General features: G+C 40.5%; 2 protein-coding genes and 1 non-coding gene across 4 annotated transcripts; 1 reads left to right on the forward strand and 2 right to left on the reverse strand.

Moving 5' to 3' along the window:
* Positions 1-293: 293 nt before the first annotated feature.
* On the reverse strand, positions 294-86,367 carry LOC149309233 (vesicle-fusing ATPase). 2 transcript variants are annotated; one of them, XM_089532012.1, is made up of 21 exons: positions 86,287-86,367; positions 70,162-70,247; positions 68,115-68,214; positions 66,061-66,100; positions 60,031-60,197; positions 58,964-59,071; positions 57,832-57,907; positions 46,759-46,914; positions 35,442-35,641; positions 34,297-34,462; positions 33,258-33,332; positions 28,223-28,410; positions 23,080-23,175; positions 22,784-22,940; positions 21,269-21,402; positions 18,183-18,249; positions 16,562-16,641; positions 8,593-8,727; positions 7,621-7,734; positions 3,434-3,489; positions 294-2,180 (listed from the first exon to the last, which is right to left on the reverse strand). In XM_089532012.1, the coding sequence occupies exons 1-21, from the start codon at positions 86,296-86,298 to the stop codon at positions 2,168-2,170; spliced, it is 2,226 nt and encodes a 741-aa protein (XP_089388138.1). In that variant the 5' UTR covers positions 86,299-86,367; the 3' UTR covers positions 294-2,167. The 2 variants fall into 2 exon arrangements, with proteins under 2 accessions (XP_089388138.1, XP_089388137.1); XM_089532011.1 differs by having other exon boundaries at positions 295-2,049.
* On the reverse strand, positions 52,515-52,714 carry LOC149309234 (U2 spliceosomal RNA). Its single transcript, XR_016282034.1, has one exon. It is a non-coding gene; the product is annotated as a U2 spliceosomal RNA (small nuclear RNA).
* Positions 86,368-94,246: 7,879 nt separating the features above from the next.
* LOC149309235 (26S proteasome non-ATPase regulatory subunit 11) lies at positions 94,247-112,508 on the forward strand. Its single transcript, XM_089532015.1, has 14 exons — positions 94,247-94,395; positions 95,974-96,075; positions 99,295-99,419; positions 99,602-99,673; positions 100,640-100,697; positions 102,700-102,894; positions 103,348-103,492; positions 104,440-104,500; positions 104,894-104,956; positions 106,874-106,999; positions 109,045-109,080; positions 109,774-109,825; positions 110,159-110,301; positions 110,408-112,508. The coding sequence occupies exons 1-13, from the start codon at positions 94,305-94,307 to the stop codon at positions 110,299-110,301; spliced, it is 1,269 nt and encodes a 422-aa protein (XP_089388141.1). The 5' UTR covers positions 94,247-94,304; the 3' UTR covers positions 110,408-112,508.
* The last annotated feature ends 8,958 nt before the right edge of the window (positions 112,509-121,466 follow it).

The following is a 121,466-nucleotide window of genomic DNA, read 5'->3' on the forward strand; positions in this document are numbered from 1 at the left end:
CCTTCTGGTACATCTTACCATGGGCCTCAATACAAGACAGGCCTTGTGAATACCTCATCTTCTTCATTTGGTTTACATGCCAATTATACCACAGTCCATATACATCCCGTTGACACACAAACTTCTTAGTTAAGGTATCATCTGAAGAAGGGTTTTGCATATGAAGTTACACACTGTAGTAAGCCATTCATGGTGCCACAGTATTCCAAGTACAGCTGGACCACTTGCTCATCAGCCACCTCACTTCATAAGACATCAGAACGTTAGGTACCTGTGCATTTTTATTGCATCAGTTCTTCTGTATTTTAACCATACACTCACTCACTCAGTCAGTAAATCAAAATATATATAGCTGTATATATATAGATAGATAGATTTATATTTTTCTCTCTCAATATAGCTTTGGACAAAAACACAATAAAAATGTTTACATCATTTGCTCCAAGACATTACATTAATTACAGTGTGTGTGTGTGTGTGTTGCTTTTACTTAAAGATGAGAAAAAGAAAAAGGTTGCGGTTTGGAAGGCTGGTGGTGGAGAGAAGAATGCAGCCCAATCACACAACCTAAAAAAGGGAGGGGGGCTCTTATAGGTCCACCAGGGATTCACATTATCCTCAGCACTAAAACAAAAAAACAGAAGGCATTTTTAAAAAAAGAGTCTAACCCACATTAAAATAAACATTATCCGTTGAGATTCAAGTACACTGTAGCAGCTCCTAACACATTGTCTGCAGCACAGGTTTGGAGGCAGTCACATATTATTTTCATTTTTCCAACTGATGCAGCTTGGAGAGATAAAGAGGAAGAGCCATGCCAGTAATAAATAAGGACTTCAGCAAACTGGCAGATTGATTTAGTCACTTGTTTTTAGGGCCATGCAATACATTGCTCTTGATAAATGAAAGGCTAAGAGTGCAGATGTTTCACTTGCCAAAAGAATGGCATACCTGTACCTACGCACTGTAGAAGCTACACATCCGATTCCCTAAATCAAGGATGGGCAACTGTGATCCTCCCAAATGCTTTTATCTGCATGATCCTTCATCACTGGCTATGCTATCTAGGGCTATGGGGAAATGCAGTCCAACAACATCTGAAGGACCTGAGTTTCCCAAATGAAAATGTAGCATTCCTTTACAAGAAACCAAATATGATTTCAGCAGATAAAGACCACTCCAACAAAATGCAGGAGGGTCCCTCTGTCCCAAAGTTTTAGAGGAATATCATGTACTCTGCCTCTATGAGCACAACCAAATTATTTTTCTTAGGCCAAAACCATAAATACATCAGGTTACCATCACTGCTGTGGTAACCAGTAGTGAAACAGCCCTGGAGATAAACTGGCTGCAACCACTCCAGATGTTGTTGAGCCTCCAAATATTACAGCCATGATAGTCTGTCTTTCCTGAAATCTCAGCAGAACACACACTCTGGATTCTAGCTCATATGAAACAAGTGGTGGCATTCAATACTTTGGCTACTGTTAGTCTAAAGAATTCCTCAATGTGGTACAGATCTACAAAAAGGGAGCAACTATGCAACAAGTGTGGAAGAAGCTGGGGAAGCCACTGGGTATAAAGTGCATTTAGTACCCTGCAAACTTTAATCAGCTTTCACACTGGATTGGTGTGCATTAGGAATGAGAAAGACTTATTTTAAAGGAGCTACTGTCAGTGTCAGCATTAACATCTACAGACTTGTACTTGGCAAATTTCCATTCCTCCCCTTTGTGCACCAATACTGATTGAGCAGGTGCAGCAAGCGGCACAGTACAAAAGCAATTATACTAGAAGAGATATGATTTGCCACAAAACATCAGGATATTGAAGACAACAGATGACAAAGGATGGATCATTTGTTTGTGTCCAACATGCAAAAAGGAGAGGTGGGGAGATCTCTGAAGAGAGTTGAATGTTATGCTCTTGTCCAGATGCACCACACAGAAGAGAGAAGATGATTCCAGCGGAGAAGTCTCCTGCCTGGCTGCTTTCCCAGCTACTGGCTCCTGAAGAAGATTCTGGCTTCACTATAAATCCAATGGGCTACTGCAAAGAGAGAGAGTGTACCTTGGGGACGGAGGGTACAGATGTTGGTGGCATACACAGATTGGAATCCAGAGAGAGAAAGTGCATGCAAATTCACTAGCCAGTTGTGCACCAGGCATTATTCACCAAAGCTGCAAAATAAAGAGGGTTGGGCTCTCACTCTGCACCAAGACAGGCTGAGGGGAAAATGTGTAAAAACCAAAAACAGACATCCTAGCATCTTCTCATACATTAATTCAAGCAGAATCCATGTTGTTTTAAACAAGCATTAAAATGTAGAGAGTTGGATCCAATTTTAAACCAAAGGTCATCTGCATGTCATTACCTGTGTGTGTGTGTGTGTGTGTGTGTGTGTGTGTGTGTGTGTTAGCATTTTATGTTAAGCACATGTAGTTCTTTCCTAGCATATATGGGTAGCTTTTCCAAACACTGCTATCCCCACTCTGAAGATCAACAATAATTTATTTAATTAATAAAATCTACAGAGTCATCAACTCAATGAGACAACAACTGAATTTGTGTAACTAAAACATAAATTACTTAAAAGCCCAAAATGATCAGAAATATTATAGGAGAGAAAGAGAGAATGAGTGTATGTGTAATGGCGGGCCATCTGATTCCAATTTTATCTCTATCATAAATTCCCTCCATGTAGAGCTATGAGTACCCAGCTTGTTGACGGCAGTTAGCTTACACTTTGTAAGTGGTATAAAAATGTATTTGCTATTGCTAGAGCTAGCATGTCATGCAAAAAGCATCTAGTCTAGGTCCATCATGAACATGCTGGACCTCTATGTTCAGAAAGTCTAAGCAAGTACTAGCAGTTTGACAAGACAGGCCAGGAAAGTCCTATACTTTTTAACATAGCCTTACTGGTGACAAAACCCAGGTTAATGGCTGGAATTAGAATATAACATGATAGGTTGGAATTATCTCTTTTGTATACATGTAACAGCCAAATAAGTACACCTCTCCAATGGCTGAGTTGTCAAAAGCAGTCCTGAAACATATGAGGTCATAAAGCACACCTTCCATACAAGCTTCAGACATGAAAACTCTTATCCCCTACAACTCTAACATGCATGTATGTATGCATATGCATACACACATTCACACACAGAGAGCCAACAATCTCAACAGCCAACAAATAGGGCATTGCAGCAAGAAAGAATTGAATGATCACAGCAAGCTAACTGGGGGATGGAACAATTTAAAAGCCATCAACAAACAAGATAAGTCTTTTTGTAAACCTAGGTTTACAGAAAGGACTCATGCCAAACTCCTATTTGGGCCAGTGACAAATGGGAAGCTATTAAAGCATGCGTATAGATTTCAGCAAGAATAAATGGACACACCCTTGTCAGATACCCTTATTGTTACTTACGCTCCTTCTTCTCTTAGAAGTGCCAGGAATTTTCTCACTCGATACTCAGGATCCATCTTTCAGAAAGAAAGAGAAAAAAAACCATACACAAAGATAGATAAATAATCTGCTTAACCACAGCAAATTTATTGAAATGCAAGGAACAAAACAGGACAGTAAGAAGGAGATACACACACACACACACACACACAGAGTGCAGAGGAAGAAGATAACCAATGCAATTAAGGAAAGAGGACATGCAGCACAATTAAACTTAAGTTAACTCATGAGATACACCCGACCCAACAGTTTAGGAGTACAAATAAGAGTTAAGTGAACATTAGAGGTTAACTTGTAATTTATTTATGGCAGCAAGCAACCAACTAACCAATCAATCAACTAATCAATATCAAAAAGTACCAAATAGAAAAAGTATGAAGTTGTCTACTCACTATTAGGAAGATATTATTGGATGTATGTAAAATACTTAACGTGATTAAGCTAACAAACTATATACAAATAAGAAATGTGAAGAATGAGAAAGGTGGATTCTTCCTCCATCTTCCCAGTAATTGGAAACGCTAGAGTTTATGAATCAGAAATATAACTTGGATATTGATGAATATGAGATGAATCAGTACTTAGTCATTTTATTAACCACTAGTGATACTGACTGTGCCTTTTACCAGTCTGAATTAACTAGACCTTCTGGCAAGGTATCCTGAGAGAGCCCAGGTCCAGTTCCCCATAATGTAACCTGTTTTTGAAGCTTGAGGGAACAGATTGGGAGACAGCTTTGAAGTCTGCTGCTAGATGAAAAAGATTTTTACAAATTCCCACTGGACATTCTCCCACTACTAGGGGCTGTATGGAAGAACTCACTGGATCATAGAGTTTATGCTTGTCTACTAGTAGTAGGTTTATTTTTAGAGTATTAGAATATTAGGCTATGGCTGTGAAGTTTTGGCTCTCCAGATATTTTGGATGTCAGTTCCCAAAAGCCTAAAACAGCATAGTTAATGCTAAGGGATTAGGGTATATAGTTGTTGTTGCTTGCTGTTTGTTAACTGCTCTCAAGTCAATCCTGACTCATGGCAATCCTGTGGATGAAACATCTCCAAGACAACTTGTCTTAGATCCTGAAAAGTCATGCCCGTGATCTCCTTAATAGAGTCCATTCATCTAGCATGTGATCTTTCTCTCTTATACATCCCTCCACCTTTCCCAGCATTATTGTCTTTTCCAATGAGTCATTCCTTCTTAAGATGTGACCAAAGTATGACAACTTCAACTTTATCATCTTGGCTTCCAGGGATATTTCAGGCTTTATCTATTCTAGGTCTCATTAGTCTGTCTTTTTGGTCCACAATTTCTGATGGGCCAAACATTTGCTGACCCTAGTCTATGGCAATGAAGGGTTTTTAAAAAAACTAAACAAAATAGCCAGTAAGTATTGGCCAAATATTTTTCCTCTAGTTTTAGCAGTAAATTCATTCTTCATTAACAGGGAAGTGGTGTGTTGGTGTAAAAATGAACTGTATGGCTATTGTGCCAAATTTGTGAAGGTTTCCTGGAGGATCAGGCTGATCACAAGCAGAAAACAGAATGCGAATGACCTACCATAGAAATTATTATACTGTTATGTGATCAACTGTAGCTACAAGTATAACCATCCATGGAGAGCAAGGTTATCAATGGCTGCAGCAGTGATAGCTGTATATTACCTTCAGTGTCAGAGAGGCAGCTTGCCTATGTTATACCAGTTACCAGAGCATAGGAGTAGGCATGTGCTATTGTGCTCAAATCCTCCTTGAGGGATTCCCATAGCCATCTACTGTAGGATCACCTTGCTGGTACAGATGTGTTTATTGTATGTTCAGGCACAGACTTCCTTACATTCTTGTGTTAGCTAACTTGCTACTTCCTGACCAGTACAGAAACAACATACTGCAAAATATGCTACCCTCATCCAATCACATTAATTCACATACAGGGATGCAAACCTACTATTTACAGTGCACTGCAAATTCAATCTCAAAACAGTGAAGGATGCAACCTGGTTCAAAGTGGCATATTTATGCTTCTGAAAATATTCTAGGGGCATCTGGAGCAAATCAAACATAGCTTGCCTTTTAGGAATCATCACTACTACCACCCCTAGAGCTAGAATGTGCAGCTGCAGAGAAAATCTGATACAGTTCAAGCCCACCTCCTGCCTCCAACACTTCCCTAAATCCATTCTTCAAACTCTTTCTTTGTCCTTTTCTATTGCCTCCCTCTGCACACACTTCTAAAGCATTAAATCCTAGGAATTCAATGTCCCAGGGTCAAACCCACTCGCATTTCCCTTACATAAATTCTCTTTTCTACCCAATTGGATTCCAATCCAAGAGGGCCCATTTTAAAACAAAAAGAGTAAAATTGGCCATGACTGGGCCAGAGTCAAACCTTACAGGTCTCTTCCCATTATATACACTTTAATAGGTGTGAGCAATAACTTACTGACTTTTTAGCCTGTAGGTATGGAATTAAAGAGTCAAGGGAAGAGAGGAAAAAAGTAATCTAGATAAATGACTTTGAACCCTCAGGTGACATCCAGTCAGAGCAGATCCCCAGCCTTATACAAGTTTCAACAGAATTGCAAAGAGCGAGTCAAATGGGAGGGAGTGGGAAAGTGTTTAACACATTGAGGAACTGCATGCCTCTTGGCTTATGCTTAAGCTTGTCCTAGAAAGATGCAAGTCTTCATTTAGCTGCACTAGACACAATTGATATGGGGATGGGGGATGGGTAGAAGAACCAGACCCTGATGATGAAGGGCATCATCCACCAGCAAAGCGTCTTCTGACAACCGCTACAAAATTAACCAAGGAGGTGTCTAGTCTCAGTGAGTCTTGCATTAAGAGATACCAGACCAAACTGAGGGGAATCTCTAGTACACAGAGGGTCTGGTTCCCCACATCCATGTCCCACTTCCCTGAGCTAATGGTGAACAGGAAAGTGGAACCCAGAAATCTCCTATCAGTAATTGGAAATAACAGCTGGGATTCCCCTGCAAGTGCAGGGAAGGGGGAATCCCCACAGTTATTATTTTTGATAGGGGGGATTCCTTTTTTCACTGGCACTTTCAGAACATCTAATATAGCCATCTTTTAATGATAGTTATCTTTTACCTACAGAATCTGGTAGTCAGAGGTATGTTGTCTCTATACGTGAAAGATTCCATGCCACTATCACAGCTAGTGTAATCACTGCTATACACCCTCTACCCATTATGACTTTGGCCTGTCCTTTATTCTCCAAGCTCAGATCCAAATAACTGCCACCTTCCTTCAACAACAACAGCACCAAATGACCAAATGAATAAACATGTGACTTTGCACAGAGAGTTGCTATTTGTCTGATCAGGGGAACTGTCTTAGAATGTCATGAAATGCCTTTGGTGGGGTGAAATTCAGGGCTTCTTTACTGGGGGAAAATGCCTCCATTGATGCAGAAACTTCTATTTTGATCCTGTGTGTGGTGTAGCATCAAACCTTTAGCAACCCATGTGGACAGGACCAGGTTTTTTGGACAACCAGGCTCCTGGCATTTTGTTCCATAATGAGAGGTAGAAAAAAGGAGATTTGCATAATTTTTTTCATTTTGTATGGCAGAAGTATGGCCCTGCTGCAGAATCACCAAATCTGAAAAGACTACAACAAGTTAGTAGCACCAGCAAGAAACCCTCCAGACACTGTTACAAAATAGAGCCAGGTGCCAAATTTGGCCTGAGTAGAAGCTGTCATCTGTCATCCTCTGCCTGACTCTGATCCAATTAGTGAAGAAGAAATGTTCCCAGTCAAGTTTCTTAACATGGAGGATAAGTTCTGTCACAATGTTAGTAGTTTTAATTACTCTTAAACTGTGGCTAAGAATGAGATCCTAGCACATGCTTTATTTAACTATAGCGTTACTGACATTTTATTATGTGGGTGTTCATGCTGTCAACTACTTTGAGACCTTAGAAATGAGAGAGATAAAACAGATGACTGTCTGATTATCCTACAGGTGGAGGTTTGGTACTTACTCATTGGTAAGTTATTTGCTCCAAGGCAGAAGTCAAAAATTTAAGACTCACTTCTGTATTTCTAGTACCTCATTTCAATATTCTGACTTTACCAGAGGACAGACCACCCATTTGCTTTACCAAAGAGGAAGACACTTACCTGCACTGACATCTCAATCAACATCAGGAGCTTCTTGATGCCAATCCAAACCTTCTTCCCTTTGACACTGTGGGCAATAGTGCTGCGTTCTTTGTCTTTGAAGCCACTCAGGAGCTACAAGCAGAAGAACAAATGTTAAGAACCCAACTGCAGGGTATCATTAACGCCACTCTTTCACTATAAAGCTAAAGTTTCTGTGCATTCATCAACATCAAACCAGGAAATGCCAGTAAATTTCCATGTAATTGCATAAGCTTAACCCATTACTCAATTAATAAAACCTGCATGTGGCTGAGAACAATAGTTCTGAAACATACTTTTCTTAGGATAGTGCACACTCATGTTGTTGCAGACATTCTCTTAGATGATCCTTTCTTATACAAGAGAAAAGGAGAGAACATGTATTTTAAGATGTACTTGCCATCTGTGGTTTTGCACATATCAGCAGTGAAAAATATGAGTTGGATGCAGATTTCATCATTAAAGTCAATGGAACTTAAGTCACTATCAATTTATCCCATTTGACTTCAGTGACAACACAATTCAACTGATTTAGGGTTTGAATCCACACTCAATAATTCCACTTAGTTCCTGCTGAAGTCAATGGAGTTGAAGTTAGTCATGGCTACTTCCTTTCAATGGGACCTAAGGTCACCCACAATATGGCTAAACCTATAGAATAAAAACTGACATTTTCATACAATATCTCCACAATAGGATTTCAGTCTTTCCACAGGCAGCAGGCAGCAGAGCTTAGCAAAGTTACTCTTTGCTAACCCCCAGAATCCTCTAACCAAATTGGCCACTAGCTTTACTGGTTAGAAGATTCCTTAGTTCAAAAAAGATATTAAAATTCATAAACTCTGGATGAACTCAATTTTTCCCAGTCCTTCTCCTTCCTGCGGTGAGAAGGAAGCTGAGCTCTGCTTTCAACATTCCTCCTCAGGCATTCCCAAGTACATAATGGCTTACCTCCAGGGCCTCCATGAGATGGTCTCCTGAAGCAATGTTTGGAACATGGACTGTGGTGCTGAAAGCATCCAGCATCTCCATTTCTTGCAGGACATCCTTGCGACTGGTGGTCCCAACGATCAAAAGTTTGCGACCCTGCATTTTTTAATGTAAAAAGTGCATGTGGAGAATGATGGCACAGTAGGAAGAAGAATGTTAACATATGCTCTTATAAATATATGTACATATTGGAAATATAGTTCTCTTATGCCCTATGGCCTGAATAATAAATACTGACAACTGACTGACATATAGATAAGCACAGGAGTATTAAATCTAGGCCTGCATCACTCCTTTTAAATATCTTGCATCTTATGACACTACTAGCATGCTAAGGGACATGTTTAAAAGTTTTTCCTTCCTAAGACCATAAGTCCATCCTACTGGATAAAGTAAACCATCTGTCTAGCTTAGCAGCCTATTACTAAAAGTGAATAGTCATATGCCTCAAGAATGTTATTGCTTTCCATACATAATGTTTAGAGGTGTGCTATCTATTTAACTTGGAAATTCTGTTCTGTTCAGCTGCAACTGTCTTTATTAATTTATTTAATGAATTTATAAATCATCCTATACTGGAGATTTTTGAGGAGTATACAGTGGGTTAGTACAGGTAAATGCTCAGTCAATCAATCAATCAATCAATGTACATTACAAAAAAAGTGACTGGCATTTTATTATTCAGGAAATGCTTGTTTGAAAAGCCAGGTCTTCAGAAAATGCCAAAAAAACAGATACTTGAATTTTGAACCTCAATTTGAAGGGTATTCCACAGGATGAGAGTTCATACACGTCATTTTTCGGGTAACTCAAATTAACCCTTAAGAGAGAAAAAGAGGCAGCTGTCCCCTGTTGCTAGTGAGTTTTGGAAAACTGAAAAAAGATTTTTTGGGGGGGTCTATTGTAACAGAAGAGTCAGAGGTGAGTATTAAGCACACATAGAGCTTAAAATGTCAACTCATGCTCTTTTTGCCCTTGTACCTGCCTGGGTTTCTGGTTGAAGTTTCGAGGACTATATTGGAGATGGTAGAAAGTGGGGTGGAATGCAAGGGATGTTCAAGCCTCTACTTGAAATTTCTCCAAAAACAGCAATTAGTAATTAATTTGTGCCACCTCAACCCCCCCCCAACCCCCCCTTTCTCATGAGTAACTCCAGTACCTGTCCTCTTTGGCAAGTTTAACTTGATTACACCCAGGAAAATGATGAAATATCTGAAGAAGAACAGCCTCACCAGCTGCTGAAAGTCGAAAGCGGTAAGTCTTTTAAACATGAAAGAGATCCTTGCAATGAAAGACAGAGCCCACCCGGGCAATAATGCATAGTTGCCAGCTGGAAGGGGTCATGAAGTTTAAACATGCCCGCTGGTGAGCTATATTATCAAACACATACCGAAAAATGTGCGACTGTATTGTGAGGCACGCCCTTCGTTTGAACTATGAACACACTAATTAAGATATTAAATTATTAGAACTGCTATCGTCCAACTCAGATGGACGCATAACTGTAATCCCCAAATTTATGAACACAGCTCCTAAGGGGAAATCTACATCTCCAAAAACACAGAGAAAACTGGGAACTTTAGCAAATATTCCACTGCTGCCAAGTAGTGGGTGTGATCTGCTGACATAGGGGAAATAGGAAGGTGGAGGAGAACCATCACTCCCACTCATATGGAAGCTTCCGGACACTTTTGCTGTATCAAGTGAAGTGTGTGTGTGTGTGGGGGGGGGCATTCAAGTACAAAGTGGCAGGGAGAGGGGCTTACCACTTTCCCTTGAATATTTCATTTCTCCTATGAATCACATTGTGTTGCTGCTATGTGCCTTCAAGTTAATTCTGACTAACAGTGATCCTATCCTAGAATTTTCTTGGCAAAATTGACTCACAGGTTTGTTGCTGCCTTCCTCTTAGGCTGAGAGAGTGTGGCTTACCAAAGTTTACCCAGGGGGTTCCCACAGCTGAATAATGATATAAACCCTGCTCTCTTGAAGTCTTAATCCAGCACTGAAAACACTACACTACAGTAGTTTGTAGGTATCACACATTCTCTCATTTATGGCAGAAAACTGCAAACAAGATCCCCAAAATCCATCATCAGACATTTTAGAACTGGTCTTCATGGGTCGGGTTTGAAGGGATTCTGTACGCAAGGTGTTTGTATTCTGGACCACTGAAATCATTGCCTTCTAGACCGCAAAGTTGTCAGATTTTCTAGAAGTGAAATACTCTAATTTTGCGACTGTGCCCATAACGGCATTCATTAATCTTATCAGAATTATGAATATGTGTGTGGGATGAGAATTCCTACTGTGCGAATAGGCAGAGCTGTCACTGGTGATACACTCTTTCCTAAGAGAAGAAGCAGATAGCCAACCTTTAGCTACAATCAGGCAGACGCAAAGCTCCAACTTTCTCTGAAGGTCTTGCAATATTTAGAAATATGGACTGGAGATGGTTTATTTATATTGACATCAGAAGCATTATCCCTAAAGTTCAATCTCATTAAATCTCATAATCGGTTATCATATTACTATTTTCTTGGTTTTTCTCACTCAAAAGGAAAAAAAAGGAGGTGCACACACCATTTCCTCCTTGTGTATAGTGTGCCTGTGTATGACGCGGGCGCACTTTATGAGTTTTCTATGACAGACTGTATTTATCTCTCATAATCACATCTACATTGTGGAAAATCTGTGTACCACACATCAGTGCAGTAATTAAGAACATGAGAAAATCCATCATGGATCAGACCATCAGCCTATCTAGTACAACATTATGTTCATACATTAGCCAGTCACTTGTTTATAGGTGGCCTGCAAAAACTGCACCCTCTACCTCATGTTTGCCAGCAACTCAAATTGAGAGGCAGACCGTTTCTGATACTAGATACACACACACACACACACAGAGAGAGAGAGAGAGAGAGAGAGAGAGAGAGAGAGAGAGTGGGCCCTTGGTATCCACTGGGATTTGGTTCCAGAGTCCACTGTGGATACCAAAATCCATAGATGCTCATGTCCCATTAAATACAATGGTATAATAAAATGATGTCCCTTATACAGAATGGCAAAATCGAGGTTTACTTTTTAGAATATATATATTTTTGAATATATTTCAAGCCATGGATTCTTGAATCCGTGGATAAATAATCTATGGATACTGAGGATCAACTGTATATATCCAGCTTGATCAGTAGCTACTGATGGCCTCATCTTCCATAAATGTATCCAAACCTCTTTTAACACTATCCAAATTGGCAGCAATAACTCCATTGTGTGGCAAACAGTTCCCCATTTAAACTACACATTGTGTGAAGAGGTTTTTCCTTTTATCTGTCCTGAGTCTCCCAATATTTTAGCATCAGTGTATGACCCCTATGTTTTAAGATTATGAGAGGGAGAAACGCTTATCCCTGTCCACTGTCTTTACACCATGCATAATTCTGTACACCACTAAAATTTCTTCCCTTACTCTCTCTTTTCCCAAGCTAATTAGTAATCATTTTCCTTTATTCTAGTACTATTTATCTGTTTAGCTTCCTTTTGTTTACGGCATTTCTATATCTATTTATGAATTGTATGGTCTATCAACATAATTTTGAATAGGCTTAAAAGTATGCGGACAATGTCTAGACACTGAATTCTGAGGCTGATGTTTCACTGTGAAACAGTTTTTAAGGAACCCCAGGTTCCCAGGAGTAAAAGTCTGAAAACCACAAGACTAGAGTGCATGCCATTTTTAAATACAGCAGTCTTTAAGACACTTCCATCTCCCGCAAAGGAGTACAAGATGACCGGAACATTTTCTTTTGAATGATGGGTGTATTAACGGCAAGAACTAGCATAGAATTTCAAGTGTGTGGATTCTATGGAGGTAAACTAGTTATAAGTCACTCTTAGCATATCTTTCCCCCACTCCAAATTACAGGAAAATACTGTCTTTGGTGAGGGGTAAAAACCCTAGAGGCCTGCAGATGGACTGCCCAAAAGTGCTAACGTTTTTGGACTAGCTCAAGAAAGTCTATCCTTTCACCTATGCATCTCCCTGCGGAAATCTGTAGGGCAAACACAGAGAGGATGTCTAAAGCAGGCCTCATTAGGGAGCATTCAGAGTCCCCCGGACTTCTCATAACACTGACCAGATTGTCTGTCCGGCTTAAGGGGAGAAAGGGGTGGGGGAAGGATAGATACGGCAATGGGCTTTCACCCTCTGAGTCCAATTGTTAGCTTTTTCAGAGGAACCAGCAGGGAACCACATGTGAAGCCTCCATGGGGTTCCCGAGCATCCAATGCCTTGTGTGACTCTGCATGTAGATGAAGTGAGCCTCTCCGGTTTGGCGAGCTGTTACTGCTCCATTCTCAGAGAAACTCTTTTTTCTCTGGCTTGGCTCCCCGCTGAGACAGCGCTTTTCAGGCTTTTCCCCCACCAACCTCCATTCCCTCCCTTCAACAATCTCTTCTCCTTGCAAAGCCCAGGGAAACCTGACTGAAATAAAAGAGAAGAGAAAGAGAGGGAGAGAGAGAGAAGGGAAAAGATTTTCCTTCCCTTTATTTTAGAAAGGCTTTCAAAAATTAATTTAAGGAGTCCAAACAAACATTGATCTTGTTTTTGAAATTTTCTCAGACTAGTAAGTGGTCATATATACACAACCTCCCATGTTATTGAAGAGGCAGGGAACTGATTACCAGATTCCTACAATATTGCATACATGCATTTTAACAGAGCAGAACCATCTCAGAAAATCTAAGCAGTTTGAGTTGCAATGCTCCTAATGAGTTCTAATGTGACCAGCATAATATGTATGTGTGTGTGTGTGTGTGCACGCGCATATGTGCAGGCAGGCAGAAAGGGGTAAGAAATCCTAGAAGCTACTTGGCATAAGTCCATACAAAGGCAGAACATTCACCTTAGAGCATAAATCTTTAATAGGTCAGGAATGTGTCACTAGCATGTGTAGGCAAAATTTACAGAAAGCTGGAGAGAGACAGACAGACCAAATGAATGACTGGACAGGACAATATGATTAATACAATCTGGTGACTATCCAAAAAGTACAGAGTTATACAACTCTGGATACACAGATAGTGGAGGCAACCATGCCACAAATGCCACCTTTTCAATAGATTGGTTTCAATTACTAATATTGTGTCTCCTGTACCAAAACTACTGAGACTGTTTGCAAAGTTGTTACAAAATGTAAAAATTCATAGCTTAGCATTCATTATCTTAATAAAATGTTCTACAACAACCTTCATGCACCAACTTCATCATGACAGTGTCATGCAAGGAGGTGCTTGTACAAGTGTGCCACCATGTGGAATGACATACATTTCATTATCTATCCCATTCATATCTCACCCTTTCTCCAAGGGGCTCAAAGATGCCTCCATGCCTCCTATTCCATACAAACCCAGAAAAGTACTTAAGGCTGATAGAACAAGTCACTAGACAATTCGTGTAAACATGCCTGAGGCTTTGCTGTGGGGAGGGGGCACTTTCAGACCACTTCACGAAATAAAAACACAGTGGTAGTCTTTTAAAACAAACTTTAAAATACCACCCTTCAGAAACCAGCCCAACAAACACTGTACGTTCTATGTCAATAGAAAAATAAACTGATTAAACTTTTCATGTAGAAGTTTGAACAAAGTATGGACCTATAAACAGGACTGTATACACTGCAATTTGGCAGAAGAAATGCAGAAAGACAGTGCATAATGAATTCTGTAGCAGCTTTTCCTAAAAAAAAAAAAAAACACAAAAATTGGTCAAAGTTCCAGTCCCCAGGGATGCAAAGACATATTTTAAAGTATCTGGGCCTGCTACAATCTCAGAAAACCAGAGACATATTTGAGTAAGATTTCACTGGTTGAAGCAGAAGCTTTAGTGTATCATAAGCTGCAGCAAAGCAAGTGAAAGAAATTTGACAAATTCAGTCCTTTTTTTGGCACAGAACTGGAATTAGATGCAGTGGCATCACTAGGGAGTATGGGGAATGTGGCGCGCACTAGGCCACACCCCAGAAGAGGGGTAACACCTGGTTGGGCACGCCCAGCTTGCACCAGCAGTTCAGGCCTCCTCACGAGGAGTCCGCTGCTGCCAGGGCAAAAAAGAGGCTGTGTATCCCTCTACTGGCTTTGTCTCAGCAGCACAGGCCTCTTCATGAGGAGACCTCCGCTGCTGTGCCAAGAGGGGGCTGAGCGCACTTTTTTGGCCCCTGCCACTGATTAGATGTATATAGCTTCTGATGAGAAACTGCTTGGTCCTTATGTTTTTGATACCACCTCATCCTCTCTGTTCAAGTCCTAATTGCAACACAAAGCTCACTCAAGAGATTCTTCTGACAATACTCTTCATGTATGATATAGAAATAATCAGAACACATCCAGGGACATCTTTTATGGCTGATGCACGGAGAACTACAAGCCTGGAGAAGATCTAGAAGTTATATAAACCATTTCATAGTTAAAATCTATTATATAGTTCAAAGGTTCCCATCCAGTCTCTGGGTGCTGAAGTCCCAGATGTTGTTGGGCATCAATACCCAGGAGCTTCAACTTGTATGGCCAATGGTCAAAGATCCTGGGATATTCAGTCCAACACTGGTGGACAAAGTTAATAACCACAGAAAGATCCAGAAGACAGGCAAATTGAATTTCCCTGGTTGAGTAACTGCATCTAGAATTTCAAAACATTTAAAATTATTTTCTATTTCCTTCTCCCTAGTACTAATCCTATGGGAAATCTTTGAAACCTATATCAGGTCTAATGGCTTCCATAAAAGAAAATTTGGGAATGAAGAGCTGGGTTGATGAGGGGATTGCAGTATCATTAACAGAATGTTCAAACACCATAAAAATAATAATCACACATTTCTGAGAGTAAAACAAGAGGGTAAATCAGATTAAGGTGGTAATGTACACAGATCTTTTCTTACAATATACAATGGGGCCTTGGTATCTACTAGAGTTTGGTTCCAGGACCCCTGTGAATAACAAAATCCATGGATGTTCAAGTCCCATTAAATACAATGGCATAGTAAAATGGTGTCCCTTATGGCAAAAATCAAGGTTTGCTTTTCAGAATATATATATTACTATTTTCAAACCATGAATAGTTGAATCTGTGGATACAGAGGGCCAACTGTATACACAAACTGGTTTGAGCTAATCAAACTGAGAGATGTGGGCATGAAACCCAGTCCATTTGCCCAAATGAGTGGAAGAAACAGGTGAGTAGGAAGAAGCAAAATGTAACCTTTTTTTAAAAATGTACCATATCCTGGAAACTTTGGAGTGAGCCAATTTCATTAATAAAGCCACATATACTATATGTGAAGAATAACTGAGGAATAGTTCAAGGTGGGATTACTATGTCTTCATTGAAAAGAAAAATACTACAAATGACTGGAAACAAAAAATATACACGTCAAGATTGATTTGATCAGTTCAGTCACCATTCCAAACTATGGTTTGCATTAAACATAGCCTGGGTTCCAAACCTCAGCCAAAAACCTCTCACCAGCATTTGTTTTCCATTCTTGCAGCATTCAGGTCCACCTTTCATGGTGCAACAGCCTCTGGAGCTGAAGAGTGACTCTAACCATGGTTTGTTAATTCAAACATCACTCCGAACAACAGCCAATCATGGTTAGGTGGGATAGCCAAACGGAGCCTTCCTGTAGCCTAGCCTATGCCTACTCTGACAGTCAATTCTTTGGTCCATAATTTACAAAAACATGTTAATAGCTCAATAGAAATGAGCGCATACAGATTCCAATCACTGAGCTTCCAAAAATGTCCAGGCTACCTCAAGCTGAAGACAAAGAAATGTAATGACATCTGTAGCTGAGTACTCTATTGTCCTCCTTGCCTTGAATGAGCACACAGGTTACAAACATTTCTCTTGCTGCAGAAACAACAGATTTACCTGGGGTGGTGCTTTCTTCAGCAACACCAGAAGAGCCTGCAACACCAGATTGGAGAATCTGGGACCAATTGGAACATAATCTGAAAAACAAAAAAGACATGACCATTTACTGAGGTTTACTGCCAGTCAATTCAATTACTGTTCTGTTTCAGATTTTGGAAAATTGAGTCAGGGCTGAACAGACAGCATAGAAGGGATGGCTTGAAGTCACCTTTGACAAAGTCGAATTGGGGCCACAGCAAGCACATGCCACGGCCCCAATCTGGCCACATTCTGGCCCAAACGGGTGGCATTTGGGGTGGTTTGAAGTTGCCCCAACAGAGTTTCAGTCAGCATCTAGTCTGCTTGGCGGCATGTGGCATCTAAATGCCACGGCCCTCAAGTCGTCCGGAAGCTGCCCAGCATGTAATCACTTTTACAATTTCCAGGAAACTTGGAGATGTGGCACGTGTAAATGCCATGCTCCTAAACCAGTTTAAAAGCCGGCTGAAGCTGCCGGTCTGGTTGTAGCCCTCAGTGCTGTCAAGAATCAACCATCTCTTTGGAGACTGATGCTTATAGCATCCACTGAACTGGTGGCCTGATGAATGTCAGAGAAGGATTCAGTCTATGTGCCATCAGTTAGATCTAGTTAAATAAAGGAAATGAGAATAGGTCAGAGCAGATCAGGTGCTTTAAAGCCCACAAAGGTATGATTCCTAATCTGAGCAAGCAGATTAGCTCGTGACTGCCTGCTTACTTTCTTCACCCTCCTCCCCAGCTTTTGCCTCACCCTGCCCTCGGTTCCATGGAAGAGGGTAGCTACTTCTCAATACACAGATTGAGTAATGTTGTTTTCATAACTAAAGCTCAGGGGCTCAAGGAACAAGAGCTCTGGCAAGAAAAAGGATGTATACTGATGTGAAATCGAAGGCTTTCATGGCCGGCATCCATAGTTTTTTGTGGGTTTTTCGGGCGATGGGGCCATGTTCTAGAAGAGTTTCTTCCTGATGTTTTGTCAGCATCTGTGGCTGGCATTCTTCAAAGAATGCTTGTCTGGAAAGGACTTGGGTATATATATTGTGTGACCTGGAAACGCAGGAGTGATTTGCATGTGTATTGTTCTGTTGCTAATGGCAGGCCTCAGGGTTGGGAGGGTCTGCAAAAGAGGATTGATGTCTGTTCGATAGTGCTCATTGTCTACTGGGAGATTTCTCATTTGCATTTGTTGAATCTTTATCTTGTTATTTTTCAGGACTGTTAGCCAAACCTTGTTTACTTTAAGGGTTTCTTCTTTCCTGTTGAAATTGTCCAGGTGTTTGAGGATTTCAATGGCTTCCCTGTGCATCCTGACATGGTAGTGGTTAGCATGGTCCAGAATTTCGTGTTTTCAAACAGTATTTTATGCCCAGGATGGTTTGTGGCATGTTGTGCTACTGCTGATTTTTCTGGCTGACCCAGTCTGCAGGAGTTTACCGCATACCATGCAGCTGTGGACAAGTCTACATAGGGGCCAACAAATGCAATGTGCGAACAAGAATCAAGGAACACGAGAGACACTACAGACTGGGCCAGTCTCAAACCAAGCCTCATAACAGTTCTCAACTGCTTGCACGGGTATCCCATCCTCCACCTTCCTCACCTAGGAGTCTTTCAATGTCATCCACCACCACACAGCTGAGTTGTGACTTGTAAGCATCATCAAAGATCTGTTTGGAAAAAAAAAAAAGGACATTAGTCTTCAGCTCTTGGTATTGTAAGAACAAGAACTGTAGTTCTGTTTTGTTTCTAACTGTACTTCTGTTACTGTACTTCTATTGAAACAAGCATCAAGAGGGTAGAAATGAATTAACAAAGATATACTGTAGTTCTATTTTAATTTTAAGCAAGTGAGACGATAAAACAAATACAGTGTTGACTTATGTGCAAAAACTCAAGATATTCTATGATGTAAAAATATTCTTAAAAGGTGAGACAAATTCCAGGAGCAGCAACTTGGCAACAGTTGCTGTCCTGAACAGGCACAGTCTAGCCTGAAGAACAGGTGTTTTGAAGTCTTTGCTAAAAATGCAGAGATTAATGAAGGAATATCATGCATTATATATTGCCAGTAATTTTCTACCTCCTGGGGGGGGGGGTGTTATTAGATGCTTGGAATTCTTCTGAAGAAATGCTCCCAATTTGGGGGAATTCAAGTACTACCCATTCTCCCATGCCAGCTTGTAAAAAGAAATTAAAAACAATTTCCCAGCACTTGGAAAGTCATACTATTGATTGTGGCACAATCTCTTAGAGAGAATATTTGCATTTTGTAAAGGAAATCTCTCTCTCTCTCCTTTATATATTCACCTCCAGTAAAGAAAATGTTCCTTATCCCACACTCTAAAGTTCCTGATTGCCTGACTCATGCTGGATAGGTTTCTCTTCTTAAGTCCAATAAAAAAACTAAATTTTTACTAGATTTACTAGACTGAATAAATAGTTAAATGATTCTGGTTGGCATCCTGTTGGTTAATCCTGACTAAACATCTAGTCAATCAACTGATGAATGCTGAATCAACACACGGGTAATTCCCACTGAGGAAATGGATCTACTTTAATCATTTAGTGTTGTTTGCTTTCATCATTTGATTTGGTGTTATTTTCTAATTCTGTATATTATGTTAATAGAGCTTTTAAATGCAATTCCTAAGGCCTCAATCTTCACGTGTATTTCACTTTAACAACCTAGAAGTATACACATATTACAAACTAAGGTGTCCTCTCTGTTAAATGCTATCCTACATTTTTATTCTTCAGGACTGAAGCCAAGACATCTCAATTTGAAGACTGGCGGACACTCAATAAGAACAATAAAGTGTTAAAATGTAACGAGTGGCATTATTACTAGATCCAGAAGGAATATGAAATGCTTCCTCCGTAGCATGTTTGGAAAGTGAGAAACATTAATTTGTCATGGTGGCTAACAAAATACCATTCCAAATGAAATAACTACTAAAATTTAAGGATAGGTCATTTACATGTAAAATAACTTTTCTCATTCTTATCTCTTGCGATATAAGAAAAGTACTTGATTATTTCTTTTTATTTTATATCCCACTCCCCTCCATTTCCTTATACAAGATCCAAGGTGGCTGCAGGATTCCAGCCATGGCTTTAAGAGCTTGAAAAAAGTGCAAACAATTTATCTTAGATGGGCAACACAATAAGAACTAATAAGAGATCAGATTATCCCTTTGAAGATACTTTCTTGTTATCCATTTTTGTCCCTTGCCTTTTTACTGTGCTGCCTCATCATGGTATGGAGGTGACCTAGGTTCCTGATGGCTATGCCAGCAAACTGTCACTCTGGCACGTCTTGGGATATTAATAAGTCTTTGAACATGACACTGGAGGAGGGATGTGTCTTTATTGTCCAAAACCAGCCTAGCTAAGTACAGTCAGACTAAATAGCAGAACCATGGCCACCAGGTGACAAATTTGCCACAGCAACCATGAATAGATAGATCCAATCTGAATCAGTAAAATGAGTGAAAATATAGATCCTCAATATACCAAACAGACAAATTAAAATGTTTCTGTTAAGAAAAATCACATTTCTTGTAAAATAAACAGGCAACTTCAAATGTGATAAAATCTGCATTTCTAAAGTTGGAGAAAATTATTTCAGTTTTAGTAAATTAGACAATGGCACATTTTGACCATCATTTACATCAGTGGTCTCCAAACTGTGTTGTTTAAGGGATTTTGGACTTCATCTCCCAGAATCCCAGACTACTGGCCAACAGGGCTGAGGCTTCTGGGAACTGAAATCCAAAATCTCTTGAAGAGCACAGTTTGAGGGTTTACATATTTCAGTCATCTAAGTTTATACTTTTAGGATGCTTTGAGGCAGCTAACCAATATTTAATTATATTCAGGTTAATGTATCATAATTTTTCTTTGTAGAAAAGAAACAGATGGCATTTCCCTAATATTTAGGGAGAATGCAGCTCTTTCCACTGAAAAAAAAGACTAGTAGCAAAAGTACAAAGTGCTACTGGAAGGCATAGACCATGTTGGCGAACATATGGCATGTGTGCCAGAGATGGTATGCAAAGCCATTTTTCCTGGCACATGGAGTGGGGAAGAGGAGGAAAAGGTGTATGCCTGTTTTTCCTCCTCCTCCTAGCTGTCCTAGGTCTTCAGCTGCCTCTGGTGAAGCAGCTGAAGGCCCAGGAAAGTGGGAGGAGGGGAGAAAAGTCCCGCCCTGGATGTCCCACCTCCATAGGGAGGAAGTCCCACCCTGGAAATCCCGCCTCCAGCATGGGGTAACACCCAATGCTGGAAGGCCATTTAGTTTGAGCACTCGGTGCCTAAAAGGTTCACCATCACTGGCATAGAACATCCTGCCTCAATGGCAATGAGTTGGTCTATGTGGCTCATGAATTCTACTATGTTTCAACCAGTTCTTCTTTCAGGATGTCAACACAACCGGTAACTCTGCACACAGCTCTCTGGAACGCAAAGAAAGTCCCATACCAATTCTGTTCTGTGTTCTACTCTTTGAAATGCCTTTGCTCCTTACACTTTGATGTCAAAGGCTATTTGTATGGGCACCAGTTTGGGGCCTTGACATTAAAGCTGCGCCAACCAACTGGCTCATAAGAATACTACAATCAGGCCCAAAGTGCAGACTGAGAAGCATTGAAAATGACAAAATGCTCAGAACAGAATTGCAGCTTATACCTTCTTAATTGCCTGGCATTTGGCAGTTTCTGAAAAGCCAATCATCTTATCCGGAGAGCAGATTTTGATAAAAGGGAAGTTAGATTCTTCTGCAATCTTTGCAGCTAGTGCTGTCTTCCCACTGTGAGGGGGACCTGTATGCAGAAACAAACAAACAAGTCCAAGGTAGAAAGAACTAACAAATAAAAAGCAACAAATTCAGACAAGCCTAGAAGAAACAAAAAGGGGCTTCAGTAAAGCCATCTATATGCCTGAAATGAACAGGTTCTTGTACACTTTAATGACATGTGTATTTATTTTCAAGTCCTTGAAACAATTGTGGATAAAGAATTCAGCATAGCCAGCACTGCAACACAAATCATTCCTACGCCTAACCAGTCTTCCAGTTCTGAGTGTAAGTCCCTTAAAAGAGTTCCTCAAGACAGAACAGGCTTCTACTAGTATACTCATTGTCATACCATCCAATAAGCTCCCTGCTTGTGCTAAACAAATGGCCACAAAAATGTTTTGGAATGTCCTAAATCTATGATGTGAGGGAGCCTCAATACCCATGGAGCAAAGTGACTTGGGATTTCATGGCCTTCATGGCTCTGTGCTAAATTATTTCTGGCCCCATTCATTCAGACATGCACTTGATCTGTTGGAAGGTTTGAGCTAGACTGGACATGGTGGTATGACACTTCCATCATTATTGGTAAGGTTTAGGCTTACTAGGATTTCCTATGGGGTGCCTATTAAAGGCACTACAACAGAAATCTGACATTGAAATGATTCTTGAAGATCTGACTTTGTAGATGATTTATTATGAGAACTAAAGGGTAAGCATACATTCCTATTGGTTCTGCTGAACCCCTCCACATTTTCAAGTATAACTGACTGTAACAGTCCTGTTGATCAACTCTTTGCCACCCCCTTTCCTTGTGTGTGCTTCCTGATTTTTTCTGAGACTGCAAGCATGGAGGCAGAATTGTTTCTTTTTATTTTCAACACAAACCAAAGATCACATCAACTCAGGATTTATGTTAGTCATCATTAAGAAACTAAGCTATAGTTTACAATTCCAAATGAACAACTGTTAAACCAAAGTTTGGAACTGTTTGCCTGTTTTAAGCTTATTTTCATCCCTAGAATGCAGCAGTCTCTGGTAGGGGAAGAGTGATGGTATGCCAATCACAGCAAATCAGCATCAGCATAAAACATGGTTTCGAAAGCCACTTCAAACACTGATTTCCAGTTTTAGTTTGGCTGCAAATTATAAACTGCACTTAGTCACTTAGATATCACGACAAACTAGGGTGGCCCTTCTTTAACAACAGTTCAATGCTGAGTGAAATAATTGGACATGATTCCTACCCACCACAGTGAGAAACCCCTTAATATCATCCAAGATTCTAGTGATTTTCCATTCCAATTCACAGGGCTTCCCAAATATTAGCAAGTTTTTAGTAATTTGCTAAGAGTGGATAATATCGCTAGTCCCTCCCTTGTGGAGCAGATTGCAGAGAGGAAACATACCTTCCAAAAGGACACTGACCAAGGGAGTACGATCACTATTTTTGGCCTGCTGAACTAGAAGCTCCCCATCATCCAGCACCCGAGTAACAGGGTCACCCCATTTAATAATGCCATTCATGATGTAGCTTGCATAATCCTCCTGGTTGGTCCCAAATGCCTGCAGGTTCAAAAGGAGTCGATATATCAAGACAAGGTGTAGTCATCAGCCCTTCCATTTTGTTTCTTTTGCCAAGTGGGAAGCACTGTAACTGGCTGTGTCAGTTTCCAACAACAAGCATTAAGATGGGCTCACTCACCGGCTTGATGTCATTCTCCAGAGAAGCAAAGAAGTCATCCCTTGTCACCAGCAGTGATTCTGCCTTCTCCATATCAACTTCCACTTTGGTGGTGGCCTAAGAACAGGAGATGACACATTACAAGATAGTCAGCTAGAAGCAGGTGCTCACAGTTGCACCTGGACCCAGCGCCCTTAGAAACAAATTTGTTGGAGACAGAAATTTTCTCTGTGGCTGCTGTCAGGGTGTGGAATTCCATTCCAAGAGAAAATAGTCTGCTCTTTCCCTGCTTTCCTTTCACTGGCAAACAGGCAAAGATCTCCTTATTCAGTAGGCTATTGGCAAATGATTGGCTGGTGAGAAAAGGGCTTTGGATAGGTGGTTGTTGTACCTTTCTACTGTTGTGCTTTCAAATTACTTTTAACTAAATATTGTATTAATATTATAATGTATTAAAATATGTCTAGTGGTCTTATCTGTATCCACTTTTAATCTTGCTATGAGACATCATGATAAAGCTGGGATGTAAGTTAAATTAAATTACACTGGAAAATGTGGGATCATTAGGAAGTCCTGTGAGAAGACATATCTAGACTATGCTGGGCAAGTTGTGATCCTCCAGATGTAGTTGGACTGGAACTTACAATGTTCCTCACCACAGATCATACTGACTAGGGCGGCTGGGAGTCCAACCACATCTAGAAGCCACATGTTCCCACCCCCTGCTATTATTTTCAGAAAGGCTGTTTTGTGAGAACTTTCTCAACATGGCCATTCTGCGCTCTGACTCTCTCCACCTTTCCCTAAGCTTTCTACTCCTCAACTACAGAATGCCTAATAAAAAGAAAGATATCTTTCTGTAGTGCACAAGCCTTATTATTTTCAATGGGGCTCAGGCATATGTGCTATTTGCCTTATGCAGGGGGGTTGGGTCCAGAACGGATCCCCACATAAGGCAATGGACCATTGTATTTGTTATCTTCCCATATTAAGGCCATCCTACATTTTCACCTCTCCCTGAAAGTGAAATAATGAAAGCACTACATTTGAAAAAGGTGGACATACTTTTATTCTAACACCTGTGTGCTCCAGTGTGCACTCTTTTGCCCTACACCTGTTACAGAATAACAAAAATCAGCATTCAACACTCTCCAATATCAAAAACCTGATTTCAGCTAATCTCTACCCTGACATTTCACTTCGCATATTGTTTGTTTCCTATTAAAGACAGAATGACCTTTTCAACTAAAAGGAAAAAATGAACAGGGGAAAAGAAAGGGAAAGATGTGTACCTATATCCCATTCTGAAATCCTGCATCCAGGAGCTGAGAATTAAAATCCTTTGTAGATTCTTTATCTTACATACACAGTTAGGGCAACCCAAATACACTAGACCAGAGCTTCTTGGGCATTCTAATGTGGGAGACTGGCACTTCTTTTCCTAAAGTGTCACCAACTTGTACAGTAATTGTGCCCATTTGTGTTACAAACTGCTACTCTATCTCCTGCAAATTCACTGTAGATCTCACAGACCAGCACAGGTCCACAGAGTACTATTATGAATAGTGCTGCACTAGACTACACATGAAGAATGTAGTATTTTCTGTTTTAAAACCTAAGAGGATCTCATCTCGTATTTGTAAAGCAAATTTGTAGTCCTCATAGCAGCAGAGAAAAAAGGGTGTGTGGGAAGACCACTTAATGAAGGTTCAGATACCAACAGTGAGATAAGCAAAGCAGAGCCATTCACTGACTGGACACTAGTGTGGCAATATTTAGTTACTGGAAATCTATCTCCATCAGTCTTAGCACTCATACAGCAATATTAATTTCAGCACTGGCAATACAAACTTTGCATTTTTCTTCCAGGTTCCTTGAAATCTTAATTATGTGGTGTATGTAAACATGGTTAATACAGAATACATACAGCCCTACATAGAACACTTATTTTTAAACAGTCCAAAGTCTGGGCTTAGATTAATCATACGTTACAAATGGGTCATCAGAGGTCATTTATCAGAAGATACCAGGAGAGTCATGGGCTAAGCCTGAACCCTCTCCAAGTCTCCCAAATCCAATCTCTTTAAGCTGATTTCAAAGAATAGCAACACTTAAGTACAGTCTGAGTGCTTATTCACACATTATCCATAGTACCTGTTCATCTGCTGTCCTGTCCAAAGTGAAGGGAATTTTTGTTTTAATACAAATAGGGACACATAGTGAGACTGCCTGAACCCTCCTTCCCATATTGGTTCTTCATGTCCTGTTATGTGTATTTTTCCTCAGCCTGGCACTGATACCACAAAAGTAAGGCAAGCAGGAGAAAAATGCCTGAGGTAGTGGAGTATAAATAGATTAGGAAGCATGGGAGATCCTTTTATCTCTCCAGTACACCTGAAGGCAGGCAGGTATGTGAACAATAAATATGACTCCCTCAGTCTAGTCTCACCTGCAGATTGCCAGTGGGCATGTTCTGTTTGAATGCCAAATCAAATTTAAAACTAACTCTCCTGTACATTTTTTTAAAAAAAGATTTTCAAGAAAACAACAGGTCAGAAATCCCTTTTCCCTGACATGCTAACTTTCAATATACAAGGATTAATTATCTATAGGGAAGCATACTTAGACTCCCCACGCTTACCCACAAGGTCTGAACATTAAAGTGCAAAAACAACTGTATCATAAGTTCTAGATATGTATTACATATTTCTCTAACATTCAGATGGGGCCTTCTATGACTAGACCATAGAAGGGTATTAATATTATTAGGGACTGGAACAACAGAGGACAAGAACAGAGTGGAGACATAGAGTGCCACTGCTCAAAAAAATACAGCCTGTTACAAACAACAGGAAAAAACAGTGGGAACAAGTTCTCCAGACTCCTTGAAACTCCACCTCAATCACCTGTTATAATGTTGCTGTCTCCTTACAATTCAACACACACAAATATGCACCAAGAGGGGAACTGTGTACTTAATTATATATTTAATTATTGTATATCCTCATGTATAGGTCTAGAAATTTGGGTCAAAAAACTGACCCAAAAAGCCTGAGTCAACTTATCCATGGGTCAATGTAAGTACTGTATCTTAACTCTTATTTAAAAGAAGGATTTTTTTTAAAGAAGGAACTGGTGAAAGGCAAGAGTATAATCTGTCCCAGAAGCATCAATTCCCTCTACTCTCTTATCCATCCAGCCTTAAGAGTGAGCACAAAGAGTTATGTCTGCCGGAATTTTGTAAGTTCTTTGACATTATTTTGCTTTGCTTCATCCTTTAGATCAGGGGTCAGCAACCTCCGGCCCGCGGGCTGGATGCGGCCCGCAGGTGCCTTTCTGCCAGCCCCCGGTCCCTCCTGCCGCCGAAATCGCCGCTCTGGCCGCCATTTTGCCCTTCAAAATGGCGGCAAAGTCTCGTGCGACCATAAAGGTCACGCGAGACTTCACCGCCATTTTGAAGGGCAAAATGGCGGCGGCCTCCAGAGCCCTGAAACGGGGCTCCAGGAGCTGCACCGGGCCTTCAAATGGGCACCGCCCACCTCCCTCCTGGCTCTGCCCACCTCCCTCCTGGCTCCGCCCTCCCTCCTCCCTCCTATAAATGGAGGGGCGGGGGGGAAGGAGGAGGAGGCAGAGAGAGAGAGAGGGAGGGAGGGGAGGAGGAGAGAGAGGGTGGGAGGGAGAGAAGAGAGAGGGAGGGAGGGGAGGAGAGAGAGAGAGAAAGGGTGGGAGGGAGAGGAAAGAGAGGGAGGGAGGGGAGAAGAGAGAGAGAGAAAGAAAGGGTGGGAGGGAGAGAAGAGAGAGAGAGAGAAAGGGTGGGAGGGAGAGGAGAGAGAGGGAGGGAGGGGAGAAGAGAGAGAGAGAGAGGGTGGGAGGGTGGGAGGGAGGAAGGGAGAGAAAGAAAGTGGTTTGAGACAGTGGCATGCATTTTTTGCTGTTTTGTGGCCTTGCCTAGTCGCTTCCATTCTTGCAAATATTGCTATTATTATTATTGTTGTTATCCTTTGGTATTCTCTTTGCAAAATCCCCCCACATGGACTTGCTTGCTCTTTTCTGGGTTGAGACAGTGTGCATGCATTTTTCCTGTGTTATGGCATTGCCGGCCCTAGTAGCTTCTTGCAAATATTATTATTATTATGCGGCTCCGCCCCCAGAGGGTGGAAACTCCACCCCTGACATGTGGCTCCGCCCCCGGATAGTGGAAGCTCCGCCCTGGCATGTGGCTCCGCCCCAGAGGGTGGAAGCTCCACCCCCCGGCTTCGGCCCCCCAGTTGTCTGAGGGACAGCAACCCAGCCCCCGGCTCAAAAAGGTTGCCTACCCCTGCTTTAGATCCTTTGTTATATGCCCCAAAGTTTTACCCACAACTTATTCACAGGTCATATCAAAATCCATAATTTTGGCCCCAAAACTTGCCCTTGACGTACACATGATATCAACTTATAGTCTAGTATATATAGTATTTTGAAATGTTTCTGTCTCCTTACAATTCCACACACAGATATATACACTAAGAGGAGAACTGTCTATTTAATTATATAGTAATTATATCAAAGAATAATATTATGACCAAGCAGAATCCATGCCTTCTCCATAAGAAAAGGTGGAGAGAAAAGGGAGAGCAGAGAGGCAGCAAGGGTTTCATAACTAGTGACAACTTCTTCTCCCACAAGCAAGAGCCATCACTTCTTTAACCAGCTTCAAAATGGAGTTGAAAACCATCCTGTTCAGAGTAGCCTTCCCAAGCATTGCATAATTGTCGCTTGCTATTTGGTTTTCTTTTGTTGTCTGTTTATCAAACCATTTCCTGTATTGCTATTGTATATGCATTATCCTACTTGAGAGTATGTATTTTCCCTGGAAAATGATTAACCATCCATTATGAAGCCAAACCCTCCCTCCAGTCCATCTGCCTTGGTCCAGGCCTCGGAGGTAGAGAGGAACTGCTGGACCTCTTACCCTTTCCCTCCACCGCTCCCTCTTCCTTCTGTGTCATGTCTTTTTAGATTATAAGCCCGAGGGCAGGGAACCATCTAATTAAAAAGATTGTATGTACAGCGCTGTGTAAATTTACAGTGCTTCATAAATAAAGGTTAATAATAATAATAATAATAATAATAATAATAATAATAATAATAAGCTGGTGGAGTGGATTGGGGAAAAACAAACCTTAATGTGTCTGTTCATAGCAGTGGATTGTGCTGCGCGAACCAGACCCTCAAGCTCAGCACCACTGAAGTTCTTGGTCTCTACTGCCAACTCTGCAATATCAACATCTGATGACAGCAGCTGGTGAGTCCGCATCCTTGCCATGTGGATGTTGAGAATCTGTAGTCGGCCCTTTTCATCTGGCAAACCTAAAAGGAGAGCATCACTGTGAATCCTTTGGTCAGAGAATATTGCTGTCTTCTTTGACCACAATACTAGTATGTGTGAAGGAATAACTCATCTTGCTCAGACCCCAGTACATTATGTGTCTTCGTGTTTTTCACCATGGCACATACCACTGGGATATACCAAAGGCTGTTCTATACAAGTGGGCATGGCTGCCTCTCACTACATTACTGACTGCAGGATTGTTCGCCTGAAGGATGCCTGTGCTGACTTATATTTCTCTATTTTTATAATGCTGTACACAATTGTGGATGGTTCCTTCCATCCGGCTGCATTACAAACATTTTCTAGTGATGCTGAAACAATATGCTGATGCAGACCATGTATAATGTGACCATACCCTTAACAATCTTGGCACTTTGTCAAGTTGTAGCAGAGAAATATGCATGTGATTAACCAACAAATAATTTTGATGTCTTGTTCCCCAAAGTCTTTGAGGTGAAAGAGAAACAACACTTCTGTGAACCTTTTTTGCCTGATTCTTTTAATGTATTTCCTCATAGCTCACTTCAGAGGCAACTTATGCCACTTTCAAGTGCATGAGAAGGATTAGGGCAGTGATGGCAAACCTATGGCACACATGCCAGAGGTGGCACTCAGAGCCCTCTCTGTGGGCACATGTGCCGTCACCCCCGCACAGAGTTTGCCAGAGTTTGTTACTAGAAAGCCAGAGGGACACAGCACTTTGCAATAAATGAGTTTTGGTGTAGTTTGGGCACTCAGCCTCTAAAAGGTTCACCATTACTGGATTAGGGCAAAGGTTTGGCAAATGAATGGACTGATGCAGTCCTTTATTCAGGGAACACTTAGGAAGGAAAGTTGGATCAAGCATTAAAATCAGTCTGTCCTGATCCTGTGTATACAAATATGGGTGTATTGAGAGTTACACTAATGTCACTACTCTTCTAGCAGATGTAACAGTGTGAAAAGAGGAGCTGGGCAAGCCTGGTTGATGCCAGCTAGGGAGTGCTGTGAAGAGGGAAGGGGCTCTGGGGGGAATGTTTCAAACTTGAGGATTATCTCTGTTAGAAGGCAAATAGGGAACAGATTGAAGAAAAGGGGGCATAGAATGATGGTATAGAGATAGGGTTTTGGATCTGAGCGAGATAGGGACAAGATCTGAAGCAGATAGGGAACTGAGGATACATAGCAGAGACAGGACAGCCTGTAAGAGGGAAGAACTGACTAGTTTGGGGGAACTATGAATGAGTAGACTGTTCAAAGGTTAACATTTTATTTTCTTTGTCTTAATTATTCTTTATCTTATGCTGTCTCTCGTCATCTCTATCAAGCCTGATAAAGCCTCGGGTCACACTTACCACAACAAGCCCATAAGGCAACATAGCCACAAGTCCACATATAAGGGGTCACTTTGAGGCTCGAGTACCCAATACTGGAAGGAATTAAGAGGGACAAGATGTGTGACACGATTCCAAGGGCTGCAACTATGGGGCCAACCTGGAGTTGCAATCTGTCACAAATGGCTACTAGAAACACCACCTTGAAAGTTAGCAATCTCAATGAGGTTTCACTTAGTGGCTCAAATGGTGGACTTGTCAACCTGTTCAGCACTAAGTTCAAGTTCTATGTAGGAAACCTATGCATGATATGTTGAGCTTTCAAGGTTGCACCCAACAAAAACCTATTTACATGTGGATGTGTGAATAAAACTGGTTTTATTACAGTGGCTAATGTTGCTATCAGTCTTTTTAGGCTGTTTAGTCTAAATAATAATAATTGCTTTATTTGTACTTCATGAGACTGATACCAGTTAAGGAAGATTTCCATATCAATCTATACATCTTTTGTGGGATATTTTCCTTGAAGCTAAGATGGTGTTCACTGCTGAGTCAGAATATCCATGTTGACTCAGGTACCACCTCCCAATGTCGATGCAGTTAGTCTTAACTAGCTCAGATTATGATGCAAACATGGCCCTTGATGGAGCAGATTTGGTATATTTGGCAGACAACAGTATCTAATGGATATATGCACTAGGAATTAAAACCAAGGGTGCCTTGGCTAATATGGAGCTATTAGCACTATTGTGATTTTCTCCAAACGTATCTTCATTAGTACCCTTTGTATTATTGGTACCGGCAGGAAGTGTACCGTATGCCTGGTGGCCAAGATACTGCTAAGGTGTCATGTTCTAATGTTTCTGTGCTTCCACCTAGTGAAAATTTGAATTTCTTGATAGAGGTGAACAAATCTACTAGAAATGGACCAAAGTGCATGTCTAACTATAGAAACATGTCCTGAGAGACCAATCCCCTTGCTGAATTTTGTGTCTGATCAAATAATCAGCTTTTACATTCAGCGAGCCTTTCAAATATACAGTTGCGAGGCACTTTGCTGTTCTCTCTAACCATCACAAGACTGTTTGTCTCTCTGATCAGCAATATGAACTTGGAACCTCCCTGTTTGCAGATGTGTGACTTTACAAACATGTTGTCTACTGAAATCTGTATGTTCTTGTTCTTTATCTTGTTTGCAAATGGCAAGAGTACCAGTCTTACTGCCATCATTTCTAAATAATTTATGTTGCATGTTAAGTCTAATTTAGCCCATTGCCGTTGAATAGATTGACCTTTGTAGTGAGGCCCCCAGATAGAGAGACTAACATCTGTTGTGATCACCATTGTTTTCTGTAGTGTAAGGAGAATACCTCTGCTCAGATGTTTGTGCTGGATCTAGCAGTGTAAGTCCTTTTATAGACTGACAGATAAGTATACCTCATAGTGGTAGCTGCCTGCTATCATCTGCTGATGCGATCTTAAGACTTGCAACATTCTTGAATGCATATTGCCCAGGAAACCAAGTGTATTGTTGAAATCAGATCCATGACTTCTGCAAGCTGCATGAGGTCCTCTGAGCACTTTGACATCAACTTTTTTATTTTTGTTCTGATTTTCTTCTTTCTCTCCTGAGAAAGGTACATAAATCCTTTTTTGGTATCTATGTATGCTCCCAAATGAGTCAAAGCTATCATGGGCTGGAGATTACTTTTCTTGAAATTTAACAGGAAGCCATACTTTTGAAGTATTTCTGTAGTCTTTCTCAAGTCTCTTTTCACCTTATCCCTGCACCTTGCTTTCAATAAGATGCCATCAAGATATGGGAATGGCTGCCACCCCTGTTGTCTGAGACATGCCACTAATGGAATCAGCACTTCTGTAAACATCTTGGGTGCAGATGCAAGGCCAAAATAAAGAGCCTTGAATTGGTAACATGAACCTTGGAAATGGAACTTCAAATATCTTCTGCAGATTGGATGCATAGTAACATTTAAGTAGAGTTATTTAAATCTATCGATATCATTGACCTGCAAAATGTCTCTGATAGTCTGGAGAATCTCCAATTTGAATTTCTGAAGGAAGGTATCTTTTCTTTTGAATTCTGGGAAAGTAAGATTTTGTATCCTTGTGTGTTCTATGTGCCTATTGGCAACTGAAATGCAGAAGTCTTCCACCTACCAGTATTTCTCTCCTGTCAAAGCACTTGGTGTTTGCCTTTATTGGCTCGGCGGCCCCCCTTCTGTTTTGTTGAAATCATTGTCTTCTATATTGCGAATCTGGTCAGCTCCACTGTGGTCTTCCAAATTAAACAAATTCATTACATTAAAATCATCTAAATTCACTGTTGTTTGGGTGTTAGAAATATTAATTCCTCATTTACTACCTTTCTAATTTATTTCTTAATATTAGAGCAGCTTTGGTCTACTGGATGAATATGGCCGAACCTGTGAAGCTAGGTTTGCTGCCAATACAGCCTGTCAATAGTTTAGAAAGGAAGGTTTACAACCTTCCATGCTACTACAGAGCTCTGCTGGTTTTCTTTGACATTGTTTCTTTCCACTGTTTGCATCCGTAATGCCCATCAATCTGTACCTTTTGCTGTTTTGGTTGTGTAGGAACACAGCACGGTCCAGCTACACCTTCTTCTTTGGAACCTCCATTCCCAACATGGAGTCCTGAAGGAGCTGGTGGAGTTTTCTCTACCGTTAAACCTGTAGCTCCTGGCCCTAGCTAAGTAGGTAACCCTGGTTTCTCTGCTTTAACTGTAAGGATGTTATGGTATGATTTGTCTGGTTCTTTGTTTTCTTTGGTGTTTTTAATTGTTCTTTGAGGCATTCCATTTACGGCTGCTTGTTGAAATAAATTTTCTTTTTAACGTCACCTCATTATTACCCTCAGAGACTCACTGTTTTGTGGTCATCAGGTTGAATTAACTGTTTTCCCAAATTGCAGTCTGCAAGGGAGCAGTCAGTAGAACCATTTCTGTTTCCCTGATCTCTGCATTTTACTTTCTTTTCTTTTATGTTGGAAAAGTCATGTGAACATCATCAGAGACCTCATTGGGTATTTTCCTTTTGTTCTATATATTTATCATTTTTTAATCTTCAAATTCTTCTGTTTATTTGAAAGATGTTTGATCGAAGGAAGATCACATCTTGCCAGCTGGGCAAAAAATTGAAAAACTGTTTCAAAATGAGAAGGAGCCAATGGTTGAAATAGAAAAGAACTTTGAACACCTTTATCATCTGTTGATATGTAGGGAATAACCCAATAGTACATGAATTGCTCCTCTGTGCCATCCTGAGAATGATTTTCTTTTAGGTATAAATACAAAAATGAAAATGTGCACTAGCAGACAGGCTGATAAAATAATTATAGCTAAGAACTCATTTGCAATGTTTTTCAAATCACTGGTAATAAACTTGATTCCTATAAGATCTTTCTGGTTCACATCATAATGTTATGACCTTCAATAGCACCCATCACTATCAATGTTCCCATTGCCTACTTACCGATCTCCATTTTCACCTCCAGTCGTCCAGGTCGCAGGAGAGCCTCATCTATCAGATCTGGCCTGTTGGTCATACCTATACACCCAATGAAAATTATTAGCAAAAACATCAAACAGAGTTTGAAAAGCTTTAGCTCAGAGACGAATGTCATCCCTTAAACAGGAAGAACTCTCTGTGCTGAGACATCTATGTACCAGGCAAAAAAGAAGATGAGAACAGTTTCTTCATTCTCTCTGCTCTTAGAGGCTGAGCCACAAGCCAGTTTAAGCGTTACATTCAAACTTGAGATAGCTTTTGAGTCAACAGTTCACAAACCCAATTAATGCTACACCCAGAAATATCCAAGATCACATAATATGTTTTGGAGATTATAAATATGGCAGCATCAGAGATCTGTGAGCCGCTGGTTCATGTTATGCTGTTTCCATGAACAGCCACAGATACACGCAGACAACCAACACACACATACACACAGAGAGAGAGAGGGAGACTTGCTAACAATGCCAAGACAGCCTGGCAGCAAAAGGAGAGGGACAGGGAGGAAAAAAACACTGAAGGATGGGTAGGGACAAGCCCCGCAAATCTTTAAAAATTGTGGTTCCTCTACCATAAGCTCCACAACCCCAATTATTCTGCCCAACATACTTCAACAAAAATCTTCAATCAAATTTCAGTTCTTTAATATGTTTTGGGTTGGTTTTATCTGTTTCAGTTTTACTTGGAGTTTACACTGCTGTGTGTGTATTCAATTTTAGGGTCAAAAGTTTGTATGAAAAAAATTAATATTTCCTTTTCTAGGCTGAGGGCTGGAACAATCATTTCAGTCAATTTCTTCTTATACAAAGTCAAGTTCATATTTATTCTAATTAAACCACTTGCCCAAGACTAGTTAGACACTTTGTAAGGTAGAGTATTGTCTAAATCAGACATAAATCACAGACCCCAATTCTTGCTTGCAACATAAATACTGCAGCCACATCACTGTACAGCAAGCTATGGCCAAGTTTTCTACTCAAAACAGATCAAGACATATTCATACCAATGACCAAGATGTTATTCAGCTGCTCAACCCCATCAATTTTGGACAAGAGCTGGTTCACAACTGTGTCATGGACGCCAGTGCTGCCTGCCATACTCCCTCGCTGTTTGCAGATGGCATCAATCTCATCAAAGATAATGATGTGGACACCACTGTTTGCACCAAGCTAGTGAAGAAAAAACCAAAGCATGTCATAAATTACTATGAAAAAGGCCTTTGCCACTCTATTCTTCTGTATATGTAGACAGGAACATTGCTAGTCCCAGCCTCAGAGGGGAAGCAATTTCAAAACTAAGCAGCAGTCGCCTAGAAGGCATGTTCTTTGTAGCCTGGGCTCAGTCCACAGATTGTAAACTTAATTTGGTCTTTCCAAATTATGTTAAAAGTTGTAGCAGAAGAGAGAGGTAGCAATGCTCCTTAAGAGAGATGCTCTTTAAATCATTATCAGCACTTTGAAAGGAAACACAGGCCTGAAACAGATGGGCCAAAAGATCCGCCATACGACTATGTTGGGGGCATGGTGTTTAGACTATGTACGGCCCCCAACTGCATGGAAGCTGCACCCGGGGCCGCTTAAGGTGGCCCAAACCCAGCCACAAAAGGAGTGGGGGGAAACTGCTCCCTTTGCCAGTCAGATTGAAAACCACAGCGATGGCTCAGATCAGGGCCAGGCGCGTGTAGTTTCCGCAGCCCTGGTGTGAATGGTGCCAGAGCAGCTGCAGCCCACTTTATCAGCCCCATCTGCTTGAGGCCAAAGTTTCCCAGCCTGCACTAACATCAAGAATTGGGGTCTGATTTTTAGAACCTTTGCTGCATCAAGACAAACCACAGTCATTATGGATTGAACTATACACTATGGAGGCTACTGAAAGCAGGAGCCCTGAGTCTCTCTACCATTTCTTTTCCTTATAACATCTGTGGTTGTTAGAATGCAAGGTGTGAGTCACACAAAAGATTTCCCCAAACTTGCTGTTTGCAAGGGCAGGAAAGATTGCAACACAGTGATGTAATTACACATTTTCCAACAGTAAATTTTCCAGAAAAATGGAAAAACAAATAATGCAGAGTTGCATCATATCATATTCCAGACTGAACTCTCATCACAAAGTACCACCATCTTAAATCTTTGGTTCTTGTCAAGTTACCCTTTTTTGTTCTTCTTCAGCATCTGCAAAGAGCTTGCGAATGTTGGCCTCAGACTCGCCAACATATTTGTTGAGGATTTCAGGCCCATTCACTATTTTCGGTTCTCTGGCATTAAGCATCTTACCAATCTGCCTGGCCATCAGAGTCTTACCACAGCCAGGGGGGCCATATAAGAGGATGCCTTTCACATGCTTACAACCTAGTAGGGTAGGAGAGAAATAAAGAATTAATAATCAAGTGGAAATATTTTGTAGTCAGAGTTACACAAAATAACATTGCACTGCCTTTGAGGACAGTAGGGAAACTGCAGTTGGTGCAAAATACACCAGCTAGGGGGCTTAACTGGTACTCATATTATGTTTTACCAGTATTAAAAAAACGACAGTTGGAATATCAATGTATACACAGATACACCTCAAAATGCCATTCCTTACCTTTAAAGCTATCAGTCTCTTGGGTCTAGAACTGACAAGATACCTGCTCTTGCATGAACCCACCCAGCAATTAAACTTTTCTCCAGACACCCTGCTCATACTGCCTACACATTTCAAAACTGGATGGGTAACAAAAAATAGAGGCCTAGTTCAGATGTAATACTACATCATCGCTAGTTCTCTCTAATGACCGGTCAAATCAAGAGTGGGAACCATTTGGCTAGATGTTGTCAGACTACAACTCCCAGCATTGGCTATGGTGGTTAGGGCTGCTGAGAGCTACAGTCCAATAACTGGAGTTCAACACCTATAGTTTAAACAAATCACTTTTAAAACATTCAGCATTCAAAAGAAATAATTTCTCATTCTTAAGAACACTCAAACTAAAAAGAATTGTTGAAGGATGAAGTATTGGCTGGACATGGTATACCAAGAGGGAATCAGGGAAGGAGAGCAGTGTGGTATAGTGGCTTGAGTATTGGACTACTACTCTGGAGACGAGGGTTCAATGCCCAGCTCAGTCATGAAACCCACTGGGCAAGTCACATGCTCTCAGCCTCAGGAGAAGGCAATGGCACAGCTCGTCTGAACAAATCTTGCCAAGAAAACCCCATGATAGGTTAGCCTTAGCATCACTATAATTTGGAAACAACTTGAAGGCACACAGCATACACACACATACATATACATATGAACCGTACGTGCAGTGCAATCGCCATGTGGTATTTTCAATCATGTATTCTCTGTGATATTCTCTGTAACAAATGAGTGGCTTCATGCCCCCTTACAGATGCCTGGGATTGTTGTGTACCCAAGTCATGTATGGTACCCACTTGGTAGCTCAAATCACTGCAGGAGCATAAGTAAGGTGGGCTTGCTCCCTGGTTTGGAACAACAGACTAGCTCCAAGGCAGGCTGAGTCACAGCAATAAATATGATAGTAATATTGACATTTGTGAACATTTTTAAAATGAACCTGTGTTGTCATTATCTTGATGGGGAGATGGGTAGAGAATCATTTATTAGTCAACTCTCTGGCATTCAGGAGAGACAGGCAGAAAAGCAAACACACACAATGTAAATGGGGGAGGAAAGAAAAATATTACTGGAGGTGAAAGACTAATTTTACACATGAACCAGCAAGGTGGTGATAAATTAAAAGTGATCCTTGTCAACTTAGTGTCATGGAAGAGCCTGTTAATATGGGGAATACGATCTCTTGTGTAGCCAGAAAAACAGTGAGGCGGGATTTGAATGATGAGTGATGCCAGTGAAGGGGAATCCCAGCCTGCCGAGACGAGAGAGGCTAGAAAAAGGCTATGAGCAAGTTGGGACACATTTTGTACAAACAGGTTCAGGGAATTGGTTGTCAGGCAAGCCAGATGGATGTAATCCCTGTTGCTGTATGTTAGTCCTCTTGCAAGAAGAGGCCACAAGGCAGGGGGAAGCATCCAATGTCTTCACCTCTTCGAGATATTCCCTTAAAGTATTACAGAGAGTTTGCACATGTGTGTACAAATACACTTTATGGCTGTTCCAAAAAAGGCAACCCTTAGTGGTTGTAAGACTACATTCTGAATGTCAGATGGAGGGAACAGGTATATCAGCATTCTCTGAGATTAGTCACATACTCTGGCTGAGATTCTCTTGGGTTCTTCCACTGACATAACTACACTGGTGGAGGTGGTAAGAAGAAAAAGGCTATGGGTGCAGCAGTGGCCAAGGAAGGAAGCCAAAGCAGCCCACAGCAACAAGGAGACTGCCAGTTCCAAGCAGCCTATTTCCTAAATGCTTGGAGCTTGGTTTTAGGGATTTGGAACTAAGAACTGGGAGAGCTGCCTTGTCCAAGCCCCCCACTTATCCCTTTAAGCCAGCACTTGGAGCCAGCAGCCTTTCCCTCCCACAGCCTCCAGTTGTTTCTTCCCTTCCTTGCCACCACTAAGTAACAAGTGCAACCACTTGTGTAACTGCCTATTGTGTGAACAGAATGTGCCACCGGGATTCCCACCATAACCAGTGTCTTCTTATCTTACTTCACATCTTAATTATTCATGTTGCCAACTCAGTGGTAAGAAAACTGAATTTACAGAACAGACAAATTTGTACTGTCCTCAACATCTGGTAATTTAAAATATTCTACTTCTGAACTTGGGAGGCTCATCCTAAGCATCTAAGGTTAATACATCTGATATCATAAACAACTGCAGAGTACCAAAATTGGACAATTTGGACAAATGCTCAGGGCTTCAGGAAAAGTAGCACAGCCCACACAAAAGAGGCCATCAAAGCACATATCACCTCAGAATATATAACCCCATTCCACAATCCTACTCCCAACCCACAAGTCTTGAGTTTTAAAGTGCTGGGTAGGGTGATGGTTTGTAATTAACTGTGAAAGACCTCTTGAGAAAGAAAATCATGCAGCTACAAAGCTGCTATGTACACAGTGCCACCATGACCCTATCCAGCTTCCAGGCCTCAGATAAGGAAGGCTCTTTCTCAGCCTAATTAACCAAAGATTTGGGGGGAAATATGGAAAATCAAACCAAAAGACTCAGCACATTGCTTCCGACTGTAGTCAGCCAAATGCCTCTGGCAAGCATGAAAGCAGGCCATGAAAGCTACTGTTCTTTCCATTTATTGTTTCCAATTTTATTCACAGCTATATTGCCTTTGGAACATGTTATTTTAGACCTAATAAGCACTAAAACCTAATCTCAATTCTTAAATGTGTCTTAGGGCTGGTACTAAAGGAGTGGTGTCAGCGCTGGATTGGGGCAGCGGTAACTGCATGCCTCTACCCAAATCCAGAGTTTTTCCAGCCCCAAAAGAAGCAGCAAAATGCTGCTCTTTTCGGGAGTGGAAAAAAGCAGGTGTTTCCACAGCAACTCTTCTCCGTACTTGCAGCATATGCTGTCTGAACACCACGCCCCAGAGCACTGCAATGCTGCCCACTGTCTGGTCAGGCAAGCAGCATGATGTTGCCTTGGGGTTGGTGTCGGGGCATGCATCATCTAAATCCCATGCCCCCACACCACCCCCAAGACGGTGCTTGCTGCCAGTCTGTTTCAGGTCTTAATCCCTCTTTAAAACCAGTGGCAGCCACAACAGCATGCGAAAGTGAATTCTATAAGTTAATAGCCACCTTGGCTCCTGGGAGAAAGATAGGATATATATATATATAAAATAAAACAAATCAACATTATGAAGTAATATCTTTTTTAAGTCTGGAGTCTAGTGCCAATCAATTTCACTGGGTAATTCTTGATGGAGTGTTACTAAAGAGAAGGCAAATATACTTATTGTCTTCAACAGTATTCAGAGGAATACTGATGCTGGAAGGTGTGATTTTAGGATTAATGAACATCAGAAGTTAATCTTTATTCTTAAATGTGCCTTAATCTTTCTTTAAAACCAGTGGCAACCATCACATCTTGTGGAACTAAATTCTGTAAATTAATAGCCACCTTGACGCCTGAGATGGGACATGCATAACATAAAACAAACCAGCATTATGAAGAAATATCATTTTTAGTCCTGAATCTAATGCCAGACAATTTCACTGAATCACTTCAGACACAATGTTGTGAAAGAGAAGGCATATCTCCCTGGAGCTCAGTCATCCAGTAGTTTGTTTTGGTGAGGACACAACACGGTAGACCTGGGATCTCATACATAACAAAACCCACATGACCTCTCCCCCACGCTCTCACCTAACATCAACCCAGAAAGCATCTCTTAACAAATTATGCCCACCTGGCCAACATGGAAGGCACTGAAAATGTGAAGGCAGGCCTCCTTTCAAATAGGTAAGTGATGACAAATTTCAAAATGTCACAGCTCAGAACCGCCCTGTAGCTCCTGTTGCACTCAAGCAGCCCTTGCTTTCACAGCTTATCTCTACTTGAAGAGAAAGGCAAGCTGTGTATCCAAATGTCAGGACTGTTAACAAAGACTTATAAGATTCAACCGCTTCTTCGTGGTGGATATGTGTAAATAATTCTTTCTGAAAACAGGCTTGTTCCCCAAATGAAGGTCACTCACACAGCATGCCAGACTTATCAAGAACCTTTTAATTACTCTCTTACCTGCTCACCCATATGCAACACAAATCCACATCATAAAAACTATTTAAGCTATACAAACAGCTCCTCAAAATAACAGCAACAGTTAAAGCAAGAGCCCAAGACAGCACTGTTATCACCATAGCAGACTCTGCAACCAAAGGAATTCTGAGTAGGTTGAGATTTGGCACAAATGAGATCAAAACAACCTTCTTCTGACTGTATCTCATTATGGACATTTGCAAAGGTCAGCTAGATGCCATTTACAGGATTACCTATTTTGTTATAGCTCCATCCCTCACCATACGACTCAGGTGCAAGCATAAGTGACATTTGGATCCTAGGAACAAACCTCAGTGCTAACAGACTGAACTTTATTGAGTATTTCATTATGCAGCAGGTGTACTCACACAAGGCACAGACACTAAAATGTGAGGGGGTAAAGGTAGGTGATCTGGGAGACATTATCATTTAGACAGCATTGTGAGTGTACACGGTACCCTACAGAGCTTATAAGTGAAGGGAGACAGTTTGGTGCCTCCTGCCTTTTCAGTTTACAATCTAAATTTTCAACAGTGCGGAAAATAACAAAGAAAGGATGGTCAGAGTGAGATGTGAACAAATGCAGTTTCCTGTACTTGGACTTGGTTATGGGTGGGGATTAAAATCAAGAATTTACCTAAAGGCCATCTTGACAACAAAGTGGCCTGATTTATTCATGCATGTAATTTAGAGGCTGCATAATATCAGGTAATTCCTTGGGCACTGTACAAAGTAAAACAGCTTCAAAACATATGAATCACATTACGGTAAGCAGCAAACTAAGCTGAAAACAAATTAAAAATACAGTATATCAATTGATCTGGGGCACTAAAAATGAGACAGTGAAAACAATGTTGAAAATCACATCATTAAAGAGGCCTGGGAAATATAAAGCGTTCTTGCCTGGTGCCCCAAAGACATCAAAAGGGAATCAGGAAGACAATACCACTGACAAGGAGGCACTAGGCCTTCTGTTTGTTTCTTCACCTGAAGGTGTAGATGCACCCAGAAGAAGGGCCTCAAATGATAATCTAACAATAGGTAATGTAGATAAACCTATTGGCATTATTGTGTATAGGTAGATAAACCTATTTGGGATTATTGTGAATTGTTATTTTATTGTGTATTGTTATTTTATTGTGTATTGGACTGTTTTACTGTAAGCTGTAGGTCAAGGTGGGAATTGGTTAGCTCTCCAGATACTGTGAAATATCTAACCAACATAGCCAAGTAAGGAACACTGGGAGCCTCCATTCAAAACCAAAGGAGGGCCACACACAGTTCTTTAGGTACTTAGGTCTGAAATCATAAAATGCTTTAAAAATCAAAACCAGCACTTGGATTTGGGCTTGAAAAGTACCAGCATAAGATGTTTGTAATGGGAGTCCCAGTTAGCATTCATGCAGCCATGTTCAGCATGATGTTTCGATTTACTTGTCCTATGTTATTGCTGTCCAGTACTGAGGGGGGGGAGGTGTCAAGGAAATGAAACATCTTAACACTGCAAGACAAGGGAAATTTTACATGTGGAAGGGAAAACAATAAATAAATGCAAGAGGAGATGGGGAAGGGGGTTGATGCTTGACAAGCCTCCAGTGTTAGGATGAAACCAAAGACCACCTGGAGGAAAAGTGACAATAAGGGAAGATAAATTGGAACCAATGGACCCTCTAGGATTTATGCAAACTGAGAACAATTATCTCTTTCTGATGGAATGCAAACAAAAAGAAAAATCAGATGAAAGCAGGAATTCCTAACACACATACAGAAAAGCCCTGGGCTACATAGTAAAAACTGCATACATTTTTTAAAAACCTTGAGCCCAAAAGTGGGACTCAAAGCCTGCTTTTTTAATTTATTTAACCATGTTTCATTTGCTGTAATTTTAGGCTTTTAGCAAAATCACAGCCACAGAGGAGACAACCAGCAGCTTCATCCACTAAAAGCTTCAAAATGAGAAGGCACCCAAACACCTGCTTGAAGATTACAGGAAAGGCCACCAACATGGATGAGCAGCAGCTCGCTGGAGCTTACTTTCAGCCATCAATTGTGGGCAGCATTTTAGAAACTATGCCTGTTCCCCATCATTGGGAATTTGCTGCACATTTTAGCTAATAAGTAGACAGGTACTTATTGTCAAATACCAAGCTATAAATCTAGTCTTTCCCTCTATCTGTCTGAAATAACTGTCTGACACACAAACTGGAAAATGCCTACCACATCTAGCAGTCAGCTAATGTTACGTTAGATAATCTGGAGGGCACAAGAGCTTGGGAAACATGCTTTTCTGGGCTACAGCATTTATAATCCCCTAGCCAGTGTAGCCACTGGTCATTTTGTCTGGGGAATTCTGAAAGTTGTGGTGCAGAAAACTCCTTTTCCCAGGCTCAGGGCATGTGCGCTTGCGTTCTGCTCTGCCTTCCATTCTGTTACTTATTCTGCTGCTTCTTCTCAACGTTTAGTTTTACACGTAGGCTGCATGCACACTGCAGAAATAATCCGGTTTGACATCATTTTAACTACCATGGTTCATTGTTATGGAATACTGGAAATGGTAGTTTGTTGGGGCACCAGAGCAGAGCTAATGTTTGCTAATCAAAGTTTGTGCTTCAGCACTGTTTCCCAACATGATGGTTTGTAAACTGTCCTTTGGAATAACTAATGTTAAAGAAACAGCAGATATGATAACTCTAGGAAGCTTCAACATTTATATGAGAATTCCTCAGTTAACAAAGCCTCTGACAGTGAAGCTTCTTTGTGCAAAGTTTTTTTTATGCCCCAACCCCTTTGTAAACTGCTTAGGGAGTGCTTAAGTGCACTGATAAGCGGTATAGAAATGTACTTGCTATTGCTATTGCTACTTCCCCCTCATCCTCTTTCTAGCAAAACAGAGAGAAAGGCGGAGAGCAGATAAGCCTTACCAGGTACTACCAACATATTTTAAAAATTGAATGTCCAAGTCTGGACATCAAAATGGGAATCATAATAAAAGTGGAGGCTGGTAAAAGAAAACGTCGTTCCTGGATACAGTTGGAACAAGCCTTCAAGTGGTCTCCAGGAGGTTCTAAATGTTTCTGTTACTTATGCAAAATTTACTTAGTTATTTCTTTTCAGGCGTGCATGTTACTAATTTTGAGTTTAAATGTTTGTTAAAACACATTTAACTGCTCTTCTTTTTTGTGGTGTAGGAACCGATCCCTATTTTTTCTATGTTACTTCTGCTTCTGGTAGCAATTCTGCTATTAAAGAAGGAATGCCTAAGAACACATCTACTACGCTAACTGAGGTATACCTGTAGAAAGATGTTACTGCAAGAGGGAAAATGCAAACTATCCTGACTGCCTAATCCTTGCTAGGTTGGTCAAGTAGAGTGACGCATCTGTTCCTGGCCATTTTGGCAGATGCAATGTGTTAATGTTTTTTCTTTAAAGCATTCAAAAAAGGGGGGGAGGGAATAAATCCTTCTTAAGAGGACCAGTGATGGCCTGCACCTTACACTCAACAGATGGAAACTTTATATAATAACTTTCTCTTTCCTAGCAGAGGAATTCATAAAAGCCAAAATTCTTTTAAGTTCCACAGAATATAGCAAAATGTATTAGGCAAATAACCAAGATCAAACAAAGGATGTATTAGCAAACAGCAATCTTACAAATTTATGTAGTAAATTTATTTATTAGCAATTTATATGAGATGGTGCCTGACCAAAGCACAGAAGGCATTGTGTTTTCACTGAAAACTAACAATATTAGAGCTTTATCGCATGAGAAAACAAAGTTGATGTGGAGCCAGAGAGTAGTAGCTTTCTCCATGACTTACTGTATGACACTGTAATATTTTAAGTTCTCTTCCCACAGGAGACAGTTGTCAAAGTGTGTCCTATTTTTCCTAGCTGGAACAATCCGTTTGACAAAAGATTCACTTTGATGACCATCTCCTACAGGAGGAGAACTTAAATGCTATGATGTCATGCAATAAAGCATGAAGAAAGCTGCTACTCTCTCACTTGTTTCGGCTTTGTTTTTTCATGTGATAAGGCTCTTAGAATCATGGAAGGATCAGAGGATTGGGATCTGAGAATAACTGAGGGAATATGGAAAAGACATAATAGATGCATGAGCAAGGACTGAAACAAATGGGGAGAAGAATGTCTCCTTATGCATGTTTTACACCTCCAAGACCCAGGCTACACTACAGTGCAAACTCTTCTGCTATAGTTTTTTGTGGGTTTTTCAGGCTATGTGGCCATGTTCTAGAAGAGTTTATTCCTGACGTTTTGCCTGCATCTGTGGCTGGCATCTTCAGAGAGGGATCTTCTGCTATCATTTTAAGACTCCTTCTGCAAACAAAAACTAGAAGTTTGATTTTAATGTGTACCCAAAACATTACTACAAAAGGACTAAAACGAGGGGTAAGATTTGTGTGGTCCTCCAGATTTTGAACTCTAATGACCACTAGCCCTAGCCAAAGGTGAAGAATGAAGGGAGCTGCAATCCAGCAACATCTGGAGGGAGCACAATTTCCATACCTGGTCTATATCCTTCCTTAATCATATATTCTTCTTGTACCCCAATATATCAAAGAACCTCAAATTCTGTAAGACACAAACGGACTGGATTTTCTCTCAAGGACTATTTGGAAAGCGATTCAAATAGATCTTATCAGCACCTAAAATATTTTCTTATTTATTATGAGATTTTGTAGACTGCCCAATTTGCTGTCTGGTGCAGTGGCACAAAGTCCAGAAAAGATTATTCCACAATAAATTAACTCATATTTAAGGTGATGTAAGGTTCCTTGCTGTTGATGTAACAAACTTAATATGGCTACCCTTCTAGTGTTGGAGCTCAAGACAACGTTTGCTGCTTAGTTCAGAACAAAATAGTTCTTCCAAAAGCCTACTATACTCTCATTAATTTCAATGTAAATGTACAGGAGAACTTCCTAATAGACAGGCTGCATGGCCCAGTGTCAGAGTCAGCTCCAAGCTCTACCACCCAAAATCCATTACCTCAGTAATTTTGCCTCATTTTAGGGTTCCCTTTGCAGATGTGGCACACTAAAGCTGATTTATAAGGCTCCTCTCCTCTTCTTGGATTTTATAAAAGTTATGGAAGTCATAGAATCTGAAGCCAACTGCAATGTTGAAGTTCGATCTAGCCAGGTTGCTGCTGGCATATTTATTGCTATTCATTTGAGAGGCTCAAGAAAGGCAATGAAGAGAAAACACAAAAGGGGAAACGATCTGTAACTGCTACTATGCAGAAGGCTGAGAAGCTACTTTCTTCTCTTTTCCCTCTCATGAATTATTACAGCAGACCTTAGCAGATGTCAACCTGGCATTTGAGTCCTGAAATATAGTTGGAAGAGCAAGTTATAACTAATGCAAAGAAAAAGGATGAATGTCAGGAAGCGGCACTTTTCTTCAAATTTCAGATAAGCTCCTTTTGCCTAAGGGTGGCCTGTCGAAGAGAAAAAGGAGCTGGAATGGGAAGCTTAAAGCTCTGGTGGCTAATAATAAGCAAGTGCTCTCATTCAAGAGTGCCATAACTTGCTGTGAGAGCAGGGGTTCATCATGTAGGAAGCTTAGTCTCCATTCGGAGACATTAGGAGACTCAGCTGAGAAAGATATCCCTACTCAAGAGTTCAAAGACATAGCTGTGTCAGTCTGGAAAATCAGTATGCAGAGGGATTTTGCAGCACCTTTGAGCCTAACTGAAAAATAGAAGTTGGTTGCATGAGCTCTTGTGAGCCTACTTCCTCAGATGCATCTAAGGAAGCAGGTTCAAGTCTACAAAACCTCATGCAATTAACTTCTATCTTTCAATTAGGCTCAAAGGTGCTGCAAGATCAGTACTCAAGAGGATATCTTGGAGAGCTGGGTTCATGGCTGGGTGGCAAGATTCATAGTGGTTAAGATGAAACAATTCTATGCATAACTATAGAGAGGTAACTGCCTTTTAAATATCTGGCATGAGCCATTGCTTTGGACTTGCATCCTTCCAATTCTCCTTTTCCACTATTTACATACTCTAAAATTAATAGTTTGGAATGTCAGAGGAAAGTGTACCTCCAAATTTAACTCAGAAAAGACCGTACTTCAATAATCAGCAGGTTCATCAGTTTAGAGCCACTGGAATGGCCAAATTGTAAGAAAAAATAATTGTGTGAGTTACTCCTCTTCATGATGAGTTTGAATTATTCAGAAGAGAACCTCGTTGTTTTACCAGGAACAACTGTAGCTGCTTATGTATCTACCATCCTGAAGGAAAGAGTCTTCTGTTTCACTTTGGTCTTTGGCTGAGTGAAATTTCTGGGGTTTGCCAGCAAGGGTCTGGTGCAACACGAACATCCAACTGGTCATGCTGGCTTCATCTTCCTGATAGAAGCAGCCTGTTCCAAGACTATTAAGCTCTGAAACATTATGTTACTTTACCTCTAACCTAGCAAGCAATGCCCAAGTTTGTACCACATACTGGCTTTTCAAGGCTTCCTATTCTAATGGAATCCAACTCTTAAAAAGGTCCTCCTTCATTCACTTCCTACTGCTTAAGGAACACATATTTTAGCCTTCATACTCCACAGGCCTAGCTTTTTTATATACCTCTTAATACTATCAATCTCTTTTCTATCAATTTATAGCCAACTCCTATTTCAGGTCCTGCCCTCTCCCTTAATTCATTGTTCTTTTTTTGATTTGTAAACTTTCTGTACTGTTAATACTCTGATGTGTGCTTACAACAGTGATTCAACTTGTCTTTATGTTTGGTACTCACCCATCTGCTCCACAATCTCAGGTGGGAACACTCGGGAGGCAAATGCACGCCGAAAGATGTCTGAAAATTCCTTATCAAGACCTCCAATGCCCATCTTCTCAAAATTCCAGTCAGGATTAATGATAGACTGACGATTTTCCCTAGTTTTTGATTTTCCTATAGAGAAGAAATAAGAAAGAAGAGAATTCAGGAATGACAAACTTATCAACACATGGGAAATGTGCAGAATCTTGTTTTCTGCATGCAAGATCCGAAAGTCATCTTGAGAATTAGAAGGACATATATCCTGATGTGTGTGTATGTTATGAAGTTAGTAAAGGTGGAGATTATGGTTAAGAACATGAGCCAGGAATCCTAATCTCAGCTCAGTCACGAAACTACTGAAGAATCTCAGCAAGCCACTATCTCTTGGCTTCAGTTCCACTTCACCATCCAAACTGAGCCACTGATTTTATAACCCCATCCTTTTTATGTGGTTACTAGGAATGGGGAAAATGCATGCAAAATATAATTCATTTCTAGAAATAGTACAACAGCTAGGAAAGTATGTGAGGAGGAAGTTCCAAGGTTAGTGGGCAGCAAACAAGTTTTTAAGGGAGCACAAGATCTTCAGATGTCTGAGGATGATGAGGCTGAAGAAACAGATTACAGGAAACCGGGGAAGGGGATATAAACACAAATACAGTGGTCCCTTAGCATCCACTGGGGTTTGGTTCCAGGACCCCACGATGATTGAATCCATGGATAAAAAATCCATGCATAAGGAGGGCTGACTGTATGAAACAGAGAGGGTTAGGTGAAGATTCAGGAATAAAGATGCATCTTTCCCACATATCCATGAAAGACAAAATATCAAAGCCAATACATTTAGTTACCCATACAAAAAGCAATCTTTAACTGTTACACAGGAGCACTACAGATGCTTTTCTATGCCAGACATGTAGCAGCTGTTGTTGGACCCTATCACTGATTTCAGTAACCCAGTTCTGTACAACCATTACAAGTAAAATCATTACCCCAATTTTCCTGACACCAAAAGAGAAAAAGAACATTTTAAAAACAGTACCTCATAAATACCGGTGTGAGTTTATACAAACATTTACTTAAGAAATAAATCTCATTTTGTTCAATGAGATTTATTTCCGGTTTGTGCACAGAAGTGAAAACTTAAAAGCTTGAGATTTAATCATTGTATTTTAAATTTTTAGTTCTATTATTATAGCATAATAAATTGTTATTACCTTTTAAAGTAGACTTTAAACTTCATACATAGGATTGCACATTTTTATAATACTTCCTTTGCTTAGCTCCTTAACATGATACTGTTTCCTTCTAAAAAGCAAGTACTATGTATGTGGTACCTTAAAGACTAAGTGATTTGCCACTAATTTCAAGATTTACCAACCTGAACCTTGTGCAAGAAAGACTCTATTAGCCCTAAAACTCTTGAGGCTGGAATTTTTTTTCTCAAGTACCAGAGCTGAAATGCAGTTTACAAGCCTATCACATAAAAATCAACTTTAGGGGACTCCATGCTTTTTCATGTCAGGAATATAATTAAGGGTAAAAAGGAGTTATTTTGTTACTGCCCTTGGCTATCAGAAATTATTGCTGATTTACTGTGAATTATCTGGAAATCAATATTCTTCTCTACTTTTTATTGTATTTGACAAAAACTAACTGAATTTTTGTGATGGCAACAAGTGATCTGTGCCTCAGGAACCTAAAAACACGTAATAGTTCATCTTCTGCAAAGGAAAGGACAACTGTCCATTTGGTAGGGATTAACTACAGGGCAGGTGGAACACCGGAAAGAGGGAAGCAAATTGAAGTAAAGGGAGCAAAGTGATGCAGAATGGTGATTTAGGAAACAGGCAAAAAGGAGAAGAACTAGAGCAAGATAGGGCCAGTTAGAGGCAGATGCTAAAGAAAAATAGGATTGTAAAAAAAATTGCACAGAGTCAAAAGGAATTAAATGTTGAGTACACTGGCAAAAGGGCAGCAGGCAGCAAAGGAAAGCTTGGAAGCTGGAGATTGTGAGCCACAAACAAATGAGGCTTAGGACTGATAAATTTAGAGCTTAAATTGAGAATTAGAACTTCTGCCTGTTCTGACATCTACTGTTACAACAGTTCTGGGATCCATCACACCCAACATGGAGTAATCAAAGACAAAATGAAATGTCAGGAACCCAGAATGGATATTACACACTGATTTGAAGTAACTGTCCAGTTCTTAGACTGCAGATCTCTAGAGTTTAATTCATTACACTTCCTTTTCTCCTACTACATTGTGCCAGTACATGGCTTTCCAGTTACTGCCCAGGTCGTAAAGCCTTTCTCTTTTACTTTTCTTATTGTCTACTGCCACATGCTGGCCATAGGTGGCATTTTAAATTTTGAGAACAAAATAGATTGTGGCTATTGTACTATTGCACTCAGGATACAATCTTTCATTTGATTAACAAATAAAGATATTAACAAGCCTCTATCAGAATTAACAAGTGCTGGTGTGATATGGTGTGTTGGATTAGGACTCTGGAGACAAGGGTATTCCGCTATGGAAACCCACTGGGTGGTCTAGGACAAGTCACATACTCTCAGTCTCAGAAGAAGACTATGGCAAACTCCCTCTCAACAATTCTGGCCAAGAACACCCTGTCATAAGTTCACCTTGTTGCTGTTGTTGGGTGTTGTCAAGTCGTTTCTGACCTATGGTGCCCCTAGGCAAATTTACCATGGGCATTTTTGGCAAGATTTGTTCAGAGAGGGTTTGTCAATGCCCTCCTCTGAGGCTGAGAGTGTGTGACTGGTCCAAGGCCACCCAGTGTGTTCCATGGCCAAGTGGGGATTTGAACTCTGGTCTCTAGAGTTATAGCCACCAGGTTCGCTCTCGTTTTAGGATCACCATAAATCAGAAACAACTTGAAAGCACACAACAACAATAAGAATTAACAGAAGCTATTTTTCAAAATAATAATTCTGATATTAAATAACTTATCAGCATCTTCTGGCCTCCCTCCATTCCAATTGCCACTACTGTGGCCTGAAGGAGAGAAGAGCAACCAGAATCTTCTGCCACCCTGCTTTCTTTTGTTTTGTGTCTTTTTAGATTATAAACCTGAGGACAAGCAATTGTCAAATTAACAACTGTAAGCCGCTCATGTAAAGTGCCATGTATACCAATGGTACTATATAAATAAAATATGATAATAACAATAATCTTCTCCAAGTTTAGTTTTTAATAAACACTTGTACCTATCAAGGTATTAAAAAACCCAATCTTTATCAAAGCATCTAATTTGGTTAAGGTAAAAGAAGGTTCAAAACTGACCTTAATGAAGAAATTGCTACCAAAGGCTACTACCAACATGACAAAGCCAGACGCAATGGGAAATCTGCACAACTACTAAACCTACTATTGACATATTATGCTACAAGTATCATATCTAAAGGTTACAGGGAAAAGAATTCCCCAGATCCAAATCACAAAGTCAAGAACCACAGAATTAATGAAAAGCATCCCCAGTCAATATTCCAACTTTTTTGCATGGAGTAGTAATTATCTCACCACTGTCCCAAAAGACTACTTTCAGCTAGACACACTTTAAAAGCAGCAGGAAAATGGGGAACATTAAGGATTCTGAACTGAGATGCTCTTCTTCCCAGCCAATAGAGAAGAATAAACCAGAGCAGGGCTGTACATATGCTGTAGTTCCACAGGATCACTGAATATGACACTGAATAGGAAATTCACCTTTCAGAGAAACATTAAGCTCACTTGGTTAGGACACAATTCAAAGACATAGCTATGTTAGTCTGCAGAATCAGCATGCAGAGAGATCTTGTAGTATCTTTGAGACAAACTGAAAGAAAGATGTTGGCAGTGTGAGCTTTCGTAGACTTCAGTCTACTTCCTCAGATGCATTTGACCAATTAAGTTAGATTATTTTAATTGCTTTTATGTTTTTATTGCAAAGTTTTTAAATGTTTTCATCTGTGAACCACCTTGGGTCCCTTTCTCGGAGAAAGGCAGCACACAAATGAAATAAATAAATAAGAAACCCTGATTCCAGTATCAAAAAGCAATGTTTCTACTCCAATGGCTGAAAAGATATAGATTTCCAGGTGTGCGGGCCATGCTTGTTGAAATTTTCGAATTCTAGTTTCACTAACGTTTGCAGTGGCTCCCTAAAGCATGGGAATTATTTGCACATATCTTTTTATCTTCTAGCAAAACTACAACAGATTGTGTAAGGTAAGAGAAACTCCAAATTTAAAGTTACTGAATATGTGGTGATTTTAGATTGTTTCTGACATTTTTTATTTATTTAAAATATAGAATTTAGAATTTAGGCAAAGAACATAGACTGCCTGAACACTAGATTTAGTCATTTATTACTTTTTAGGTACAAAAAGTATTTACCATTCTGACTATGATCTACTCTATGATCAGGACTACTTCTGTAGACACATCTCTTTCCTCTACAGAGAGGTTTGTTCACTATTGCTGCTCAAACATCTCCCATTCCTTGCCATGCACGTACATATTAAGGTGGCCAGCATGCATCTGAACCATGCATTGTTGTCTTCCTCCCAACCTGGCCCACTCACCCAACCAGCTTCTTCGTGCCTTCCAAACACAGAGAACAAATGAACAAGAACCAGAAAGCAAGTGTGCATTCAAGTGAATGAATTTGAAACAGATTGCAAATTCTTGCTGGATACTTTGGCATAATCCAACTTCCCTGTAGCCTGACCTATCTTCTCCTGCAGTAAGAAACAGGAAGGTGAGCCAGGCACAACAGTCTATTCTTCAAGGTCAGACCTCACCAACCATATGCCCCCTTGACTATGATGTGCTTGACTATGGCTCTCATCATCTCTAGCCTCTGGAGAGCACTAAGCGGATTCAGAAAGATGTTCCTTCCTTAAGCCAATCACCTGAGAAGATCCTAGAGAATGATGTGAGTTTGGTCAATTAAACTTCAGCATACCTCACAGGATGGGCTTTTGTTTTCTACCAGCGCCAACAATGGGTTTTGTTCTCTGCTTTGAGTTGAGTACATTCAACATCTAGTCCCTTTTAAGTTTTTTCCCTCAGCCTGAAAAAAATTATGTGATCTAGCCCCTTTTCGTTTTTTTTTTCCTTTAGCCTGAAAAACATTATGTGAAGTTTTAAATTATATGGCACATCTACACGATATAGAGGCTTCCTTTCTTCCACCCTCCAAAATTCTTCCTCTGGCCAGATTCATTTCCAGTGCTTCAGCAGCATTCTTGGAATGCTGGAAATCACTTCTTAACCCCTATCTGATACTTAGAGGTAGTCAGTATCCGGAAGCACAAATCCACTTCCATCACAAGTGGTTCCATTCTTATCAATATTCCCTATGAGAAAGCATGTATTTTAGTGTAATTTTAAAAGGTGCTTAGATTCTATTTATACAGTATGTAGCATCCAGGACTAGGACGGACAAAATATGGCACATTGCATGTACCTCCTAAGATTTTGCAAGGCCCTGGTATTTTTTTAGAAAGAGCTACTTTGCTCTAAGAAACTTTCAGGGGGAATGAATGATCATTTCTTGTCAGGGGTGAAGCAGACTAGTGGCTTGGAGCAGCCTCTGGCTGTTCCAGCCCCAGTCAACCCTCAATTGGCCATGAACCACAGCCATATGCAAGTGTATGTTTTAGTTATGTTTCAATTTTTTGTATATTTTAGTGCTAATTTTATATTGTTTTAATTAGATGACTTTAACTGATTTTTTAAATTTTACTGTAAATTTTTTAAAAATGTTTTTATCTTGTGAGCCACCTTGGGTCCCTTTCTGGGAGAAAGGCGGCATAAAAATGAAATTAAATAAATAAATAAATAAGTATGGGGGGGGGGGGTGAAACTTGAAAAACAAAGCCCAAATCTACACTTGATCTTAGCCAAAAGGCCGAGAAGCGATTGTGCTGTACAATTATTATTTTATTGGTTTTTATTATTTTATATTGGTCAATGACTGAATAAACAGATTGATTGATTGAAAAAGCCCAAATGACACTGATAAAAATATGAGGTGAAATTTGGTTCTTAGAGTATGTGTTTTCTATGCTTATTAAGGACCATTAACAGGCTCTCCAAATCACATAAAAGAGGTGCCTGTGCATATGTACAACATGCTGCTGTTGAGTAGCTATACATGTATATCCCACCTATCTCTCAGTTAACTCAAGAGCTGGAGAAGAGAAGACTGAGAGGTGACATGATAGCTGTCTTTAAGTATGTATATGTAGAGATGTTATGTTGAAAAGCTCTCCTTTTCCAGAATCTCATGTGTCCTTTTAAACTCTCTGTTACAACAAGGAGTGTCTACACCATTTCACGTGGATGTTTTTATGTAACTTGGAGGCAACCTCTGCAACCTGTTTTATTTATTAGCTCCATTTATACCCTATTTCCCCTCCAGTTTGCTCAAGGCAGTACTTGTGGATCTCCTCTTCCCCATTCTAATTTCAAAATAACCCCATAAGATTGAGACTGAGGAAGGACCAAGGTCTCACAGCAAGTTTTAGCGGCTCAGTGACAAATAAAACCTTAACAACTAAAACCATCTCTTGATTGATAGTTCAACACGCTAACCACTACAGCACACTTACTCTTTAAGTAGTTATTTGTCCAATCCTTATGCAAGTTAAAAAATGGCATCAAGTGGGGACTTTCAATGTGATGGCAAAAAAGGAGGCAGCAGGTCACAGGAGCTAATGATCTGAAGCCACGTTGCTGAGTCAAGTAAGGCAGAAAATATCTGCCTTCATACTTCTCTGGTAAGAGAGGGAAGTATAGGGGCTTGTCAGGGACCTGGTCCAGAACCTCTCTGTTGAGAAGACAGAGAACTCTTCAAGACAGAGGACTGAATAGGATGAAGAGCTGCCACAACTCAAAAGAAGTAGAACTTTTTTAAAGCCTTTTTATTTATTTTTTTACTACAATTTAAAAACAACCAAAAGAGGCTGTAATGACCTTCACTCTGATTTCTACATTCAAAACTCTACATTCATTTGGAAAAGGAAAAAATAAGGCAAAGAGGCACAGCAAAGCTCCAGAAAAAGGGAGTGGTTGTGGGAAGAAACAATTGCAAATGCAAAGAATCAGTTGAAACCATTTGAGAGAAAAGAGCAGAGTGGAGTGGAGCGCTATGTTAAACACTGAGCTAAACGAAGAACACTGAACACTCTGAGACATAGAGCTAACTGGGTGAGAGAGAAAGGAGAAAAAGCAGAAAGTGAAGACAGAAAGGAGAAAAAAGAAGAATATGGACAAGGAAGAAAAAGGGAAGACGAAAAGAAGGAGAAGGGATGATGGAATAGAGAGAAAGACATCAGTGAAAACTAGCAGAAAGAAAAAAAGAGCCACTGGAAATGTAAAGATTCAATAATACCCCATCAACAAAATAGTGAACCAGCGGAATTAAAAGACTTGAAAGAGGAAAAGGAGTATAGAAAGAGAGGAGGAGGAAGAGAGAAAGAACAGCACTAAGCTTTTAGTTACTGCTGTTGCTTTGTTTTCAGGGGGGGTTGCTTCCTTCTTCTACATTATTATTCCTTCTGGTTTGCTTGTGATAAAAATGGTGTGCAGCAGCAAGCTGAGGGGTCCCCTGCAAGCCCAATGTGCATGCCCACAGAGAAGGCTCTGCATGCCAGCTCTAACACATGTTCCATGGTTTCGCCATGGGTGTTATAGAAGTTTAATACAACTACTTTTCTTAAATATTTCACTTTCCACAAAGTTTTTCTTTTTTCTTTAAACTGATGTGTTCCTTATTTCTTTTTCTTTTTTAAAGTAGATTCACTCTGTATAATTCAGTCACTGTCAGTAACCTCCATCTCTGTCTTCATCTCAGTCAGTAGTCTCAGTCTATTTGTACAGTCTACAGGTATTTGTACAATTAGTCTCTGAGTCAGGATTTTATGCAGCTTTCTTATTGCACAATGCATGTTTATCCACAGCTCCTGTAACATGTTAATTCACTTCCCCAAATGAAAAATAAAAGTCAACCTTATTAGACAGAACTAGTGTTCTTCTTATACTGTCACATGCAGTTGCCTCTTCACTGTAGATGCTCAAGACCCATTGTCCTTAATGGTGGCACAGCCACACAGCCACACCACCATTAGGGAGAATGGGACAAAAGTCCCTCACCCCCCCCTCTACCCTCCACCCTCCCTCCTTCCCTGCCTTCTTCCCCTTCCCTCCTTCCTTCCTTCTTTCACTTGAATCTTCTGCACTGGCTTGGCTTTGGGGGTGGAGTTTGGCTCCCAGTCAGCCAGGTCGGGGGCCGGGGCAAAGCCTTGACTCTCAGAGCCCCTATCCCCAGGCCCAGCACCCGGGACAGAATCTCTGGGTTCTTTTTTTATTATTAAACATACAAAAACATACATTTACAAATAACAAGCCATACAGACATGAACATATATACAAACATACAAAAGTTACTATCGTTCCGGATAGTATAACATATATTGCTTCTTGTACTGTTTTTACTGGAATATTCTTTCCTTCCCGAGATAAGAGTCCCAACCTAAAATGTTGCTATAAATAATTTCCCATATAGTTTTAAGTTTTTAAGTTAATATGCTTCCTGTTCGTCTACAGAATTTACAATAATTACAACTTCTCTAAATTCAGCATTAACAAACTAAAGAAGAAACTGAAGAGGATTGGATATGTGTGATACGATACCGGGAAATAATAAAAAAAGGAAAATAAGATGTTATAATAACAACAACAAAAAAACAAAAAAAGAAGAAGAAGAGAGGAATATAAAAAACGGGGAGGGAAAGTGTATAAAGAGCATAGCTCTTCTCTCTCTTTCCTGTGTACTTGACTTACCGCTTTGTTTCTAACCAGGCTGTCTGAGGCTTTTAGATGTGATACATGATAGTATATTAAGATGAAAACTGAAACTACGAAGACCAATTTTATATTATTTGTCCATCTTTACCATTTTACGTAACACAACTATGCAAACACTCCTTTATGGACTCTGTGTTAATGCAGAATCTCTGGGTTCTGAGAGTCAAGTCCCAGCCCTGGCCCCAGCTCCCTCAGAACCTGTTGGCCAGTGGGAGCTGCGGCCAGGACCGTGGCTTGGGTGCTGGGCCTGGGGACTGGGCTTCAATACTCAAGACTCAGCCATTGCCCCAGCCCCAGCTCCAGCTGACTGGGAGCCAGACTCCACCTCTAAAGCCAAGCCAGAGCAGAAGATTCAAAGGAAAGAATGAGGGAGGGACGGACTTTTGTCCCCAATGATGGTGTGCCTGCGTGCATGCCGCCATTGGGGGCAATGAGGGCTTGCCATCTGTGGATGCTCAAATCCGCAGATGGCAAGTCCTTGGATAAGGAGGGCCAACTGTATAGAGACAGATGCATCAGAATTCAATGCCTACCTGAAATGAAAAATGGGGACCTTTATTCCAAATTATTACCAAGTACATTGGACCCTTGCCTTACACAAGGGATCCATTCCGAACCCCTCTGAGGTCTCATTGCGCCGGCTTGGGGGCAGCATCAGAGCACAGCATTTAGACACCGCATGCTCTGATGCCACCCACAAGCCCACGTCACACCATCAACTCGTGCACACGGTGGGCAGCTTTGGAGTACTCTGGCGGTGCAGCATTTATACAGTACATGTCGCAAGACTGCCATGAAGCTGCCATCACGGTGGAAAAACCAACCTTCTGCCGGTTCAAAAAGGAATGGCATTTTGATGCTTCTTTTAATGCCAGCAAAAAGCTGGGTTTGGGGCGTAGCATGCGACTGCCATGGCCTCATCCTGGCGTTCCCTTAAGGACCATCTGTTTCGGGGGGGCCTTTATGTCAAAATCTAAAAGAAAACTTCCTTAAAATTCTTCATCTTTGCTACCTATCACCAATCAGACTTAACACCATGTACAAAACAGGAATTACAAAATGTTGGAAATATCAAGACATACAGGGTTAATTTTTCCACATGTGGTGGACATATGAAGATGCCCAAAAATATTGGAGGAAAATTCATAGCCAAATTAGAAAAATTATACAAGAGAAAATACCCTCTACTCTGGAACTGCACCTTCTTAACATGACCAATACAATCAATAAGGAAATAGGGAGAAAACATACAAAAATAATACTATATATGGTAACGGCTGTGAGAACACTATATGACAGTTACTGGACGAATGAGAAAACACCTGCAATTGAAGAGTGGTTAATCAAACTAAAGGAAATGATGGACATCGACACACTAACTGTGTTAATGAGAAACCAGTCAGTAAACTAATTGGAAGAAGATTGGAAATGTATAAAAAACACTGGGATAAAAAAATGACCAAATTCAAAAAAATATTGAAAAATGAATATCTAGCAGAGAAAGAAAACAGAGAAAAATCAGGAAATATTTAATTAGTTAAGAACAAGGGGAAAGAGGTTGGAATCTAAATCTGTTATCTACAGAAACATTATCAACGATAAGTAGAAGTTTCATTCACTTATTAAAGAAAGAGAAATATCAAGGAAAAATTCAAGTAGGAAGTTTTTGCAGTCTACTGGGAAGTAAATTAAACAAGAAATATAGTTACCGCTTTGGATCAGAAGGATAATTAAGGTCAACTGAGATTACCTGATTTGCCAAAAAGATTAACATCTACTAACATGTATTTCTATGTTAATTGATTTGTATTGTGTAATGTTTTTGATGCTGAACAGTATTTTTGTCTGTGTGTGGTTATTATGTTGATATTTTTGTAATTTTAAGAATTAAAATAAACATTTACAATATTGTAATTTTTGTAATTTTATGAATTAAAATAAACATTTAAAATACTGGGGGGAAATGCATTGGGTGATCAGGCAAAGAATTTTTTAAAATATGCATTCATTCCTTCGCTTCCTAGATCTGAAATTACTTACATCAATATGTGTAAAAATGCATCCAAGTACAAAACAACTTTTTAATGGGTTATATATTATATGAACTTATGGAGAGGGGAGATATGCTCCTGTATGGAACTTACAACTGTTTCATATTATTACACTTACCAATGAGAGTGAGGGAAGAGCTCTCTGCCTTTTCAAATGCAACTTGACTGTTCCCAACAACAAGACCAACTTCGATCTGTGCATTGGGAGCAAAGGAAACCCACAACTGAAAGCCTTGAAGAATAATGACAGTCTCGCTTAATATTTTCCACAGAGCCTCACAAGGCAACAAGAAAATGATTTTAATATTAAAATAAGATTTCTAATAGCAGAAATCAGAAGGCAGTAGAATATGAAGTCATCATAACACAGCTGGCATTTTGCCTTGACAATATTCTTAGCACCATATGTCAAAAAGGATTATTGGTAGCAATCTGTTTCCTGCCCAGTATGCAAAAATAAGGAACGGGACTTGGAATCTGGAGTGCCAGAAAGGAAATTGGCTGTCAGAACAGCCAAGTGTCAGAAAAGCACTATAATACTTTATTCAAGCTGGATGGGTGTAAGCATACCGTATATACTCATCTATAAGTCAAGAAATTTATGCCCAAAAATATGGTAATGCTGATGATGGCTGCTCATTCAGTGACAAACACTCACAAATACACCTTCTTCCCCACTTTCTCTCTGTGCCTGGGAATGGACTGCTCAAAGCAGAGAGGGTGCATTTTTATTTCTATAGGAGCAACAGCTGATCCAGTTACATACATACAGCCTCTGTCCACAGCCTCTGTCCACTACCAGGGAAGTGCTGAAGAGACACCATGGACCTGAGGAGCCTCAAAGTTTTACTCTTGATTTATCCATGTGTCATACCAAGATCCATTACTTTGGCCCCAAAACTTGCCCTCGACTTATATATGAGATCGACGTATAGTCAAGTATATACAGTAAGACAGGGTACAATATGATGCAAAGCATAATACAAGAAGACACTATAAACAAAGTTTGCCATATTTACATCTGTTAAAAATAACAGAAATCTACAAGGAGGAAAAAAAGTGTGCATTCAATCAACTAAGAGCTAATGCAACCAGCATATTTTCCTCAGGCACATGCCCCATTGTCCCCCCCGCCACCCCCATTCATCCCTCGCACATAAGCAAGGGACGCGAGTTTAAAAACCATGAGAACAGAGGGAGGACTATACTTGCATGCTAACCTAGAACAAAGAGACAATTGGAGCGTTTACCTTCTGTTTTTTGCCTGTAGCAGGCTCTCCTTTAAGAATGCTGGGATCCATGGCTTCAATGTCCTTGACCAAGAGGCCAAAAAGTTTGTCATTAAAGCTGAAGACAAGCTGCAGGAACAAAATAAAGGGGAAAAAAGGAAGCAGTCACAATATTTGCATGCTCTTCTTTTGATTAGCAAGAAAGATAAACAAGCGAATTTACAAATCAAGAAGGTATCTAAACATATTTTGCCCAGTAAGTTCCAACAGGATGCTTTATGAAGTTCAAGACTGTGCTGACATCCATATTATAGAACGTATACCCATTCTATGAGACACTGGGCTGCTGTTAAAAGTGGTATTCACTGGGGGAGGGGGTGTCTTTTTTGTCATTTGTGTGCTAATCCCAGGAAAAAGATACTTTCTAACTGTAGTGAAAGGAATCTTGATAGATCAATGCTTTACCAAGGGGCTCAACAGTTGACCCTGAAGGAGCAGCTTCCTGCCGCCCTTCAGCGCCGGATCAGGGCCATGGCAACTGCTTTGCCGGCTCTAAAAAGGAATGGCACAATGCCGCTCCTTTTAGAGCTGCAAAAAGTTGCTCTTGCCAACAAGGTGCCGGCTTTTCAGCATTACTTTGATGCAGCACATGGTCGGACGCACGGCATAATGTCAGCATCGAGGCAAAGAACACCTCTTTCACTGTTTTCTAAAACAGAGCTAGGGAACCTTTGGTCTTCCACAAATTTTGAACTGCAATTCCACAAAACCTTTACCCTTGAACAAGCTGCAGAGGGCTGAATGGCATTGAAATCCAAAATTCTGTGGAGGCAGCAAAGTTTCTCTCCATCCCATTCTAAAATAACTTTACTTACCCTTCATCATGGAAAACCTTTTCTGCAAATAAATCAAAGATTTCTAATCTAACTAGTAGATAGCACTTTTATCATTCTAATCTAGATGAACATGTAAAGCTTACTTACACGACTATTCAGGAAGTTGGCTATTTACAAGACTAGAGTAAGCCACTCTTCACAAGAGAGGAACAGTTGTATTGCTAAGTTAGAAACACACACATACAACATTACCTGCTGTCCAACTGTGAATGCCTGGTTATTGAACTGCTGGATGAACTCTGCTGCCATTTTGTCTGAGTCATAAGGGTTAGAGTCAACACTCTTCTTCTGCAGGAAGTCAATCTCAATGGTCATAGTGCCAATGCACTGCTTGGTCTTATCAAAGTTATACAAGGACACTATAGTGCAGGAAAAGAAACACAGACATCATTACACTCTAGTAGGATCCAAGTCCAAGTGATTCCTAACCATTCACTTAAGAAGAAGCATGTCGACAAAGAAAATTAATATTCTGGTATCACAACTACCATAATTCTTCACCACTGCCTATGCTAGATAGGGTTGACAGGAGTTGCAATCCAGCAACACTAGGACAACTACAGTTGCTCCCCACCCTCCACTTTAATCATTAAAACAAATGCTTAAGCAATGTTTTCAACCAAAATAATGAAAGAATGAACACTGTATATTTACAATGTGCTTCTCAATTGTTTTAAGGTTTTGTGTAATACACTGCAGAGCAGCATCCTTGGAGGGAATACATTTTAATATCAATGAATGAATCACAAATTTCTTTTTAAAAAAACAAAGCCTCCCCTTTATCTTCTAGGGACCTCTTGAGTCTAAGAGACTGTTACAGGCTAGGATTGTTCAGTTATCCATTGTAGGAATAAACCTATGTAATACAGAGGGTAACCTCGTGTAACCTATAGAGCATATATAAAGTAAACTATAATACAGGAAGCTAGATGTATTAGTGTTTGCACGTGTTTGCATCAGTATGAACCTGGCAGCAACTTAAGTCTGGAGAAAAAGCCTACTAGAATGTAAAGAAGATAAAAGGTGAGAATGTCCACACTTCTAACAACACTATGAGATGTAAACAGATGTGACCTATAGTAATCTCCTAGCAGATGTAATGCCTATTCACTTGTAATCAAAATGTGAGAAAACCCCTCCTAGCTGGTGCACTGGTTGATGCAATCAAGATGGCAGGCAGCAAAGGGTCCAACGGTACCTTGAATGTGTCCAAATGTGTGTGTGTGTGTGTGTGTGTGTGTGTGTGAGAGAGAGAGAGAGAGAGAGAGAGAGAGAGAGAGAGAGAGAGAGAGTCCCAACAGGGGACCCACAAATTGAATTCAATGAGGAAATTAATTTAACTCAATAGGAAGCAGCAAGAGGGCTTTGGTAACATGAAGCTGGGATCTCTGCCTTTCTATAGCGGTTCCAAATCCAGAAAATGCCAGAGGCAGTGTCCAAATTAATTTAGTTTATTTTTTAAAAAAGGAATTCACTTTCATAAGCTTACTCACTCGCTTACTCACACACAAAAGAACTAATGGGGCAAAAGTATGAGGTCTGCCTTCAATTGATCTTGACTCATGGTGACCCTGTGAATGAGACATCCTCAAGACCTTCTATCCTCTACCTCTCTGCTCAGGTCCTGTAGACAGATCTGTGATCTCTCTGATTCAGTCTATCCATCTGGCATGCAGTCTTCCTCTCCTTGTACAGCCCTCTACCTTTCCTAGCATCACTGTCTTTTCTAAACATGCCTTCTCATGATTGAAAAAGAGGTACACTGCCTACCAGAAGAATAGACTCAATCAAAGAGGCTACTGCCAAGAGCCTGAAGGAAGTATGCAGAGCAGTTGAGGACAGCAGGTCTTGAAGGTGTCTCATCCATGAGGTTACTATGAGCTGAAGTTGACTCCAAGGGAGTTAACAACAGCAACAAACCATGAATATTATTTCAAGGCTGGGGACTAGGCTGGCTTACTACTTTTTGAAATAATAGAGATTATTGTCTAAAGCGAAGCAGACATAGGATTTAAATCTAACCTAAGTGCACCCCTGCAAATAGCTATATACTAAGGATCATTGTTCAAGGATGACTTTACCATGTTGTCAAATGCATTTAATCATGTTTATAATCTTTAAATACTCATTATATTAGAGACAAAGCTATGTTATGTATCCGTGGCAGCCTTTTGACTTCTCCAATCCAATTAATCCAGTTCTTATACAGAACAGGATAACTGAGCAGAAAATACTGGCACAAGCCTCTGATGCAAAACTGCAACAATACAGATGCCTTGCTACTTAGTCCATTTTTCTACCACACACCACCATAACTCAGCCATTTTAGAGCTGACAAAGCTGTTGGTAAACATGTGAAGTTCTATGTTATCAAACTAAATGCTACCTGACTGTAATTCTTAAAGTTTAAGAGGATACACCTGAAATTATTTGAAATGCCATATTATCAACCCATAGTACTGTAGTTTGTTGAAATAAAATTCAAAAGCAAGTTCAGTTAGATGGTCAAGCCAGACCCTTGGCTACTCCTTTGGTGCAAATCACTGTACACTGGAAAGACAATCTAATGATGGATGAAAACGTTTGTCTTCAGGATGTGTCCAATATCCCGCACCATTTTAATCAAATGGGTAATAAACTGAAGTAACAAAAACAACAATAGGACTCACACATTTTAAATCACTCCTATCCATAGCTCTTCCCTAAGTGAATTTTATTTCATATTAGCAAATGGCCATCATAGGCAGGGTGACCAGACGTCCTCCTTTTCCCGAACAAGTCCTACATTGTAACTTTTTGTCTGGGGGTCCAGGTAAGATTACAAAATGTCCTCCATTTTAAGAAGGATGAACTTCCAGTGAGCCCCTTCTCCCACCAGACCTTTCTGCCAGGGCTCTTTACCATTCACAGCTGCCTTTCCTGCAGCTGCACCCAGAAGGGAAGGAAAGCGAGGGATGGAGGTGAATAAGAAAACCAGGAAGGCAGAGGCCTGGCTGGGCATCATGGGTGAGGGGGACCTGCTGAGACAGGCAAGGAGAGGAAGCAATGAGGAAGAAGGAAGGGCACTGGGCTGGGTCAGACAGCTGAGGCTGGTTAAGACAACAGAGGAGAGCCTGTTCGTGCCTTGCCTGGACATTCAGAGGCCAGGGGACAAGAAGGGAAAGATGGAGTAGCGCCGCTGCATTCCTCCTCCTGCTACTGCCACCGCTGTCTCAGAGAACTAAGCCAGGCAGCCCAATTGGGGCCAGAGAATACGTGGACAGGTCAGCCTGGCACATGGGCACCATCTGACAGAAGGTTCCTCCTTTGCCCTTTCCTTCTTGCACTGCTCAGGGGGATCCGAAGCATCTGACAATGTGCTCCGGGGATGTCTGGTGCTGCCGCAGCTGCCTTCTCATGTGTGAGTTGGGGAATACAGCGGTAGCTGATATTTAAACCCTTCCCCTGCCATTCTCATGTACTACGTGTGAAAGAATTGCAGACTTTTTTCCTTGTTATTGTGTCCAAGTTTTTTTCCAACTTACGGTGACCCTAAAGCAAGTTTTCTTGACAGGTTTTTTCAGAGGTGGTTTGCCATTACCATTCTCTGAGGCTGGGAGAATGTGACTTGCCGCAAGGTAACTTACTTGGTCACTATTTGTACAAACCCTGGAATGCATCACCTAATATGTTTACAGTCCCTCCCTCCCTCTCAGCACTTTCACATTTTCGCACCAGCCATCTCATAGCATTTGGATTTGGATTATTTTTTTAAAAAAATAAATGGCCCATATGCTATTACCATTTTTCAGTTTTGTAGCTATTATTATAGAAAGACATAGAGTGCAAACTGTTCAAGTCTACTATATCTTCTGGAGTGAGATGTACTTTTCCAAATTATTCACCTGTCAGTAAGGAAGGGACTGCCAGGGGGATGAGGGGTGGAGGCAAGATGGTGTCGGGGGATCAGGAGTTTTTTTGTGAATTTCTATTTGTAAGTTTTGTGAATTTATATTTACATTAGTGTTTTTATATTTTATTTTGTAATGCCCTACATTTTTCTTGAATGTTCTACATTTTGGTGCCTTGTCCTCCAATGTGGCTATGACATCACTTCACCCTGATCACAGGTAAGCAAGAATGGAAGTACAGGGAGAACCTGTATATTGCTTATACACCTGCATGGAAACAATGAATCCTTATTATGTGGGCCTGTAAGGTATTGTGCCCACATACCCAGAGAGACACACAGCATCGCCTGTCAAAGATAGAGACCACACATGTTAGAAACTGCAGTTCATTTGCATTTCCTTGTAAGGAGTGGATGAGATGGGATGAACAAGTGCATTCAGAAACAAACGGAGAAGAGGGAGATAACTGCCCCTAATAATCTTGTCCAAATATTAACTGTGTCCCCACAACTGGTTCTGTTCACTACAGTCCGTTTTAATTTATTCCCCAGAAATCAACAAGAGCCTTTGAAAACTGAAATTGCTTAAATCGGCATAGCCCCAGCCTTGATTCCACTCCTTGGAAATGCTGAAGTGTGAAAAAAACAAAAATTTATGTATGCCTGCCTGCCTGCAGCAGCTCAATAATGCTTTTCAGCCCATAGAAACCATCTTCCAGCTTAAGGACATGTGGGAATAATGCTGTCTCTGCCACTAATGACTTCTTCATGTACAGCTTGTAAATATCTGGTTTGCAGGAAGCGTTTCCATGCTGACAACAAGGAATTCACTTACTGATCATTTCCCAGAAATAACAACTTTGAAAAACAATTAAATGGGAAAAGTTATTAAGTCTGAATGGGTTGCTTTCTCCTATGCTGCACCATTGGCTGGAAAACATGCATTTTTAGGGCCAGTTTAGAGCAGTAGGGCCATCTTCCATGGTTTTCTTTCCTTTGAAAGTTCAAATATGAGAGATGCAACATCACAATACCAGCTGGGTCTTTCAAGTTCTAAACCTGAAAGATGTTGTGACTTAAGTGACGCACAAAGGGTGCACTTTATTCAAGCACTAATGACTACTCAACTTTGTCTATGTCACCAGGACAAAATTTAGAAGAGACATGCTTAAGTGCTGTTCCCTTCTCACTCTCATATAACTCAGCAATATAAAATTACTGTACAACACAGGTCAAAGCAATCCAGAGTTTCCTAGCTCTATCCCCCTGAATTTTATTTAATGTAGCTTATGAAATGTCAGGCACAAACACTGCCTTAATAAAATCTAGACAGATGTTTCAGGCACCTAAGGGACTTCAGCACCTTGGATAGTGCACAGGAATCCTGTTGGCACAGTAACCTGACTGACAACACACCATTAGGAAAACAGGTGTGGGGAAGCCTGCCAATGGTCTCCAGGGAAGTGTCACACATTATGCTCTTCTGTAGGAATAAGCATAAACCCTGGGAGCAGATCAGCATGTACAAAGATCAGATCTGCATAAACATGTGTGGTGGAGTCACAATTGGGCACAGCTTCTCAAGACTACAAGTACACCAAACATGTGCTTCCTCAATAAAACACAATTAGTCTTGAATGATTCCTAAATTATTTCCATGCAATTTTGTACTTAGTCCTTCACTGATTATTCTTTGACCCAGTCCCACCAGTTCTCATTTTTGTCACTTTGACATTATTTTTATTACAGTGACAATGTTCTCTATTTGCTGCTTATAATACTTCTTTTCTAATATCTTTGTTTTCCTTTTCTTATTTAAACTATAGTTTGATTTTTTATTCACTTCCTCCCCACTGATTTCTTCTTTTCCTCATATTTCTTTTGCTGCTTCTTTTCCTCATATTTCTTTTGCTGCTATAGTCTATTCCTTTCAACACTTTACTGTGTGACTTTCCCACTTATTTGGTCCATTCTCTCTCTTCCAGGTTACTTTAAGTCCTTACTTCCCACTTTATCCTCATATCATTTTCAATGTTTACTTCAGGCCTTTATTCATCTGTTCAATTTATTCATTGAACTCATATAATACTACTCCATCAAATATTTTTCTTTATTGGTTACCCTAAAGCATGAAGTGATCCCACCATGCAAAGTACTGGCTTATGCTTTAATTAATTTCCATGCTTAAAAACCAATTTATTTAACCTCTGTGAGACCTTCTACACAACACCAGGTGGAAAGAAGAGAGGAAAGTACACAAGAATTTATAGATTATGGGGAGACATCATCTAGTCATTAGAATTTAGTATTAGTATCTTAGAGTTAACACTTACCATCTATTTCTTGCCCGATAGAAAGTCCTGCCCATTTTCTCTGAAAGAAAAGGGAAGGAGGTAACATCAACCATTCACCAGATTTCAAAAAATCTTCATGAGGACAGAAAAAAGACTGTCTAAATCAGTGGTGGACAACCGTTTTGGCAAGCATTCTCATGCATGCTAAAAGTTCATGCCACTATAATGTGCTCCTAACTATAAAACATAAAAGCCTGGCAGAGAGCAGTGACTGAGAGAATGAGCTGCTATCAGTACGTAACGGGCCCAAGTCTTGCCAGTGCCATCTCTTAAGCACAAAATGCCCCTCTCCATGTACAATTTAAGGATAACATTAGTGACCTACCTTATAGGGTTGTGATAAAACTACAACAAAATAACAAATGCTTTAAACACTCTCCCTGTGTAAATGGCAGGTAGCATTATAAGTAGATCCCTCACACCTAGGATAGAGGTTGCCCCTAGCATATTAAAGGGACAGCACAACACTGGCAAATGAGGCAGGTGAATAGGTGTCATCCTTGTTCAATAAGTCTGTGCATTCATATCCCACATTTTAATCTTACAACTCTTTGCCACATTGTTTACTATATCCTTATTCTGTTTAAAGCACTGTTTTTAATTTTAAATGAATGTATTCCTTTGTTCTTTATCTTTCAATCTATTCTTGCCTGTGACCATGGGCCCCTCTTTCCTTTTGAATCCCAAATTCCTACTTCTTTTTCTCTCTTCTGAGCATTTAATCCCATGGCTTCCCATAACTGAAATGGTGAAATCCAGTATGTTGAAGTCATCCCACTTTAAGGTTTTCTAAAAAATAATTTGTTTTAATTAGCAATTAGAAGAACCAGAGTTCTCCCTTTATTTGCTGCTTTGATATTACAGCCGGCCCTCTGTTTTTGCAGGGGATCTGTTCTGGACTCCCCCTCCCACAAAAACAGAGGCTCGCCTACATTCAAGCCCCAGGAGTGCACCCCATTGAGAATAACAGAGATTGCCCCTCCGTGAATATTCAAGACAGCGGACCACAAGTCCATGAGAAAGGAGGGGCGACTGTAGACTGTAAATAGAAACGAGACCTTGCTATTTTAAAAATTTTGTTCAGTGCTTCAATATATCAAAAATGTAATGGATAATTTTTATTAGTCAAACACCATTTATATTTCTAGATTGACCCATCCATCAAAGGATCAAGAGTGGCTACACAATCCCATTATCCATTACAGTGGCTGTGTGTAGCTCTCATTATTTTTGAGCCAGATGAACAGAAGTCTTCCAAATGAGATTTAGCGTTGGGTCTCCTGAGCAAACAACATTTTCATAGTTCTCTTACTCAACATTCAAAAGAGAACATTCACATTTGCAAATTACTTCACAGCCCTGCAGGCTATTTCTTCTGCATTATTATGTTGGAAGCAAAAACACATACCTCACATTCAGCAAATTGCTGCCCAAGCTATTCTAGATTTCATTCACAGAAACAAAGTGTTAGCTGATGCTGCTGTAACCCAGGGAAGCCATAAGAATTACTCACACATTGCAAAGTGTTGCTGTTAAATATCTGACACTGGTGTTACTTTTGACAGATTTCTGTACAGAGATTTGCAAGTATTTGATCATGAGGAAAAAAACATGAATTTGTTCCTTTCAGCAGATGGAATTCTACTTACTGTACAAAGGAACCTAAGGTGTACCAGTACTGCTTTCCTGGGACATCTACATCCTTCTCTTCCACCCTGTATGTGACTAATTGAACTGATGTCATGACATGCCATCACTGGTTAACTATGGCTCATGAAATGCATCACACAGCATTCATGCTTTCTGAGGAACGAGTCAAGATAGACCTCATAGATCTCTACTCCTAAGGAATCACATTTTCTGCTTATCTTCTATGTGAGAACTTCTTTGTCCTGCATTTCAGCAGATGTCTCTATGGAGCACATATTTCCCCAATCCACAAAGTTGCCCCCTCTTCTTAAAAATTATAACTTCTAGAATCGATATCCATTTCACATTTTGGCCCAAGAAGAAAAAATAAGTTAAAACAATACCTGTGGTAAACTGAAGGCAATGGTGCCTGGAACAACTGAGGAATGACTTCTTAGTGTAAAAATGTATTTGTGGTTTGGTGAGGTTTTCACAACCACGTGCCTACAGGGGAAAGAAGAACAGAAGAAAAGAGAATACATACAGTACCATACTTCTGAAAAACTGAGTCATACAAAATGGTTTCCTTTTCTGTGAAGATGTCTGTGAAAATCAAGGCTCCAAATGAGAATTAGGTAGTTATTTCTTTCAAAGTATTTTTAAAAATACACAACCAAACAGTTACTAAATAGGATACACCTGAGTAGAAGAGCAGGGTTGCTTTTGACCCTTTACTATTCAACTTTCCCCAAACTAAAATTGCTCTTTCTAAGCAGCTTTTTCAGCTGTTGAAGTCAGATAAAGGGAAGACCTGATGGGTGAAAATGCAACTTGGGGAGAACAATATTCAGCTGAACAAGAACAGAAGGGAAAGGGTTATGCAGAATTTTCCTGCCTATCCTTCTTGTACTTAACTACTACATGCCTGGGACTACATAAAACATGTGTATACTACGCTGAGGAAAACATGATGAAATTCCATGTAAATTGCAGGTTGAAAGTCAGTTATGGCTAACTGAATCCTCACTGATTCAGTGGAATTAAAATAATTGCAATGTAACCAATAGTCAAGCCTTGTTTTATGTGACCAGCCAGAAGCCTTCTGAACATCAAATACAAATTTCAGGGGCATTGCCCTATAAATATCTTATAAATACAATTTTAATGTTATCCTTCATTGCTGCAGAGAAAAATGCAGAAATATGAAATTTGACATGGAGAAAGCCAGAAGCATCTGTGCATCCCTCCCGCCAAGTGAGTCACAAGAAAGAGGGCTAAAAATAGTTTTCATTTGCCAATGTACACAGAAAGCAGAACTGCCTATCCCCTATGTTGGTTGTCATGAGAACATTCTCATCTCTTCCTCACCTCCCACAAGGACCTTTTAATCCCAAATATGACAGGCATTAAGAGAGAGAAAAACCTTTCTAGACATTATTGCAAAAAAGAACATAATTTGCTATGCTATGTTCTTATCAAAGTCAATGTTTCACTAATACAATATATTAAATTATATAATCATCTATCCTGTTGTTGTTGTGTGCCTTCAAGTCATTTCTGACTCATGGCAACCCTAAGGCAGGGTCATGGGGTTTTCCTAGCAAATTTCTTCAGAGGGGGCTTGCGTCCTCTGGGGCTAAGAGTGTGTGACTTGCCTAAGATCACCCAATGGGTTTCATAGCTCAATGGAGATTTGAACTCTGGTCTCCAGAGCTGTAGTCCAACACTCAAACCACTATGCCTTGGCTCTTGATTTACTACATCCTAATTCTTCTGACTGACAACTCACTGGGGCCACACACCACTTCGCAGAGGAGAAGGACAAGTTTTGTTTCTCTCTATCCCTGTCCCATTGCCACCTAATGGCATCCCTCATTATGTTCTTTTTGATAGCAGTAGGGAAAGAACAGCAGTCAGGAGGTGCAACATATAAAAATGCAGTGTATTTGAATGCCTTCACTGCCTCCAGAGCACATTGTTACTTCTGTTTAGGGAAGCAAAGTGTATCAGAAGAATTTCACAACTTACGCAGGCTGTTTTGGCTTGGCTGGTGCCAGTTTCCTGTGCAAAGCATTACAAACCATACGGAGATAGATACAAAGCAACTTTGAACAACTTCCCTACAAAGCCATCAAATGTGCGCTAGAGTCCTCTGCAACAACATCAAAGACCTTGAGAAACATTGCATGTGTTATGCCTTCCCCAACTGTCTCTCATTTTCTCTTTCACACCCCACTGATTCATCCTCTGTTAGAACCAGAGCTTGGAAAAGCTACTTTCCCCACTTCCGGTTGAAATCTATGTTTATCATACTGTCCAGCCGGCATATATGGTGTTCCCTCAATACAAGAGGCAATCTAACTTGAAACAGTTGATTCAAGTAACTCCCTTTCTCCAGTCTCTTCTGGAGTAATCTCTCATTTAAAGAATGGTAAGACATCCAAAACTTACAAGCCAGACTGAAAGTCCCTTTCATTGACCACAGCACAGTTGCTTAAGGAGAGTTCGTCTGTGGGACATCTCGCAGCTTGCATAGTCTGTGATGAAATCAGAGCAGAAAAGGGGGGGAAATCAGCAGTGAGGCACAGAAGGGATACAAATACATTATGGCTTTGCTTTCTATAGACCACTTTATTTTTTACTGAGCCAAAGGGAATGGCCAAGAGTGATACTGAGAAAACCAACATTTAGTAAAGTTGAATTGTCCTTCACTTTAGATGCTTCATGCAAGAAAAAGCTAGTACATCAAGGATAAGGGCTCCACAGTGTATCCATTTCTCTGTGTATCAACCTACCACATATGCTTTTCCTTTACTGTGTATGTTGTCTTTCCATAACTATGGCCCCGAAGAGACAGGCCAAAATAAAGCTGCTTTGGGTCACTTTAGAGGTATGCTGTTTAAATGATGCATGCATCCTAAGAGGCCGGAAGCCATGCCAAAGCCTGAGGACTGGAGCACAGCTTTGGCACAGTTTCTGGATTCCTAAGATGCGTGTGTCATTTTATGTATTACAAAGTCTGTGGCTTTTGTTTTATTTCTCCTCAGCTTCTCAGATTAAAAAAAAAAGAGCTTAGGTACCACAGAGTGCAGTAGTTTGCATCTCTCTTAAGTACAGGGTATGTTCACAGTTTTTCTTTTCAAAACTAAGACTTTTACATTTGTAGATTTCTATATCTCAATTGTTTTACATATAAATTTTCACTATGTTATTCATGATTTTTTTTTATTGCTACAGCAGTAAAATATTTTTCAATTTGAAAAAAAGTATTGTGTATAAATCTATTTTCCCTAACCCAATTGTTTTTCTGATTAAAAAAAGGAACAAAGGGAGATGTGGAATTTCCTTGGTTTTAGGTTTTCTAGACATTTTATGAGTCTAAACATACTTCACACTTTTCTGAAGCTCTGTATCAAACCTCCAAAACAAGAGAATCTGCAACACTGCACCTTTGAGACCCTAATATACCTATAAGGAAAAAACAGGGTGCTGACATATGAACTTATATATGTATATGGTAATTTATGAAGTTGAGTAGGCAGAAAACAATAAATTTCCCAAACAGAATGCAATTTACAAATTGTTACAAATTACAAACCAAGAAAGCCTTACATCCTGATAGATATCATATCCAAATTATTGCACTTATTCCGATAAAAAGGTGACAATATTAGCTCTGCCACAAGGAGAAAATGTGCATGCATGGACGGATATCACAAATTATGTATGAGTCAGCTGCAGCATGACAAGATGCAAAATAGATGAACCCAAAGCAATTTGAAAATCCTTGCTGTGTGTGACTGAGGAGGTGGGATGCCTGAAGGTTCATTCCAGAAGGCCTGAAAACCTCTGAAGTACTGTAGCAAATAAGTGTAAGAGAACAAAGCAAATGGCTCTGAAAGACAGCTCCATTGTGGTTTTCAAAGGACCCAGAGTTCAAAGAGGAACATATCCAATGCAATCAGAAAAGAGAGTATGATTCGGCCCTCTTCAAAAACAATTCAAGACAGGAAGACATATAACATTGGGCAGGGGGAGGATAGAAGGGCAAGATATACAAGTTATAAATGAATGATCTCAACATTATATGCCATGTTAACCTAGAACAGTGACTCTCCTCATCTTCACTGATCTCTTTCATGTCAGACATCACCACTCTTGAGCAGTGAAACAATCGGACAGGGGAGAAGAAGCTATGGACTTCTCTCTCACATGACCCAAAACTTTGGGTGTCGTTGCCCCCTAATATTGCTTGCCTAGATTTGCATACATTCAGTGTATAAATACACAGTTGTTATATTTTAATATCCCGTAAACCAGTATAAAATGTTTAGGAAGGAGTGCTCCAAGTTTTATGTACACAAGTTTCTAGTCCTAGAGAAAATACTAAATAAATCAATACATAGGAAGGAGCAGGGAGGTATGCAAGCCTAAAATGCCTTTCCTCTGACCTCTTCTAGCCTTTCAGAGTTTTAGCCAGAAAATGTGGTTTAAAAAAAAAGATGGCAGGGTGGGGAGAAACGATATTCCAAGGAACCTGATGGATGTGCTCACTTTCATGTTAGAAGCCAAGTGCCACCATTCACTGCACAATCACTGCTGTGTAATATGAACAGCATCCTTGCTGTAGTACATGTTATATAAAGTGCTGGAGATTTTTTCAACCAGTAGTTTCCACATGAGAGACTAGAGAACACTTCTAAAAAATAAAGCACAGGATCTGCAGATGGGGCTCTCTACATTATGTTAAGCAGTTCATTTTATTTTTTCATGACTGCCTTGGGTGTTCACAGAAGAGGGTAGAGAGGAGTAGCAAATGGCTCTGCGACGCTTTGATACTGTCAACTGCTCAGGTTCTGTGATGGAATGTGCACAGAAAGTGTTTTCACAATCACTCTTTACTCCACTAATAAAATTTGCCAAGGAAATTTCACAACATCAACTGAGATTTCCCTGAAAGAAACAGACTTGTGAAAATTACTCCAAGAGCAGAGCCAGCGAGTAACTAATTAAAATCAATTCAGCTAGCAATTAAGTTGAGGATTTTCTAATGAAGAGGGGCAACTTAATTTAACTAAAGTAATTGACTTAAGTTGGCATTTCAGCAATAAATTCATTCCAGAATTATGTTAATTAAGCATGAATAAATTGAGCGACAATGCTAAACCACCAACAAATGTTACTTTTTCCAGCTCGTTCCTTACCCCAAAGGCCGGTTCTCTAGCAATTTTGCAAAACTATTTCTTGCTTTTTAAATTGCCTTGTACTTGGAAAATTACAAGGTATAGCTTACAAGATCCAAGTATATAAATAAATATCGAAATATATAAATTAAAAGGGTGGAGGTTAATAGATGAAATTACACAGAAAAGAAAAAGGGAAAGCAAGAGAAGGAGTGTTGATGGAGGTGGATGAGAAATCAAAATTTCAAAAATTCATACAATTGTCTACTTCTCTTCCAAGCTCAAAACAGGGACAAGCCTAAAATTACAGATGACATTTTTCAACTTCATTCTGGACAATCTTTTAGTGTAGACATTTAACTTAAATTTGAATCAGAATTTAACAAACTTAATCATTAAATATTTCCCTTCTAACATAAATGCAGTTGAATTAGATTTATAAGTTTATTCATGATTAATTGAATGCATGAACCCTTTCTAAAAAGTATACTATCTTTGCCCAAAAACTATAGAACTGCAAAAAGGACATATTAATACAGCATTTGCTGAACCTAGATTGCACCAAAACATATAGCACATAGCATATGTGAGGAAGAAAGGAAACGTGAAAGGAAACCATGAGTACCCCATTAATTAAGCCTAAATGGAGCCTCCAAGTCATCCATACTTGCCTGTGCCCAACCACAGTAAGCATGGTGAAACATGAAGTCTCTTGGAGATTTAGATGCTATTTTATAACCTGCTTTGCAGGGATTAGAGAGTTAAGCTTCTCCTGTGTCACATGAAGAACATCTCTCTTGAATCATTAAAAAAAAAACAAATGGAATCACCTAAATAATGGAGAACTAGCAATTTCTAAAAAAAGGAGAAGGATCTATATGTAAAATCATGGTCAGGACTTCATTTGATTCTCTTGTAGGGATCTGGAATCAGTGTTTTTGAAAGTCCCCAGTAGCTTGTTTGCGCTGTCAGCCCTACAGATTCCTTATCCACAGATTTAATCATCCAGCTTGAATATATAACTAAACCTTGATTTTGTCATTTTATATAATAGAATAGTATCTTTATTATGGTCATAGACCAGCACAGATAAAAGGGGAATAAACACACAGTATGAACAGTATTTAAAATAGCCTTTCAGATTTCACAGCTCCAGTATAGCGAGACCAGATTGGTACAGTCTACTCCAGAGGTCACTGCCTGGCAAATTTTAACTGCAGCTGCACAGAATCTTGCAACATTATATGTTGTGTCAGGGTTCATGTCTGAAAGCAACAGAGAAGTGTAAAACTGACCAGTGTACCTTATTATTTATTTTATTTATTTACTGTATTTATACCCCACTCTTCCTTGTTAAGGGCTCTCAGAGTGGCTTACGCATAGTTATTCAGACAGTTCCCTGGAAGTGGTAAAATAAGGCTGAGGCAGATGTCCCTGTAGTATGAGCACTGGAGTAATACATGTTCTGTTGTTTCTATTTGGCCAGTCACAGGGACATAGTCTGTCAGAGGAGGAGGAGGACTTCTTATATTGGCCTTCAAGGACAGGTGAGGGGAGGGCATAACATCATGCCAACAAAAAGGCTCTCTAATGCTAAGGTACTTTGAATTTAGCTAAGTATGCCATAGGTGGTGCCAAATAACTATTGGGCCATTTTATATAAAGTGCATCATTCCTATGCCATTGTTTTTATAGGGACTTGAGCATCCACTGATTTTGCTATCCATGAAGGGGGGGCGGGTATCTTGGAATCAAACCCCAGCAGATACCAAGGGTATCTGTATTAATTTTTCTGCAAACTGATTGCCCATGCACATATTCAGGAAAATTCAATACATAGGAAGGAGCAGGGAGGTATGCAAGCCTAAAATGCCTTTCCTCTGACTTCTTCTAGCCTTTCAGAGTTTTAGCCAGATTCATAGTAAAGCAGGATAATTTTGCAAATGACTCATAAAAATGCTGCAATTAATGTTTAAGAATCAGAAGTCTATGGAGGATCACTAGGCATCTTCAGGTTGCTAGACTATGAATTCTGATATGAATCTCCAAGGATTTATTCTCAATCAAGAATGCACACTTGGGAAAAACAGGCATTCCTACATCCCCGCTGACTGCCATGGGACCTCTGGTCTGGAAAACCTGAATCCTAACTCTAGCTCCTGGAAATCTCCTGTTTATTTTTTTCTATTTCACGTTTCACTCATCCATGTTTTTCTGGCCCCATCTAATCATTTCCAAGTTTACAGGCTTGTACACAGTCCTCACATTCTTCATCCTTTCTGCCACTTTTGATACACTTGATCATTCTGCCCTATAATGCTCCTTACATCCTTTAAGTCTCAATGAATCTCTCCTCATGCTTTTATGTTCTTATAGGTCTAATTATTCTTCCAATTTCTCCACAGAGCATAAGTGACACTAGTGCTTGGAAGATGCACTGGAACTCACCTACCTACCAAGGGCCAATCAAGATCAGAAGGTCTCTGATGCAGGAGGGTACCAGACCATCTTCCCACACCCTGCAGACTAGCTAGAGAGAGCATCTTCACTTATACAAGAGATGAGAAAGTGGGGAATCCTCTCTCTTCTCTTGTAAAAATGAAGGTGTTCTCTCTAGCTAATCTGCAGGATGTGGGAAAATCCTCTGGTTTTGTAGCATCTCCAAAATTTGGCAGTGCACTTCTTTTCGGCTTGGGTGCTTCATCACCTTCTCAAACTCAATATAACCAAGATTTAATGTTTCACCTTTCTCTACCAAGTCCTCATCTCCTCATAATCCATCCTGTTGATCAGGCAAATAGTCTTGTCTTCTTTTATTTCTATTTAATTCTGATTTCCCATTTGCCCCCAAATTAGACTAATAACTAAATCATGTTCCTTTCCATTTTTAAAAGCTTAGAGAAATATTATCCACATCTCTTGAGACTTCCCCTCTTAAATCCTTCCTCTCTAATGTTGCATCATTGAAAGTTTCTGGCCTCACCTTCAAACTCTCCACAGCCTTCTGTCCCTTTATGTTTATATCCTAACACAGGGGTAGGCAACCTGCGGCCCGTGGGCCAGATGCGGCCCGGCAAGGCCTTGGGCCCGGCCCCAGCCTGGTCCTGCCGCCGATTGCCGCCGGAGCCTTTGGCCTCTCGCGTGAGGGCATGAGGTGTTTGGCCTATCAGGAGGAGGCGGGCAAGGGGGGCAAGCGGCAGGCAAGGGGGGCAATTGTCTATAGAAGCCTCCGAAACATGCATTTATATTAACATTTTTTTAAAAATCAGCAATTTTTTTTGTGTGGACTCCATTTTTTTAAAAAACGTGTCCTCCATTTGAAAATTTTGTCCTACATTTGTCCCGGTTTATTTATCTAATTATTTTTTTAAAAAAAAATTATTTAATTATTTATTTTTTGGCTTCGGCCCTCCAGTTGTCTGAGGGACAGCAACCCGGCCCCCGACTCAAAAAGGTTGCCTACCCCTGTCCTAACACATCCCTATCTGTGATAAATGCTCTGAGTACACTGGCCATCATACCCCATTTTAAGGAAGCCAAAGTACCTATCTGAATATCCCTGGTATACACTTAAATGTCCCAATATATCGATGCTAACAATCCTTCACTTTCTCAGTGTTGCTATGTGCATTTTAGATTGGAAGGTCTGAGGCAAGGATCTGCTGTACCTGTTCTCCAGGAAGCACCACACACACAGAAGACACTACATAAATAAAAGTAGCAGTGTGGCCTTATCAAGTTGCTTTATACCAGCTTAACACAGTAAAGTTTCTTTTCTTCCTCAGTTTTCTGTCAGTAAAATTTTCTGTCTCAGAAAAATGTAGAATTAGAACATTCAAGAATTTGCACATGAAAAAGCTTACATACATGACTTCAAGCTGACAAAACTTATGTACAAAAAATAGTGTATTTCACATATTCCACTTCCACACCTCTTGTTTTCATCCTTTTGTCATTTCCCCATTATCCCCGAGCATTTTCTCATTCATAGAAACAGGACAGAGTCTGACAGAAGCAGATCTACTGATTGATTTTTAGGTAATTTGAAGTATAAGTACATGGCAAAAAATACTTTTTTTTCCCCTTCCTAAATACAGCCAACATGATGTAAGCTTGGGTAAAAACTAGGAATAGGATTTTGGCAAAAGGACTGTAAACTCTGTTCTGGTATTAAAAATAAAGGGACTGAGCAAATCCTTAGGGGTCAAGTAGACCAGCAGCTTGAACCAGCCTCTGGCCACTCCAGCCCCAGTCACTCCCTGTTGGCACAGGACCACAGCAACAAGACATTGCTGTCCTGAGACCAGCCAGCCATCACGGAACAGAACACTGGCAAGGAGACCGTTTCTGCACTCCTTTGGCCAGCGGCCCTGGCACAGCTTCGGCCCAATCCAGGGGCATGCATCATCTGTACCCACACCCCCAGATTGGCCTGACACTGGTGCTTTTGGCCTGTCTGTTTTGAGCCTTAGAGACACTATACTGCAAATGTATTCCCAATGCCATCCACTTTTTGTCTAGCTATAGGTGGTGAACCAAGGGGTCTTCTTAACACACACACAGAATTGGTCCTTCAGGCATGAATTTTGCCTATGTAATACAGAAGATTAAAAAGGAAAGCTTAGCAGGGATTTGATTCCAACGCTGTAGTAGCTATGCCATACTGTGCCCCAAAACTTAACATTGTTAAGTGACCATATGGACAAAAGTCAGTGAACACTGGTGACGTAGTTACAGAATTACTAACGTTAAATACTCTACACACAGATTCAACACTGATGTCTCCTGTAAACATGAAACGTCATTTCAGTCCACTCATCTTTCTATCATGTCTAGCCCCAAAGCTCAAATGAATACAACATGCTCATGCTCCAGCATTCAATACTGAATTGTTTTTCAAAGGCTATCCTAAGGAACACTGGGATTCATTGGAAGTCTATAAAAACCTTTTCCACTCTAAACATTAGCATCGCCAGGAACATTTCCCAGAGATATGGCTTGTTGACCACTTATGACTTCTCCCTATAATATGTAGCCAATGAGACTGTTAGGTATGTTCTAGGACATACTGATACAATATGCAAGGCAACAATGAAAACTAACAGGCCATCCCATACCCCACATGGACTTGGGGAAAATGCACTACTGCATTCTTCCTCTCCCTGGAGAAAGAAAGCCACTGTTTCCTCAGAAAGTAGCAGATCAACTAGCTTTTGAAAAGATTTGGTGCCAGAAGACAGTAAAAGCCCTTCTACCAGCATCACAACCTCTAAGGAGGAAAGACGAAGGGAAAAACAGGGTGAATGTATGTGTGTGGCACAGTGTAAACAGACACTCTTTGGTTAAACATACTTGTGTCAGCATCTAAAGATTGTATGTACAGCGCTGTGTAAATTTACAGCGCTTTATAAATAAAGGTTAACAATAATAATAATAATCTAGCCAAGAAAGGTCATTTGCATTTTTATATTTAAAGACTGAAATGGCTTCTGTAATTCACAAGTATCTTTCTGTAATTCACAAGTTATCACCATTTGAAAGGTGGCATGTAAAGTCCTAATACATAAACAAATGTATCCCTTCCCTCTGTTTTTTCAGCTTCCTGTTGCATGATGCTATACAGATAAAGCAAATGGAAACAGAATAAAGAGATTATTGCACAACCCACTGGCACAAGCAGTTTATACAGTATGATTAAAAACCCAAGATGGGTTGAGAAGGATAATCCTAGTAGCCTGAGTTTAGTTCATCCTTGCAGGTGTGCCTGACCCAAAGAGCACTCTTTCCACTCTGCCTGATTAAGAGTTCTGTGTAGCCTGAAATCAGATATATGTATACCAACTTTGCACAAACTCACGTTACTTATGAGGCCTCTTTTTCTCTGGAATAAATACTACCGTTTCCACATTTCTGTGGCAAATATATCAGGAAATACATATTTTTACAACCAATTCATAAATTGCATAATAAATTAAGGAATAAATGAATTATTTCCAATCCCTTAGTAGCCAGTCTGGGCTGTGCTTTTCAAACTATCAAATATTTTTTGTCCATTCATACAACTTGTGTACGATATCGAGGACAAACTAAGTAACAACAGGCAAACTAAGGAAAAGCAGGCTGCTCTCAGGCACTGAACTCCTTCCCTACAGAAGGCAGGACAGTGCCCTCCTTGCCATCTCTCTGACCGCAAGTGAAAACATTTCTATTCCAACAGGCTTTTAAGATTGGCTGCAAAGAGCTTCAGTTTGCTGACTTCTTTCATTTTAACTTCGGTCTTTCAGTGGTTTTTAAAATGCTTTTAGTTACACAGATTACTTAATTCCACTTTAAAATCACACAAATTACACTGCAGTCTCCTTACATATTTTAATCTGTATTTGTTTTGATATTTTTAAGCCACCTTGACTCCCAGTGTTGAGAAAAAAAGGCAGGATACAAATGAACAAATAATCATTTTAACAAGAACAACCACCCTCAATTCCAGAGGTAGGGCTTGGAGAAGTGACAAGATTACATGTCATCCATTTTTAATGCTCAGTTCTCATTTTTATGGCAATGGCTAAAAGGACACTGGGGAGAAGGAGAAGATTTTATGTAAGTGACCAAGATCCAAACTCTCACTAAAACAGTTAACCTATCAGTAACAGTCATACAGAGAAAATAAACTATGGCCTGTTACAGACTGCCAAAATAAAGCTGCTTCGAGTCTCTTTGGAGGTATGCTATTTAAATGATGCATGGGTCCTAAGAATCCGGAAGCTGCACCAAAGCTTCACTACAGTGCTTAGGAATGTAGTGTGGCTTTGGTGTGACCTCCAGACTCTTAGGACCCATGCATCATTTAAATAGCATACCTCCAAAGAGACTCGAAGCAGCTTTATTTTGGCAGTCTGTAACAGGCCTATGTTTCCAGTGTCTCCCAAAATTTGCTGGCTCTTTATGTAAATATGGAGGAGTATTCCCTCATTGAAAAGCTCTTGCAATTAAAAAGGATAACAAGATGAAGAGGTCTGAGAACCACTAGAATATGGAAACTGTATGTAATTTATGGATATATGTCCATAGCGTATTACATATATATGTGTTTATGAATTTAACCAGAATGCAAAGAATTCTGCAAGCTAGTTCTTCCCATCCAACAGGGCTCTGGAATTGTGTTAACTGTAACAGCCGCCTACCAATTCACAATGCTTTCCAGTAATGTATAGGGGAGAGCTCTCAAAAACAGATTGTGGAGGAGTGGGTTTCCATATTCCAGTGGTTCTCAAGCCTCTTCATCTTGAAATGGTAAAAACCTGTCACATTATTGTTATCATTTTTAACTGTAGATGAGCTTTTCAATGAGGGATTGCTCAAATGCTTGGGCATACCTACAGTAGCTCTTTGGATTTCAGCTCAAGTCTGGGAGAATTATTGGAGCTCTTTCCAAAAGGTATATAAGTTACCGAAGTTACTGGAAACTTATCTTTTTTTTATACTCAATGGCATAAATACTGTAAAAGCACAAAATACTGTCTGATCTTGGAAGCTAAGCAGGTTCAGCCCTGTTTAGTACTTGGATGGGAGGCCACCAACAAACCCCAGGTGTTGTAGGATATTTTTCAGAGGAAGGAACTGGCAAAAGCCCCTTCGATTATTTCTTGCCTAACCTTATGAAATTCATGGGATTGCCATAAGTTGATAGGTGACTTGAAGGTACATACACACACAGTAGAAAAGGAATAAGACCCCTGAGGTGTTTGTGAAAGAGAACAGCCCTTCATGCAACCACAAAGAGAAGATTCAAAATCCCATTTTTCACCAAAGTGGACCTTAGGTAATATTTGATTTTAAATGTATATATAGTGTATTCATTGCATCCTGTAGTTATATACCAGTATAATGTTATGCAGTCCTCCACATGTTGTTGAACTACAATTCCCACCATTCTTTACCACTGGCTATGCTAACAAGGTCCTTGAAGAGTTACAGTCCATCATCTGGAAGGCCACAAAGTTCCCAACCCTGGGCAAGAGAACAAGGACAGCTCAGACTGCTAGTTCTGCAACAGCCCATATTGCACCACATTTGTGTCATTGAAGTCATAGATACTGACTGGCCGAGCTTATGTAATGGCATGAAATGTGGTTCATATACATTCCATCTGCTAAGGAAACAAATTTGTTGGCATGTTTGCAAGCAGTAAGGAGGGAATGTTGTCTGTTAAAAGGAAATCACAACTTAGTCCTTAGAACAAGAGTGACTTTATGAAATAGGCTGGAAACAAGGAAGAGGGCTGAAGAAGCAGGCATGCAGAGAGGAAAGGAAGGCCAAAGAACAATGTGGCTTAAAATGAATGACAACCAGGAACCCAAGGGAAGAATAGGTGGAGAGAAAGTCAAGGAACAGAAGCAAATTAAAAAAGGAGACTTTAGAAACACTCATAGTAGTTAGGACTTGGAAAAGGTATATTGGATGTAGAAAGAAGGGTGATAAAAGTGCTAAGGAGGGTAACCATGAGATAGTTATAAAGCTAAGATCTTGGGCAGTGGCCATAAAGATGAGAAGCTGATATATGTTGAGTAGCAGATGATGTTAAAATGGGGGCGGGGAGATCAAGGGCAGAGTATATCTAAATCAAAATCTCAATGGACTACGAAAGGGGGTTATGTGCACTTTTGACAGGAAAGAACTGTATTAAGGTAAAGGGAATTTATAGAACCTACAGAGCCAAAAGGACTTAGAGTTGCTAGGTCTAGGCAGCTGGAATTCTTTCAGCTGTAGCTTCTATCATCAGTAGCCTGGCAAATCCGAGCAGATGGCAAAATCCAAGAAATTAGGGTGGAAGATGCTGAATTTCACATAACGCTTTGAACTAAGTAGCCAGTTTGGAGGCATCAGTATTTGAGTTTTTAATTCGAAGTTTATGCATTCGAATCAGACACTGTGAAACTAAAGAATAAATGTTTTAATATTTATGGCATACCTTTCATAAAGCCTATATAAAAATATGACCAGCTGCTATTTGGCCTTTATAAAAAAGGCATGGAAAATCTTGTTTTAAAGCAAGACATTGAAAATTCAAGAGGTCACAGCTGCAATGTGACTCCACTTACGCATGTTACCAAATTTTAAAAATGCACTATGAAAACACAAAACATGAAAGTAAAAAATCGTTATTACATCAAGCCTTTAATCATTCAGGCTTTTACATAACCACTTTCCTAGAGGCTTCCCATAGGTGAGTAAGCATAAATGTTTTCCAAAAGTTATTCAGTTCTTCCCCTACTCCACCCCACCCCACTAAACCTAGCACAAATGATAGAAGCTGCAATCCTACTAAGATGTACATTTGTTGTTGTGTTCCTTCAAGTCATTTCTGACTTCTGACAACCCTAAGGTGAACGCATTATGGGGATTTCCTGCCAAAACCTGTTCAGAGAGGGTTTGCTATTGATTTCCTCTGAGGCTTAGAGAGTTTGACTTGCTCAAAGTCACCCAATGTGTTTTCACAACTGAGTGGGGATTCAAACCCTGGTCTCCAAGTCACAGCCAACATTCAAACCACTACACCACATTGGCTCTCAGCTGCACACTTATTTGGAAAAAATCCTACTGAACACACTGAGATTTGATTGGGAGCAAAACATGAAAAGGAACAAACTGCAAGACATTGCTAGGGCAAACGTATGGTAGAAGTAGCTCTTCTAAGAGCTGCAGATAAATTCCCTAGAGAACACATGAATAGCATCTATGGTGGTGTATTTCTTCAAAAATTGCTAAGATGTTGATATCAATCAATTCTAGCTTAAACTGCAGAGATTTCTTCAGAAGAGCCCACTCTTGGTTCTACAGATTGTTCTTCAATGTCCAATAGAAAAAATTCTCTAGTTATACACGTACACACCATCTACTACTACTGACAATCCATTCACCTAATGTTTGTACACACCATCTACTACTACTGACAATCCATTCACCTAATGTTTGTGTCCAGGTGTCAAGTCAAATTCCAGAAAAGGATTAATATTTGCATGTTGTAATAAAACCAGCACAGGATTATATGCTCTCTCTCCCCATGACTGCATGCTTACCTGGCATGTTAGGAAAGCAAAATTGTCTTCCAATTAATCAAATGATAATGTACTGTCATGGGGTGAAAATAAGAATATATGCAAGGTAGCATATTTGGGGTCCAACATTTGGATACCCACAGCTTGCCCACCCCACTCTGCTGTGATGCCTTATGTTTTTTCCCTTACAGACTGAAAAAGCTAGCTTTTGTCATGTTTTATAAATGAATGAGCCATGGAAACTGAACATGTCGCTCTACCTCCATAGTTAAACTATGGAGGCATAACAGCTCTCATATTTGAGGTAATATGTTGTCATCATGATTGGCGATCCTCCAGGGAGACATATTCTGAATGGATTTATCTCTTTTAAAGCTATCCAAGTTGGTGGCCACCAATACACCTTCAGTAGCAAATTCCATGATTCGACTATGCACTAAGTACTTCCTTTCATCCAAGCTGAATCATTCAGCTTCAGTAGATGGCCTAAGTTACATAGTATTAGAAGAAAACAAGAAAACGTCACACTATATACATACGCTGCTATCATGATATGATAGCCCTGTTTAAATATTTGAAGGGATGTCATATTGAGGAGGGAGCAAGCTTGTTTTCTGCTGCTCCAGAGACTAGGACCCGGAGCAATGGATGCAAGCTCCAGGAAAAGAGATTCCACCTCAACATCAGGAGGAACTTCCCGACAGTAAGGGCTGTTCGACAGTGGAACACACTCCCCCGGACTGTAGTGGAGTCTCCCTCCTTGGAGTTTTTTAAGCAGAGGCTAGATGGCCATCTGTCGGGGATGCTTTGATTTGGATTTCCTGCATGGCAGGGGGATGGACTGGATGGCCTGTGCGGTCTCTTCCAACTCTATGATTCTATGTCTATCCTCATTAGCCTTATTGTTGCGTGCCTTCTTCATGTGTATATGAAGCTGGGATTTTTTTGCCCTATTGTACAGCACTTTACACATACTTACATCAAAATGTATGTGTTATGTTTACACACATTCCTTCAGCTCTTTGCTATCCATTTTTGCTCTTGAGGCAACGATGAGGTTTGGGAGAAGTGTAGCCTACAGCGACATCGCTGTGACAATGTGGGAACTCACTCTGGATGAACAGAACAGAAGGTCAGCCATTGTCAGGCAGCTTACAGAGAGACTTGGCTGTGCGTCCTTCACATTCATACCAGCCATGATTACATAGTTAAGTTCACCAAGTTCTTCTTTCATTACGCCATTCCCGTTTCTTTGGACCAGAAACAAGCACAGCACTGATACCAGGCACAACTTCAAAAACCCATTTTTATTGCTCCATTTCAGCTATACATAACTTATCAGAATAATCACCAGCATTTTCAGACACATCAAAATGTCTGTTCTCCTTCCTTACTTTAGCAGAGATGTGCTCTAGTGGATGAGATCTGGTGGCGAAGATCAGCAGGGTAAATGAGCATTGTTTGCTTCAATGTTAGTTTCTACTCTTTAAACAACATTCTAACACATACCTGTATTTTACTATCCTATACCATTAGTATTTTTTCAGTTATTCCACCATCAATCCAAATGTGTTGCTCCCTTCATTCTGCAAGGCACCAAACGCTAGGCACATGTTGGGCCACTGGGAAAATAAAGCAGTGCATCACTGTATCCAGCAGCATCACCGCAGGCTCAGACAATATATAAGCCAGGTTGCAGGCGGCCGTCTGCTTGCCAGCCAAGTGTATGTACATTGCAGTAAAGGCGTGCGCACTGCATAAACACCTTGAGCCTCCCACTATTTATTCACCCAGCAGATAGATACTCCTTTCTCGAAATGGACGAAGTGACACAGCGACAACAGCTTTTTAGCCACAGGTGATGGACAAGTACTTAATCACAGAGAGAGAGAGAGAAAACACTGCAGCATTTGTCAGACAGGTTATCCTTTCCTGCAATGCTGCATTTAAGGAGTAACAGATGGCTGAGAAGGGCAAGTTTCCTCCAAGCTGTCTGCGAGGAAATCCATCTATTTCAAGAATACAGGAATTAGCAGTTATCGCTTGCATTCCCTGCCCTTGTTATAAGTGCATCTACTGCAGCAGTCTGAAGGATGGAAGGAAAGGAGGAGACACACACAAAAGCAAAAACAACGAATGGGGAAAGTATCGTGATTTATGAAATGCACAGACAGCACCGGTCTTTTGGACACAGATCAATAAATAAGTAACTAAATAGGGATTCATTCCATTAAAGAAAACCCTAAGCATCCTTAACAGGTAAAGCTCTCCCTGCGCTATCCTAAGGAGGACAGTAAACAAGTTGTTCATATAAAAGGGTTTGCACACAGCTATTTTCCTTATCTGCCTACCTTTTTAACTGTTTTAGTAACCAATTTTAACTTGAACCTGTTAATAAGGCTTGGTTGTAATTAGGTGCTTTTATTTATTTATTTATTTATTTATTATTAATTACGTCGATGGAGGGCTGGAGATTGCGCAGTTTTATGATTTACTGTATTATATGTTTTTATCTTTGCATTGTAACCACATCGATCCACAGGGAGAGGCAGGCTAATAATAATAATAATAATAATAATAAAAAACAGGACCTGTTACGGATGCTTAGGGTTATTATTATTATTATTATTATTAAAAAGATCACGTGCTTCGTCCTCATAAAACCCTTTTCACAATAACCCTGCAAGGTAGTTCATTCAGGAGAAGGATACCTTCTCTCCAATGGGAATGGGGGATTCGAACTCGTTACTCGGGTCGTTGTAGTTGTGGTTACTGGGGATGTCTCCAACTCATAATTAATTAATTAATTAATTAATAACTCCTTTCAGACTTAAGGTGACCTTTTCTTGGAAATAGGTGTTCAGTGGAGGTTTGCCATTGCCTTCCCCCTGAGGCTGAGAGAGTGTGACTTTTTGCCCAAGGTCGCCCAGTGGGTTTCCATGGCTGGTCTGGGATTGAATTGATTCTGGTTGCATCCAAACTGGAGAAATAACCCACTTTGGTACCGCTTTAACTCTTTGTCTGGCTGTTTGCTATGGAATTCTGGGAGTTGGAGTTTGTTGTGGGGTCCAGAGCGGAGCACAACAAACTCCAACTCCCAGAATTCCATAGCAAATAGCCAGACATGTTAATGCGATGCCAAACCGGGTTATTTCTCCAGTGTGGATGAAACCAGAGTCAATTCAATCTGGATTCAACCCTCTCGTCGCTGCAGTATGCAGAAACTCCCTCCTTTGTGGGACTATTAAGTTAACACATCCATAATAGTAATAACAATAGAAAGGAGAAGCTGTCCACGTCACTCCCCGCCTCCCCCAGCCATTCATCCATTCACTCACCCGCGCCGCCATCTTGCTCCTCCGGTGTCCACAGAAGGAACGACAGAAAAGCAAAAGCAACGCCAAAGCAGCCAGGAAGGATTGGAGGCACGCACAGCGTCGGGGGCGTGGCCAACCCTAGCTCCTCCCACTCCTCTCCACCAGCCTTCTCTCTGTCAGTCCCTCTCAAAAGAGTCACAAGATGGCGTCTGCCAGTTTGGGACTTCAACTCCCAGAATCCTAGACTATTGGCCAACATGGCTGAGGCCTCTGGGAGCTGAAGTCCAAAATCTCTTAAATGGCACAGTTTGGGGACCACAGCATGAAGGAGATCATTACCACACACTGCACTCTTATTAGTGCTGCTATTCCACTTTTACTGCGCTGGCTGCCTCCTGTTGCATTCTGGGATTTGCAGTGTAAGGAGAGGCCTTTAGAATTCTCAGCCACAGAGCTCTTAGGCCTCACTGGACTACAAACCCCAGAATGCACTAGCAGGCAAACAGAGCAGTAAAAGTGGAACTGCAACACTATAACCTCATTACCACACTACACTCTTATAACGCTGCTATTACATTTTTAAGTGTTCTGGTTGCCTCCTGTTGCATTCTGGGATTTGCAGTGTAAGGAGGGGCCTTTAGAACTCACAACCAGAGAGCTCTTAGGGCGGCTCTCACTGAACTACAAAACCCAGAATGCAACAGGAGGTAGGCAGAGCAATAAAAGTGGAACAGCAACATTATAACCACCACATTACCACACTACACTCTTATAGTGCTGCTGTTCCGCTGTAACTGCTCTGGCTGCCTCCTGTTGCATTCTGGGGCTTGTAGTTCAGTGAGGCCTAAGAGCTCTGGCTGAGAATTCTAAAGGGCCCTCCTTAAACTTCACTTCAGGTGAAATCCCATTGTTCCTAATGGAGGCACAACCACATCCTCAACCACCATTGAGGACGGGGGGGGGGGGGGGGGCTTGCCACCTATGGATGCTTAAATCCATGGATGGCAAGTCTGTGTATAATGCTGCCCCACTGTATGTTTGTTATAGCTGTTAGTTTGGTGTATGTTTGTTGATATTTTGTTATTGTTTTGTTTTTAACTCTGAATATAAAGTTGTATGCTATTTTTCAGTATTTTGTTAAATAAAAGTGTTGTTTTTTTTAATTAAAAAAATAGTTATGGTATTCAATCTAGGATTGACGAGTGGCAAGCCTTGTTCCTGCAGCGTCAGACTGTAGTTGTGTTACCCTCACCTTTATTAGAAGAGAGATATACCGTATATACTCGACCATAAGTCAAGAAACGTATGCCCCAAAATTGACCCTAAAATTTGGGGTAGACTTATATAAGGGTGAATACATCAGTAGTGCTTACAAAGGTCCTAAAGCAAGCAAGCCTGATGCCCCAGTCTCCATTGAACACAATTTCCTCGCCCCTACGGTCTGTTTTGCAAGCCTTTGCTTCCTATCGGAAAAACTCCCCATTTAAATCCACTTGCTTCTTCCTCTAGTACATTTTGCAAGCCCTGGCTTCCTATGGAAAAATCTCTCCATTTAAAACCACTTGCTTCTGTTTCCAGTCCATTTAGCTAGACCTTGCTTCCTATGGAAACAACTCAGAAACAACTCTCCATTTAAACCCTCTTGCTTCTTTTTGCAATCTGATGTTAAAACCTCTTCTCCAGCACCTGGGAATCGGTTGGGAGAGGTCCAGAGAAGGAGGGACTGAAGTGGTATTTCCTCCTTTCCATCCTTCCTTATAGCCCCCTAAGTTTTACCCTCGATTTATCCACGAATCATATCAAAACCCAGGATTTTGACTCTGAAACCTTCCCTTGACTTATACGTGAGGTTGAGTTGTACATGGGTATATACAGTAATAATGTTTCTCATTATGCACATTTATGCCTTTGTGGAGTTGCCACAGTGGAGATGGTAGGGCATATATTGTTATATTGCTCTTTTTATCATGGTTACCGCCACACTTTTATTCTTCCAATTCTTAGAGGTATTCCTGGACGAACTAATGAGTTTTATGTATCCTGTTTGCTGGCAGATCAGTGTCTGTTGGTAACAATTAAAGTGGCCAGCTTTCATGCAGCAGCACTGGCCTGCTGGCATAAAATTGTATTATAAAATTTTATAATGATTAATTTTAATTTTTCAATGAGTAAACATTGTATTCCTCCTCATTGCTCTTTATTGTTGCTGACAGTTTGCTTACTCTGTCTTTTTCTCTAGTCTTAATGAAACACTCCCAGTCTGAGTGACATGAAGTAACATAGGATGGGTTACACCTATCTTAACAATAGAACATGTGAAAGGGATCTAGGAGTCTCAGTAGACCACAAGCTGAGCATGTTTGACAGATACACATTTTGAGTTGTAAACATATTAATGATATACATTTTATACATAATTTACAAAGGAAAAAGAAGAAAAATATCTGCTACATGTGAGTCCTTTGCACATGAGAAAGGTAAAAAATATGTGAATGTTCCATTAATAATCTTGCAGAGCATGACTTGGATAATTTAAAAAATAAAACACAGTTAATACAAATCTTTTTGATATTTACACAATAGGGATGACAGAGAAATTGCTTGGAACTCCAGTGACACCGCTGTACCCACCAAGACCTCTAGACTATGAACTTGATCCTTTAAGGGAAGGATCATGGCATTCAAGCATGCATGAACACCACCACTCCTGTCATATGGATTACCTACTAATAGATTCATTGCTGTCAATACACTGATGACACCCAACTGTTTCTTCTTCCTTCATGGAAATGAGTTAGTAGTTAGTTCTGACTCTGCCTTTGGGATCAGTAATGGGCTGGATTAAAGTTACTAAACTGAAATTGAATCAAGTCAAGACTGTGTGTGTGTGTGTGTGTGTGTGTGTGTGTGTGTGTGTCATTCTGAGGATGGATCAAGCTTGTTTTCTGCTGCTCCAGAGACTAGGACACAGAACAAAGGATTCAAGCTACAGGAAAAGAGATTCCACTTCAACATTAGAAAGAACTTACTGCCAGTAAGAGCTGTTCAGCAGTGGAATACGCTGCCTCCAAGTATAGTGGAGTCTCCTTCTTTGGTGGTTTTTAAATAGGAGCTGGATGGGCATCTATCAGAAGTGCTTTGATTGTGTGATATGGCAGGGAATTGGGCTGGATGGCCCATATGGTCTCTTTCTACTCTACAATTCTATGAAATCTGGGCCACTAGTATCCCTGGAGAGGTGTGAGATCCAGGGTCCCTATGCAAAGCTCAAACATGAGCCTTCTCAAGCCCAAGGCACCAGGTTCAGGATCCTCAAAAACTGTTCCTCCTGTACCCAACTATCCCTCCTGAGCCCCACTGGAATAAACGCCTCCCATTCTAGCGTCCCCTTCACACTAACATACAGATGACACCATGCAGAATGTAACAGAAAGGTAATGGAGTGTTTAGCTCATAGCTGGAAGGCTAACCCACACAAAAAAATAATTTCACTTCTTAACAAGGAGGTGGAGAGTTGGCTATATGTCAAGGCCAGCTAGATGATAAGTTACTGTGTTGAAGCTGGGGCTTTGTGGAAGTAGCTGGTTCCCAGTGCTCTGTCCATGGTCCTGGAAATTGTAGAGTCACTGTAGAGTGGACTATAAATAAACAAGAAGAAATCTGTTCAGAAGAAAATTGCATCATAATTGTCAATATCTTGGTTTGCGTTTGTGTGTGAGAGAGAGAGAGACAGAGAGAGAGAGGGGAAGGAAGGAAGGAAGGAAGGAAGGAAGGAAGGAAGGAAGGAAAGCAAAAACAAGGACGTGAATCAGAAGGCTTTCATGGATGGGTAGTTTTTTTGTGGGGGTTTTTGGACTATGTGGCCATGTTCTAGAAGAGTTTATTCCTGACGTTTCGCCAGCATCTGGCAAAACAAGAATAAAGTCTTCTAGAACATGGCCACATAGTCCAAAAAAAACCCCCCACAAAAAACTAAAAACAAGGACCTTTTTAAAACTGTACCAGGGCTGTTCACTTTCTGCTTTTAATGCCTGTGAAGCTGTAGAGGAATCATAGGATAAATTTATGCTCTGCTCCACTTTTGCGAAGAGAATGGCCCCAGGGCAGCCGATGCATTACAGTTGATAAAACTGAGACTGATTTGTGCTGAATGAGCTGGGAGATGACTGAGATTCCCATGTAAGTGACTTTAAACAACCCAGGGAATAAAAATGGTGTACGAGAATAAGGATTAAAAATACATAGCCAAGGTTCTATAGCAGAAAAATAATAGATTCTCCATAAATTGCTCTGGGAGGATACAAGATAATTTTAGTATCTTTTCCAGCCAAGGTCTGAGTGTTTGTAAAGTGCCTGGTTTACACCAGATAGGCACTGCAGGGAAACAAAAAGCACAGATTGTTCCGGTTTGCAATCTAAACATTAGCTCTGCATATTATTTCCAGCCGCAGCCATTCAAATGCCTCTGGAAGCCTACAACGGTGTGTGGGTGTGGATGTGAAAGTGACGGCGTGGGTTAGATTGCGTTTTGCTTTTTTCTGAGCGTCACTGCTATGCCTTGTGGGGAAGATTCAATCTCCTGCAATCTGCAATGGTCATACTGCAGTATTTGGGCTGCTGCTGCTAGACAACACTAATGGGAAGTGTTGCACTGCATAGAAATATACACAGTTTTGCACTCCTGTGTGGGCTTAAACGGCCCATTCGTTTCAAAATCTGCAATTTCCTTTTTTTAGTCTTTTCAAAACTAGACTTCCCAAGGTCATAAGTCAAATATGAGAAAGTGGGACGGTTTTGCAATATCCTTTCAAGAATGTTCTGGATGAAATGAGAGACATCAGAGCAAAAAAAGCAAGGGAAACTGTCACCATGGAAACCAGAATTCTACTATAAGCTGCAAATTCTACAGTCCCATTTTCTGCACTGTGTTGCTTTAAGCAGATTATCAGAAGCAGATATCAGGAACGTGCAAAAGTGTGCATGGCAAGGAAGATGAGATATTGATAACTACTGTAATAGCTAAATTAGGAAACTCTTGGTTCATAGCTCACCTCTGTCATGAATTTATTAGCTTGCCTTATTTAGTGGTTATATTAATATCCTGCCTGATCTACAATGAGCCCAGGTTCATAAACATGGGTCTCCTCCCCATCCTGCTTGCCTCTTTATCCTTATAACAGCCCTGAGAGATAGGCCAAGCTGAGAAAGAGTGACTGGTCCATGCCCTGATGGGTTTTCATGGTTCTATGGAGACTAGAAATTGAATCTTCCATGTTCCACAACAACACTATTAATGCTACACCTTACTGCCTCTCATACCCTTCACTTGCAATATGGATAATACTCATCTCGCAAGTGAGGCAGTTGTAATAATTCAGACAGCAAGCACTAGATGAATACTAAGTAAAGTTATCATATCTTCTTATGTCTGAGGACTAAGAAGATGGTGCAATTATTTGGAGGATAATCAGCTTTGTATTAGCTATATGGTAGCATTGTTTACTGTTGTTCATTATCATCAAATCAGCTTCAATTTATGGCGACCCAATGAATGAGAGACCTCCAAAGCAGCATGTCATCAATAGCCCTGCTTTGGTCTGCAAACCCAGGTCTGTGGCTTCGTTGATTGAGTCTATCCACCTGTAATTCCGCCCTCTTTTCCTATTGCTTCCCACTTTACCAAGCATCATTGTCTTTTCTAATGAGTCGTGTCATCTCATGATATGGTCAAAGTACGATAGCCTCACTTTGGTAATTTTAGTTTCTAGGGAGAGTTCAAACTTCCTTTTCTCTAGGATCAATTTCCTGGTCATTTTGGTGGTCTATAATATCCATACAAATGTCCTCCAGCACCACATTTCTTTTCCTATCAGCTTTCCCCACCATCCAATTTCACAACCATACATAGAAATCAGAAATGCAATGGATAGATAATCCTGATTTTGGTATTCAATTATATATCTTGACTTCTGAGGATTTTATGTAGTTCTTTCATGGCTGCCCTTTCAGTTCCGAGTCTTCTTCTGATTTCTTCACGACAGTCTCCATTTTGATTGACGACTGACCCAAGGTATAGAAAGTCTTTGATCATATTGATGGCTTCATCATCTATTTTAAAGTTATGTAAACCATCTGCCATCGTTACTTTTGCGTTTTTAATGTTCAGCTCTAAACCTGCTTTTGCACTTTCTCCCTTGGTTTTCTTCAACAGTTGTTCCATGTCTGCTAGTGATATGGGGTCATCTGCATATCTTAAACTCTTGATGTTCCCTCATGCTGTCTCCTTTTGAATCAAATCTAGCTTTCCATATATAGGGCTGCACAGCTTACTGTGGCGGCCAATATGTGAGGTGAGACTGGGAAGCATTGGCAGTGTATATTCTGTGGCCCTAGTGTCTTTTTCCCATCAGACAGCACAGTGTTTGTGCTGCCTGGGAATTGTGGGGAATCTGATCCCAACAGCCAATGAGTAAGAGCCCCCTACTTGCTCACTGACTGATGTTTCAAGCTGGAGGAAGCTGTGTTAGGCTTCACTCTGGTCAGGTAGATGCCTATATAAACCTGGCCGCTGCCAGCCTGCTCTCACTCCTGCTGCCTGGACCTTCATCCCACCCTCTTTTTAGCAGCTGGTGGGGAGCTACATTTTATTCAGCTATTTGGCTTCTGTGGGTTTCGATGTGCCATTTGCCACAACTGTGGAGGGATGACAGCATGGGTCATGGATCCTGCACAGCATTCCCCACTGCATCGCAAGCTAATGTATAGGAGTCCCCTTATGGGATGCAGGGTGTTTGGCATGGATAGGATGTTGTCCAGGCGGAGGCAGATGCCTTGCCAGCATTCCCTGGTGACAGGGGTCATCATGGACACCAGCCAGCTGGTTCCTGTCATCCTTATGGTGGAGTGGGGTACATCAATCAATAGTCGGGTTGATCAATGTCTGGATCTGGACCCATGCTTTTGGCCAACCCTATTTTCAGCTGTAAACAATAGAGGTGTGGCCTTTTTCTCCATCTGGTTGTTGTGTGTGGGTTTTGCACCTTGCAACCTCACCCTTGTATCAACAAGATATGTTCTGTGTAAAAAGTAAAGATACAGTGAAGCCTTCTCTGACCGCCTTGTTAACTGGAAACCATTCTTTCCCCTCCATCCACAATCAAAGGCTTTGCTATAAAGCGTAAACTGATTTTAAATTCTTTGGAATGCTCCATTATCCAACATATGTTTGCAATATGACCCCTAGTGTGTTTTCCTTTTCTGAATCTAGGTTAAACATCTGACATTTCCTGGTTCCTGTATATGGCAAAAGTTATGTTTCTAACTTTGGGGCGTTTTGTATGTTAATTTTATACCGCTTTAACTGGATTATTTTAATTGTTCTTAAATTTTTGAAGTAAAGTTTCTAACGTGTTTTTATCTTGTGAGCTGCCTTGGTCCCTTTCCAGGTGGCCTAAAAATGAAATAAATAATAAGCAAAAGTTTGAGCATCAACTGAAATAATCCAGTTTGAAACCGCTTTAACTGTGATGCCTCAGTGCTTGGGAATCCTGGGATTTGTAGTTTATTGTGGCACCAGAGTTCTCTGACAGAGAAGCCTAAATGTCTCACAGAACTACAGTTCCCACAATTCCCTAGCATTGAACCAAGGCAGTTAAAGCGGTCTCAAACTGGATTATTATTATTATTATTATTATTATTATTATTATTATTATTATTATTATCGTCTCTGCAGTGTGTTTTGGACCTGAGTCAATGGGAGACACCAGAAACGCAGATCCCTGCTACGGTCTCCTAGCAACAACCCTATTGGTCCCTTTGAGAGGCCCGAAAACTACATTCCCCAGAAAGCATCCGGAGGAGCATGCGCAGTAGACGCGGGTGAACGTTTCACCATAGAGAGGAGGGACAGAGAGGCGAGAACGGCGCTGAGTGACGCCAAGGCTGGCTAAGAGCCGGAAGTGGGGGTAAAACGGCTTCCGGCGGAAGTGAGGCCCTGTGGTTCCGGCCGGCGTGAGTGAGCGAGTTTGGGTTTCTTTAAGATGGCGGCTGCGGCGGGCTTGGAGTTCCAGCGTGCCCAGTCTCTGCTGAGCACCGACCGAGAGGCCTCCATCGGCATCCTCCACTCCATCGGTGAGGAAGGGCAGCAGCCAGGCGGGGGAGGAAGGAGGGAGCCCCGCTGGGGAAGGGGCCCAAGGGAGGCCGGATGATGGAGCCGCTGCTGACTCACCGTGAGCGGCTGAGGAGCAGAGCTGGGTCTGGCTGGGATGAAGGCTTCCCAGAGGGATGCTTGGTGGCCGAGAGAGAAGGGAGGATGGAAAGAGAGCCAGGAAGCCGTGGCTGCTTAGTGGAAGGAGGAGGGCCTAGAGTGACAGCCAACTACATTGGGGAAATAACCCGGTTTGGAACCGCTTTAACTTGTTTGGCTCATGGCTATGGAATTCTGGGAGTTGGAGCTCTGCTCCGCTCTGGGCCCCACAACAGACTCCAACTCCCAGAATTCCATAGCCATGAGCCAGGACACTTAAAGAGGTACCAAACCGGGTTATTCCTCCAATGTGGATGGCTGTCACTCTAGGAACAAATCAAACTCGATACCTTTTCTCTCCATAGCAGTTAGTAGATATGCTTCCACAGTAACTAGATACGGGGAGTGAGAACGAGGAGCATGTCCACCAGATATGATCATAGTATTAGCTTATATGGCGTTTAAAACGTGACTCAGTAGGGCTATATGCAGCCTCCAGCTATAGTAGTAGTAGCATGCTGCTGAATGCCAATGGCCAAGAATAGAAACACAAGGGAACTTATGCCCTGCTTATAGTCGTCTCAGTGGCGTCGTTTTGGCCACTGTGGGTCATAATGGGGTGCTTGACTAGATGGAGTAGGGTCTGATATCTCAAGCGTTTGAAGCTATAATGACAAATGTATAAAGAGCACAGTAAGCTTTTTACTCCTTTGGCATTTTGAAAGGGGATTTGTGGGTTTCCCTATTCTGGCCTGTGTTTGTAAATCCTCGTCCTTCCTCTCCACTCCACCATTCAAAGGACCCTCTTCTGTTTGTTTGATACACGAAAGACTTCTTTAGCTCAGTTTAAATGAGACATGGTGGCCAGATGCCATTTCTCTTCCTTCCCCAGACAAAATTGGCCTGAGAGTACTGCTTGTGTTTTCAACAGCAACATGATGATCGGTACACAGCAAATTGATATGGTTCATAGTAGACACAAATGTGTTCAGGTTAGCAGAGTCTGAGGTCTGTTTCACACTACGCACCAGACCTCTCTGGAGAGAAGGCCAAACGTCTCACAAAACTACAGTACCCAGAATTCCCTAGCATTGAGCCAGGGCAGTTTAAGTGGTCTCAAACTGGATTATTTCTGTAGTGTATTTTGAACCAGTATCGGGTGACATAGTAGCACATGACAAAGGTTCATTTTCATAATGGCAGCCATGTATGTGCAACTGCTGTGACAGTATTAGGCCAGATGTCACAAAGCCTCTTATAAATGTGATTTTTTGTTTTCGTGAGTTGTCTTATGTTGCTGAAATATTTTGCTCCATCTCAAACATCCCAGAATGTAAGTTGTCATGTTGTTACTACTGGCTCATAAGAAAGTGTTTAATTTTAGAATGGAGAAGGAGGATAGGAACGCATACACATTGATTTGTTAGAGGCTTGTCTTCTCTGGCCAATACATTTGTCCTTAGTGAAACGGGATGTCCAAGAGAACGATGAAGAGGCGGTGCAAGTCAAGGAGCAGAGCATCCTGGAACTGGGGAGTCTCTTGGCCAAGACGGGACAGGCAGAAGGTAAACCCTGTGTTGATAATACAGTAGTCCCCCACTTATTAAAAAGATTAGAGACCAGAGCACTGTCAAAAAGTGGAAATCGGTGAAATACGGGACCCTGTATTCTTGTGTATTTTATTATATTACTGTATAAGCACAAATCTGTATACAAATACTTGTAAAATACTGTATAATGACAACACCACAAATGGCTTCTACATTATACAGTACACAGATTGAAGGAAAAGATGGCATTGAGTTTTAAAAAAAGCAGCGTCTGATTGCAAATGAATTGTGAAAAATGTTTTTTTGTTCAGTCTGTGCACTATGTACTGTAGAAGTCATTCATGGTGTCATGCGCCTATAACACAGCACTATACAAGTATGCATACTTATATTTAATAATAATAATAATTTGTTTTATTTATATACCGCTATTCCAAAGATCATAGCGGTGAACAGCAAGTAAGCTAATTTGCCCCCAACAGTCTGGGTACTCATTTTAGCGACCTCAGAAGGATGCAAGCCTGAGTCAAGCTTGGGCCCTTTTGCTGGTCTTGAACTCACAACTTTGTGGTTTTGAGTGAATGGCTGCAGTGCAGGCATCAAATCAATGGGATCTGGCAATGTAATAAAGTTGAAAGAGTGAATTGTCCATTGAAATGTGAGGGGTGCCTGTAATCAAGTAAGACTGCCTCTCTGGCAGCTTTTCTAAAGGAAAACAGTAAGCCATTAAACGTGTGACATTACACAGCTAATTCCTAGTACATATTAGATCTGTTCCTATCCCTAAATGTCAAGTTAGTCTTGCCAAAAAAAAGTCATGTAATTCAAGAGACTCAGCCCATACCTATATTGGAGGCACCTTTCCATCAGTTGCTTGCATATAAATTCCCCAAGTGCATGCATTTGTAAAAGGACCTATCCATGCTGAATTGTCTGACTTTAAAGCGCAGCCAATATTTTTTGGTGGTGTACCTGCCATCCACTTGTGGCTTACGGTAATGTGGATTGCACTGGTTTCATGCATGTGTATGTGCCATTCACGAGAAACTCAAAGAACAGTGATGGTTCTTATTTTAGTTTTGGAGGATAATCTTTCACCTTCAGGGGCAGGATTTCACTTGGTGTTTGTGAGAGTACTGCAGAAAAGGAGATAGTAATGCATTATACTTGTCCCTTCACATTCACTGAGGCACAAGACACTTGTGAATGTAGAAAAACCACAAATAACAAAAACACTATGTTTGTACCTGAGAGAACACATCTCTAGGAATCTCTAGGTCGTTCGGTGCAACTCCGTGGTTAACATGTGCCAGACATTGGCCATAAATTGCACTGGAGGAGCTACAGATGCCCAGTGGAGTGTTCCTTCTAGGAATCCCTACCTCCTTCAGGGTGAACTTTTGGTTAAGCTTGGCAATAGAGTTGCATTGGATGACATAGATATTCCTAGAGAGAGCGTATTGATAAAATCCATGAATAGTCAAAGCCGCAAATGTGGAGGGACAAGTGTAGTTGTTCTATGCAGTAGACAACTGTAACATCTGCAGTATTAAAGGTATACTTGGCTGTACTATCCTAAGATATGGATGGACAAAAACATACATTTTTGAAGGTTTGAATTGAGAATTTGGTTCATGTTGAAAACAGTTTTATTGAACCAAAGGCACTATAACAGTTTGAATGCTGAGCCAAAAAGCCACAAAAGTGCTCTAACCATTAGTAATTGGCCCTATAGTGCCATGAATGTGTGGTCATCTATGAGTCCCCATTAAGGCAAGATCACTCTTCCTTTTACAGAGGGATGTCAAAGTTTTGATAAAATTGTAGATTAGTTAATGTGGAATAACAACAACAACAGAATCGTCTGTGTTCTTGCTCAGAGAGACTGTTTGAAAACTGAGGTTTATGTAAATGTAACTGCTGCCCATTGGCTACAGAACATAGTAGTGTGACAATCCATGCGCATTACCACTTTGCTTCTGTAGGACTAGCTTTTGCATGATATTTACCAAATACAGTGGGCCCTTCGTATTGACTGGGGTTTGGTTCCAGGACCCTCCGTGGATACCAAAATCCATGGATGCTCAAGTCCCATTAAATACAGTAGCATAATAAAATGAACTTCTATAAAATGGCAAAATCAATGTTTGCTTTTTGGAATTTATATATATTTTTAATATTTTTAAGCCGTGGATGCTTGACTCCATGGATAAAAAAAACCCATGGATACGGAGAGCTTACTGTAACAGCTACAGCAAGGAACTTAACTTTCTGCCCTGTGTTGTGCTCCCACCCTGCTGCTATTAAGACAAACTGGCCTGCCAAAGCCAGTCATGCCATGAACATCATCTCTACTATGGCCCCTAGTGAACATTTAACAAAGGAACCGTTTCTCTTGTTAAGCTAGGTGTTAGCACAGGAGTGAGGAACAGGTGGGTCTACAAATGTTGTTAGACTGCATCTTCCATCTTACCTACCCAGAATAACCAAGTGGTGTGGGAGATTGGGAGTTGCAGTCCAGCAATTTCTGGAGGGCCACATATTATTCATCCCTGAGTTAGATTGATAACTGCTGGGGGCATGGCTTTAAGTGATGTATTTGTTTTCCAAGAAGGCCGTGATTTGGTATAACTGTATAACTAAAGATGTGAAGACATCTCTGCCCATTCTTAGACTGAGCATTTTGTTTGTAAGCTAATGTTGTGGGCAGCTAAATTTTGTGTGCAACAAAATGTCCATTTGTACACAGAATACTTCACATAAAAGTGTAATCCACTACCTTAGACATACATACTATAATAATTTGAAATAAATCATTGGTCTTGAATTGGAGTCTCATACACACAAGCCCTTGAAGGCATTCTTAAACTGGAAGGAATACAAGGTGAGGCATATAAATACGTCTTTTGCTTCACCATGCATGAAGACCACCTTGAATGTTGCCAGTGGCCATAATAGTTAAAATGTTAAAATAATTAGAGAAAATAGAAATTAGTACTGGAAAAGCTGCTACATTGAAGCATATGCCACATAAAGATAATGCAAAAATCACATTGAAGGTTTGATGGCAGTCAAAGCCGTCATGTGTTTCTGCTGGAGAAAATTGGCTCCTTTTAGAATTGTGTGGTCATTGGCATCCCAGAGTGTCTTTGAAATGTGGCTTTTGGCTCCCTTGGTAAGGTCTACTTGCAGCTTAAATGATGCTGGTTCTTGACTACTTTGCTTTAAATACAGAGCTTGGAGGGCTTCTGAAGTATGTGCGTCCTTTCTTGAACTCCATCAGCAAGGCAAAAGCAGCCCGCCTGGTTAGATCACTGCTAGACCTGTTCCTAGACATGGAGGCAGCAACAGGACAAGAGGTGAGATGAGCTTAAGGTTAGGCGCACACCTGCCTATTGAAAAAAACAGTATTTGCAGGTATTCCTCTAGCTGCTCATATGCAGTAAAAGGGAAACAAGTTCATGTAAGTGATCTCCAGATGGTAGTGGTGGTGGTTGATTGGTGTAAGTACTACAAGAAAGATTAAATGTCTTTCTTTTAGGTTGACCTGTGTCTTGAATGCATTGAATGGGCCAAATCAGAGAAGAGGACATTCCTGCGCCAAGCTCTGGAGGTAGGGCATGGCATGGCATTCTTTGATTTAATTAAAGTGTACAAACTGATCTCTCACTTGCTACACACTGTCCATGTATTACACTTGATGCTTTTTCATGTTTCTCTCCGCTGGATATCCAAGTCACTGTTGACATTTTCTGAGGTTTTACAAATGATGACTTGGGGCGAACTGCTCTGACCTTTCATTTTGAAAGAAGGCTTGCATCTCTGGCAAGTTCTTTACTGTGTCTACACTGCAAACTAAACAGTGCATGTATGTTGTCTCTTGACACTTTTCCCCAGTTGAAAAAGAGTTAAAAATCGAAAACCTAAAATATAAAGATCTAATATGCTTCTTCCTACACTTGAAATTGCAAAAAACTGGAAACTAGGAAATCTGCCCCTCAAAAACTAATGGAATAGACTATGGGAAGTATGTTTAATGCAGAAACTATCAGATAAAAAGTCACCTACTATAGAATTTACAAAACAAAAATCATTTGTGGAATGTTGGTATCCTTTCATAGAATACATTAATGACAGTATACAGGTCTTGAAGCCTCCAGCCTATCACTTGTGGAACTGGAAAGATGTACTCTCCTCAAAACCTTTCATAATACACTTAACAATAAACCCATATAATACCTTATCTTCTCTTGTATTAGCATACCCGTGACTGTTTTTATGAATGTTTTATCTATACTTCATTCAATACTGAAATTGATTTGCAACTATTTATGAAAGATATCATCTGTCTGTTAACATCTAAATCCTACAGTTAAAGTTTTTTAAAAGAATAAAAAAGTAGTTGTATGCATTTACTAGTGTTTGTAGCACATAAGATTTGTGGTTACTGATAGAAGCAATAATTGTCTCCAGCAAGGACCTTCTCTGTTCTGTTTCCCATGGATCATGCTTCTTTTGTAGATAGGTAGTACTCACAGAGAAGTCTTCATTAAAATTCATACATCTTTTCATCTTGTAGGCAAGGCTGGTGTCTTTGTACTTTGACACTAAACGGTACCAAGAAGCATTGCAGTTAGGTAAGTTAACTATGAACTGCCCGCAATTTGGTATTTATATGAAGAATTTCATACTGATAGGGAAGGGAGCTGCTAAATGCTCACTTTTGTGGGCTTTACAGAATCACATTCATCACTTGATTGCAATATTACATGCAGAGTTGTGGGTGTGAATGGACATTATAGCCTCATGGAGAGAGCTTCGTATCACATTAAATGCTATGCTTTTTAAGTTTGCACATTCAGCTGTCAGATATCAAGTATTACATATATAAATAAATGTACAGGTATACCTCAGTTAACAAAGTAGGTATGTTCCTGAGCATTAGTCTTTAACAGAAATTTTTTTACCAGAGGCAGAAACAACATGAAAAGAATAGGAATAGACTTCTACATCTCATTTAAGATGAGCCATTCAACATGTTTTGTCAAACTTTTTATCTAAAACTAACAGTGTGCACATGTGAAATAAAACAACCAGGTCAGGTAAGCCTTGCATAAGTTCTTTTTAAATTAACCCTCTACTTGAAAACTTCTTCCAAAATGAATCCAAGTATAATTTTTCCTTTAATGAGCCTCCAACACTTTTATTATGATTTACATTTTGGTGGCCCTATACATGCTTTTTAAAAACATGCTGGAGGCAGCTGCTGCAGCAGGCTTATCTGATTTCCCTGAATCTCTCTTTTGCTCTTCACCCATGTTCTGTAAGGGATTCTATAGGCAACAGCTGCTTACCTTGCCTGTTGTAGCTACAGTGGTAGCCACTAGAATAGATTCACATTCTTTCCCAACTTAAACTTTATTGCATTGTTTACTGCAGACGCACTACTGATACTGAAAGTCTGTGTTTCTCCAACCCTCCTTTACCATCGTGCCATTGTTGCTAAATATCTTTCAGCTAAGCAGAGGTCAGGATTGAAAAGGGGGTTTGGTCTGGTGTAAAAGACTTTGTAAAAAGGAGCTTCCAACAGCTCTTTTGACATCTCAAGGTTTGGTCAGAAGCAAATGGTAGCATGTCTGTCAGTTCTCAGTTCACCACATAATTGCAGTTTCTTAAAAAATTGATATTTTGCCAGGTAGACTCTGGCTCTTAATTCTTGGAAGTCTGCCCACATCACCTTGTTTGACCTTAGCTGTTCCGTTTTAAAAACAAAGGCCTTGGTGACCAGATTCGGTTAAGATGAAGCAATTAAGATCTGTGCTGGATGCATTACATGCCCAGAGTACAGATAGTTAACTCTCTTACTAATTGTTGAATTGACTCAGTCAGACACACATGGTGACTTAATTGTCAGGGTCTTTCATTACTTGATTTTGGGGTAAGGGGGGAACTCCCCTTGATGCTTGGAGAAAGGAAGGACAGTTTGTTTTCATATATAAAAGTATTGGGCTACAGATACACTGGACACTTCTTTTGGATCTCATTCAGGCCCTGTACAGACCAGCCTGAAAGGCCAGCCTGGGGACAGAGTCAGGGTGTCGCATCCAGATGATGCCTACCCTGACTCTGCCCCCAGGGTGCCATGATGCTGCGCACCGCTCCACATGAAGCACAGCATCATGGCATTCCTGGCGCCGCGTCCATATGTCACAGAGCCAAAGGAGTATCATATAGCTGTACTACCACGGCTATGGCAACCTTTTGAGGGTGCAAAAAGGAACTGCTTTTTGTGACTCCTTTTTGCACCCTCAAAAGGCCAGATCGGGGCCGCAGCGTGAGGTTGCCACAGCCTCAATCCTGCTAGGAAAGGGGCAGCATCCTGCCACCCCTTTGGGGCAGTCTGTCAAGCATCTCAGTCTCGTGGAACTTGATTTTCTGAAAAAGCTTCAAATAGAACTGAGAATGTAAAACTAGTTTCTCCCATCAAAGATAGATAGCGTTCTACTGTGGCTTTCTGCACATTGATCATTTAATTTCTCTTGAACAAAATGATCACGATTAAATACCTGAGAGACCGGAGGAAGGCCTTGAGTAAAACTGACTTTTCTTATTGTTTGGTGTATTGTATGTTTTTGTCAGGTTCACAGCTTTTGCGGGAATTGAAGAAGATGGATGACAAGGCTCTTTTAGTTGAAGTGCAGCTCCTAGAGAGCAAAACCTACCATGCCTTGAGCAACTTGCCAAAAGCAAGAGCAGCATTAACCTCAGCCCGGACCACAGCCAATGCAATCTATTGCCCACCCAAGTTGCAGGCAGCTTTGGATATGCAGTCAGGTATGTCATGCCAGTAGTAGATGCGCCATAATTTAATAGACCTATTAGATGAAGTTTGGGTTAAAACTTCTCCTGAAATATGAACCTGAATAGTGTTTCCTCATTCTCTTGGCCAGTCCTTGTGGCTAACATGTCTTTGTTTCTTTCTTCATTCTGCTAGTAAAACAATCTCAGTGAAAGCATTAAATATTAGATCAAAGGTGTGTATATGGAAACTGAACTAGCCTGTTTCAAATGCAGAGGATTTGTGGGATTGGCTGAAGGGATGCAGTGAACAACCTGAAATTTGATTTCTTTGTCAAAGGAAGTGATGGGGGTGATAGTTCAAAGTAGTCTCTATCAATTAATGTGTAGGACTTAGCAGGTGCATATTCGCTTCTGTTGTCTTGAAGGTGAATCCATGGTGGTCTAATATGGGCTTGTTTTTTATGTGTTTGCATTCTCCTTTAACAGGCATCATCCATGCAGCAGAAGAAAAAGATTGGAAGACAGCATATTCTTATTTTTATGAGGCGTTTGAGGGTTATGATTCCATCGACAGCCCCAAAGCCATCACAGCATTGAAGTATATGCTGCTGTGCAAGATCATGCTGAACTTGTATGTAATTCACTATATCATAAAAGGAATGCAACAATCCTTTGTTTCCTCCCTCTTTTTAACATCCTCACTGAGAATAGGAATCTGAAAAGTGAAATAAAATGTGAAGGTTCTTGTGTTGTTTGTTTGAGTTGCAAATGTTGGTGGCTGTTGATAAAACATGCATGCTAGGAGCAACGCAGGAAAGGAGAAGCCTTAATGATCAAAGGGGTTAAAAAAGCACACTACTTGCCTTTTTTTGAAACTGTTGCAAATGTTACTCAGTACTCTTGCATATAGGAATTGCATTATTGGTACACAATGATTTCATTTTCTCTGACTGAAAGCTAGGTAGTGTTGTAAAGTAGTAGTTTTTCAAGAGAATTAACATTTGATTCTATGCTCTTTACTCTGAGTATGTGTGTGATCAGCCTCCTCACTGTCTTAGTTGCTTCACTGAAGCAAAGGGAGTTCTGATCCTTGAAGTAATGATCCTGTGTTCAGTTCTAGGCTTTGGCAAGTGTGGGACAAACAAAAGCTGCTTACAGTTTTCCTTTTTCTCATATACAACAGGCACTGGTAAAGAGAAATAGTAGAAGATTTTCTATGAGATAACACTCATAAGTGCTGTCTGTCTGTCTTTAATGTTAGCAAATGATAGAAGCTCTGTGGGATTTTTTTTCTCTTTATGACTTAGTGTTAGTGACCACTTACATAACTGCATGCAGACTTCTTTGTGTCAGTCACCAATCTAAACTAAAGAAATGTTCTTATTCTTGTTGGTTTCTCTCTTTCTGTTAGATGTCTTTGGATTATGCCCTTATTCAGTATGGTATTTTCAGAGGGGGAATTCAGTGCTTTTGTCTAAAAACTAATGTCAGACATTATGTAGTGAGCTTTTATGATGGCTTGTTTTCTAAAATTCAGTGAATCAACATTTCTTTTTGTTTTGTGTTCTGTCTTTCTAGGCCTGAGGACGTGCAGGCATTGGTGAGCGGGAAGCTTGCACTGCGGTATGCGGGCAGACAGGTATAGAAATGCTGAGTTACCTTTTCTGTCCTGGAGGAATCTTTCAACCATAGCTACTACTGTCAGTTTCCCACTGATTTTGGCTGACTTGCAGATGAATCTCTGCTTCAAGAATACTTGGACAATTTCAGATGTTATATAATTACAGTTGGGTAGTTCTTTGCTGTCAAGGCTGGAATTCTTTTGTTGTGAGAACTTCTTTTCTCTTTAGCAATTACTTTGGTTAAGTGTTTGCTAATGCAGTTAAAACACTCTTAGAATTCTTGTCAAGAACCCTTTCTGAATTCCTTTGTAGTCTACTAAGGCATTTTTTCTGAAATCGATGCTGTAACTACAACCTTTATTTGTTGTGGTCCAGAAGAATGCCAAAGTCAGCTCTCTTTTCTTTTACAGACAGAAGCGCTAAAATGTGTGGCACAGGCCAGTAAAAATCGATCACTGGATGACTTTAAAAAGGTGAGCAAGCATAATAAAGAAATATGTAGACTGATTTTCCTTTTATTAGATAAATTTATATGCCTAAGAAATGGAGTTGCCACATTAAGGAGCATGAATCTCAATGTCTGGGAAAACAGAAGGGTACCTTCACTGAACTAAATCCAGTTTTAGTCCTGAGTAGGCCCATTTAAATGAATGGGGTCTTGTTAGCAATCATTTCTCACATTGATTCCAATGGGTCTATTCCAATGGAACTGGAATTGAAGTTGCCCCAATATGCCTTACTTTTGAACTTTCTGGGAAGGTCCGGTTGCCCATTGTTAGCCACTGTGTTGGACTAGAAGAATTCAATTGTATCATGTCTACTCAGTTGTTTGTCTCATTAAGGTCAGTCAGGTCTTCTGTATAGGAAATTCACTTGGAATTCCAGCCTTTTCTCCTTAATATCTGCTTTGATTCTTCTTTTCTGAAAATTGGAAGAGTGTAGATATACTGAGCTTATTGGCAATTTTCAAAAAGATAGCTGTTTTAGTCTGTTCTGGCAAGAAAAAGGAGACTCTCTTAAAACTTTTGAGGGTTAATTCAAAACATGAAGATGGTCCACTTACACACATGCACAGGTGTTGTTGTTGTTGTGTGCCTTCGAGTCATTGCTGACTTCTGGCACCCCTAAGGTGAAGCTATCATGGGGTTTTCTTGCCAAGTTTTATCAGAGAGGGTTTGCAATTGCCATTCTCTCAGACTGCGAGAGTGTGACTTGCCTGAGGTCACCAAATGAGTTTACATGGCTGAGCTGGGATTCAAGCCCTGGTCTCCAGAGTCATAATCTAACACTCAAACCACTATATCATGCTTACTGTGGATCAAAAGCAAATCAGAAACTTCATGGTAGAACATCAGGAAGGCTGGGAAGCTATGACTTCCTATCTTGGGAAGGGAACTGCCATATTCAAATCCTTCCTTTCCGTCTGTGTGCATAGGCACATGCATATAAAGTCAAAATTGGTATGATTCTTATAGAATCATAGGCCTGTTACAGACTGCCAAAATAAAGCTGCTTTAGGTCTCTTTGACTGTATGCTGTTTAACTGATGCATGCATCCTAAGAATCCGGAAGCTGCACCAAAGCTGCACTCCAGTGCTTAGGAATGGAGTGTGGCTTTGGTGTGACCTCCGGACTCTTAGGACCCATGCATCATTTAAATAGCATACCTCCAAAGAGACCCGAAGCAGCTTTATTTTGGCAGTCTGTAACAGGCCATAGAGTTGCAAAAAACCACAAGGGCCATCCAGTCCAACCACCTACCATATCTGATGGAGTGTATTTAGTATCCCACCTTCTCATTAGCCAACTTGATTTGTGTGGCCTTAAGTCTTCTTTGTTTTTCCCACTTGAAACTTAGTCTTCTCTGTTTTATTTTCAGGAATTCCATTTTTTCTTTAGTCACAAGAGATAGAAGCTTGCTTGTGAAATAAAAATTCAGATTACCAGGCTTTGACCAAAGACACTAAGTTACATGTAACAAAATACATGTGTGCGAGGAGGGTTGCGTCACTTGTCACCCTATGATTGTTTAACCTAACGTTGTTAACATGCTAAAAATTAATTTGAAAATGTGTTTATCACCTGCTGAAATTTCAGAGGTCTACATAGAGAAAATGAGCACTGTTTTCAGAGGTCAAGGAAAGGCATTTCAGGCCCCTGCATGATTCTCTAAAATAGGTGACAGAAAGTACATTATGTCTGATGTATGCAAATTGTTATAATTCACCTTTTCTTGGAACATAAATGGAACATTTATTAAATGTAGCATATACAAAGTCCAGCATGAGTAGTCTGAGGGAGTTACTTTAGATAGACTTTACTCAGTAGCCTACAAATAACTGGTATATGGTCCTTTGCACTCCGTTCTGACTCAATCAAATTTTCCATAGGCTCTGAAAGATTACAAAGTGGAACTCAGGGATGACCCCATCATCAACACACATTTGGGAAAACTCTATGATAACTTATTGGAACAAAACCTGATTAGGGTTATTGAGCCTTTTTCCAGAGTGCAGGTAAGGTTTTTTTCCCCAGAGTGTAAAGTTTTTCCCACCTCCTTGAGGTTTTGGTTGTTTACTTGGATTTCATAATTAAACATTATAAACTTGCTATGAACACAAGTTTCCGGATTCTTTCTGTCCAAGAAGTAAATGTTATTTTAACGATTTCAAGTATATGGGATGGCAGTAGAAAAACCTGCCATAAAAACTGGAATCAAAACATTGATTGAGGACCTACTTGCTTATACTTATCTTTTGGGGTATAATTTTCTTTTAAACTATTGATATTGGGCTGAAACTGTGTGGATAGAATTTTGAGATAGAAGTGGAAATGAGATGGGAGATCTCTACAAAGGAGAAGTGGCATGGAACATCAGATGAGCCATTGAATTATAGTTGCTTGGTTCTTGAGTTTCTACCATTATGAATTCTGCAATGACATTTTTGATTAGAGAAAATGGGACAACCAAATTCACAAATAATGTGAATTATTTGTGCAATTAGGAGCTGTAAATTGGCCATATCTATTCCATTGCCCTCCACATTGTTTGACTACAAGTCCTATCATATCCCCAGCATACTGGCTCAGTGATGGAACTTGTAGTTCAACACATGGTGGACACCAGGTTTCAGAAGGCAGGCGCAAATGACTTAAACAGATCTGTTGTGGATGAGTTTAGAATCATGATCAGTATTTTTCTATAACAAGCAATTCATTTTAAAGAGTGCTTTGAGTGACTGCCTGGCTTGTACTGGGCTTCAAGGTGTGTCTTGTGTTGTTTCTGGAGAAAAAAAAAGACAATTCAATGAAGTAGGTGTTTAGATACCTATGCTCTGAACCCTTGAGCAAAGATGGGAAGCCTAGCCAACTTGGAGCTCTTCATTCCTATCTGTGTTCATGGTCTCTCCACATCCCTTTTACTATGGGTAGCAGAGTGATGAAAAAGTGATGCAAATCTTCTTTTCCTTTCCCTCTATCTGGGGAAATCCTGTGTGCCTAAACAGTCAAAGCTCCAACAAGAGTCAACAAACACATATGGGGGAGTGAGGGGGCGGGTGCAACACCATCGGGACCGCCCTGTAGTGACAGAGCCCTCCCTCCACGGCCAACTGTCATCATTCAGCCTGGAGGGAGTGAGGGGGTGGGTCCAACACCATCGGGACCAACTGTCATCATTCAGTCTGGAGGGAGTGAGGGGGTCGGTAGGGGCTAATTTTGTATTGCAATTTTTACTGTACACCGCTATGATCATTGCAGAATAGCGGTCTATAAATAAAACATTATTATTATTATTATTATTATTATTATTATTATTATTATTTAGAAAGATAGCTTTTGTTCAAAATAAGAATTACATCAGGCTAGTAATGCCTCATATAGCTTTGAGTGTCTGTCTGGAAGTTGCAGGGATATCCAGACTAATTACATCTAAGTATCTTTGGAACTGATAACCAGCAAGGGTTATCAACAGGAATCCTAGATCCTTCCCTTAGTAAATGAACTTTTGCCGTTTACATAAAGCTAGATGTTTTGTTCTCAAGTTCTCTGTGCCTTGGAATGGCATGATTCTGGCCTTTCAGGGGTCAGTCTCTACTAATCCTTCATCAAGAATATGTCAACAACACAGTCCAAACAGGGAAAGAGGGGAGAGAGAAGAGAATAGAGGTATTATTTCCTTATATAACAGGGTTTGATCAGCAAAAGGTATCGTCTCTGATCTTATGTAACTCTGTTCTGTGACTGGTTAAATTAATCTATTCTTAACCAGATGCAGCTTGGTTCATAATGGATAATGCCACAGAGTACCATTATTATCAAGTTGGAATCATCAAGTTGGAAGCGACCACAGGGGCCATCCAGTCCAACCCCCTACCATGCAGGAATACACAATCATAGTGGATAGTGGTAGTAACTGGATAATGGGATGGGAGGGCTTAAAAATTAAAATGAGCAGAATCAACTGCTGCATATGGTACCCTTAACAAATCATAGCAAAAGAGAAATAATATGTATTTGCTTTCCAGTGACATTGGTAGACCTGTCTTGATTTCTTTTGCAGATTGAACACATATCTAGCCTTATCAAGCTGTCCAAGGTAAGATCCTGATTGCCTTTTCACAAACACTTTAGGTACATTGGTTATAGATATGGGCATATGTTAATACGGTGCCAGCAGTGTCAAGAGTTTTCAGGAACATATTTGTCTATATATCTGATGATCTTTAAAAGGAAAATAGGTGCTTCTGTTTTCAGAGTTAAGAGAGCAAAGATCAGAACTGAAGTTACACTCTGCTAAGAATTTTATTAAACTTCTGTGGCCACTTTGGGGGTTTGACATAACTTGACACTCTTAACTATACTGCTATAAGCACAAATGCTTGCATGGGGGAAGTACCCCCATTCTATGTATTGCTCTGTTATACATCTGTGTAATGTAGGAACAATTTCTCAGAAACCAAAAAAAATGTAAGTGTAGAGCAATTATTTTCCTAAAACGAAAGGCCAACATCTCTTGCGACCATTTGGCCATATGTAATGTACTGCAGAGGTGGACAAATTATGGCCCTCCTAATAATTTTGGACTGCAACTCCCATCATCTCTCACCGTTGTTTATACTGGATAGGATTTATGGGAATTGAAGTCTAATATTAGAGGGTCACAAGTTGCCCATTCTAGATCTTGCCGGTGTTTCAAAATTATTCCAGTGATCACAAAACATCTAGATGCCAATATCAGCTGGCCTGTGGTTAATGCTGAGAAGTTGATCATCTCCTGATTCAATTTCAGGCGGATGTGGAAAGGAAACTCTCTCAGATGATACTGGACAAGAAATTCCACGGTGAGTTTTCTTTTTGCCTATTGCGACACACAGTCATAAAATGGTGAGTAAATTGATTGGCTAGTGCTCATCACAACCTTTGGCAACTTGTATGACAAGTTGCTCAAATAGTACACATTAACAAAGGTACAGATGAGCAAGGGCCAAAAAACAAAAGTGGTTTGTTTTGGTTCTTGGTCATCATACCTGGTTGGAGTTTTGCATTATTCTGATCTTGAAAGCCTTTTTCTCCTTGATATTTATATTGATCAAACCTGAGCACTGTCAGGTTTCAAGGGAAATGGATAACCTCCTCACTTAAAGACTTAATTCAGACTTCTCTCTTTTTGTTAGGGATCCTTGACCAAGGTGAAGGCGTCCTGATTATTTTTGATGAACCGCCTGTAGACAAAACATATGAAGCTGCGCTGGAGACCATTCAGAATATGAGTAAAGTAGTGGATTCATTATACAACAAAGCCAAGAAACTAACATAGGTGAGGAGCTCCTGTGGCACATGGTGAGGGCTATAAAAGGTTTTTGTATCCCTTCTAAAGGGGCTGTTCACTTGAATGACATGGCTCTATCTTTTCTTTCTTGCAGAGTTGGGAACTATTGGCTGTTGCTTTGGCGAAATGATGCGTGAAACCTTTGGGGGGCGGGACAAAAGGCTAGAAGACTGGTGGGGAGATTTTTTGTTCCCCACCCCCCCTTTTGCTCTACTTCTCACTTGGAAAGTTTTAAGACTTCCTCATCTGATCCATCTTGTCTATACGATTGTGTGTTCCAGTTTCCATGTAACCTTTTACCTGCTGAACTTTGTACTGGGATGGGGAAATAATAATGTTTAAAAAACTTTTGGGGGGGTGGGGGGAAGGAAGCAGTGGCAGCATCCTAATAAAAGGAGAGAGGCTGATGCTACCTTTAAAAAAATGCTTACCATTTTCTTGAGGGTGGCAGAGGGGTAGGCTAAATCTTTTTGTCATGGTAGAAACTTGGCCACCAAAGACTGCTTCGTATGTCCACAGAATTCTTACACAGAAAGCATTTCTTACATACATTGTAGCATAACATGATGGTACACAAGTGTACATGTACTGGAAACTGATGGTAGACTGCAGCTTCTTGATATGTGTACAGATAGTGGGGTTTCAGACAACCTCCCTCCATAGTACTTTGGTCTGTGGAGGAATTTTGTAATCTGTGAAGCAGCAACTTAAAATGCTAGTGCTATGTTAACCTTGTGTTCAGAACTCAAGAGACATCAGGCATCCAAAGTGAGATGAGTTTGCTAATCCACACCAATCTTTATACTACCGAAGAGTCAGTTAAAATATTGTTGGCCTCCTTCAACTTAAAAATCCTTCCTGTTCAATTCTGAGGCCTTAGCAGACAGGCTCGTGCTTGAATATGCTTTTTCATCATCATAAAAGGACAAGAGATGGCCCCAGTCACTTTTAAACAGTGACTTTGAAGTTTTCTTCGTTCTGTACTGCATGCTGTTTTTTTTAAAGAAAGGCTAGAATGTACTTGCCTTTTAACTTCACAAAATATGCTGTTGAAAGAACAATTGAGCTTCTGTTCCCTAAAGTTCACCTTTTTTAAAGAACTGGAAATGGATCTTACTTCCAGGTGGCTGTTTTGGGGCCAGAGAGAGGCCTTTTCACCACTTGGCCACCCTTTGAACATCCAGAATGAGATGGATGAGCTTTAGGGCAAGGCTGCACATTACACCAGCCACATGGATGCTGTGAAAAACTGCATTCCTGTGGTAAATTCTTCCATCCCTGTGAGGCCATCTAGGAGGGTTTGCTATGTGATGGTGGTGTCAAAACATGGAGTTTCCTCAACGCCACCAGCTGATGGTGCAGATCCGGAAGGTGAAGATTGTGGTGTGATGAGCATTCATCAGCAGTCGGTGGTCCTAGTGCCAAATTTGGCCTCTTGAAACTGTCAACTCAAGAGGCAAGTGTGTGTGTGTGTGTGTACGTAGAAAGCAGTGGTTATGGGATTTTTTGGCAATCCACTCTTGTGGGAGGAGTGAAGGAGAGGAGATCCTGGCCTACTATTCCATTACTTTCTCAAAGTGACCTTCCAGTTAAACTAGTTACTGACTGTAGACATTTCAGCAGCATGGGGGGAGAACTGTGATGCTGATTTCAGCGGCATCCTTCTGGCAGGTGTAAAGTGTAGTTTGCCTTTTAAGACGAGTTCTGTGCAAATCTAGGGGAACATTGGGTGGTGCGCTTGTGCGGGAGAAGCAGGGTGTGATTGACCCTGGCATTATGTCATTGAATGATGAAGTTATATTTAAGGTGTTGCTGACATCTGAATAGTGTAACCTGCATCACTGCTCTCATCTTTCCTTTTGTTCTATAATTTCTTATACTTGTTGTGGTAAAATGACTCTTCTATACCACAAAATATTTTTGCATTCGCATGAGATCTCTTAACTGGCTGAATGTTTTTATTTTTCCTCATGCTACTTTCCCTGATTTTATCCTCCCTGCACTGTAATGTTCTTTTAAGTTTCTCTCCAACTCAGTCAGTCCAGAAGTTCTGGGGAGGTAAATTTTTTTTTGGTCTGGGGGGAGGGTTTTGGCACCATGAATTTCAAATGTACAAATGGTTCACGCTAACACACACCAGGTATATCTGATGTTCAGATGGCATACAAATAAAAAATCTTCTTTTTTCAAAAAAACTGAACAATCCTGTCTGTTGTCTTTAGCTGTAAAACCACAAATAAGTCCTTTTTGGTTCCTGGTATTATTTGATTTATTGGTGACCCCCACCCCACCCCACCATAATAGTTGGTCTTACTAATAGAACAAGAACTCTGCTTAGATCCCTTGCACACCACACAGTTACTGCATTATGATTCTACTTAAGCTGTCATAACTACAATTTATGGAATCCTGGATGCCTAGGATCTACAGTTTAGGATGGATATTAAGTCTCAGCCAGAGAATACTACTGCTTCACCAAACTACATGTCCTAAGATTCTGTAGGTTCAGCCAGGGCAATTAAAGTAGAATTATAGTGCTATAATAAGTGTAGTATGGGAGGACTCTTAGTGACTACCTCCTTCCGTCATTCGCCTTTTTAAGATCAAACAGTTGACTGTTGAGCCCTGTATGTGCTGTTTCCAGAGATCATAAGCCCACAGCATCTTTATGTGTAGCAGACATCAATAGAACAATCATATGCAGCAAACCTGCAAATAGCCTGAGTACCTTTGACGCAGCAGAAGAAATTGATTTGATACTTTTTGGATGAGATTTAGTTTTTGGTAAAGGCAGTTAACTGTTCTTATCAGGTGGTACTGTTGAGTTTCTGAATGCCTGAGACGAAGTATTTTCAAATTAGCTATCCTAGTGGGATATAGCAATTACATATTATTTCTGCCATCTGTTCCATGGCTAAGTATTTTGTTGACCTTAATGTTGCCTTTCCTGTCACCAACCCCTAGCAGCCCACAAGAGCAAAAAATACAAAAATTGTACGTAGAGTAGGCAAAGAAAAAAACCCAACACACAGTGCTAATACAACTTGAATCCATAACAACTGGCTTAAAGGTAAAACAACTGGCTTAAAGATTTCCTATTTGACAAGGTTGTCTAGTCGTGTTTGACTGTAGGGGGCAGTGCTCATCTTTGTTACTAAGCCAAAGACAAGTGTGATCATGTCGTGGCCAGCAAGACTGCGCAAAATGCTGTTAGCTTCCCACTGAAGTGGTACCTAATTATCTACTTGCACTTCCACATGCTTTCAAACTTCTAAATTGGCAGAAGCTGGGACTAGTGACGGGAGCTCACACCACCATGTGGCACTTGTGTCATGAACTGCTGACCTACTGACCTTGCAATCATCAGAGCCAATGTCAAACAGCCACCACGTCCCTCCAACAATGGGCTTACAAGCCACTAAAACGAAAACATTGCATCATTTGTCAGTATGCTGGCAAGAAGTCTTTGGTGTAGGACAAGGCTACTCTAGAGCATGATCGCCACTACAAATAACATGTTCTTCCTAGTCATAATCGGATGAGCTTCTCTTCTTATGTGTTGTATAATGAGAAGAGGCTCAGAAGTTTGAGCAAGCCTCTCAGGTCTGGTCTTTGAGCTGTTTGGGCTTTATGAGTCAATACTCCAAATCTTGAACTTCGTAGCAGATTGACAGCTGGTGCATATCCCAGTGAAAGTGCCATGCTCATAACCAGACCGCCAGTCAACAGTGGCTACTATATTTTGCCCTAGCAAGAGGAATGTCACATGGAAATAAATTGTGAATAAAAAGTTTCACTTCAGTATTTGTCCCTTACTTTGTCTTGTGGCCAACAACATTGCTAAGGAGATACAATAAGAGCAACCAGTCAAGAAAGCTTCAAGCTACATGACTGGATCAGATGATGTACTCAAAGTCCATCAAAGTTAAATGCTCCATCAGTTCCTTACTTCCAATCTTTCTGCTAGATCATGGCCAGAATTGTGTTGATGTCCTACACCAATATGACTAGGCAGGAGGAAATAAGCCAGAGGCATGATAGCAGCTTTGTTATGATGAGCATGACAAAGTGGTCTTGGATCAACCATGACAAAAGTGGACCAGCTAGTGTTGGGCACCAAGGAGCCCTGAACAGGTCTAGGACAAAAAGCTGAAATCCTGCAGCAAGATGATCCAAATTCTGCGTTCGGGATTGATCACTTCAGTCTATATTGTGCTAAGCAAAAATGAACATGAGCATTTCAAGGTGAGTACATGTAGCTGTGCAGGGTGGTGAGTGCCTCTCCTATCCACTGGATCTAGTTCAGTGCTCTTCTAAAGTATTCACTGGTGTTTCATGCAGTTGCAAGCATATCTGCGCAGTCATAAGGAGTGCAAATGTCCTATTTACAAAAAATGAGAACATAATTTTGGAAGCTCAGTACTGGTTGCTAAATGCCATGTTGTCTGAGCCTTCTACAGTCTCAGCTCTAGCTCCATTTCAAAACAACAAAGAATAGTCAACCTCTTACTCCATTTCATGGAAATGCAGTGAATGGAAACTATTAAAATTCACAATGTCTCCTTGTAGTTTCTACCACTGCCATTACCAGTGATTGTTTGTTTTCATAGTGCATTTGTTCACAGCTTTGAATAGTTTGTCATGAACATGGATTGGTTAATTTATGCTAGTGCATTTGGATGACTATGCAGGAGCAAAGTCAGCAATCACTGAGGTATGTCTCTGTGCCATGAGTGAATGAGTTTTTGCCTTAAGAGTGATTCTCTGACACCTATAGTGTTTTGTGAATGCTGTACAGCCCCTTCTCTCCCCTCTTAACAGCTATTCATGCAGAATTTCTGGGCATTGCTGTTTGATCACATTTGATTCTCAACACCACCTACTTGGCAGGAGATACAAAGAGAGTTGCAGAAGTCCATTAAGTATTGGCTTGTTCACATTTTTCCTTTGATGTAAATGTAGAAATTAATGGAAGGAATTAAGTTTGCACTGTAAGCAAACCTGGGGAATAAATAAGGCAGGTTTCCAGTCTTTCCCTCTGCTGTTATAACTATTGGACTTTGCTGTCAATTGCAACAATCCTAGGTGTCCTGCTTGTGATTCCTTATCATAATCATTGGTCTCACCCTCTCTTAATTTGACTTTTGACAGTTAATGTTGTGAGCTTGCATTCAGGATTGCACAGCCTGTACATATACAAAAATGAATTGGTATGTACATAATTCATCTTCCTAAGAAGTTGTGCTTTTGCTCACCACAAAAAATGTTAAGAGCCTAGCTCAGCCTTGCCTGACCTGGTGCAGTTCAACCAGAGATTGGAAAAGGTCCTTTTTAAAATTAGAATTCCCAGCCAGTAACACCACTCACTGGCCATGCTAGCTGAGGGATCCTGGAAGCTGTAATCCCCGCAAAAGGAGTTGCTCCAAGCCCTGAGACCAATATAGCTTGAAGGCACTAGATTGGGGAATACCAGGTTAACCTTTATGACTGAAAGCATACAGGCAAGACAGGCTGCAGTCCCAAGATAACACCTATGTGGATGTTCTCAGAGCTGCACAGAGGAAAATCCCAGAGCACCCTGGTTTCCAGGCGTGGAGGTCTCAATCTGAATACAACCAAGCAGAGCTTGGAGAAATTTTGGTATCTACTTTGTAGCAATAAGGAAATCCTTTCCCATTACTACTGAATTAACACAACACTATTTTAGATTTTGAAAAACCGATTACAGCTCGAACATCAAGGAAAAACAAACAGTGAAGTGAAAAATCTGAGAGGCACTTCAAATCTAGCTATCCAGATCCACTCTGACTTTGACTTGCTGTTCAGTGACAGTTTTCAATGATACTATGGTTTCCTCTTGATAGGTTTTATTAGCTGCTTCACCTTGCATGTCCTAATCTGAACAGGTTCTTTGACGAAGTGTAGGCAAAGAGCTTTCAACTTGTACATAGACCATCCTGACTTATGAATGTAGCTTGGTTAGTCTTAAATTCCTGAGTTAGTGAAATGGTGGATACTTCTCTCAGAAAGAGTTTTGTCCCTTTGGAACTGATAGAGATTATGGTGTCAGTTTCACTGATAGGGAAAAAGAATTGATTCTCTGTGGTCTGAATAGCTCTTGCCTGGTGTCAAATATTCCAGTTTTGGACATGTGAGGGCAAGCACTAGTTGGTTGGTGCCAGGGATTTCTGGAGAAATTTATAGCCTTGATTCCTTCTGAATCTTCTTTTTAGCCTGAATACAGGATTGGTAACGCTTGGCATCTGAAGACGACGAAGGAGTATTGGTTCTCCTGGACCTCTCAGCAGCATTCATTACCATCAATGAGTATCCTTTAGGATGCCCTGCAAAAAAGGGTATGATGGCCACTACATTGAGATAAGTCCACTCTTCCGGGAAGCATGACACAAAGGGTAGTGCAGGTGGGGTACCTTCTATTAGCCTGTGGAAGAGGTTCTCAACTTCTCAGATTTTTATGTCCCACCACTCTATCAAAGAACCTAGGTCTTACCATGAAGGAAACAAAAATACCTTTTTTTTTTTTCTGAGAAGGACATTATATATTCACAGGTATTTGGTTACTAATTTGTACAATAATTTTAAAGACACAGGTTATCATTTATAGAATAGATTTAAAGACAAAGAATATGGCAGTACAGCGGACCCTTATTATACACTGGGGTTTGGTTGCAAGATCCCCCAAGTAACAAAATCTGTGGATGATCAAGTCCCATTAAATATAATGACATAGCAAAATGGTGTCCCTTATAAAAATGGAAAATCGAGGTTTGATATTTGAAATTTAGACTTTTTTTGAACATTTTCAAATTGTGGATGCTTGAATCTGTGTATAAAAAAAATCTGTGTATAAGAAAGGCCGACAGTATTACAACCGAGAGTAAGCACAAAGAAAAACAGTAATTCCATCAGTGAATACTTCTGGCAGTGTTAAAATTACAGTAGTACAGTGGTATTGTTGACAAAACTGTGTGTGTGTGCACATGCCTTCAAGTCGCCTGTCAACTTATAGCAACCCCTTAATTTCATAAGAGTTTTCTTAGGCAAGGAATACTCAGAGATGGTTTTGCTAGTTCCTCTCTCTGAAAGGCTATGGCTCTCATATTCATTGCCACTCTCTCATCCAAGTACTAATCAGGGCTGACCCTGCTTAGGTTCCAAGATCAGGCAGGGCCTGGTGCCTTAAGAATATTCAGGTCAGAATTCATAGCATTGCCAATGATGTTCTTTTAAGAAGTGCATTTGTCCTTTATCAGTATCCAAATGAGCAGAAAATATGAGTTGTGTCCAATGATTCACTTCCATAAATGGAAGGAGACTTTCCAATTGTTTGTTTGTTTGGATGTAGCCTCCTCCGTTCAGTCCACTGTGCTACCTTCCATACTATGCTGGAAAATCCACTATATGTTTGAAGCAGATCAGATGAAAACAGAGGCACAAGGGGCAGGAGGAAGGAGGGAGAGATTGGTGAAAAGCCTTCTCTTTCCACTTTGTCCATCATCAGAGATATTCACTGGATCCAGAGCACTTCCTGGAACAGAAAGGGCACAAATAGATTTGGCCCAAAGAAAGTGCTATTCATCCCATGTGCACAAAGATTGTTTCTAAGTGTTAGTTTTCTCAAATCCCAGCTCCCAGGACCCCCTGGCCAACATGGGGGATACTGGGAAGTGCTATCAGGGGGAAGATCTTCTCTTCTAAAATTACATGTGGCAAGCTGCTGCCAAGTGCATAAAAAAGAATTTTAGAAATTTACAGTCTTATTCTCCCTTCTCTGGAGCAGGACTACTCCCTTTTAGATAGTCTTCCTGCTCCGCTGGTAGGGTGGAGGGGGCAGAGTCGGCTCCAACAGAAGTTGTTCAACAGCATTCAGTCTTTCTTGTATTCCTCAGCACATTGCATGTTGGAGGAGTCAGCCTGTCCATACTTCACCTTGCAAGTCAGCAGAATCCTTCTGCTGAAAATGGGGGTGGGGGGATTCTTGGCCTTAGGCCCAACCTGTCTCCATTGGCGCTGGGGGCATAATGGAACATTTTTCTAGCTATATCAGAACTGCATTTTGTAAGGCTGGCTCAGCCAGCTAGCACTGGTAGTGAATCCAAAAGAATGTACCAAGGATTATTATAGAGCAATAAAGCGAAACAGCTTATATAACAGGGTGGGAATCTTGCGGCCCTCTAAATGATTTTGAACAGCACCTTACAGCATTCTTCATTTTTGGCAATACTGTCATGGCTGCTGGGAGCTGTAGTTCAAGAAACATCTGAAGAAGTGCATGCTTCCCAGCCCTACTTTAGGCCAATATATGTATATTGTGTACGCACTGATGTATGCATGTGTATGTTTGAATGTGAACTCTTACACACAATGTATGTGGCACCTCATGGCATAACATCATTGTCGGCAACATAAGACAGGTCTCTGCTCCAAAGAATTTATAATTCAAATTTTGCCAGGGAGACATGAATAGAAGAGAAGTAAGAAAGAGGCAATGCTAAGAAGAGCAGAATGACTCTAGGACATTACCTTCCACCAGTCAGATTTTGTCTCTATTCCCAGGCTACTCAAAGTAGTGGCCCATAGACCTGTGCCAGTAGTTCACAAGCCATCAGATGCTGGTCCCTGGTGAGTTTCCAGGAAAGGCAGGAAAATTTATAACCAATGGGCACAAATATGGTACCCACTCCTGGCACATTGGGGGAAAAGATTGCTGGTCCTTCATATCAGATATCTTGAGAAGCACTGCTCCATTCATTGACTGAACAGCAGTGGGCATCCAGGCTTTAAGGCAGAGATTATTTCCAATCATCTACCCAATACTTTTAATGGGAGATGCCTGGGATGCCTGGAGCTTTCTTTTTCATACAATTACAAAACATCTGCTCTGCCACTGAGCTACACTGGAGGGCGGACTGTGAACAAATGAGCAAATGCAGCTTAATAGGGAGGCTGAGATATAAGGCAAAGGCCTTATAGGATAAAGTACCTTTGGAAATGGAATGAAGGGGTGAGATATAGAGGTTGTCTGTAGGGAGGGAATTCCAGCCAACTAGTAAATAAGGGAGGATGTGTTACAGAACAAGAGACTCCAAGACTGCACACTGTGCCACAGCCCAACCATGACTAGTTCAGGTCACCAAGAGGATTTCTAGGAGGAAATGTCAATGTCAAGGTATCCTTTTGAGTTTTGAGGGCCACATGAAGATCCAGGTTCTAGTTTCTACAGAGCCATGAAAACTCACTGAGTGGCCTTGGGCCAGTCTCACATGCACTGCACCTCACAGGGCTGTTGTGAGGATAAAGGGAAGAGAAGAGCCATGTATACATGCTTGGGCTTATTGGAGGAAAGACAGAACACAAATGTAATGACTAAATCTATATAATGGGCAAGATGAATTTGACCCACAAAGCCTTAACAACATGTGTCTTTTAACAACATGTGTCTTTAAAAATAACTATAATGATAAACTGGCTACTTTGGGAGGGTGCCAAAGTCCAAATCAAATTCTTAGTCCTAAATAGGCCCATGAAATCAATTGGGCTCACGTAAGTTTTACTTCTCAAGTTTGCATTGATTTCACAGGTATACTTTTGTTCTTGTGTGCCTTTTCCAACTTACGGTGCCCTAAGGCCCTATCATGGGGTTTTCTTGCCAAGTTTCTTTTCTTGCCATCCTGTGAGGCTGAGAGAGTGTGACATGCTCAGGTTCACCCAGTGGGTTTCCATGGCTGAGCTGGAATTTGAACCCTGGTCTCCAGAAACATAGTCCAAGGCTCAAACCACTACACCACAACTAACCCAAATTTAACCCTATCAGTGGAGCTAATTTCTTTTAAATATACTTTCCCCAGCCATTTTGTATAAGGGACACCATTTTGCTATGCCATTGTATTTAATGGGTCTTGAGCATCCACAGATTTGGACTAGGCCTCTGGATGACCAGGGTTCGAATCTCAGCTCGGCTACGGAAACCCACTCGGGCAAGTCACACTCTCTTAGCCTCAGGGGATGGCCATGGCAAACCTTGGCAAGAAAGCTTGCCAAGAAAACTCCATGACAGGGCTGCCCAAAGTCAGAAATGACTTGAAGGTGCACAACAAACAAACAAGCAAACAAACTACAATAACAGTAATACATTTAAAATTGAATGCAGGAAACAAACAAAAATATGTATACAAATGCAAAAATAGAAAATTACCTTTAATATAAAGAATAACGTATTTTGTCATGCCCTACATTTGTCTTGTCGCAGTTAGGGCATCTGGTCCCCCGGCTCAAAGGAGGCAAGATGGGACCAAGGTGGCCTAACCACAAAGGAAGGGAAGGCACTGTCCAATGTTGGACGTTGCAGCATATAAAAAGCTAGAAGCACTCATGGAAATGTAATTTCATGCTTCTTATTCAGTCATCCACCAGCAAGCAGAGTGGAGATGTGTTTCTCTCCTCCATTAAAGAAATGATATAGCAAAGGAGATTTGGGGAACATAAGATTGGCCAGGGTGGGTTTACAAGCAGTATCTTTTTGCTTCAGGGTGACCAGAGGTCCTCATTTTCCAGGACATGTCCTACATTTCTACCTTCTGTCTTTGAGGAATGTCACATCAACTTCTATTTTGAGCCTCAGAAGCATGGATTTCTATGTCCAGTACATACATTTTAGCCTTCCTTTGGTCATGTTCTCCATTTTTCCTGGAATGTCCTATATGTTGCCGTGCTTTGCCCTCCTTTGCCGTGAGGGCATGGGCTAAATCCCCATGATCTCCAGCCCCCAAAGACAGGTTTGAACCTCAGCATCATTTCCTCGTTGCAGCAACTGAAACTCCCATAGATGATGATGGAGATGATATAAAATAATAACAATAAAAATAATAAAAATAAATGGAACACATAGAGACACCTGTGAGACATCCGTGGGCTTTGAGGCCAGCAAACTTCTGGGTCTAGATGATAGTGATAGTAGTAGTAGTAGTAGAAGTAGTAGTAGTAGTGTATGGAACACACATAGACATGTATGAGAAATTTGTAGGCTTTGAGACCAAGCAAACTTCTTAGTCTAGATGGTGATGATAATAGTAATATATTGAACACATACAGACACGTGTGAGAAATACGTGAGCTTTGAGACCCAGAAAATG

This window comes from Sceloporus occidentalis, unplaced genomic scaffold (assembly GCF_023333645.1).
Source record: "Sceloporus occidentalis isolate IW3139 unplaced genomic scaffold, rSceOcc1.0.p SCAF_7, whole genome shotgun sequence".
NCBI lineage: Eukaryota > Metazoa > Chordata > Lepidosauria > Squamata > Phrynosomatidae > Sceloporus > Sceloporus occidentalis.

Coding starts and splice junctions, on each gene's coding strand:
- LOC149309235 (XM_089532015.1), top strand. CDS start 94,305: ATGGCGGCTGCGGCGGGCTTGGAGTTCCAGCGTGCCCAGTCTCTGCTG. Junction 104,501..104,893: donor TGCGGTATGCGGGCAGACAG/GTATAGAAATGC, acceptor TTTCTTTTACAG/ACAGAAGCGCTAAAATGTGT. Junction 109,826..110,158: donor ACTGGACAAGAAATTCCACG/GTGAGTTTTCTT, acceptor TCTTTTTGTTAG/GGATCCTTGACCAAGGTGAA.
- LOC149309233 (XM_089532011.1), bottom strand. Junction 59,072..60,030: donor CATTCACAGTTGGACAGCAG/GTAATGTTGTAT, acceptor TTGTTCCTGCAG/CTTGTCTTCAGCTTTAATGA. Junction 57,908..58,963: donor CTACAGGCAAAAAACAGAAG/GTAAACGCTCCA, acceptor CCCAATGCACAG/ATCGAAGTTGGTCTTGTTGT.